Source organism: Pleuronectes platessa, chromosome 17, assembly GCF_947347685.1.
Source record: "Pleuronectes platessa chromosome 17, fPlePla1.1, whole genome shotgun sequence".
NCBI lineage: Eukaryota > Metazoa > Chordata > Actinopteri > Pleuronectiformes > Pleuronectidae > Pleuronectes > Pleuronectes platessa.
This window is the reverse complement of record NC_070642.1, coordinates 14584555-14728733: the sequence shown is the minus strand read 5'-3', so window position 1 is coordinate 14728733 and position 144179 is coordinate 14584555. Positions and strand designations below refer to the sequence as shown.

At 43.5% G+C, this 144179-nt stretch overlaps 5 protein-coding genes across 10 annotated transcripts in view; 1 reads left to right on the top strand and 4 right to left on the bottom strand.

Annotated features, from left to right (window-relative positions):
* The window catches only part of LOC128460025 (prospero homeobox protein 1), a 28788-nt gene extending 13179 nt beyond the window's left edge, over window positions 1-15609 (bottom strand). Inside the window, exons 1-4 of one of the 6 annotated variants that reach the window (XM_053445032.1) lie at window positions 15566-15609; window positions 10131-12220; window positions 6191-6298; window positions 925-1119 (exon numbers count right to left, since the gene is read on the bottom strand). In XM_053445032.1, coding sequence (XP_053301007.1) covers window positions 925-1119; window positions 6191-6298; window positions 10131-12155 — 2328 coding nt within the window. In that variant the 5' untranslated portion in view covers window positions 12156-12220; window positions 15566-15609. The other 5 variants (XM_053445027.1, XM_053445028.1, XM_053445031.1 and 2 more) reach the window with 5 other exon arrangements.
* A 68613-nt stretch (window positions 15610-84222) lies between these two features.
* rps6kc1 (ribosomal protein S6 kinase polypeptide 1) lies at window positions 84223-104939 on the bottom strand. The gene is made up of 16 exons (XM_053445489.1): window positions 104756-104939; window positions 103761-103796; window positions 102698-102818; window positions 102303-102418; window positions 102104-102197; window positions 101946-101999; window positions 101414-101836; window positions 100861-100985; window positions 100589-100687; window positions 98389-98436; window positions 97750-97882; window positions 94723-96360; window positions 93955-94044; window positions 88078-88160; window positions 86312-86407; window positions 84223-85955 (listed from the first exon to the last, which is right to left on the bottom strand). Exons 1-16 carry the CDS (start codon window positions 104855-104857, stop codon window positions 85854-85856), a joined length of 3360 nt encoding a protein of 1119 aa, XP_053301464.1. The 5' UTR covers window positions 104858-104939; the 3' UTR covers window positions 84223-85853.
* Window positions 104940-105082: 143 nt separating this feature from the next.
* moxd1l (monooxygenase, DBH-like 1, like) lies at window positions 105083-110692 on the bottom strand. The gene is made up of 13 exons (XM_053445387.1): window positions 110395-110692; window positions 110115-110261; window positions 109289-109441; window positions 109088-109171; window positions 108723-108878; window positions 108500-108602; window positions 107443-107615; window positions 107263-107351; window positions 107003-107099; window positions 106783-106842; window positions 106460-106578; window positions 106245-106341; window positions 105083-105837 (listed from the first exon to the last, which is right to left on the bottom strand). Exons 1-13 carry the CDS (start codon window positions 110662-110664, stop codon window positions 105685-105687), a joined length of 1701 nt encoding a protein of 566 aa, XP_053301362.1. The 5' UTR covers window positions 110665-110692; the 3' UTR covers window positions 105083-105684.
* A 2406-nt stretch (window positions 110693-113098) lies between these two features.
* Window positions 113099-128810, top strand: snx9b (sorting nexin 9b). Its single transcript, XM_053445025.1, has 18 exons — window positions 113099-113421; window positions 115406-115492; window positions 116655-116729; window positions 117529-117651; window positions 119732-119894; window positions 122585-122723; window positions 123092-123176; window positions 123462-123587; window positions 123785-123902; window positions 124001-124131; window positions 124443-124546; window positions 124639-124742; window positions 124899-124976; window positions 125160-125236; window positions 126501-126590; window positions 126906-127020; window positions 127116-127207; window positions 127382-128810. Exons 1-18 carry the CDS (start codon window positions 113410-113412, stop codon window positions 127427-127429), a joined length of 1767 nt encoding a protein of 588 aa, XP_053301000.1. The 5' UTR covers window positions 113099-113409; the 3' UTR covers window positions 127430-128810.
* Window positions 128811-129648: 838 nt separating this feature from the next.
* On the bottom strand, window positions 129649-134858 carry si:ch211-203k16.3 (techylectin-5B). Its single transcript, XM_053445887.1, has 9 exons — window positions 134788-134858; window positions 134274-134496; window positions 133522-133737; window positions 131915-132034; window positions 131708-131822; window positions 131474-131611; window positions 130807-131023; window positions 130527-130722; window positions 129649-130449 (listed from the first exon to the last, which is right to left on the bottom strand). The coding sequence occupies exons 1-9, from the start codon at window positions 134856-134858 to the stop codon at window positions 130303-130305; spliced, it is 1443 nt and encodes a 480-aa protein (XP_053301862.1). The 3' UTR covers window positions 129649-130302.
* Window positions 134859-144179: the final 9321 nt, after the last annotated feature.

Sequence of the window (144179 nt, the reverse complement as noted above, 5' to 3'; positions counted from 1 at the left end):
GGACACTGGGAAATGCAGCAACAACAAAACACTCGCACACATACACAAACGCACATTGACTCGATCTCTCTCCATCAAATGCACGCACACACCCACAGGCAGACACACACAAACCCAGATCACTCCAGGTCCTTCTTAACACAAGCCTTTAAAAGGTCTATTGTCAGCTGACATTGAGAGAGCGCTGGCGATCCTGTAACGATACACACACACACACACACACACACACTCACACACACACACAAATACGCACATACGAAGAACAAGGTGGCAAAAGGAGAAGTATGAAAACTAAAACATATGAAAGGTGAAGTTGTCCACTGAGAATTTATGATGTCAATTATCTGGAAGATAGTCACACGCACATAAACACCTCACCACAGGTGACAGGAAAATGAAAAGGGAAGTCAAATTTGGTTTCTCAAACACACACACACACTGAGGGGAAATTAATGGTGAGGAAGACGCTAAACAAGCGAGGTAGCCACTAAAGTTTCTTCCTCATTGGACGCGAGTTCCTCACATCTCTATCTGACTGGAGCCTGTGATGCACACTTTTGAAATTGATGTTTTCAGATGCACATAATTATTGTACTTCTTTAGAAATCCAACGTTCTTTCAGAGGAAATACTCTGTCACCAACCTGGAGCCTGGCATTCATTTGTAGTTGGTTTCACTGCAAAGTGACCGTGAGCAGAACGTGGGAGGATGTATAAGAGACTGTCACAGGAAGGCTGTATCAGAGGGGACGCAGTGAGAAGGTGTCACACTACTCGTCTACTTCACGAGGCATCGGGTGGAATTCAACGTCTTTTAATTTTTTTTTTAAATATATACGGCCTGTATCAAGCTCCACCTCTCATTGGGCTCCTTACAATCTGCTCTTCATTCATTCACTGAACAGCACTGGTGTATTTAACTTACCTCAAAGTCGTTGGCCTTGTTGTAGTGCATGTTTAGGGCTCGGAAGAGCTCGCAGTCACGGCTGATGCTCATCTCGTCGGTTCCGGTGACCCCGTCGTTGATGGACTGCCGGGCGAACTTCTCCATCTGGATGTAGTAGAACTCCCTGAAGTTGCTGAACCACTTGATCAGCTGGGAGGTTATGCAGCGGTTAAACTGAAACAAGAGATGATTGGGGGGTGTTAGCAATCCTCAGGATCTCAGTCTGTGATTTTCATTCTCATTTTATAAAAAATCATTTTAAGTCGAAATACACAGGGTCTGTGCACGCTCTTGTGTCTCAAATTATCGAGGCCCTCAAGCTCTGGAATTGAGCTTGAGGGTGAGAGAAGTGAAATGTGAGCATGACAGCAAGTCATTTCTCATCAGGGAGCTGAGACATGAGGTGATGACTTAAAAGTCTTTGAAGGAACTGAAAGAGAAAACATAAAAGAGAAGAATACAAGAGAACACAGAGCGCTGAGCGAGGGGAGATAATAGAGACATTAAGTAAGACAGGGAGCAGGTTGGGGGGAGCAGGAGGGACAGCGTCAGCGGGTGTGTGTGAGACTGTGTGGTTCATCTTCCCTACTGGGAGCAGACCTCCCCCTATCATAACCCTGAGAGTGGAGGGAGAGGTGGAAAGGGGGGAGGCGGGGGCAAGACCACAAACACATAATTGACCAGAAAAACGATTAAGTCATCATCTGAAGCGCCCTGGCCCGCAGGGGGCTCAAACATGTACTTAACCCTGTTCACCAATTACACCCTGATTCTCCTCCCCTCTCGGCACCTCCCCGGCAGGAAGAAAAGAGAAGAAAAAGAGCAAAAGGAAAGAAAAAAAAAGAAAGAAAGAAAGAAAGCAAGAGCGAAAGACAGAGACGATAAGTGCTGCGGAGGAGGCTATGGCTATCTGATCTGTGCCGCTCGGCTGGATTCAATAGGCCGAGGTAAACCTATTAAGACTTTCGGCTGGTCCCAGCTCTGGTCTCAGCAGTGAAAACACACTGTCTAAACATCCAAACCACTAGATAAGGACCTCAGGGGCTCAGGATCCCTCCCGGTCCAGTCAACTCAGATTGATCCCCCATAAAAATGGACAAATAACTAACATTTTCTCCACTTTAGTTACTCCCTGTAATTACATCTTACAAATTCAAAAATCTGGCTTCTGTAAAGTTGATACCCCTAACAATCTCTCTTTGTGTACACACACACAGACACGCAAACACACTGGCCTTCAGCCCCCTCCTCTGTCTGCTTTTTGTGCAGCTGGAAGAATGGGGGGACAAAACGCAACTAAACGCTGAGCGGACTGCTCGCTGGGGAGGCAGAGTGGTTTTGACATGGAGATTAGGCTCTGGCTATTGTTCGACAGCGCACAGACACACACAAACATGCATGCACACTCTTTGCGATCTGGGATGGCAGTCAAACGAGAGAACGCAAGCACATCACGACGGGAGGGCGAGGCGGCAGAACGGGCAGACAGGAAAAGTTAGAGAATCAGAATCGGCGAGATAGGCAGACCAAGGTGGGACGGGGGCTGTGTCTTTCTGGAACGATGACATAATGGCAGAGTGGGAAAGAATAAGTCTGCTCGACATTGTTTGGCAGAGGTTTGGGAGGGTGTGTGCAGGGGGGAGAGGAGGGGTAGTATGGTAGCTGTCCTAAAGTGCAGGGTGAGCATAAATGGGGAAATGAGGGAGGGGGGGAGGAGGACGGGTGCAGGTCAGCGCTGTCGGACAATGGCGTTTTGCTCGTGGCTGGGGGGGGTTGAAGAGGGTTGGAACGTGAGCAGTCAGCAAGCTGGGGTCGTGACATCGGAGTGTCAAACAAACAAACTACTGACACAGATACATCGGCTGCACGGGGCTATTCTTAAACACACACAATGTAGCAGACAGTCGCAGGGTGACAGGGCACAAACACAACGTTACACTCAAGTTGTCCGCGTGCTGTAAACCCTTCCCCGTGGGCAAGATCAAGTCTTAGGGCCAGTGTTTCTGAGACATAAGCGAATTGGCGATGATCCGTGCAAGCAAGCATCCGAAGCCCATGTGAGACCGAGCGCCACACGCTGAGATTAAAGTCAGCGAAAGAGTTACCATCGCTCATGCAGGAGACCTTTGGTGTCAGTGCCGCTGAGTGACGGATAGATTTGTCACTTTGGACCAGGATTACTTTATTATACCGACAGCTCGGGACAAGATGCATTAGGGCCTGTGCATTTGAACTGAACGGCACAAAGCGCGCAAAGATATATTTACAGTGCATGCAGGTACACTACATTATATCTGCATTGACTGCGCTCGACACACTCAGCTGGCAAGTCACCTCCGCAGCTTCCAGCAGTCTCGCTTCATTAAGTTGCTGGTGGGGGACGGAGACCCCCTGATAGCAGCTGAGGACATGTGTTCGGTGTAAAAGGAGGGAATTGGTTCAAAGGAGCACATCACTGCAGCTCCTTAATCAGAGCTGGCAGGGGTCAGCCAGCACAGACATGATATGCAGCAAGGAAAATGTGTGTGTGTCTGTTTGAGTCGAGGCACAGCCGTGTTTAATGGAGGGTGTGTGTGTGTGTGTGTGCCTGGCTGAGGGGCAGATGAGAGTGAGACAACGAGAGCATGTTTCTCACACTCACACTCAAGAGCCTGTGAAAGGTCAGCGCCTCGTGCTAACAGTGCAAGATAGAAAGTGGTGCACACACTCAAATGCACAGACACACGTTTAGGTCCAGGAAAGGAAAACACTCATGGAACCTTGGTCTGAACTATATTAGTTGCCTGCCAAAATAAATGCAGGTGCATTGAGTGTCGGAGCCAAACTTCCTCTAACAAATGTATATATATCAGTGAATTTAGTCAAATTTATGTTTACAGTTTTGTATTTTGCTCATGATGAAAAAAAAAACATTCGCTGACAAGCGTTTGGATAAAAAAGCATTTGATGCGTCTCAGTGACACATTGGTCAACAATGGAGCAGAAAGCTCACAGATGACCTCAGAATGCTAAACTACATCCAGAACAACCGGAGAGGAGAGCAGAAAGACAGAGAAGCCTGTACGGGCCTCTCTCTCTCTCTCTCTCTCTCTCTCTCTCTCTCTCTCTCTCTCTCTCTCTCTCTCTCTCTCTCTCTCTCTCTTCTCCCTCTCTCTCGTAAGCCCCTTCACAGTCATCAGGGCTTTCGAACGTTTCCTGTTTTCGCAGGGGTGAATTGTGGGAGATAATCTCTGGCTGCCTATTGGCTGACTGCACACAAAAAGCGGCCCTGGAAAGCAGGCTTTTGTTACTGCGGCGACTCAAAATCCAGCCACTGGCTTTTCTTTCTCCCCGGCACCGCCGAGGCACACATACCATGCCACACCATCAGCAAAAAAAAAGAAAAGAAAAGAGAAGGAATGACATATAGAAAAGGGAAAGCCCTCCTGACCCCCACTACTCCACACAGCACATGACTGGTACAAATACTGAGGCTTGTCACTATAGAGCCACAGAGATATGGACAAAGAGTTCGGGCTGTTGTATATTATATGTCTACAATATGTCACATATCCTATACTTAATATACAACACAACCACACATGGTATCTCATTACAAAGTCAAGAGCTTTAGCTGACTTTATTAATTGAATTAATTGATTGACTCTATTTATTTAATCTGTTAATTTAATCTGTTATAATTAATCACCCTTCATCAAAACAATATCTGCGATAATAATGAGACGTCTCCAAGCTGGTGGGATGACACTCTATAGGCGGCCATGATCAGCGCCAACAATAGTATTATGACCCATCTGTCACAACATTTCAGAAACACCGAAAGTCAAATAATAAGTCACTGTCGTCTTGAAAGGGGCTTAATCAGGGGGAAGACCCGCTCCAGCATCTCCCGGTTGTAGGGGCAACCCACTTCCCACGTTCATTAGGTCCTCGACAGTCAAGACCTGATTAGTCGAGACCTGATTAGCCTTCAAGACTTTTGTCTGAGGACAGCCACTCGCTAAGAGGCCACGCAGGCGCAACTTAATTAGATAGTCAGTCTCATTCCCATACATGTCTACTAACTTACAGCTTGAGTCCATTGTTCTCCACTGAAAACAAAAACAAACCAATGTGACTCATAATCCCCTTAACTAGCTTGACCTTGTTTAAGTATCTGATGAGGCATTCATGAAGAGGCCTCCTCCTTGGGAATGGTAAGTTGGTCAAATAAAGTAGGTAACGCCTTTTTAATATTCATTGTTGCTGCAATTTTTCAAGGCTAAAAGAAGTTGACTCTGTGGTATGTTGTGATGGTGAAGAGATTGTAATGAATCACCGTTTACAGGCGCCTTACTGCTTTGCCAACATGTGCCCGTTTTCACCCCAACCAATGAAATCCTCAGGAAGCCACATGAGCGGTGAGTCATGGTTGGTGGTGATGGCATCCAAGAGGGGGCAGCTGGGAGAAAAGGGAACCTTTATCTTCTGATTTGAATAAGATGGCCTGGATCTGTCACAATGTTTACCCCTCCGTATGGTCCGAGAGGGGCACACACAAAACAACCGCAACACGAACAACCTCCAACGCGAACACTACAACGGTCATTGTGCTGTTGTTGTTTTTTTCTGTACAACGTACATGTTGTGCTTTGTTTTCCAAATTTCCTTCATTAAACTCCCAGTGGAGCCAACGCTCATCCTTGCCATGTTCCCTAAACCGACTCTTTCTCCTCTCCCCTCCCTCTATCAAATCATCCTCCCCACACCTGCTCAGATAACCACTCCTCCGTCTCTAGGCTCCATCCTCCTTTCTGCCCTCCCCACCCCTCCATTACTCATCCTGTGCTTTATCTTTAGAACTATCTCCAGCTCCCTCATGTCAACCCATAGTTATTTTTTTTTGTTAAACATAAAACCATAATTAAATGAGGGAGGGACATTTTTTTATTAAGTCACTGTTCATGTCAGCTGAAACTGGAAAATCACAATTGCTAAATCAAACCTCCTTTTTAAAAAAAGGTGCTGTCACAGTTGTACAAGGAAGGAATCAGGCAAAAGACAGAAAAGAAAAAGTGTTTTGAGAGACACTTTCAAGAAGATTTTCAAGAAAATAAAAATATGACAAATCTGTTAAAATGTGAAAATGGAAAAAAACAAATCCCAGTACTGTCTATGTAAAGTATAATGGAGAAAGAGATTGGGGAAACTTTTTGGCAAAGTTTGTAAAGTCAAAGAAAAAGTGCAAGATTGTGTTTGGACTCACCTTGACATCAGAGAAGAATATCTTGAGCATATTGGAGCTCGGGTAGCGGGTGTAGAAAAACATGAGCTTGGCCTTCTTCAGGTGATTGGGGGAGAGACCCTCCTGGATCTGCAAATAGTTGCTGTTAAGGACCTTAACCATTGTTTGGAGGGAAAACAACTTATGATAGATGAAGCAAATGCAGCTACTCATATTCTCAAAAATACAATAATGTACTTGGTAATAATTGGCAGCATTCTTGGCATGAAAATTATCATTTGGATAAGGGGTAAACAAATGTCCTTTGAATGCAGGGTTGCTTGAGGGGGGTTGTTGCTGAAGACGGTGCACCAAAGCAAAACCATTTGCTTGAAATTAGCATCGTCCGTATCAGGTGTGAGAGCGTCACGGTTAATAAAATGCTGGCCAGCACTACAGCCGATGCTTTTACATAAGGAGGCTCATTTCACAGTCAAAGTAAGCAAACGCCTTTGCCTACACCCTGCACTAACCTACACCCAAAAAAAGGAAGAAGGAAAAAGGAGACATTTGCATATCACAGACAAAGACAGCAGTTAACGCCAGTGACGGGCAAGAAGGCCTAATGGCTTGGCGGCAGCTCATGCCAAGCCTGAATATGACTGTCTAATGTTGGCTTCATATCAGTGACCAAAAACAAGGTCTAGGAGATGTGTCTCAAACACTGGCCCAAGCAACATTTAGAAAAAAAACACAACCCTCACACTCGCACAGGCCGTATTCAAATAGATGTCAGAGGCCATGTCCACCTAATGGATCCCCTGGATTGAACAGCACAGAGGATGGAGATGGACTAGTGGGGGCACCTTGAGGGAAAGTGTGGTTCCAACCTTCAATTACATCCCCCTCCTCCTCCCTCTGCTCCACCCCTACCCCCCAGCCCCTTTTGCCGTTGCCAACCCCTTGGAGGAGCAAAAGAAGGAGGAGGAGAAGGAGAAGAGGGGCTCAGAGGCTTTGGACTCAGCCAGTGATGGGGGGGACTGAAACACATCTGCGCCACCGAACGGCCCAAGCCATTTCCATGGTGAATTAACGGCCGTATAATGCATCTGATAATATCAATCTGGAGGATAAGACATTGAAAAGGGAACAGGCAGTGGGGGTGGGCCGCACGTTAAAACCTCAGGCTGTTTCAACAAGGGTTTTCATCAAGCAGAGGCAAGACAGGGCTTTAAATTACACAGAAGATGCAGCCCCAAGTTATCATGAAGACTATTTACACTTGAGTGGACAAAATACATTGCTCGACATTATTTATGATCTACAGGGATGGCTGTGATCGTTAAAATCAGTCAAGTGTCCAGATGTAGCTGTAACTATAGAGTGGGAAGAAGGCATCAGCTGCTAGATTGGATTGCCCTTGGCCTCAGGGTTACACAGCAAAGCCAGCAAATGCTGAACCACGCTGGGTTGGCTCCTTAAAGACCCTGTCTACTTTGTCTGATTCAGTGGAAGAGAGGGAGGGAGAGCGAGTTAGTTGTATACGCAGCGAGGGTCTTGTGGGGGGAAACCCTGGCAGACTGGTGTTACTCTGTCAGGCCTGGCCAAAAGAGCAGCACTTCACTCTCCACACCATACCATCTGCTCCAAGTGGAGGGGATACAATGGCTCCTCAGACAGAGAGAGAGAGAGAGAGAGAGGGAGAGACACACAGGAAAAAAGGGAGCTCTTTTCCAGTAGGGCGAGGTGGGATTTGTTTGCTGTAAAAGCTGTGCACTTACACTCAGATTAATTTTGCTTTTCCAATAAGGATTAACATTGCTGTCCTCTTATCGTCGAAATTAAAATTTATTTTGAAAAGAAAGACGTCAAGGTTTTACCTCTCGAGCCATAAACGCAATATCACCTCCCTTCAGACGACAATTAAGAAGCTTCATATCTCCTGATGAGGCATTTTCATCTCCAATTCACTCACAGCTTGCAAATGTAATTGTGATTGGACTTAGGGGTGGCGTGCAAGGCTATTATTTTGTCATGATGGCGCACTCATACCAGCTGGCCCACTGTTTGCCTGCCACATCTGACAAGACATCATCATTCTCGCAACACTTCCCCAAAGCCCAAAGTCATGAGAGGAAAATAGCTGCTCCACTTCCTAATTCCAGGTGTAAGGACAAGAAAATTTGGAGTCGGACTGAGAACAAATGAGGAAATTGATAGCAGCCATCTGCTCACCAACGCATCTGAGAGCTGGTGAACTTGAACACGCCGCGCAAAATGTCTGACAAGCTGTCTCTTAGCTCAGAGGCTCGGGAAAAATTACAAACTGCAATGATATCAAAAAGAGCAACCGGGAGAGTTCAAATACAATTAACGTGTTTCATAAACTTACTATTTACAAGAACAAATAAAAAAAACTCGAGGAATCAAAAATAAAAGATGAAAACAACACATGTTGGCATGTTGTTCTAGCCATTCTTTCCATATAGGGGTGTACATCTGTTAACGCCCTGAAATTACACATTTTACAATGAAAGCCACGGCATCTGGCATATGTGGTTATTGTTTGATTGTTTGTTTTTTTTACTTTCTCCCAGTCGCTGTGTGTCTCTCTCTCCCTTTTCTCTTTTCATCCCTCCATCGGGAGCCCATAGAAGCAAAGGATTATGGATCTCTGGAAAGCGTTCACCCTTGGGTCAGAAGACAAGACAAGGCGAGGTAATGAAAGATAAACAGCTCGCTGCAAACACCTGTTAACGTCCGCTTCAAAGAAAAGACGGGGAGGAGGGGGGGGTTTGCAGGGAGGGAAAACAAAAAAAGAAGTATTTGGCTGCCAAGCAACAGCCGAAGGGCCCCCCGGGCTGTTGACAGATCTTTATGAAATGAAAAAAAGGGAAAAGAAACGACAATGATTGTGGGCTTTTTACAACAGCGATAGATGATAAGAGGAACACAAGAGAAAACACAAGCAATCATAAATATACATCTTTACTGAGTCCTCAGGCGAACCTCCTGTGACATGCACAAACAAAAAGACCCACACATGAAAAGGCCTTGGCACCCAGGTGCACACAACAGCAAAAACAAGGGATTCAAAAAGTATATATCTCTTAACTAAAAGGCCCACAACAGGTAAAAAGCTAGAGGATTTATTTCTTAAGAATGTAATGACTGTTCGTGACTTTAAGACAAAGATGTCGAATGATAACCGGTGTGACACGTATCAAACTTTCATAAGGGTTTAGGGGGCTTGAATACTTACTGACTAAGTAGGTATGGGGAAGCAGAGAAGGGAATGAATGTATCTGTTTAAGCTATTAGTCCTGAGTCCCCAGGGGTTTCAATTTGAGCCTCCCATAGGGGATAGCCTCTTTATCCTCAGGGCATGATTGGGGCACACTGGGGTTAAACTATAAGGGAGGCTATATAACACCATTGTGAGCCAAGTTTCGGGATGTTATCTGCTCTTTCAGGCCATTTTTTTAATAAAAGGAATTGGGGCAGTAAATGTCATGGGGACCTAATCTTCGTGAGTAAGTGATATGTGACAAGAGAGCTTTTAAAGCACTCAGGATGGAAGATGGAAGGAAAGGCTGTAGGGTGTTGTGAGAAGGAAGAGGTACGAGTATAAAAATAAATACAACATTGCAGTACAATGGAGAAGAGAACAGCAGTGGGAGGTAAAGTGATTCATCAACAATTTCTCTGTTTCTTAGGCTAGTTTCAAACAGGCCCAAAAATATTTGATTTTTAACTCTTTGTGGTTCAGATGCAATGTTCTCCACCTGAGTCTGCAGGGAATTATCACCTGAAGATTTTTCCTGGCTTACTCAGACACAGGCTGTACTGAATTGAACTGCGTAGGGTTAAAACATCTGTCACACACATTCGCTCATTATTGCCTGTGAGCCCCCTCAAAACACACTTTCTCTCACACAAACATGCACACCCCAGCATCACCACCATATTTTTGAAAGGATACATTGCTGCCGGAGTAAGGTGAGATGTCTGACATGTCCTGCAGGTCCCCGCATTCAGACTTGATGAGGGACAGGGACAGACCCTCTGCCGTGCTTCCAGGGTGCGATGGTGAACAAGAGAGATGGTGGTGCCCCATGTGGTGACCATGTGATGCCATCTTGGTCCTCAGGCTGGTGGTCTCTCGGGACAGGTCCATCGAGTCTGGAGAGGAACGGTCCTTGCCTGTGTAGCCGCCTGTGGGTGCACCAAGGTGACTCTGGAAAGGGTAGCCCATGAGAGGCAGTGGAAAGGGGTGTCTAAAAGATGGGGGACTGAAGCCCATGGAGGCAGAAAGCGAGGAAGGGTGAAGGGCGGGATGGTGGTGACCGCCATGGGCACCCACAGCTGAAGACTGGTGGTGGTGGTGGTGCTGGTGCTCATTGGGTGTCTTCCTCACGACTAAGGGCAGTGCCTCGGTTTGGTCATTGGTGTGGCCTGGTAGTCCAGGCATGCTGGCAAAGGAGTCTAGTGGATTGGGAATTATAACATCACCGAAGCAATGCAGCCTCTGGTTGGGGGTGTGGAAATTGGGGTTGTCTCCATTAACAGTGGTGGGAAATCTTTCTGGAGGTATGGAAAGTGGGGGGAAGGCCTGCTGGGGTGTAGGACGAGGAGGTTTGGCAAACACCTTAACCACGGTGTCCACTACCTGGGTCATGGCTGAATTGAGTTCCTGCTTCAGTGTTTCGGCCAGCTGTTTACCTTCAGCATGCATCGAGGAGACTGGACCGCCCTGTCCTTTGCTCCGGCTGAGCCCCTCTCTTCTTTGCTTCTCTCCGTCAGCCAGCAGGGCCTGCTGCTGAAGTAATGCCCGTGCCCTGTCCAGGAAATGTCCCGGGTCCAGGTCAGACATCTCATTGTCAGAGCGCAAGTCATCTCCTGCCCGGTCATCGCCGCCAGTGTCAGACCTGCCTGGGCTGTCCTCAGACATGTTTCCTATGTCATTGTGGAGATCATTATGGAGGTCGGTGTGTTCTGAGTCGTCAGTTGAGTCATAGATCTGAAAGAACTTCTCCTGCAGCTGGCGTAGCTGTTTCTGCATGTCCTCCAGCTGCAGCTTCAGTTGCCGTCGCTCCTCTTGCTTCTGTTCCTTCCTCTGGCAGACCAGCTGGGTGAAGCTCTGCTGTTGCTGCTGAGGCAGACGCTGCTTACGCTTGTTCTCTCTGCTGCTGCTACTACTGCTGCACACCTCTCCTCCCCGTGGACTGCTGGGGGTCTGTTGCTGAGACTGAGGAGGTGGGCAGTCTAGCTCTATCTCCCGCTCTCTATCCATCTCATGGTCACGTTCGTGACGGGAAGCAGCAGGTACCACCACACTCGGTGAATGGCTCATACCACGTATAATGTTCTCTACGCGGGCTCGCTTGGCACGCAGGTGTTCATCATTGAGACGTTCGATGTCAAAGGTGGCCAGGCCCGGAGGACGACCAAATGGTGACAAGCACTCTTGAGGGGTGCTGTCCTGGGAAGAGTTACTGCAGGCATCCTCCTGGGGAGCATCTGAACTTGCATTGGAGAGCCCTGATCCAGGGAAGCCTGATTCCCCTCTATCACCCCTGTCTCCTCTTTCACCCCTCTCGGGTCCTCCTCCATTTTTAGCCATGTTATTCTTGAGAAGCTGAGAGATGATGGTGGTGCCAGGGAAGGGCATCATGGCGTCCTCATATGAGTTGGCCCTCTTCAGTAGCTTTCGGAGTACATTGGACTTGGACTCATTGTCGTTTGCTGAAATAACGCCAGGCCCACCATGTGGCTGCACTACAGAGCACTCCATGGAGTCGGTGTCTGATCCGTGGTGAGAGTGGGAGCTCAGAGAGTTCATGGCACAGAAAATGGCTGCTTTGGCGCGGGCAATGTTATCAGTGGTTGCTGTTGTGGCTGCCGCTGTGGAGGAGGTTGTGCTGCCCACGGTCCTCTTAACACCAATGTCCACACGTCTTCGCTTCGTCTGTCTGTTCAGGAGGGAGTCGCTGTCATGGTCCGGCATCACGGGCTGCTGCTATTGGGCCATATCCCACAAACCCGGTCCACTTGGATCAAGCCTCTGAGTACCTGTGGGCAAAAATCACAGATGCATGACTCACAACAGTGAGAAATATTTTCAGAAACAAAGTCACTCACTCATTCAGGCACTGTCCTCCACCATTTCAAAATTCTAAAATAATAGTTAATATTTCTTGATGGACTGAAACAATCAAAACCTATCAACCTCGAGACAATTTCTGTTGCTGACATTACGGGCACAAAGCGAAGAGTTTTGTCTCAAGCCACTAGGAAATATGGGGACATCCATGAATATATTTAGGCAGTAAGGACCAATGACAGAGGGGTAAAGGGAACAGGCGATTTGGGGTCAGAATTAGGCCTTGGATCTACATTCCAGGGCAAAGTCCTACATTTTATCCTGTCCCCTGTTACACGCCGTGCGACACTGAACCAGTTCCCACGGAACACAAAGCTGCATAAAATTATGATAATTACTTAAGTACTTGTCCCCATTTCCCTGTTTGTGCAGTGTTAATACCAAAGATGCTATTAACTCTCAAAATAAAATAAATAATATTTTAAAGAATAGGGCTTAGATAATCTTCAGAAATTACATTGTATTCAAGGGTAGGCAATGTATACGTCGTTACATACCCTTCACAAAATTCTGCCCTGTTTAGTCCGTTCGACAAAATATTCTTGTTTCAAACCAGGTTTTCACGTTGTGTCGTTTACAAAAACAAGTCATGTGTTCACATCGATCAATATGGCCATCATATCTTAAGCAATACCGAGACTGACACATGAAAGAAACACAAAATGAGCCTATTGATTTTGTTGCCAGCGTGAGCTCACTTCTGTGTTTTTTGTTTGTCTTTTCATCTGGCAAGGGCAGTTAATTCCGCTCAAACGAATAGGTCGCAAGGGTCAACTCTGGCAAGGAGCAACTTAAAGCGCTCCGACAAAAACCCTAATGCCCCTCTGAAAGCAAAACGTTTTGTCACTACAGGCCTGCATCAATAATGCTTCGTAAGCAGCGGTGGCAGTGTCTCCTAGTCAGAGCCATATCAGATGCAACGATTTAAAAAAAACGGTTTAATCCGTATATCCCTCTTTCAGAAAAAATAAATATATTTCTGGTTAGTAAATTTATAAATTTTGACAATGTTGGCAACATAAAGGTGGTAAAACTGTTGCACATTTAGAAACATTTTTATACACCAACCCTAGAAAAAGGCTCAGTCAAAATAACAAAATATAAAAAAAGAAATTCAACAAAAAGCTTTACCTAAATTTTACATACTCAAATGTTGCTCTTATTAAAATGTAATCTTTAGATAAAGTAAAGCAAAGTAGCTACAAGAATACATTCAGATTATTGCTTAATCTTAATTAAAAAATTATTCAAACATTCTTTAAACTCAACTTCAGGTAAATGGACGCAAATTTAAATATTGTGAGACTTTAGATAATTTTCTTCAAGTTATTATTTGTTTGCTCTAACTAACACAAATTGTATCATCCTCACATTATACGATTTGTATTATTTTGATAAAATCAAAAAGCTTCTTTCTTGTCACTTTAATCCTCACCAGACACAATACACACAGGCGCCTACACACACAACTTTGCTGTTGGCTTTGTTAAAGAACTGTGCAGTGTGGTGCACGAGTAACAGTGACGCGGAGTGGTGGATTTTTAACTCTGGAAATTAGACAATTAAAAACTATCCTAAATTATGTGTAGTAGAAATTAGTTGAATTAAATGTTCCCCCCACTTAAAAAACCTCCTAATGAACTAACACCAAGATCTAGAAAAAACCTTTGATAAATGGGCTTTGGCCCAAGTCCTGACAGCCACATCCAGCAGTTCAGACAAGAGGTGATACATCTCCAAGTCGGAAAAAAACCTTGACTTGATTGCCTCAGGATCTTAACAATGAGCTTGAAATAGTCACCAGCACCTGTCTTTTCCGAGCGCGCACCTGTCTGCCATTGCCCATGCGCGCGCACACACACACACACACACACACACACACACACACACACACACACACACACACACACACACACACACGTACACAAACACACACTCACTGACTCACAAACACTCTCTCTCTCTCTTCCCTAAAAAACCTTTGTAATTATTCTTACCAACTATAATGAACACTGTCTTTCCACTTTTAATTTGTAAACCCTTTTTCAAACAACCTGCCAAGCCTTCAGCTGATATGAGAGGAAAAGTCAAAATTAGAATCACAATATTAACTTTAAACTTGGCCCGAATTGAAATAACAAACAGCTGCTGTAACTCTGTGATGTTTAACAGAAAGTCCAACATTTCCTCAGTAAGGTGATAAAACTTTGGCTGTGCATTCGGTTGCCAGTGGATAGACTGAGGCACCAAAACCTACATTGACAGATTTGCGTAAACTTAAAAAACATTCTTTCATCACAGCTGTCCCAGACACCAAATTCACCAAACAGGAGAGAGGCGACCAGCTCCGTTACTGGCTGGATTACACGCATAAAAAACGAAACGACATTTATGGAGCAATAAAACAAAAAAAGAGATGATTTTCAAGCACCCAAAACAAGAGAGTAACACAAGTAGTGTAATGAGGTTTCTCGCTTTCCAGAAACTTACTTCGCAAAGTTGCAACAATCAACTTGATCCCCGCGTTGATGAGGAAGGCTGGGCTACACCGTCCGCAAACCACCCTCGGAAAAACGCACAGGCTGCTGCACGCAACTCTCACCGTGCACACACGAGGACAAGGGGGAACGGAACAGCGCGAATAATATCTAATCGGTGCAGATGTGATTTAGTTGCTGATCAACCCGAATAATGTCCTCCCCATTTACTGATTTGTTTGGTGGTGGTTTTTGTTTTTGTTTTCCGCCCAGCGTGCACAGAGCCGGCGAGACACGAACCAGAACAAGAGAGGGAGGTATCCGAGGACAAGGTTACTTACCCTTTAGATGAAGAGGGGGACAACCTGAACTCCTGCTGCGGACAAAAAGGAGAGGAGAACCTCGGCCGCTCGCTGGGTGCTGGAGTATAACAAGGTCTCGCAGAAGAAGGAGGAGCGCGGATAAAGTCGGCGACGCGAGCGAAACAAGGAGCAAAACGGGGGGAAATACAGATGATGAAAAGAGCTCTTGCGCGTCGGTGTCTCCCTCGATCCTGTGCGGCGACCGAAAGAGTGAGAGACATAGAGAGAGTGCGAGGGGGAGAGAGAGAGAGGCAGCGCGCGTCTGTGCGAGTGCGTGCGTCTCCGAGGCGCACTGGACGAGGACGACTGGATGCTGGAGCGCTCCTCCGCCACTAAGATTCACTTTAAGACGCGGCTGAAGGAAACAGGAAGACGTGCGCGTCACGAGCGCCGTGATGTAACCGTCGCAACCTACCAATAAGAGGCGTCCGTCCGGGTCCAGAGAACAGCGCACTGAACTTGACCAGAGGATGGGGACTTAAGAGAGAGAGAGAGGGGGGAGAGAGAGAGGGGGAGAGGAAAAAAGGAAATACCACTTTTACTAATCTGTTTCTTCTCAAATCAACCGACTGTGCGAGTAAGGATCGTTACGCACTTTGACATTACACTAATCCGCAATAAAACACATTGACGAGACATTATTATATGCGTTTATTCGTACTCATGTGTTAATTGAAGAAGGATTTGAATTAAGTGCCGGGAAATAAGATAAAATAAGAACAAGCTGTTAAGAAATTTCATAGAATAACTTTGGAACTGTTTGCAAACCATTGAGATTGTCTCCCTCTTGTAGATTTGTTCATTGCGTTTGAGAGTAAAAGGGAACACGACTTTTGACGAGTGTGTTGTTGAATTAATTGTAAAATCTGACAAATTTTGCACCGCAAATTTTTCGTGGCAGTGAACTACAATTTAAAAATCAAATTTCTTCTGTGTTCATGCACGTTTCGATTCTGTTTATGGGAGTCAATTGAAATGTATTATCATCAAATCGAGCCCGGTTTCTTTTTTAACGATTAGCAACTTTGTAATTTGATCCTGTTATATGTCTAAATTCGGAAGCGTTACACACTCGTATTGTGAACATCATCTGGCTTATATGAATTTATTTCTGCAAAGGCAACTGCAGCACATTTAGACTCGGGTTTCACAAAGGGACGGACAGTTGTCAGGTCACTTGGGTATGGGGGGGGGGGGGGGGGGGTTCACAGTGGCATGTAGAGATATTTTACGGGCACGAGTTTTCTCATTGGTCCCAGCAAAAGTCGGATCTGTGAAACAAGCGGGCTCCCAGATTTGCTTTGGAATTCAGATTATCCGGAGAAGCCAATATCTGAGTGGAGAACTAAACGTCTCTTTGTGAAACGCCGAGTTTCATCAGGAAAACGTCTGTCGCTGGGATCCGCAACCTGCTGCCACTGACATATCCCCCGTGCGTAAAGACTGCACCGTCACCAGAAGTGATCATTGAGGGAAACGGACAGAAAAATGAACACAGAAATTCCAAATCAACGTTTAAAAGTCACACATTTTCCGGGGAGTTATGATATTTTTCCCTCTATTCTTTGGAAACTTTCCCACCTGTAACGCCGAGCCCTGCGGAGTGTGACATCTGATCCATAAACCTTGTGATTTATGAAACGATGACGGCTGCTCGCTCTCATTCCTCCTGCGTCCCGACAAATTAGATGATTGTAATTACTCTGCTGCTTTAAACATTTTAACCCTCGACCTTTACAACAGGTGCTTGCACAAATTATTAAGTAATTTTATCAGCAAATAATTGTTTTTTGTGCCACTAAAAATGTATCTTTACGCACGGAGATTTTATTTTTTTAAACGGATGCAACCATATTTCTGGATAATCGAGGTCACGTCTGTATTTCGACTCATCCGTCCCCTGCAGTAAAAGACAGCGCGCGCCTGGGATTAAGCACACGCACGTAGATTTATTTAATACAACATTTATTAATTATATTTGTAGTGTTATTATTATTTACTATATTATCGATGAATGTAGTTATTAATGTGAGTCACTTGGATGGAACCAGTTCACAAACATCTTTGCACTGTAAATATTAGATTGATGTGCCGCTGCCCCTTTTCCCTCCCACTTTTTCACGTTGGATTCATTTGTTTCGAGCAGAATCTTCTTTTTTTTAATCCTCTACGCAAACAGGATCCTAAAGCACTTAGCGAGAAATCTTATTTTCCATATGCCCCTCTGTCAGGTGCCAAAAGGGAAAAGGCGAGTCTCTTTTCCATGTCGCAAGCAAGTATGTTTTTTTTAGGAACGAACGAATTGCAACGAAGTCAGCAAAGTTTAGTGTCTAGAGTGTCTTTTCCAAAGCAGGTGCCCCGGCCCCTCGCTCCCCGCACTGGCCTGTGGCTGATTTGGCCTCGGCTCCCCTGGGTGCCGCCGGTGCGCGCACGCAGGCTGGAAAAACAGGCCGGGACATTAAAGAAACGCGTGTTTGGAAAAGGAAGACTCGGATGAGGCGCAGGGGAAACGTGCTGGTTAACACCGGCTGCTCTTATCGCGGCCCATTCCAGGTGGATCAACGCGTGTTTTATTCATTTCTAAACTCATTTCCCTCCCCCCCACCACCACCACCACCTCTCTTCTGGGTCGAGTGCGACACACCTCGATGCCCAAGACTGATAATGTGCGCTGGCACTGCGCACTGATGGCTGAATTTACTGACATATTTATTAGAGTTGGGCCCAGATGAAGGAGGGAGGCGGTGAAAACAATATTTTTCCCAGAGGTGCTGTAAAGGTGCTTTTTTTAAACCACAGTCCGACCACAAGTATCAGTGCGCACACGTGGTGACGGTATGCCGGCATGGAGACACGCCAGTGCTCTATTTTTTCTCAATGTTTATCAACGACATCATCGTTTCTTATTATTATTATTGTCATTATTATTATTATTATTATTATTATTATTATTATTATTGTTTTTTATGACCTCTTATTCTTGTCTGAATGAAAAGCAGCAAACACAACCCATCTGAGTTTTGCTGGATTTAAGTTGCAGATTGAAAGAATGAATATGATCTCTTAAGCAGTGGCAGTTATAGAAATGGCCTTAATCAGATAATGACTTAATGAGCTCCTACAACAGCTCCACTTTTATTTCACAGAAACAGTTTTTTTGAAAAATGAGAGGAAGAGGGAGAGAGAGGGAGTGTGTGTGTGTGTGTGTGTGTGTGTGTTCGAGAGAGAGAGAGCAAGAGAGCTATTTGCAAAAACACAAGCAGAGAGATGGTTTTGCTAAAAGCTGTTTTGTTCCAGAGAGGTCTCCAGGTCTCTGAATAAAAAGGTTTAGGAGACAGGACTGAGGAGAGGAGAGGAGTGGAGGATACAGGATTTGTCCAAGTGTAATAAGTGAGTAGGCGTCTGACTCTCACGTCCTCCAAGTCCTTGTTGGGCCCTCTGTGCAGGACTTGATGTATTCAGCCTCCGTTATTACAAAGATGAGGATGCTGTAGGAAAACATGCCCTTGTTCCGGTTGTCAAGGAAAAACACATTTCCAAATAAGGAGTCAGTGCGACCTGAACATGATTCAAGAAAACATCACTTAGGCGATGTAGTAAAATAACAGCAATTTTCAGTAGTGATTATTAGTGATATTACGTCTGAGTGTTGCCTCCGATGACCCACAAATGTTTTTTTCCGGCTACAAGCAGTGGTGATTATGTGTGTGTGTGTGTGTGTGTGTGTGTGTGTGTGTGTGTGTGTGTGTGTGTGTGTGTGTGTGTGTGTGTGTGTGTGTGTGTGTGTGTGTGTGTGTGTGTGTGTGTGTGTGTGTGTGTGTGTGTGTGTGTGTGCGCGCGCGCGCACAAGTGCGAGAGAGAAGTTAGTTCTATGTGGCCTGTTTTAGCCATTCAACGACACAACAACACTACACAAACACACCCTCAAATTCAAATATGCTTTATTTGCATGAATGGGCAATGGCCATTGTTGCAGAAGCAAATGACACAACACAAAGACGACGTAACAGTGAAATAAGGACTAAGCAAATTAAATATCAATAATAATAAGATGTGAAATGAAAGATATGGTGCCATATATAATGATAAATTTAAAAACATCATATTTATACTCTTTCAGATCCATATCTACAGTACTTGTCCACACACACACACACACACACGTCTGAGTGATAAATTGCAGTATTCCAACATCTTTGTAGATATCATCAGACCATGTTTTCAGAATAAAAGATTAAAAACTTGTTTGCTCTAACATTATAACCCCCCTCTCTGCATGTTTGGCGTATGTAGAGGTAATAGGCAATTAAAAGAATAGTGCTCACTGATGCTGATGGGAATATGGCCGCAGCTAAAACTCATTAAAATCACGTAGCCTATATTCTCAACGTCATAATTAGTCGTAGCCGTGTGTAAAATCCTCGAAATTATTGATTTATTTGATATTTCTTTTGTGCGAAATAATTTCCACAAAGTCTGAGCTAATTGGACGTGTCTTACGAACAAAGTGTGCGAATGTTTGAAATCAGTGCGTATGACAAGAGTTAGGCTAAAGTCAACGGGAATGAAGGGCGTGCGCACACACATGTGCCTGCACACAGACACACACACACACACACACACACAGAGCGCCTTGGAGGTGCTTGGGTGGACAGACATGCTGGGAAATCGCCTGGAACTGTATTAAGCCTGACGTCCTTAAAACAAACAATGGCACCATGAAATAAGGGCTTATATGCTCAAAGTCAAAGAGCCCCTTCAGCAACTCTCCCTGTTTATCTCCCCCTCTGTCTGACACACACACACACAGACACACCATTTCTTGGGGGTTACACACTCAGGCGGCCCTATTGGTTTGGGACCTACTTTGCTCCTATGAACTCTCACCTGTCAACATGGCGCAGAGGACTTTACTAGGTAAACAGGAAAGGACTTTAGCTGTTTACTTCTGGCGGTGACTTAGCCCCTTTTACTCACTGTGAGGCTGCAGTCACAGCTGGTTCTCTTAGTGCATCTCAAGGCAGAGGTTAGACCCACGCCAGATCACATTCAATAATGTGGCGTTTTTAATAAGTCCGCTTACAGACTGCATATTTTCTGTAAATAGGACTTGAGTTTTTTTCAGGGACAACGTGACCTGTTGATTGGCTGCATTCGGCATGCATCCAAGTTGGCTTGATTCAATCAAACTGACTCATTGGTTCATGTTTTGGTCCACGCTGCTCTATACCGCCCCACTGAGTATTGTGATGGCTGCTGGAGGGAATCAGGAGTAATAGTTATAAAAGAAAAGATTGTTATTTAATTTAGTTGCTTATTGATTCTTCCATTGAATGAATGTCTTAATAAAATCTTCCTTTGATGTATTTATTTTGTGTTCACTAACAAGAGGTCATAAATTTGCTTATATATCAAATAAGTATTGCCCATAATATCATGCACTGGTCTCTGTGCCTTTTCAGGTTTCCAGAGCCATTATCCTCTGCTGCAGCGATACTGTTTAAAAAAAAGAAAGAAAAAAAAGAAGGGCTGTGGCAGATAAGCGGCGGTCTGTTTTCACTCCTCTGATCAGCTGTAATTATATTTGTTGGCGTGGAGGTAAGTGGTCCTCCCCGGGGGGCGTATTGTACTCGACTCTCCCCGTGTCATAAAATAAAATTACAAGGAAAGGAGAAGATATCCTACAATAACAGAGGCGAGTCGTAAAATCAAAGAGTAGCTAAATTAAATCTGAAGGAAAAAAAAACCTCACGGAAAATACATTAGGGCTGTGATGGACGGGGGCAGGGGGCTTCAAATAAAACGCAGGTTAATGACTTTTTAATAGCTTCGACGACTGTATGGTTGGTTAACGCGCACACACACACAGACCCACACTCACACTCTCTCTCTCTCTCACACACACACACACACACACAAAGCTTTCTCTAACTGACTGGGGCAATTAAGAGCAATTAGTGATCAGTTACCTGTGCTCCAGCCTTTCTGCACTTCCCTTACTACTATAAAGAGCGGCGTCGTGGTATGAAGTGACACGTACCGGGCTTAAGTAGCTTTAAAGTGGCGCTCTCACCACGCACAGTCTCCAGTTATAAGTTTAGCTCTCTCCAACAGTTCGCTCTCCTGTTACAGCGGCAGAAATTCACACGTCTCGTACCTGTTGGCACCCTCTTGTCAGCTTTATGTATCTGTGAAACCTTTGACCCCGCAGTGTGGAAGTCGGGCCTGGCACCCAGAGGGCTCCGTGGCCTTTCGCTGGGGACCTCTCTTGACCTCTCACCGACCTTTCGTACTAGAGGAGATTCGGGCGGCCTCATGGGAGGTCAGGACGAGGGTAACGCTGTTGTAATGGGCTTGTAAACAAACAGATAGAGGAGAGCAATGTCTTTTGTTACTTGTTGATTGAAAATAAATTCGAATACAATTTTATTTCTATAGCCCTTTATCTCAACAAGATTATAAAGAGCTTTACGAAATAAGTGGGAGTGAAACGACACAGAACAGGAAAATATAAATAACCAACAACATCTACTGAAACCAGTTACATTCAGGCATTAAAAGTATTTTTATCTATCAAATGTTTTAATCAATGATGTAGAAACAGTTTAAGGGCTGGCAAGTATTAAAGGTGCAGTCATGATTTAGGATTAACTAGTAAGTGTTGGTTAGAAGATCTTCGATTACAGCTTGGAGTTAGTAGCTCTGTAATATAACTGAGGACCAGATTGTGCTGAGCTTTAAAAGTTATCAAAAGAATCAAAAAATTCTTATAAAAATCAACTCTGTTAAACTGAGGCCCAGACAATGTACATGTACTGTACATAATTATCTCCTTTTTATACTTTCTCTCTATAAACCAGATGATTTATTTATAAAATAAAATTAGGAAAACTTTTTGAAATTAAATCTCACCCAGCAACATTATTGACGTGACAATTTAAATAGAATGCTATACAATGCTGAAAGGGACCCCTCTGCATAATCACAACTTTAACTTAAAACCCCAAATCCTTCACTGCAATAAATGTATAACATCAAGTGTTTTCAATAAAACTTTTACTACTTATATTTCAGTACTTTAAATCCAAGATATTTATTTTTTAACTGCACACTCTCTGTGAGATCCAATCATTCTCATATATACAGTGTAATGTATGTGTGTGGCTTGTAATTAATCAGAGGAGCTGGGCCATCTCTCCTCTGTTGGTCCATGCATGAGCATGCTCCAACCACAGGTTAAAAACCAGCAGCCAAGTGCACAAGGGAACAAACACACATAAACATCCATAGAAGATCTGCACACGTACTATTCATATAAGTTAAATCAAACGCACTCACACAAGCACACAGGCACACACACACACACACACACACACTCCGAGCATTTTCAAAGACTTCCCCGTGGACAGAGGTGTCTGCCAGCGCTGCTATAAATCACGTTGAGTCTGGTGCTGAGGGCAAAGCACACCTTGTCCACGTCGCCCCCACTCCTGGGCTGAATAAACCATAACATCCTGCCTCTCGTGCTGCCCGACGCCCTCCGAGCATGACCCCAGAGAACACCCACCCCCCACGCCACCATGCCACAATCCCCCCCATCCCCTCCTCCCTTCCTCCAGCTCATCTCTCGCTCCATCCTTGCCATTGTTCCTCCTCCTCCTCCTCTTCGGTCGAACTTGTCTATCTTTGGGAATTTCAGCTGCCGCGGTGCACATGGCTGGGCAGGGCTCCGCTTGTTTGGAACAACACACATTACACCTCCCCCCCTCCTCCTCTCTATCTTCTTTTAAAACTTTTTTCCCCCTATTCCAATGACTTCCTGCCCGGAGAGTGGGATGAGAGAAAGAAAACAAGGGGGGTGGGGGGAGAACAGCAAAACAGCAGGAAGCAAGCGTTTAGCAGGAGGATGCCGACACCCTCATTCTGTCGTGTGCCGGCTTGGTTCAGGTGCTCTGAGCCAACCAGCTTCCTCCGCTCCATTTACCTCAGGGTGTGCCGCATTTGGCTGCAAAATCGTGCACCTTTCCCTCATGACCCCCTCTGGAGGAAGTATAATGTTTCTGGAAAGAAAGGGAGATGATTTTACATCCCCGGCCAGAAGAGCCAAGTGCGCAGGCCTCATAATAGAGCACTGAACCCCCCCCCCCACCACCCAACAGAGACATAAAAGCGAACAAAGAATAAAGAATGCGTGAAGCGTTGTGTTATCTGCTGATTATTTCCTGTGATTTTTAGTGCTGCAGAGGGAGAAACTGAGCAAACAAGCCACACAGCGGTAGGTTCTTGGCATTCCACAGGAGGTCTTACTGTAGACAAAACCAGACAAAACCCACTTTGGAAAAAGGAAAGCTCGGCTGTATGTTGTTTGGCACGCGACCACACAAATGATTACTTCCCCTAAAATGTAATTTCTAAGTAAAAGGTTCAGAATTGCCAATAAATTCACTGATACGCAACAGTGTGTTTTAATTTGAAAAGGAGACACCTGTTTTAGATGTTGGAATTCAGATTTTGGGAAATAAACCCGCTCCTTTGCTACAAAAACAAACACGTACACAAATGCATGAGCTCACACGTGTAAGTATTTCCATGCACACGCACTCACACACACACACACACACAGACAAGACCAAATATCTCCCTAACCCCTTTCATATGCCCGGGTACATCCACCAGAACGCCAGAGGAGCCTTGAAAGGACAAGAATAGCGAGGCATGTGCCTATTTGTGGCATCATTGTCACGGAGATAAAAGATCTCACCGTTACGCTCACACACGCACACAATCCCACACACGCTCACATACATGAGCAATCATGCACTACAATCATTACCATAACGTACAGGTCAAGGGAAATATTTACAGATCCACACTGGTTAGGACCTCAAGGACCAAGCTTTAAAAACACAAACATCCACCCAAGCACAGATACCCTTTCTCTCTCTTTCTGCTACACACACACACACACACGCACACACACTCTCGCACACGCACATTGTGCAGGCATTAGACAGACTTACAGACGCACTGTGCGGTTCCTAGAAGAGACAGTAGAGTAATCTCCTCTTTATACAACCATAAGCAGCTTCGCTCACGCAGATGCATGCAGTGTGTGCACAGTATGGACTTGTGTGTGTGTGTGTGTGTGTGTGTGTGTACGTGGGTATGTTGCACCACAGCTCCATGCTTTTACCATGGGTTAACCTGACTATAAATGAGCAGCAGTGGCACCTGTGCCGGTACAGATCCAGTGTTAGGACAGAGGAGTCCTATAATAGGTGTCTTTTGTTCTGTTGGTATGAGGCTCTACGATTAACCTTCAAACGGGGTCATGTTCGCAGTGTTCATGAGAAGAGTCCGTTTGTTCTCCCTCTGCTTCTCCTGTTCATGAGCGTAGATCTCCCTCTTCTTCTTTCTCAAAGTTATTGAGACACGACATGTGTGCTAATGTTTTCAGAAATGGGGGAGGCCTCCAAATAATTTTTTGTTCTCTTTTGTCAAATCAAGTTTATTTTTTATTTTACAATATGCCTGAGGAAAACGTTTCTGTTTCAAACAACTTCATCTTTTCTCTTCAGCATTATGAATTTCCTATATAACTATAGCCAGGCTGCTAAATCGTTAGCTTCCATAGCTGCTATAGACATAGACACTAAGGTTAACATTAGCATTGTTTGTGTTGCCAAGCAGAGGTGTTCTCACAACTTAACCACGTCCAAAATCGTAACTCATTTGAAAAGCATCAGTCAGATGAATTTAGACTTTCTCGATAGCAAACTGAAATGTTTCATTCAGACGAGAACAAAGTGGAACCATCTCATTTTAGGGCTTTGTACAAAAGAATGTGGTAATTGTATAAGAGTTAAATATGATAGATGGATGACAGATAACTTTTATCTCATGGTTAACTTAAGTTTACTGATTGGAAAATCTATACAGGCTCTGTCATTTTATTTTAGTAAGGGAACGGCTGCAGAAGGAGTCACAGCTGCTTGTAATCCTGAGATGAGTGATTAGTTATTGATTAGTTATTGATTAGTTATTACCTCCACCAAGGAGTTTATGTTTTCATTGGGGTTTGTTGGTCTGTCTGTTAGCAGGATTATGCAAAAACTACTGAACAGATTTTCTTGAAACTTGATGGGAGGGTGGTGTATGGATCTAGGAGGTACTCATTAAGTTTTGTAACAGATTAGATAAAGGGGCAGATCCAGGATTTTATTTTTCTAACTTTCGTTTTACATTTTCTAACTTTCATAAGCTGGGGCGTTTATTCACATTTTTGGGGATTTCTCAAGAAATGATGGCATGGGTGGAGTGCTAATATCTATGAATGTGAAATTTGCTGAGCAGCTTGATACCAATGTGGATGTAGCTGATCTCTATACTTACATATGGAATACATGGCGATAAAGTGACCTTTGGTTACCCTGGTTAATTATCCTGTTTGTTTGATGGTTTGTTCACCCTGACTAACCCTTACATAAATACACAAACAACATGCACACACGCACACGGACACACATACAAAAACACACGCACACACACTCTGCTGTTTTTCTGTGTCTTTAACTAAGCCAGAGGACAAGTGCTGCCCGGGGCCGTTCCTGCTCCTCCTGGCATTTTCCTTGCAGGAATCTCTTCTTCCTGTACGGAAGTTTATCGTGGTCAGCCTGCCTGTCACTGACGCCTCCCAGAGGAAAGTGACAGCAGCTTTATTCACCCGCTGACCCGTAAAGAGGACAGAGGAAGAAAAAAAAAAACTGACAAGTGTGTGTGTGTATGTGTGTGTAACCTGACTAAGGACTTCTTTTCTCTCCAGTAAGGAGACACCATGAATCTTGTGCATTCAGCACAACTTTTGAACATGTGTGTGCGTGTCATGTGTATTTGCGTCCAATGTAATGTCCTTAAACCGACCCCACGCCATAATGAATGCATCTTCCGCTCCTCTTTTCAACCCTTTTTGAGTCGAGATAGAAATAAAACACATCAGACCCCCATCTCAGCCAGGGTTTGAACTTTTATCTGAGCCAAACAACAAACCGATCTGTTGTTTGGTTCTTATTTCGATGATGTCCACCTGTTCCGATGAGCCATCTCCAACTTTGTCTGTCGTCAGCCTTTTGTCCATCCCATCACACCCTGGAGACCCAGGCTCTGGCCTCGTCTTGACCCAGTTCAGGGCTTACATTCTGGGCTTTCTGATCCGTCCACTCTCCCCTCTCGCTGTGTGGGGGTTCAACCGAGAGTCCTGAGATTATCGCATGGTCACTTAAGAGGGAATGAGAGCGAGCGAAGTGCTGTCCACTTAGCTGAAGATTATCCTTTAAAAGGAAGGGATGGCTGTGGAGATGGAGGAGAGAAGGAGAAAAAAAAAAGTATGTGCTTAAGAGATGAATAGAGGGGGTGGATGGAGGGAGAGATTGCGAGGAGAGAGAGATGGAGAGAGGGCAAATGAATCATATGGAGATAAAGTGTGTGTGGGAGAGGGTTAACAAAAAAGCGAGGAGAGAAATACGGCATCGAGGGAAAGATCTAAATGAAAAGCTGAGATGGAGGTGAGGCGACAGAGCGAGAGGGAGGCAGAGATGGAGAGATAAAGAGAGGAGGAAGCAGGAAGGATGAGGACAAGAGCGGGATTAAGCCGTGAAAACAGTGAATGTGAAGTGTTCACTACCAAAACTGAAGACCCTTTGCCAGAGCTTGTTTAGGTTACTGTGGTGAATAACATATATATATTATAAGATCTATATTTCTGCAAGTGGAGATGGGCTGTATTTATATTGCGCTTTTCTAGTCTTTATGACCACTGAAAGTGCTTTACAATATAGTTTAATATTTACACACACACACACACACATTCATACAGTGCATGTGCAGCACTTTTCTCTATGAGAAGGAGCAATTCAGAGATCTGGCGTACGTAATCTGATTTATTGAGTTATTACCTACAGAAAGAATATATGATTGTTTATTCTTTATTTTAATTTAATTTCAAGTTTGTGGTTAATACTATCTACCTGAGATGTTTTAAGGAACCGGCTTGTTTGTAAAAAGTGCAAACTGTGCACATTCGGTTCATTCAATTACTTTGACAGTAGTAAGTTCCGTTGTTGCTTGATCCTAACTTCAAGGCGTTTATATCATAATTTTAAAGACAAAAATAATGTGAGCAATGGTTAAAGAGAAATATATCAAATAAATAAAAAAAACTCACCTTGACAGAATCCAGGTTGTGTAAATAAAAATTGCACAAGACAATGCATCAAGTGTGCAAATGCCTTCAGAGATGGATGGACATTTTAAAGTTAAAAAAAAACCCATAAAGTCTCGCAGTAAGTTTCTGGTCGACCATGTGCTGGTGCAACAGCCTCAGTGCACTTTGCCAGATCACCATTCTTTCATAACTTATTCCCTCACTTTTTGTTTTGATTGTGGTGCAGGAGAGCACGGTCTAATCTCTCATGGGTGCTCGATTGGGTTGAGAGTTGACTGCGAAGGTCACAGCCTGTGATTTACATCATTCTCATACTATCACACCGCTCTGACCCCCTTGGCACTGTGGACGGGGGCCTTGTCATTCTGTTTCGCTTCTGAACTGAGAGAATGCGTGGGTTTTCTTGGGGTTTGGGGGGACTGAGCGATAAAGAGAAAGATTATCCCCCATCATTTGATTTGATCAGTGGCTCTGCATGTGTCCAAGTGTTGTATTCCCCTGGTGGACAGAAGTGTGCACGCCCACTGATAAACACACACACACACACATAGAGTGGACACTGTCTATATTTCCCCCCTGACAAAGTGGAGAGAAAAAACTCCTTATGCTCTTGCTGTAAATTCTCTCTCTCTCTCTCTCTCTCTCTCTCTCTCTCTCTCTCTCTCTCTCTCTCTCTCTCTCTCTCTCTCTCTCTCTCTCTCCTTTCCCTCTCTCTCTCTGTCCCTCTCCATGTCTCCCTCCCCGAGCAGAGGACAGTCTCGCTGGAGGAAGTGGAAGGGGTTCAAGGATGATAGAGAGGGAGGGGTGGGGGCGGAGGGAGGGCGTTCCCCACGTTAATCTCCTCATTTTCATTTCTCTTACCATGTGGGATTAGAATGATTTTATTTAAAGTGTCAGCTTGAGCCACCGGATTGAGAAATCTGGATTTCATAGGGATTATTATTACAGATAAAAAATGCATACAGACACACACACACACACACACACACACACACACACACACACACAAACACAGACAGATTTTCCTCCTCTCCGTCACTCACTAATGACCTGCTTGACCAACAAATGGTATTTATCCTTAAATTCAGAGCAGGGGACACAAAGAGACATTCTGATACACTGAAAACTCAAACGCAGGAAGTATGTATGTGTGTGTGTGGGTTTGTGTTGGATTTTTTCTATTTTGTGATATATCAATTCCAAGTTTCCTCTCTAATGTGCGTTCAGAGTCACATTGTAGACGCATGATCCCTCCTTTATTTTTCTTTTGACGTTCATCAGGACATCGTGCAATCTCCTGTCACCCTTAGCCAGGCCAAGTGAAATGAGGTGAACACACTCTAACCAAAGCTTCCCTGTTCTGTGTGCGAGATTTAACATCTAATCTACATTAGGATAAGGCTTTCACCACTCAGGAAAAAAAAAAAGAAGAATAAAAAACACCATCACCTTTTCATCCTAGGGCCAAGCCTTTTATTCCTCCTCTTCTCATTACATTAAAGGATGAGGGAGGCGGAGCGGTATTTAAAGACACCATCCACTTCATCTGTTTAATTTCTCTTTATTTAAGAGACTCCCTCCTCCCGTCAGCGCTCCCTCGCTCTGTTTAATTTCTCTTTATCTAAAGACTCCCTCGCTTAATCTGACTGATTGATCTTTGTCTCACCGCAAATGACGTGGACAGAGTTGTTTGCAGCAAGGGGCCTAATCCGTCCTCTGTGACGGGGACGCTGTGACTGAGCAGGAGCGACTCTGACTTTGTAGGACTAAGCTCTCAAAGAAAATTAACGGTTTCACATGGCGCAGTCTGCTGACAAGACTTTTACAAAACTTTTAGAAAATATTCCTAATTTATCCTCTAAGGATTTATTCTTAGCTTTGTACTCTTTACGTTGCAGAGCAGTGGAGGTTAACCTGTGCACCTCTGTCCTCTCCAATTAAAACATTTTAGAAATATCCCACTGACATACCAGAAAAAGTTTGAATGGTCACAATATGAATTGTTAAATGTCGTCAGGCTTTGTCTACTTGAATTTACTAAGAGAGAAATATTTGAAAATGAGATAATAAGGAAAGTGTAAAAAGTGATGAATAACATTTACACCCCTGAGAACAACTCCCTAGTGTTTCTCTCTAATGTGAATGAGCTCATGATTTTAAAGTGCAGGCGTCCAGACAAGTAGTGAGAGTGTATCCCCATGAATAAACACACATGTTCATCACACACACACACACACTAGTAAACACACATTTTAGGGGCAAGGTCTTGGGAAGTAGGTTAAGCAGGCCGGGATCACCTCTCGCTGGTCTCTCCCAGCTTAGAAGCACTGAGAGACTCGGGACAGGAGGGAGGGGTGGGTGACGGAGGTGGAGAGAGAGGATAGGAGGGTGAGGGGGCGAGTGTGGTGGGAGGAGAGGGGTGATGGAGAAATCTTCCCGAGGACATCTGTCACAGTGAGCAACTTGTGAGCTGCTTTTTTCCAGCCTGCTCTGTGACCCACAGATTCTCTTGCATGACTGACCAAGAACTAAAAGAGTTTTAGAGGGGGTCTTAGCCCCTGCTCATGGCCTGGGAGACCCCATATAGACATGGTTAAATAAAGTCTCTATCATATAGAGCGGACAATACAGGATAATACTGAATAACACGGAATCCCCTCCGTTTAAGGGACAATCATCTGCAGATTTCTAGGCCGCACAAGTCGCAATCTTTAATTCATGATAAAATCGCACAATGACAGGAAATGGCAGTGCCTCTCTGCTCTTTCCTGCCGCAGATCATTTTTATTAAAACGCCGTATGACACGTCTGCTGCTGTATTGTGACCATGTGTCCATATCTGAGGATGTCGTTGGTGCTGAATAGAGAGCTGCACATTGCAAAAGTGCACGCATGAGAACATCTCTCCCCCTCTCGCAGGTGTTAAAGCTGTACAGTAAACAATAACGCTTTACGCTCCTAAATGCCCACACGCACACACACACATACAAACACAAAAGGTTCATTGTGTGTCGCTGTGTGTCCGCTAACCCATCCTTTTTAATCTGGGATTATGGTATTCCCATCGTGATGGCAAGAGAGGAAACAATGCTTTATTTCATGGGAGGAAATGTGCAATAATGATGTTAACACCTCAATCTGCCTTATTTAACTCTCTCACACTCTCTCTCTCTCTCTCCATCGCCTCGCACACACACACACACACACTCACTGTTCCTCTTTCACTAAGCGCGCACACACACAAATCTAAATCTCTTCAGGAATGAAATCCAATCTGAATTTGATAAATCATAGTCCAAATTTTGAATGACCAAATATTTCTGTGTGAAAAAGAGAGAGGGAGAGAGAGAGAGAGAGAGAGAGAGAGAGAGAGTGCCTGTGAGCCCCATTGTGAGCGTACACTATACTGTATAGCTGCTCCCATGGGGTGTAATCCGACACTAAAATGTCCATTAACACACTATCAAAGCTATTCTTCTCCGTTGTGTCACACTTCCATGAGCCATTTGTGGCTTTAGTGCTTCTGCTACTCAGCCTCTTTAATGTAGTTCACAGTTCGTAGTAACAGGATGCCGTCTTTATGGATAAGGAGTCTTTCAAATCCTTAGCCCTGAAGCCAAACCACTGACGGAGTGTATGAGTTCAGATTTGGGGGAAATATTCCTCTTGTCCCAGAGCATATTATTATGGTAAAGCCAAGTCAGATCTTCAATGCCTATTTTTTTTTACATTAAGGAAGTCAGAATTTCCCCATTTCAGTGTTCGTAACGAAATGGATTGGAGATGAGGGCCGGGGGGGGGGGGATCATACCATAGAGGTGCTTGTGTGTGAGAGGTAACGGCGTGTGCTGGTCTGTGAATAAGACCTCTGATGATGGCTGTGTTTTTATTGTGAGGCCCCAGGTGCTGCCAGTGTCACACATGGACACTCATGGCACCGGTGTCCTGGCACACACACCGACCAACCAGAGAAGGGCCAAGACGCGTTGTGTGTGTGTGTGTGTGTGTGTGTGTGTGTGTGTGTATGTGTGTGTATGTTTATCTGCATGCAGGATACAAGGATAAAACATGTCCTGGTGTGTGTGTGTGTGTGTGTGTGTGTGTGTGCGTGTGTGTGATTGTGAGACTTTTATGCCTGAGAGTGTTGGTGTGGAATGCAGATGAGTACGATGATAATGCCACCATGCTAATGCTAATCTATCTCTTTATATTACACATATAATCTTTGTCCTATGTCATATTCTCCAGCAGGGCTTTTATATGGGCCTTGATTAGGTCCTGCAATGCATGTATTGCATTTTAATACAAGTAAATGATTTATAGCACCAGAAAAAATAGATTTCAACAGCGTCACTATGTAAAGAAATAACACCAGAGCTTTTGAAAGCCTCATACAATTACTTTTCATTGTTTGTCTCTAACCATTTACGTTATTACATTTTAATTACAGATGCATTTAATTACGGTAATCGTGGAGTCGTGAGTGGACGTGCACATGCATGTATATATGTATGTGTGTTTGCACATATGTATGCATGCAGGCGTGTGTGTCTGTGTGTGTGTGTGTGTGTGTGTGTGTGTGTGTGTTTGCGCACCAGCTGTCTGATCAGTAATCAGTTAGCAGTGGGCTAATGCAGCCTCCTTAACCCAGGGGCCTCATAAGACCGCCTCTGGCCCAGCCCCTCTCTCTGCCAGGGACAAATCCATTACCCAAAACAAGGACATCAAATGTCAACAAACAAACACACACACACACACACACACACACTCGCACGCACGCACTTGCTCCAAAGCGTATTTGATTGATGCCATGAAAGGAAAATGTCTCTATGAAATGCTAAAGAAAACACAGTGACAATAAAATATCGACACACCTCTTTGTGATTTGCTTTTAATTTAATGCCAGTCGCCAGAAAAAAGCTGTCTGATGTTATCTACTGTATCTTTACGGTGCGGATGATTGATTTTATTCAGGGACAATCTTCGAGCGCTTAAATGACCTCTTAATTTTTAGGAATACAGAAAAAAAAAACTACGAGGCAGTTTTTTCATACAGGGGATGCAGCCTTTAAAGGAAAGGGAAACATCTCCGAAGGGACCCTGGGCATTTTGTCAAGGCCTCTGTGACCAAACCAGCGTTCTACAAAGGCTTACATAAATAGCAGATAAACTGCACTGAAAACAGCCCCTCAGAAGTGCTACAAAGACTGTGGCGACTCCCCAAGGGCCCGATGGTGAGCAGCAAGCGTTTACATATCAGTGGCCCTCGTAGCATGTACAGTGATCTGGCAGGTAGCGGAGCTTTGATGCTCCATCACCCAGCAGGTCGAGTGCATCGATCCCCAGGGTGATGCTGCTTTCTGGGCTGTCCCGCCCGGGTAACAGGGCCCCCTCCACGGAAAAAACCTCCCTGGTGCCCGTACCCAGCAGATGGCCTCAAAGAGGGACCAGAGACGCGGGGCCAACATCCAGCTCTCAAACAGAGGAGCAGAGGAGCAAATGGCCTGTTAATATTTCATACAAATACTCTCACTCATCTCCGAGCGGGGAAACGGACAGGACTGAGGGTGCAGCGTGAGTGTGGGTGAAGGGACGAGTGTAGGTGGGTTTCTGGGTGAAATCAAAGACGTTTTGATGAAATATGAATATTTTTCCCACTCAGAGGTGCTGCACAGTTCGACTCCTTGTGCATAGTAATCAGTAATCACACATGTTTATCAAAGGGGAGAATTTGGCCCAAAGATCCAGGAAGAAATGCAGCAATAGATGAACAGAATTACAAACACTGCTTTTTAATATGAATAGAACCGTCCCTCCTCTTCACCGATGCACACGCACACATCTCCCCAATTATGCTCAGGACCAGATCCTTCCTTAAGCCTCTGCTGTATCTTGCGAGCGTAACCTGCGCGCTAATAGCCCATAACCCCTGTACAGATCAGTGGAGGTTATGCTGTTTGCTGGTCGGTAATTGCCCTCTTCATCAGTACTCTGTCTGCGCGAGCAGCAACGCAGCCAGCCCCGAGGTCTTCCTGATGTCATTAATGTGTGATTAGGGCCGGTGGGGAGCAGCAGTTAGGAGGTTAAAAAGCCCCTGACAGCCCTCATCATCGGCGAGGAAACCCTGAGACTGATGCCGGGGCCGTGCAGATGGGCGAGAGCGAGCGGCTGCCAGACTCCTAACTTGTTATTCCTCCTCACTTCCAAAAAAATCCTGCCACGCCAATAAATGGCACCGACATTGCATGCACGTGTACAGCCTCTGCGCACGCAGGTACTAATAAATCCTGAAACATACAAACAGCTTTTTATTGTTAAAATCTCATCGACCTTTCTTGATTGATGAAGAAATAATATTATCAGAGCGAGAGCAAGTATTTGGAGAAGGACCGGGAAAGCTGCCAAAATGTTAATCCCACTTTAATTCATTCAATTCCGCAAAGTTTTGTCGTTCCTTTAAACTTAATGACACTGATTGGACTTGAAATGACGAGCCGGTCTTGGGGGAGAGAAACCTGACAAGTTAAACTCCACACAAGCAATCTAAACTACAAGCAAAAGTGTCCGCCTAAGTGCTCAATCATGTCAGGGTTTTTTAGGATTCCTTTAAGTTGTCATCTTTAATACATGAGACGATTCTCCTGCCTGACTCTGCAACAAAGTCATTAGACTGGGAGGAAAAGATGAAATATAAATCAAGCGTCCCTCTCTGCCCCCTCCCCAGTGAACAGGTGGCTGAGTTGAATGAGAGGGTGCGCTAACTTGGCTGTCACCGTGTTTTCCAACAGAACCGCTGCCTTCTAAAGCCAAACCACCGTGAATTATACATCTATGGCAGTAATTCTCTCAGAGGAGAGCGAGAGAGAGAGAAAGTGAGAAGGGGGGCGGGGGAGGGCTAAGAGAGTTAGGGAGATTAATGGTTGAAGCGGTTGTTTTTGACGCAGCGATCCTTGGCTCCGCTTCCTGCCCGCCGCTTATTGGCTTTTCAGAGCACATTTATTTATTTCGTTAACAAGAGAGAGCCGCCACGTTGCTGTCACTTTTTTGGCTCGCTCGGTGCCACAGCAGACTTGTCATCTCCTACACCGTGGCGTGCGCCTTTGAACCCTGCCACGAACTACAGAGTGAGAATATTAATAGTGCAACAAACAAGACTTTAAAAATAGCAGGGTTCTGTCAGGGGCCAAATGTCGCTGACACTTTTTGTCTGGCAGGCTGACCGGCAGGACAAATAAAAAAAGGGAAAAGGGTGTCGAGGGGAAAATGCATTTTGTCACGTTTTATGGCAGATTTTCAAGGACTTCAGAAGTTAGCGATCAAAAGTAATAATCTCATGAAGCTTCTAAACGAATACTCACCTTGTATTACGTGTGTAAAATCAATATGACTCATAAAGCCGATTCAAGATGATGATTAGATCTTTTATTTTTTTCTTCTACAAAAAATTAGAGTGCAAGCGTTGTTAGAAAGGTTTCCACCAGCCTTCCTGCGGGCAACTTTTAATTGCAGACGTTGTCTCAGGTCATCAATAAGACACAACAGGAAACAATCCATCCAGCCCAGCAGAGAGCACGGACAGATTTTGATTTCAGTGAGAATGAATTATTACTCTTAACTACTTCATTTAACAAGAATATTTTTTATACTTTCACTTTTAAAGTTACTTAAAAGCACGGCACTGTGTGTTACTGATCAAATTTGAATGTGCCTGGTGACTCAAGTCTCCTTCACATCACAAACCTGAAAAGAAAAATACCTTCAAGGGTTCAACTTCAAAATTTGCTCTGCAATAACAAAGATCTGAATGAAAATTTCAGCAAATGGGATTTGGAATAATTTGATTTTAGTTCCAGAGTTCTTCAAGTTAAAGTTGAGACAGCGAGTAGTTTGAAGTCATCCAAAATTCTGAATCTGATATGAATCTTCAACTCATGGACTAATCTTTATTCAGCGTCCCGGGGGAGTCCTCACAAAGGGCCGTTACCCGGCTTAGCCAATAAAGTTATTCAAGTCAGTTTCAGCATGTTCCAGCATAATCTGTCTGGGAGGTCGTGACCTCCACATCCCCTACCTGTGGAATAAAGAGGACCTCAGGCCGGGATGACAGGAGAAGTCTTCCAAGGAGTTCATGTTACCGCATGTCATAATAACAAGAAGCTACTGTTCCCCCACCAGGCTCCTTCCCCCTTTGTCTTGGAGGGGCTCTGGACAGGGGCAGACAGGACGCGCTGGCAGAGCTGAAACTGAATATTATCATTGGGGGGAATCTTGTTTCATGTTACTGAGCGGCTATAGGCCAGCTAGCAGGGTGCACTGTCACTTCAGCTGACAGGAGGAGTTCACTTTCAAACACTGAGAGTTTTCACAGGCGCCTAATCAAATTAATCTACACTTTCCAGTTTCCTTCCTTTGACCTTTTTACAGTCTTATTTATACGCTACACACCTTCACAGACGCTCGCCGTACACTCACACACAAGTGTTGACCGCTTAACTCCCCCCGCTCACCCTCCACGGCGATTGAGAGGTCAATATCTCACTTTACAGCCAGCTACACTTTCCTCTGTCACTCACAGCTCCCAGTCCATTCAAACAGCAGGTTAGCCCGACAAAGGAGACCGCAGGGGAGCTGCCCGAGCCTTCCGCTTACACACACAAACACACACTCGGGCTTGCATGCGCACAGACACACACACGCACAACGCGGACAGTGCGAGCTGCGGCGCTGCTCGTAGCTTGACGGGCGCTTTGTGCTTGTCCGTCAGCCAGCCCCTGGGTCCTGAAGATACCTTCAGTCAGCGAGCGCGGCTCCCTGAAAGGAGGGATTCACACAGCTCTGAAATATTGATGCCAGGAGGGCACCTGGAGCACGCCGACCTTTTGACCTCTCCTTTACCTTCTTAGAGTGGAAGAGGAGGAGGAAGAGGCGGACGCCGGGAATGGCAGGTGTGGCCAGGTAATAAAGCCAATAAACGTTTGAGGGCATTTGTTTGCACAGATTCTCCAATGAGTATAAGAGATATGACAGCCACTAGGTAGGGCTTACGTTTTGAAGAAAAGTTTATACTTGAATTTTTTGAATTCCCTTCATTTGAGTGAAAAAATCTCAAAAACTCTCACCAGAGGACAGACAGCATAGCGTTAGCCTTTCGACTCTAGGACAGAGACATGGAGTGATGAGAGAGAAAGATGGAGAGGGAGGGAGCGAGGAGCGGGTCGGAAGTTTGACATTCCTGTGGGCGATGTGTGTCTCGTCAGTGAACGCGCTTGGATTCTTTTAACGGGAGTCGATACCCCCTTCCGCTTCCCAAGCACTCACTGTGAGCTGAGCCGGGGTAATGCCATTGAGCGGGGACAATGGGTCCTCTTAAAAGGCTGCTTTTAACAGGGCGTGCGCACGTGGATATCAATACAGGCGATAGTTTTCCATGTAAGAAGATCAAAAGCAGAGATGCCGGGTGAATTCTCAGCGACATAACAGACAGATAAATAAATGGAATGACCACAGGGAGTTTGTTTTAAAGAGAGAAAAGTGTCGCTTTTTTTTGTTGCTGTTGTACGACACACAATCGTTTACTTTCTGTCCCCCTCTGTTGTTTCCCCTTCTCTCTCTGTCCTCCCTCTCTCTTTTGCTCAGACACACATGCTCCAGCGCAAGCTCTTCAAGTTTAAAGCGTGCGTTTCAAAGGCGCTCGGGTGCCGGTATCACTGCTTTCGACAAAAGGGCCAGCTCTTAGGAGATAGAGGGGACATCTGAGGCAGAGCGACGGGGGGAGACAGAGGCAGAGAGAATGAAAGAGAAAGCAGGAGGTGGGAGAGCGGGGCTAGAGAGACAGAGGGTGAGAGGGGGGAGACAGAGGGAAGGAGAGAGCGAGGGAGACGAGGGAAGAAGAGAAGGAGGGGACGCGATTGCACGCTTTCAACTGCCTTTTGTGGGCCTCTCTGCAGATGTCACCAGCTGTTCCCTTGCATGGAGGGTTCCAGAGCGTGGAACATCGCCTCCGGCCCCGTCCTCGGCCACCTTTCAAGTGTCAATCAGACAGGAGGGGTTGTGTTGAGGGGGGGGGGGGGGGGGGGGGGGGGGGGGGGGGGGGGGGGTTGACTGAGGGATGGAAGACCGGTTGAGGGAGGCAGGAGACAGGGGGGGGGAGTTCAGTGGAAGGGAGGCAAAGGGGGCCAACAGACTGGGCTTCGGTCACTGTCCTGAGAACAGTGCCAGCGATTTGCCATTGATTTAGCCCCCCCCCACCCCCCCTCTCCCATGCTCAACCCGCTCAATAACAGAGAGAGGATGGAGCCAGCCGTGTGCGGTGTGCAGACAAAAGAGGCCCGTGGGCAAGGTTAGCTGGAGATCACACGGCTGCTAGGCTACTGCTTCCACAGCACTACCGTTAGCCATAGTGTTAGTGATTACTAATAGCCCATGCCCCCGACTCCCCTCCCCACCAGCGCTCCTTGGTCCGACACATGCAGAACCGTGAGGGTGACCTACGATTAGATGTGCGTGTTGCAGCGCGGGAGGAGGGGGCGCGGCTGCAGCGGCGGGGGGGGGGGGGCAAGGAAAAAGTTGTCATTGCAAGTGGACGGGCAAACATAAAAGAGGCTGACATATGGCGTGACTGACACTGAGACAAACAGTGTCTAACGAAGAAGCCAAGGTGTACTTAACACCGCTTAACCTTGGAGCGTCTAGTCGGCTGACATAACTCCAAGACACTTTTATTGACAACATCAATATCTACTGTACCCGGCTGTGTGTGTAACCTTCTGATCCAGCCGCGGATGACGGGGCTTCAACCTGCAGCGCCGGGCCTTTTAATCACCCGGACAGGGTCAGCCGTAGAAACCCACAGACAGGAACCCAAACAATTCGTCCCCAGTTTATATTGGCGGAGAAGTGTGTGTTGAAGAATAGTGCCGCTGTCACATTGATGTGATATAATTCAAAGCCTGAAAAAACACTTTGATTCCCTGGGTTTTATTGACAGCTCGGAGGGAGAGTCGCAGACCCTCCATGCATCTTATCGGGCAGTTTAAGTAGGTCTATTATACACAATGTTGCTGCTGCCCCACTGATAACCTCTGTGCCGAGGCTATGGAACAAAGGCCTTTGAAGAGGAGAGGAACCGGTGGATTGGATGTGATTTATGTCTTCTAAAAACAAGATGGCCGAGCAGAGGTCCCAGACCACGGCTGACCTTACTGTTTCATCTTTTCATGTTTGTGGGTGTGTGTGCGGGGTCCAGGTATTACTCTACTTGTGGGGACCTGAATCTGTTTACGCAGTTAGGTTAAGTTTAGGGTTAGACAAGTATTACAATAGTTTTGGTTAGAGTAAGTCTCAAGGAAACAAATGTACGTCAATGTTATGTCCTCTGAAGTCATGGAGACGTGACATTGTGTGTCTTTGTGTGTGTGTGTGTTGGTTCACAAAAACTTGCACTTGTTACAAGAACATAAAGAATTAAAACATAACTTAGATTTGTCCAGAAGAATCTGTCAAAAAATATACTAAAAAACATATTCCTTAAGCTTATGCCACCACGTAAAAAAGATCCTATCTATCATGAAAAGAAAGAAATCCTGGTCTGATGCATTGTTTGTATTTACAGACTCCAGACTGACCGTCTAGACCAGAGAGATGCAGTGTGAATGAGAGGAAACTGTTTGTATATAAAGAAAACTGCTTATATTTAGCTGTGTGTCGTGCATTAAATGCAAGTTCAATGACCTGTGCTAATCTTAAGGAACAGCCTTTCATATGATATCACCTTGGGAAGTACCTTTAAAAGTGAATGTGTCATGTAATTTCCTTTTAGCGGCAAATGTACTGAAGGATTTTCAGTTAACAGAAGCGTAAAAAATGGACGTCCTATATACTTTAGTTATCGTCATGGATCTAACTCCTTGTGGTTTATATAAAGTGATTCTAAAGATGTTTCCTGACTTGTGCTCGAGAGATGACCCCTCTTCACACTGTCGTCACACAACAAAAGGAGGCCAAATCGCTCCTGCCTGTCAGACATGTAGCAAAACACAACTTCAGTCGAGGGGCCATCACTTTTTCCAAGGGGTAATATCCTCAGGCATTAATCACCCCAGTCATAAATCAAAAGAGCGTGACCACCCCTCCACTCCGACACCCCGCTGCATCCCTCCTTGACTTCCCATCCCTCCCCCACCTCCCCCTTTCCCCTCCGCTGCAGTGCCTATACTCCGCTAGTGTCCACAGTTTAGAAAAAGTTGAAAAATCATAAATCAAAAGAACGACCTCCGCTATCCTGCCACACGCCATCGCCCGCTCCCCTCCCCTCTGTTCTCCCTCCTGCCTCACCACCCTCTCATCCTCCTCGACCCTTTACCCACCAGGGTTCATCAAACGCGTCAGAAATCAAGAGTGGCTTCCTGAATATTTCCTCATCATCCACCGCCCCCTCCACCCGGCTCTGCAGCCACCACCGGCCGAACCTAACACCCACCTCCAGCCCGAGGTGAGGGGGTCACCGCGAGGTCTCAATGTGTCTCTGTCTCCGACTGGTCTGAAGCTATCCTCACTTTAGGTGCCTGCTCGCTCTCCCCTGCATGTGGAGGTGGCCCCCTGGTCACAGAGTCCTGTGTTGTTCTGATCCCCCTCCTGTAGAAGTGGAAAATAGCAGGAAACGTATATCTGTCATTGTCCATTCAGGAGATCACCTGTAAGGAAACGAAGCGGCCAACAAGTGCTGACACAATCATCCCCGCGCCTAGCAACACATCCTGATTCCGGCCCAGACGCGAGGGACCGTACAGTACGTCTGAGCGGCTTCGCTTCCTGCTCCACAAGGCAGAGGCGGGGGGGGCAGGGGGGGGCTGGTGGGGATGGACGGCAGGTTATCACAGGCTGAAAGGGGAATTCTGGAGAGAGAAAATAAAGACTTTTGTTGCTCTGGGCTCAGATGAAGGATTGAGAATAAGGTCGGAGCCACTGAGCCAGATCGTATCTAAATGTTTTTCACAGAAACAAACACTGAAACAAGAGATGGAGTCAAATAGAAAAATGGGGAAAAAGTCCCAGGAAATGTTATACATGTCCGATAAGAACAAACAGGATAAGTGTAAACAAACTTTCCTGAATAGAGCATGACCTTGAGCGACACCTGGCTTTGCGTGATTTGCTCCGACACCCAGTGCCGGTGATTTACATCCGTCAGTCACGCATGTTTTTGAGTCGACTCGTGGTTTTTCTTAACCCTGACTCAGCGAACCACCCCCGTTTGATCTTCTCTGCTGTTGTGATGTCGTGTTCCTCCCATTACAAAGAGTACCAGGAAATGGTGTCCCCTGGAGAAATGAGAAAGAGACCCTGTTTATCCTGAGCAGAACCCATGCTCGTGACCGAGACCCAGCCCTGCACCTGGCCCCAGTGACATGCCAAGTACACACACTGTGGTACGCAGACTTGTTCCACTCACACGCACTACACAACGTATGCCACACTCAGATAAGAACTCTAGTGGATTGTGAGAACATATGTACAAGAATACATTGTGGTAAACAGATATTTTGGGTAATGGCTTGATTCACGTGTCGGTACTTTTCTGTGTACTGCTTTTAGACATAAAGTGTTTTAGTGCACAGACAATCAATCAGAGAATATGAAATTTGAGTCATTCTAGATAATTATTCTGAAACTAGAAACTAGACTTCGGGCACTCAGTAAAGTCCATATCTCCACCAAGGAACAATAGTTATAACCGTATGAAACCACATTTTTATTTGAATCTGCACTCAATTACACACACTCATGTTTCTTTGTATCAATATCATGACATATTTTTCACGAATTTAATGAAAATGTTGAATAACACCTTCTCGCTGTGTCCTCGATCTGCCCCCTTATCCAGATCCACACAATAATGTAATAGGTTCTTCCTTAACCCACAATGCATCCTTCCACCAAGTTTTCTGGTAATCTGTCTTATGTCCAAAGTTTTTATAACTGTTCAGAACGCCCACACTTGACATAGAGAGACTTCAGACCTGAAGAATCCTACAAATGTGCACTTTTAGGACAATCTGTTGTCACATGTCTTCCTGGTGATGTGCTCGATCTTATATAGCGGTTTAAAGTATGGGGGGGGGGGAGAGAGGATGTTAGACATTTTGATCTCTCATAATCTCTCACTGGTTTGCCAATTAAAGAAAATAAAGTTATAGAAAATATCACACTCCTCCAGTTCTGATGTTGGATGTTTCAGACATTGTCAGACAATGTTTGCTTTATGACTTAATAAAGTTGTCATGAGTCATAAAAAAAGGTAAAAAGGAAACCGAAATAACTGTCAATGTGTATTCTGGTGAGTACTTAGCAGAGTACACATTTATATACCTTTAGAATATAAGAAAAAATATTTCTACACACACCGATGGCACCAGTGCAGGGAACATGCTTTTTAAGAATCTGAGGGGGGCCTTGTATTGAGTGTGTGTGTGTGTCAGAGATGTACTTCACTCAGAAATAGAGTCCCAGTCAGGCCCAGCTTTTTATAAGTTTATGCTCTCACCTAGGAAACATAGATCACACTCTTACTAAGAATATGCTGCCAGAAACCACCGAACATGTTGAATCGGAGCCACAGACTCCGATTCGGCAGCGAGGGTTTGTATTGTGTGGCCTGTGCAAAAAAAAGAAGCACAGAAGTGCTCTGACATCTCCTCTTTGTGCTCGCGAGGAGTCACATTGCAAACTGGTGGAATCAAAGGCTCGCTGAAAACTTTCAACAGTCCTTTTTTAGTCTCCTTTTGAGCTGAAAGAGCTGTGAGCAGGGTGTAGCTCCACATCTTTCATGCTCCTTTGTTATTTACCTCTTCTTTTTCTCAGCGGCACTCAAGTTCTCCTACCCAGTCTCCATTTCTCATCCCCACAGTAGTTCACACTCCCTTCTTGCTTTTCTTCAAACCCACTTATTCTCACCTTTGAATTTAGTCTAAACTTGGGGTAAAGAATAGATCCCTTTTTTTTTTTTGCGTCTGCTCACAGTTACAAAAGCCTCTCTTCTTTTCTGTGCGTCTCTCTCTGTGGTGTGCGCTGGCTGCCAGCTCTGGAGGAGCTCTATTGTCTCTTGGAGCAGCACCTGTCACCACAGTGTTAAAATGCAGAGGGTTAGGGCCGTACGGAGTAGGACGCCCTCAGCAGGCCGCTGGATATGTGTGTAAATGCTTCAATTTGCATGCACACACTCATAAACACACACACATGCACACACTCAATTCGTTGTTAAATTGGGGAGAGGTGTATGGGAGGAGTCGTAGAGGTCATTGAGGCTGTGTGTGTGTGTGTGTGCGTGTGCGTGTACGTGTGTGTGTGTGTGTGTGTGTGTGTGTGTGATTAATCCGCTAAGCAAAGACAGTTTGAGCTGTTAAACAGCTGAGTGTCAAAGGGCTTTTATCAGGGCGAGTGGCGCCTGGACGGAGACACACACTTGCACACGCACACATTTTTCGCACCGCTCACACATTCATGCACTATATCAAAGCATCAAATTAGACTGCAGCTGCACATACACACACTCACATGCACATACCCTGTAGGCATGTGCTGTAAGTAAATGGCATAGATATCATTATCCATAAAAATACACACTTAAGGACACAAAAACACAAACACACTCCGGGGTCCATCTTGGCCGACCAGACGCAGCGGTGAACCCAGCTGTTGCTTCTTCTCACTTTCAGATTACATGACAAGTGCATGTGATGAGGACATGCAGCAGCAGCCAATATGTGTGTGTGTGTGTCATACTATGAAATGAACCCACTGACTTCATTACTTATTCATTTTTCTTTTCCTGTCTCAGCCCACCATTTAATGTTTTTTACATATATATATTTAACATAATTTGTTTTCATATTGTGCATTTAAATCATCATCATCTTACAGCACTAAACCATTCTGTGGTGTTCAATGTTAAGTTCATGTTGAAAACAGAGACGTTGAGGTACACGGTGGACGTGACTGACTCAGCTTCCTCTGACCCCCCGTGCAGCCACACGTCACAGTCTGTTGTTTCATGAACTGCAGGAGTCTTTGTCTAATGACATTTAGGACAGCTTCCCTCACTCCACATTCAGATTTACAGCACCAATGTTTACAACAGTCATTACAGTCACTAATGCTGCAATATCGTCCCCTCACTACAATTATACCCTCTGTGAAGGTTATGATTAGGGTCTGTGTCACAATCATAACGACGATCCACCAGCCAGATAAGTAGGCAAAATATCTTGGATATGAACTACATCTTGCGTATTTGTGCAGTAGCAATCGAGGGATTGAACCATGTTAAGGACTTCCTGCAGATATGTGCGCTTGACCAATTGTCAGTTCGTTTCAGCTGTCATGATGTTTCCCCCCATAATATCAAATAACTAATTGAAAACTTGAACAAACAGTAGGGTGATGACAATTATCCAAAATGACAGAAACCACTTTTGGGAAGAACTAATTTAACGTATAGTCTGTTGGACCAACAGTCTATGGTCATAATGTCCATAGACTTTCTAGTTTGGCTTTCCTAGTAAAAGCTTAAAATGTTTGTCCTTGACGTACTAAAATGTAGATTAAGTGCAGCCACTAGGGGTCTTGAGACTCCTGTGCAAATCATGTTCTCTCATGTGGTCATGAATTTAGGTTTAATTTAGGTTTAAGCCGACTTGCTTACTGGCTAGCAGCGTGTTTTTCCTTCTCAATACATTGTTCCTTCGCTATTTGCCCCAGAAGTAAATAATTAAATGTTACCTTTAATGAAGTACGTAGAGTCCACAAAATAACACAAGTGTAGTTGTTTTTAGATATTTGAATCTAGAAATTATTACATTTTATATCTCGCAGTCTGCAAACTTACTCAGTCTTGTCCGTTGCACAGCATCTGTCCATCACGAACAATTAGCTGACATTAGCTAAAAATTGCCGCCAGAATCTACGGGTCTTAAACAAACTGTGTTAAACCACTGTGAGTATGATTTCATATGAATTTTAATTTATATGTGGAAAGTGTTATTTCCTCTTATAAAAGTTATGCTGTGTTTCTTAAATCCAGAGCTTGAACCAGGCTGAGGACATTTTAACTCTGTTTCATAAATGTTTGAATAGTAGAACCGTGTGTGAAGCAGACAGCCTGTAATAGCCCATAAGCTGCTTAGCATTCAGACTTGCTATGTTGTGACTGCGTGTCCATGGATCCATGCATCCGTTGACGAGCGCTCCTTTGTGCATCATTATAAATTGTCTGAAGTGCACACACCACACACACACACCACACACACACACACACGCACACACCACACACACACACACACACACACACACACACGTAGAGACACTCCTCCCCCAGTGTAACCTACATCTTTAAGTAAATCAAGGCATGTTTCAGATTATGATGCTAATGCAGCGGCATTGTTTACCACACCACTTTCCCTTGGCCTCCTATGTCATCCTCCTCCCTCCTTCTCCCCCCCCCCCATCTCTACGTGGACCTCCCAATTGTGCATTTACAGCCCCCAAGTCCTCCATCCAGCCATTATTGCCTCTTATCTCCTTCTAAGTCCCTGTCGCCCATGCCCAGAAAACGGCCTCATATTGTTGCTCAGGAGGAGCTAAGACGCTCTTGGCCGCACTGAAATGCTCCCAGCAGATGTTTCAGCATTTGAGAGCCTTTTATTGCCCGGGCTTTCTTCCCTCGAAGGGTGGAGGGAGGGGAAAAGAATGGGATAGACGAAGGGGAGCAGGGAGGGATGGATGGAGGGATGGAGGGATGGAGGGGAGGAGGTTTTAAACATTAGAAGGCCAACAGCTGGTTGCGTCTCCCTCCCTGGGTGCATTAACCTCTTTGGCCCTCTTGCAGCAGTGCCACTACAAGGAGCCTCTCAGCATCTGGAGCTTAAGTAGGGCGGAAATATCACTGTCACTACGGCGAGGGGACAGCAAATCCTGGAAACAGGCTGCAAGATGGAAGAGCGGGTCATGCCACCACACAAGTAAAAGACACAGCGAGTGTAAGCTGAGTATCTCAGGCCAAACTACGACAGCATGATGACCCTTTGCTAGAAACTAACTTATCTACGAAACAGTGGAACAGCCTTTTGCCATTGTTCTTTGAGCGCTTCACGTTTTGCAGCTCTTTTATTTTGTGCAACATCAGCCTCTTACAGGTTTAAAGGATTAGTTTTATCTTTGAGGAAGCTTCGTTGTACTGAACTCATGAAAACCACATCTGCCTGTGAGCAGTAGAGGTTTCCTACTAAAGAAAACCTGTCATTGACCTGGTTATGTACATAAGGTACATTTTGATGTGTCACATAAAGCAGTGTGATATAAACGTAAATTGTGAGAATATTACAAACCACAAAGCTCTCAAGAGATACTGCATATGTTTTAATAGAAATTAAGACCCACTGCCCTCAAGAAAATTACATTCTGTTTAGAAAAGATTAAAATATATATAGCATGTGTCTACATCCCTCTGAAATTCATGCAAAGACATTAAAAGGACATGTAACTTTCCATTTCCCAAGAAATCAATCTGTTCTTCAAAAACCACATCTGATTTGTATATCAGCCGGCGTTTTTAATCCACTCAGTCTTCACTTATTAACAGTTATGTCACAGAAACAATTGCAGATTGTGTGAGATGGACCTGAAGGGACTCCTGCTGTGCACACACACACTCACACATACACACACAGACGTTAGCTGCCATTCAGCAGCCGTCACTTTGAACATCCACAGCCTACCTTTTCTTGAGTAAACAGGCCGATTGTCTGCACACCTCGGCAGCTGCTTCTCCTTAAAGCCATTGCCGTCGCCATCATCATAACCATCATCATCATCATCATTATCATCGTCGGCCTGCTTAAACATAACACAACAAAGGTAGAGACACACAATGGGCCTCCGTGGCTTTGAGGAATATATCAAGGCTTAGTGAGAGAAAAGACAGAAGGTTTACCATCTTTATTTGAATAGGAGGCCTTTGCCTGATGCAGGGCTTGGCCCCTTTCTTCATCTTTACTCAGTATTGGGTGTTGTGTGCTCAGGGGAAAGGTGTGTGAGTGTGGGTGGGTGAGAGCACGACAATAGACAGGCAGGTGCTCCGAAGTTTACCTTCGTGCAGCTTGTTAGCTCATGGAACAGACACACAAACACACAATGCTCAAGGAGACAGAGGCACACTCGTCTATCACTGGTGTCATCGTGCTCTCTTCCTTTTCAAATCAATGTCACTCGTCTCTGAAAGTGACAGCGCTTCGCCACTGGCACAAGTAGATGACAGCCGTCCTGTTCCTCCGTTGACAACACACAACAACGCACAACAACACACAACAACACACAACAACACACTGTACTCCTCGTTTGAATCTGGCCATTTTATTTATTTAAAGAGCCACTTCACAGTTTTGAGTAGAAGTTCATGTTTAAGTTAACAAATTATAATAACACAATTACCTACTTTGAATTTGAATGAACTTAATGAATCTGTGTGTTACAGATTTGAAGTATTATCTATTTTCAGTGATTTGAAGTAAATAAACAAGTTACTGCGGAGTACTACTACTGAAAACAGGTTTAAACCAATGTCTCTTCTGGTTTTTGATAGAATGATTTCAGCCTAAAAATGTTGAAAGACCGTATCACTATTTATTAATACATTTCATTCAAGTTCCAGAGGCAGCCGTTTGTTTGTGAATGTATCCTGGGCCACAATGAGGAACCACCTACTCAACTGATTCACACTGAACCGAATATGTACACTTCTGTGTTTTCCCATACAACGATTCAACATAGTCTGCCACCTATTGATTGTATATTTTTTTTTTACTATTTCAAATCAATAATCTAATTTCTTTGTCGAGCTGTATTGATTCTCTCAGCCCCTCCTTGCCCTGTTCTCTCTCTCTCTCTCTCTCTCTCTCTCTCTCTCTCTCTCTCTCTCTCTCTCTCTCTCACACTAAAAACGTACGGTCATAGTCGGACTGAGATAGGAAGTAACCTACATTTGCGATCAAACATGCCAAGTACGAGGCAGAGAAAATGAACAGTTCTCAGTTCTCAGGCCACAGATTATATGAATTAACTCCTTAACTTTATATCATCTCCATATTTTAATGAGTCTGTTTAATGGGAATGCAGTAGAAAATCTGCATGAGCCTCTTTAAAAATGAAAGGGAGAATTGGCACAATGAATGCACTGGATAAAGTTTCTGAACATGTGATAGTTGCACAAGTGGACTTATGTAAACCAAAAATGGCAAACATCTTTTATTCTGAGCACCTTTATGAATCATTGAACCTTATTATTTTTGGTCAGTTCATCTCTCTTGTTTCGTCTCCTTCTTGAAACACAAGGAGCATTGAGTCATTTTCTGGCAGCCGCAGGGGATGAGGGCTGAAATTTGCAGGAGCAGACACTTCCAGGGCCAAGTCTCATACGGTAGCACAGCTAGAAATTAATTAAAACAGGGGATGGGAGTGAGAGAGCGCAGGAGAGAAAGAGAGGATGGGTAGAGGGAGAGAAAGGGATCACAAGGAAAACACAGACAAGTAGAGAGAAAGGTTGTTGTGCAAAAGCATTGTTATATGTGTGTGCGTGTGTGTGTCCGTGCACTGGCTTGCATGTGAGCATCAGTTGTCCTCTCTCGACTCGGAGAGGAACAGTGCGATCCCGACACAAATCCTTGGTAAGGGTCCTTTCTCTGCCCTCCCTCCATTGCCCTTTTCTCTTTGCCATCAGTAAATCCGGGTTTCACTACAACTTAAGCACTTAGCAGTAATCCCCATGAAGAGGCGATAGCCCTACACAAGTCACTTTTCGACCATTAAAGGCATACAATAGGGGCGTGTTAGGGACTCACTTAAATGGATTGAGCACAAAGCCTGTGCCTGATAAGTTTTTAGCCGGGAAGAATCCGCCATTTACACCCCTCCTTTTGTGCATTCTCTTAGATGTACTTGTCTCAACAGTCTAAGCCGATTTTATCCCTTTTTTGCGTTTGTTTAATTCCTGCAACACAGAAAGGCTTTAGGAAATGTCCCACTTCTTTCTTTCTCCCCGTCCCTTTTTTTCAAACAAATGTCACAGTGAAAGATTTACAATGGAGGATATCTCTATCCACTTCCTCCAAAGCAAACACAGGGGACGATGCCCTCTTCTTGATATTTCCAAAGCTGGCCCTTCAAATTAAGCCTCAGTTTCTAATCTTTTTTTCACATAGAGCATCAGCCTGACTGAGGGGGAAGTATTTCGATACGCTTGTCTCCCTCGGACGAAGACATAGGCCGGCAGTGGACTCCAGACTCTTCGGAAAACACTAATACCCATCGTTCCTGGGGGGGCGAGGAAGAATGCGTCTCGATAGCGCTTATCAAAGCAAGAACACTGAAACACAAGCAGCCAAGAAAAGAGGCCTGGGACAAAACGGGCATTGTCGCTGCTTGTCATTTGCGCGCTGGTCATTGAGGAACGTTTCAGAAAGACAATCCACAGTTGCATGTGAAATCAATTAAGGATAGAGCCTGTGGAAAAACCAGGATATAGAGGATAACTCTGAGGGGGACTCACTGTGTGTGTTGGCTGTGAACAAGTTCCACATTTTTGGAGCAAAGGGATTGTAAAGAGTTTACTGTACATTCAAGGACAGGGGAGGACATCGCTGAACACAAGTTGTCCAATACATGTTCCTCCACAAATCAGTCCCTGCAACTTAACAGATCTGAAGTCTGGTTTAAAGACCAATCCAGGCTGTGTGGTTGTGTGGTTAAGACCTTTTGTTTCTAGTCCATCTCACTGTCCTGTGAAAAATGCTGTTCATCTGTTTGTTCTTGTTCTGTGTACTTGCGTTTACCCTAAGAGTCTAAAGAAAGTGCTTCTAGTCCGACAGACAGATCAAGCCACGCAGACGGCGAGCAGCGAGAGGGACAAAACGCTAAGTCGCTGTGAGACGATCTAATCCAGAGGTTTGAGTGTTTGCCACCGCCACCGTGTCTTAAAGCAGATCTCAGTAGGAGGTGGTGAGATGCTCCTCGGGGCTCAGGACTCTAATGGTTTGATTAAGCTCATCCAGCCAGGCCAGGCACTGCAGAGACTAAACCTCCATTTAAGGACCAGACAAAGACGGGACCACAGGGACGGATAAGAGTATTAAATCTGACTGCCAGGCTGACAAACACACAGACATAGATCGTATATAACGTATACACACACACACACACAGAGCCAGGGTTGGTACAAAGCATATACATGGCAGTGGATCTTCTGTAGCCTGCATTGTATGTCTGAGGACAATGTTTGTTGCTTTCACTAAGTTCTGAGTTATTTTGCCCTTAAGATTTACATGAGATTTTAAGGTTGTAAAATACATGCAAATACCACAGCACTGTAGTTTCTGCAGCCCTAGTGTTGTGGAGTGGGTTGTTTTGAAAATTCCTTTGTTCTGTTATTACCTCCATCACGGACACTGTTTTCATTAGCATATGTTTGTTTGTTAGCTAGCAGCATTACGCAAAACTCACTGGACGAAAATCCCCAAAACTCAGTGGAAGGATACGGTATGGGTCAGGGAAGTCCTCATTCAATTTCTGTGCTGAATATGGATCAGGAGTTTGATCTATCAAAAGGTTTTCAATGTTTCAGAAAATTATTCATAGATCTTAATAAAAACATCAAGCATGTTTATGGGACTGATATCTATGAGTGTGTTGAATTTGGTGCAGCTTGATTGAATTGCAGGGGACTGTTGGGCTTTGGCAGAGCTGCGCTCTACTGAGTGCCATTCTGGTTTATTAACAGAAATCCCAGGAAAAGCCATGATAGTTAAAAAAGTGCAATTACAAGACACTTAAATGTAGATTTACATTTTCTGGCTATAACAAAAAAGGCAAATGTAAATAAAAAGAACAACATGTGTGTTATTCACAACAACACTGACACACACTTTCACAAATGACGCATATAGTATACACAATGCAAAAACAAACACACACACACAGACTCATGTATTTACAAAGAAATCTTTTTAGATGTTTCTTCATATGCTTTAGATTGAACACACACACTGGTATGAAATATTAGTGAGTAAAGTACTGGTCATAATATTGCTACGTACACGCGCACGCACACACTTGCATGCATGTACGTGCGCATACACACACACACAGCGTCGTTCACCATTGTTTTGGAGAATTAAGGGTTAAGTCTGCCAGCTCACTCTCTCTGACTTTGCTGGCGAGGCTGTAAAGCTACTAAGTAGCAGCTGTCCACCTGGCGAAGGAAGGCTCTTCTACTGACACACACACAAACACACACACAGTTCAAAGACACACACACAAACAGAGACATACACATATATGCCCTCTTGAGGAGCAACTGCTCTCAAATTCTCGCTCACACATGCCTGTCTGAATCCAAACACACACACAGAAACACACACTTTCGTGGAGGAGAGGCCCAGATGGTCAGGGAGTGGAGCAGTGCCCAGTGTCAGAGAGAGAGAGAGAGACAGAAAAGAGGGAAAGTGAGATCGGGAGCGAGTGAGATCGCTGGAGAGAGAGAGGGAGAGAGGGAGAGAGGGAGAGGGAAAGTTAAGGGATGGGAGCCAGACACAAGTGGAGGAGCTGAAACAGGAAGACAACATCACACCAGTTCAGTCAGCCAGAGCTGCAGACAGACTGAAAAAGAGGCCATCTCTGTTACCAAACACACACGACCTGTAATCACATGCCTCCACTGAACTGCAACAAGCAGCAGCTCCTCAGAGTCTAAATGAAAAACTGCAGGATTTAAAGGGATAGTTCAACTTTTGGGGAAACCTCCTTAAGTTAGCGTCTTTCCAGAGAGTCAGATGAGCAGTTTTGATAAAGGGGAGTTCTGACAGTTTTAGCCTCAGCCCTGAGTTTCTAAATGTGGGTGTGTAAATGTTTGGAACTTTTGGTCCAGTACATCGCCTCCGTTGGTTTAAACAAGTAAGGACAGGCAAAGTCAAACGCTTCATCAAGATTTTCCACAATCCGAAAAAGATTCAGCCATTCACTTCACTTTTTTACCTTTGTCTTCCTGAAACAACCCAGGTCTCATGAGATTTAAGATTTAAGTCTTCTCACACTCATAAACATAGGGCCTAGATTGAAAAACACCAGAATACCTCTTTAAGTTTGGAGCTTAGCTTAGCATTAAGACTAGAAGAATCGGAGAAACAGCGAACACGCAAGACTGTAGGTTGTAGTTTTAGGGGCAGTTACATAGTATTCAACAGTTGATCGTTTTTCCAGCTCTAGTACTGTAGGTCTACTAAGATAATTGCCTACAGAGCTTTAGCGCACTAATGCACAGAAATGTAATTGGCATCAATTTTCTGATGGTACTCTTGGAAAGAAAGCAAATAATATGGGCTACTTAACTGAACGTTGAACTAAGTGCGGAGCTGGAATCAGGATTAATTTGGGTTACTTTAGTTTAAAGACTGGGAAAGAAGAACAGTTAAACCTTGCTCTGTTCAAACATGTTGTGTTGTACATCCGCGAAGAAAGAAAAAAAAAACTACAACCACAAACTGACCTTTTAGTTGTATTCATGATCATTTACACATTCACCAAATAAGACATTATTAAAATAGCACTCAGAAGAGCGCGTACCTCAGCCAAGGTCCAACAGTCCCCTTCAATTCAATCAAGCTGCACCAAATTGTTTGCACTCATAGATATCAATGGCCTCAATATCCATAATCCAAAACTGTCTGGTTCCACACTTCAATACGTTCTTCTTTGTCCCATACTGCATTAGCAAGTGTAGCGGTTATCTGTAGCAAAATAATACACAAACCCAAATAATAACACAACCTCCTTGGTAGAGGTAATAAGTAATATGTAAATAACTTAAGTTGTGAGACACTATTATACAGACATAAGAAACTGATATCAATGTTGTCATCTCAATATTGAGAAATCGAGACAACAACAACAAACAGTAATATCATTTGAAAGAATAAAAAAAAGAAAGCAATCATTGAATCTGGTTCAGCCTGCTACATACTGCGGAGCCACTCATTTGAAACACAGAGAGGCATCTGAGCAGCAAGTTGTTCAGGGATGTGAATCCCTTCGTCCAGATGGCGATATTTTTTTCCAGCTTTAATTCATTTATTTCATGTCACAGTTGTGCTTTGATCGCTGCTCTCTAATAATTAATGTGGTTTTGCTGCGCGCTGCTCTTGAAGTCATTGTTCCAGTCTCCGCTGCACCGACACGAGCTGGCTTTGACTCCTGCACCTGATGGGAAAAGCAGGAAAGCACAGCGCTGCCCCCCCCCCCCCCCCTCGCCTCACCCTCATTCACTCTGTCTACTTCTCTATCCCTCCGTCACTTTTTCTCCCGATTTCTGAGCTTTGAATCGTCTCGAAGGGCTCTCACAAAATACAACAGACACACACAGACGCACACACATACACACACACACACACACACACACACAACGGCCTGTCTAGTGTCTCTCCAGGGTGGTTTGGATACAGTGGTTGGCATGTGTCACTTATCCATTATTGATCAGATCCAGCTGCCATCATCTACTGCAGATCACTGAGACACAGCATTGTCTCTGTCACTACACACAGAGACACACACACACGCACGCACGCACACACACTCACACACACACACGCTCGTTTACATTTTTTCCACGCAAACGTTGAAAGCAAATACTACAAGCAAAGGCTTTAATCCCACAAACATTCATTTGTGTAGCAACAACCACATAAAACAATATGTAGATATATTATACAGAGGTTTCTATAGAAGTTACTCTTAATACATTATGTACTAATGCTTTATACTCTGTCTCAGCTTTATGCCAAATTGAAGACAACTGTTGGTTTACTTCCTGAAAAATTATTTTGTTCTCTTCCTCTGTCGTTAAATCTCGGTCAGCTTGTTTGTTACTTGTGTTTTTCACTCTTTAATTCAATAACACACACTGAGCCTGTTCCAGATCCTAATCACTGCTTATAAGTTGAACAATTCATTTCAAACTATTTAAATATGAACAAAAACTAAATGTCTGACACCTTCGGAGAACAATTTGACAGCCCCCCTTCTTGAGCAGATGTCTGATGGGAAATAAACCATTTACGAACAACTGATTGGCTTATTAAAGCAGACTTAGTATAGGACAGTAACGACAGTTTATCAGTGACTTTTAAGGAGGTTCATCTGAGATTCTCCACATCCTGGAAACCTAAAACATGTTCACGGTTTAACTGAAAGCATCAGAAAATGATCCAGAGTTCACCGAATTTTCATTGCACTTTTTAAAGCCTTTATAAAATGTGTGCGTGTGTGTGTGTGCGTGTGTGTGTGTGTGCCTGTGTGAGATGTCCAGTTGCCATCTTAGTGAGAGGGCGAGGGAGAGAATAGGAGGGAGGGAGACAACAGGAGAGAGAAAGAGGCGTACTTGTTGGTTGGAGGTTTTGGGGTAAGAAGAGGGGTTCTGAGGGAGGAGGGAGGTTTTGCCCTCTGCAGCACATCCACTCAACCATGTCTGTTCTCGACTCCCCCTTTGACTCCCTTCCTTTCTTTTTTTTTCAAATGCAAGTCACCGTGAAAAATGTGCTGGTCCAATATTTGCACAGAAGTGGTGCTGGGACAGGCAGATAACCTATCAGTATTTGAGTTTGGCTTCCCATGCTCCAAATAGCCATCCTCCGCCTGTTTAGCTTATTGATTGGCTTGGCAAGAAACTAGGTCCCCTCAGCAGTGACCAAGGTCATACAACACATGGACTCTGTGCCACCCATCCACCCCCCAACACCGCCACCCCCTTCAACACCCACCACAATCTCTTCATGCTCCTCATTTCTCTCTCACACACACACACACAACATGGGCACACACATGTGCTAGTCATGTGGATGCATTCCCTCTATCAGACGTGCACACAGGGAAAGGCATTAACAATGTAATGAAGTCCTAAGTGTGGGAGCTATAGAAATGAGTCAGATTAGCACTCGGCACGAAAACACTCAGAGAGCTAAGAGAGATTCAGGGCTGCTTCTGTGAATGGTTGAAAAAAGATAATCACAATAGTTTATTTTTCTTTTGTAAAACATTGCCAGTCGTTTTGATTTAATGCCTTGAGTTTAGTTTGATAAAATATGTTTAATAACCTTATATGTCTACGCCGAATTTCTACAATTTTCTTCTGTCAGAAAAAGCTGAAAGTGCACGAGTCGAAATAATGTGACCCTACTGACTATATCTGTGTGTGTCTGTGTGTGTGTGTGTCTCTGTGCACACGTGTGTGTAATGACTCTGAGTATGGACCAGAGGCAGCGTCCTCCACTCCTCTGTGGGAATCGATGAGATTGAATTCTGAAGGTTTTCTCAGGGACATCGGTCCTGCTTGTCAATACTGCTCTGTGTCACAAGTGCATTTTGTACACACTCGCACACACACGTACACACACACACACTTCCAGTTGACTGTCCCAAGCCAGACCTCACCCCTCCCCTCCTCGACATACCCACTACATCTCCAGTCCTCAATTAAACTTGCCCCAATTATTCCCCCTTTTCACATTCCTCCCTTAATCTTCACCGCCCCACCGTCCCTCTGCTGCCCTTCATTCTATTAGTTTGAATTCAGCCCATTTGCTTTCTTCCTCAACCTCTTCACCTCCTCCCATGAATATTATGATCAAACATTAGTAACAGCACTACTAACGAGACGCTTGTTTTTATGTCATTAACACTCTAGTTACCTTAGTTTTTTTGGTTTAAAACGAGTTGGAAAGTTGAATCTTCATCTTGGAAACTGGTTTGATAGCTGCAGTCCCAGTATCTCCGTGATAAGTCAGCAAACTCCATGCAGCGAGGAACACAGCAAGACACAGGGGAAAGCTCCTGGAACATTTAGGCTCAATGTATACAGAAATGGATGGAGCTTCCTATCCATACTCTGTGTTCACTCTGTGCACGTCTTCTGAAACCTAACGGATATGGATGAAACCGATGAAAAGAGGGATACCGCCACAAATCGGGGGGGCAGGTTAAAGCTAAACTGGTTTAGCTTTAACCTGCTTGGACAGATGTGTCACATGCCGAGGGGAAGAAACAAAATATTTTCAGACTCAGTCTACACAGAAACTATACATAACAATTTTTACAATACATATTGACGGATGATTATGACTTTTCTAACCAGGGATATTTCATTTAAAATGCTCTTCTTTGCATCCGACCAAAAGGAAATTTAGAAACATGTTGTCTAGATTAGAAACTTTCCTTTAATCCACTTTTTCGGAAGACAAAGATCAGTCACAGGAAACTTCTGAAGCATGTGATAGAGATTCATAGCCAATGGAGCCGAGCAGATATTTGCTACAGTCACTGACAACCTACTGTACTCTGCTCTTGATGTGGTGTTCAGTAGAAGTCCGACAGTGTAACCTGTGGCCGCCGGATGATGAGCAGAGCAAGCTGTGTGATTTATGACTGCTGCTGTGATGTTCCACCATGTTCCACTGTGACAGATACTCCTGATATTCCCAGAGTCCTTGCTCGGAAACCCACCGGGCGCCGAGGGGAATCTGCTAATCCCCCCCCCCCCCCCCCCCCCTCACCCCACACATACCCTACCCTCCAATTTGAAAGGACCCTTGGATGCCTGCTGGCTGCGGGCTAAAAGTCACACACAGTAACACACAGATACAGCCTATGAACACACACATAATCACTTACTGTTGCTCTTAAATATGGCTCTGGGGAGTCTGGGTGTCACTCACTGGGAGGAGCACAGGCCCCTGGGCCACAGCTGTGTGTGTGTCTGAGTCCGATCTGGTATCCTGCCACACGGAGGGAGGCCTCGGAGCCTGAGGCTTGCCTGCAGGCACAGCCGGGCCTTGAAGGGCACGAGACACAGATAGGAGACGCTGCCTCTCTCCTGCACCGAGGAAATAGATTCTGACAGATAATAGACTGTGTTTAAAGGAACTTTTCATGTCACATCCTTAATGTTCTCTCCTCTATAAATACACGTACAGAGCAGCATCCTCTACATATGTGCCCCCCTGTTCCCTACACACACACACACTAACACACACACACACTGTCACTACTGAGTGTTAGCCCCTGTCGCTAAACAGCTGTCTGAGATGTGGCGGTGTGGCGCACCCATGCTCCATCAATGTCATCTCCCCATCACCTGCATTCCTTCTCCTCCTTCGCCGTATCCTCTCCATCCCTCCATCCATCAGCATTTTCAGACACAGGGCTCTGACAAGGGCACATCCATCCCCTGGCCATACATCACCTTTAAAGGGGGGGATGGTGGAGGTGGGGAGGAGGAGGGGGGGCACACGGTGCTGTCCCAAACTCCTTCACAAGTTGGGACGGAGCCAGGTTTGTCTGTTTGTCCCTTCCTCGTGTTCCTTTGTGTCTGAGGAGCAGGTTTCTTTGTTGAGAGACACCCCCGGTCTTTTTGGTACATTTTCTCCACCAGAAACTGTGATTATTTAAATTTAATATTTCAGGAATTTTAGGAATAAAGCGAATTTACAACTAGTATAGGCAGTGGGAATAAGGCCTTTTCACATCAATGTTGAAAACAACGCAATTTTGGATATATTTAAATATGTTTACGACATGGTGAAAGCAAAAAAGTTTTTGTGACCTCAACTTTGACCAATTGTTTATTTGTATTTATCTCTCCTCTGTCAGACAATAAAGTTTTCAAAAAAGAGAGATGCTTTTTTTATCAGGATTTAAAAAGGGAAAGTTGTTTCCATCTACTTTTCTTTTTCTCCTTCTCTCTTTCTCTTTTTCAGCCTGGTGCAGGTCTTTCACTTGGAGGACACCTCCTGCTGACCCTGCCTCGCTCCTCCTCCTCTCTTCTCCTCTACCCCGTCCTCTACATCCCCGTCTCCCTCACTTCTTCACTCTTCACACCTGGACTCTATTCTTGGCTTTTTGTTTACTGTTTCTGTTTTCCAAAGTCCCCTCCCTCCCTCTCCTCCTCTACATCCCCCCCTCTCCCGCTGCACCATCTATCACTCACTCCCTCCTTCTCACCTCTCCCTCTCCCTGCTACCTTCCCTCTGTCCTTGTTCGGTTTCTCCTCTGGCTCACCTCTCATTAAGCCCCTGTGCCTACTGCCACCGTGCCCAGTGTCCACCCACACGTCTCACACTTCTGTTTTTCGCGCTTTTTGTCTCTTATGTCCGTCCTTCTTTCTCGGTCCATATTTCTATCACACCAAGCGCTCCTCGTAGTTTGATCCTCTTATATTTTGCATGTTGATTTTATAAATTAAAGTGGTATATAACATGTGGACTAACTAAAATTAATAAGATTTAAAATTAAAGTAAAAATGCTGTAGAAATCACATTCCCACAGCTACGATATTGAGGTATATCAGGGTTTCTGATAGTTACGTATAATTTTTAATTGACAGCTAACATTATATGTTCATCTTTCACAAGTATCGTAATATTTAATTTTGAAGTACAAAGTTATTTTTATTCTATATCACAGAAATGTCCACTTATTTTCTACAACAAAAATTAAACATAACCTTTAATGTATGAACATTTAAAAACTGTAGTTTGGATTAAATTCAATAATCTTTTGTGAGTTTGTGGCTTTTCTTTTACATAATTCCTATATTTTTGAATGAATGAATACAGTACCTCATGGAATTTCCATTTCAAACTAGTGAATCAAAATAAATTGCACAACAATGTGTCAAAACACTTTACAGGATCCCCTTAACTACAGTTTCATAAAGGAAGGTGCCAAAGAAAGAACTTCTGTAAGGTCATTAACTTGACATCAAGATTACAATCAATCCTTTTCAAATTTAGAACAGTCCCCAAGCTGGTGGGTGTATGTGACGGTCTCAAGCAAATAATATTATATTTTATGAATATACAATTTTTCCACTGGCAGTAAGAATATATAATAAATCAAGGCGCACCCACTATTTAGCAACTGCAGTATATGCGTTCTAATGGCAACCAATATGAAGAACCTCTGCAGAAGTTGCTGCATAGTTGTTAGAGTGTGTATTTGTATGTGTATGTTTTTCCTCATATAGACCTAAAAACTGCTTTTTGTGGTCATACACTTAGAGAAAATAAATTTAAATTTAAAAATACTTTGTTACTTATTGGTAGCACACTATTTAATTAATTTTGTTCAACTTAAAGTTAAAAAGTTATGCTAACACCATTGCTAACATTAATTAACGTTTTTAAGATATTTTCGGGAGTTTTAACCAGTGAGAAAATGACTTACCACAAAGTATAGTTGCTATGGTTGCCTAAAATTTACAGTAATAAACCTTGTGCACAGGAAACAGTGGATAACGTTGTTCACGGTGTCTTGTTGTACAATTTTAGCTGACAACAGCCAGCCAGTCAGAAAGCAGTATTATCCATGGCTGTGTTATAATCAGCCTTCGTGCATACAATACATCCTACATCAGTATCTCGGACTCCCTCCCTCCCTCCCTCCCTCCCTCCATCTCATGAACGTATGTGTTTAGATCAGCCGGCAGCCTTACCTTGACCGTACGGCTCCTGCCTTGATTAGCGCCCGTACTCCTTCGCTCAAAAACACAATGCATCACAAAGACCAAACTGTCCGTGAAGGGCTAAAATAATTGTTTATAATAGACCCTCCACTTGCAATGACAAGAGTGCTATGATGTATTTTAGGGTGTAGACAAGAGCTCCAGCTTTGTGCTCAGGTAATTTTCTTTCCAGGCGTAAGTGGTCAAGGTCTGGCGTTTTTAAAACACACGCGAGCGATGTGGCGTGGGGGGGAACGCATTGTTTCAGGAGATGCGCCAGTGTCCATTTGGAGAGCCGCAGCACTCGCCTCGCCACTTGAGGAACAATGGAATACACTCCAGAGATGCTGCGTATGAAGTATGTTTATGAGTGCGCCCGGACAATGGGGGACGGTGTTACACAACACAAGAAATGGGTTTGGCTCGGAGAGAGATGAGGTGGACCCGACAGACATCCTTGACATTCACCGATAATTAAAACGCGTTGACATGGCGAGAAAAAGGCGGAGTCGCTGGCAGTGTTTGCAGTAGCGTATGATTGCAGGAAGAGCTGTGGACACTTTGAGTGCAGGAGAAAGGGGACTGGGGGGGGGGGGGGGGGGGGGGCTGTGGAGGTAGAGTGAGACAGTACACACTGTGTTGGTGTTTTGTTTGACATAAAAGCCTGCTAACAGCTACTGTAAACCAGGAACCCTGCCAAGCCCACAGGTGTCTTAAGGGATCTGGCCACGTGCCACAGAGAGAGAGAGGAACCGAAGGCCCAAGGCTCCACTGGAGGTGTCACCCTGATGCTAGATTGTCCCAACGCACCTACAAGAGAGATAACATGCGGAAGTGAAGATGCTCACTCTCCTGAAGGACTGAAGTCCGAGTGAGAGGCTTCGGACATTCGGCGGACATTCTCTGGCCAGACCCACTACAAAAAACTCATCTGAATGTCCGATTGAGAGACACTTGACAGACGCAATAATGAAAAGAACAAAAAAGAACAAATATCTCAGGATGAAAAAGAAGTGCTAGACAAGTAGAAGACACTGACGAAGACATCCAGACAGGTTTTGGAGACGAGGATCGACGCTGATGTCTCTGTGCTGTAAACAAACACACGTGTTCTCCGCTGCAGAATGAATACGTCACATCCGGCCGCCGTCTGCTTTGCCAGCCCTCGCCTGAACTGTTGAGTTTTTAAACTTATAGAATACTCTATGTGAATAGATATCACTCGACTGGGTGTATAATGGCTTTAAGTTATTTGTGGCACAGACTTCCCTGTATCTAATGCTTAATGAGGTTAAAGGAATATGGAGAGGCTATCTTTCATCCTTGTTTGTTGGGTGATATAATGACATGGTAATGATCCCAGAATCCAGCCATACCATCAAAGGTGTGTATTTTATACTGAGAAGAGGAGAGTTAAAAAAAATACAGCATGCAGCACAAATGCCTTTGGTTAGGTCAGAGTGTCTTCTAACGACCTCATTTACTAACAACAAACCCTGCAACCAAGCAGGCGAACGCTGCACAGCAAGACCTCTCCTTTATCCCTGTGTGGCAGCGCGTGGAGGGAAAGACGGATGAAGGGATGAATGGAAAGTGGAGGACAAGAAGGAATAGAAAAAGATGAGCGATGATTAGAGAAAAGTGGTGGCTGAGACAAAATGAGTGAAAGAGTAAACTAAAAAAAAGGAGTTAGGAGGGATGGAGACAGCAAGGTGCGAGAGCCTAAAGGAGCGACACAGTCTCCGTGTGACGGCTCAACCTTGCCAATGAAAATAGGTTACCTCTGTTTCTCCAGGTTTCCAGGGGAGGCACACGCCGGCAAGACTTGTGCCCCAGTGTCACCCCGTAAACATTTAACCACCAAAACTGCCCCGCAACACCACTGACAGCACTCCCCAACCTCCCACAACACGGAGGAGGAGAAATGTGTTTTGCTTTATGGTTATGTGCTTGATGTGCACAATGTCAAACAACGTATTTTTCTTTAATGATCCTATAGAATCAATACCTAAACACACAATTTATGTAGTTTAATTCAGTGTAAATGAAATTGATATTTTGTAATATAAATACATCTAGAACTAGATAAAAGTAGCCCTTGAAAGTGAGAACCGATACAATAAAAAATTATAATTTAAGATGGTCAACATTTAGCTATTTGCATACATGTAGATTCACACATCGTATTCTTCTGTAAAAAATGTCATTGCCACCCAAAAAAACACATCTTACTCAGAAATTGATTTATCACAACAATATGCAACAATCTAAGCTAACTTTATAACTTATTAATAAAGGTTAGCTAATGATACCTCTGCATCTTAGGTTAGCTGTGTGAAGGCCCAAAGAAAGGTGGTTGACAAATGACCTTAATGCAAATTACTGCCACCTATTGGAATGGAATGGAATTTCCGATCAGGCACGAATGAGTAAAACGCCAGACGGGCGCAATTTCTTTTTTTTGCATGTGGGCATGTACGTGTGACCGTGACCTCTTAGTAGTCAACTTTTAACAAAGCCCCATGTTACCAGTTTCCTGGTAAAAGCTTCATAAATCGAGAAATTTTATTAAAGACTAGTACGTCTTTATGTGTGTGTGTGTGTGTGTGTGTGTGTGTGAGTGTGTGTGAGAGCCGTGTCCGGGTGGGTGGTGGAGATTGCACTTAAACTTTCCAACTTTTATTTTATTTGTGTGTTTGCACAGTACGACCTTGATAATTTTCCTTATAAATGAATAATTTTAAGATTGTTATGATTTGGTTTAGTATTGTGTGTTTATGAGGAGGCTCTGTTATACGATGTAGGCCCCCCTCCTCAGGATCCTTTTGCCCTGGGCCCCCAAAAGTTTCTGAAACGCCCCTGGGTAGATGGACTCGGTTTCCTTTGGACTCAACCTGCTGTTCCCCCATTTCTACACCTGTTTAATGTGCAAATTGTATTCTGTTACTGTTGTTCAGCTGTAGCCTCAAAATGCTTGTGAGTTGATGTGAAACTTAGTAATACATTATAGTGGCACTAAAATGTAACTGTTGATAGTTATAATATTAGTTTTTACTAAACTGGATTTGAACAAACTAAAATCCAACATCTAAAATGAAAAACTCAAACGAAACTAAGCCCCTTTTTAGTAAATCAAAATCCGGAGCCTCAATCAACACAGTCTGGGTGAAATTCCTCTTCTCTCAAATGAAAGCGAGGAGCAGATTCGGCTGCAGAGGTTCACTTGTTTTCTCAACTGGGAGCACGGGTGCACCCAGCCGTCCCTCCACAGCGCTCTCCTTCCTTCCGTCCCGGAGCATCACTAAAGCCCATCTTAATCTCCCTCCTCCACAATCACGGAACAAAGAGCAGAGTGCTGGCAGATCCTTGTTTTTCTAACTAATGTCGATTACATATTTGATACACACGCATTTGCATTAGCATTAGCCGAGGTCAGGATTAGCAGCGCTCATCCTCAAACTGTTCTGTCTCTATGCTTCGCCTGTTTGTTGATCTTTTTTTTTTTTTTCTGGCGGTGCCTTTTTTTTTCTTTTTTTCTCCTCCTGTTGTTTGTGGCCATCTCAAATCCTAAAGGACACGACTCCACACAAGCGACGGCACAAATATTTGAAAGGGTGATTAAAAATCGTTTGGGAAAACAGATTATTGACTGTTTCTTTTTACATTTAAATCAATCTGTAAACACAAACAGGCTGTTTTAAGGAGTCAAGAGGGGTCAGAAACCGTCAACGTCCTATCTGTTTATTTATAATTCCCTTCACTTTGGGAGTTTTTGCAATTAAAAAGGCTATTTCTTTATATCTTTATCCCTGTTATGTAACCGTTCTGCTGCGAAACACTTCAACAAATGAAGACCGATTTGTACGTTTTTTCATAAATGCCCTTCTTCAGTCTTTTCCTCATCTCTGAACAAAAGCAATAATAAGGCAGAATTAGCCGCAGACAGCGAGGGCTCACGAAAAGTTTCAAGTGCCTCTGTTGATTGCACACAATGACACTGATCTGCTTAGCTGGCTTAAAACTCCCACTGTCCTTTCTCTCTTTCTTATGTCAGTCCCTTCCTAACACCCCCCCCCCACACACACACACACACTCGGAGATGCCTCACACACCGTGGCCCAGATCGCTGCGGTCCTGAATGAGGATCTTAAAGACCTCTCCCGACCACCTATTAAACAGCTTAGAGGCAGATCATTGTCAACCAGATGCTTCCCTACCAAAATGGGTTTTTAAAAGCCACATTGTTCCTCGCCGCCACCGAAGGTTGCGTAATCCGGAGGCTTAAGCAGCTGAGAAATGGTCCATCTCATTCTGTTTTTCTCCAGCTAATAAGATCCTTCCCCTTTATGAATACTCCTGCTGTAATTGTTCGTCTTGAATGCTAATCAAGCTTTTCTCTTTCTTTGTAACCTTTTTCACGAGACTTCCTTCCTCGACGTTTTCCCCTCGGTTCCGTCTAATGCGTTTTCTTTTGAAGATTTGTTTAGAAAAATTATTTCAGTGCAATAACGCTGGGTGGTAATTATAAAAACATTTGATAAAGTGTATTAAAAGAACAAACAGAGGGTATTGGGATGAAATGAGGAGCAACGTTCGTATACAGAGATGAATCTAATTAGATTTGCGGAAAACAATATTGGACAAAAATCAATCAAGGAGTCCTGTGGCCGCCGCTAATCAGATTTTATTTGTGTCCTTATTACCCGCTCATGGATCACAAATGCAAAAAAAAAAAAAAGGAAAAAGAAATGAGCCGGCGACTTCCCTCCGACGGTTTGTTTTAATTGGAGACATGACAGAACAACTGCTCTGGAAGTCTTGACATCTGGAAGATAATTTAAGGTCCAGAGTACAAACGAAGTGAGGAGACGCACAAAAAAAAAAGCCACTCGCTCCTTAATTAACATTTTTTGGTCTCCTTCCTCCCTGACCAGACAATTACCGTATTAGAGACCTATTAACCTTATCAACGCAGGCAGAAAGAGCCAGAAGACTCTGCCTCTAATAAAGCATGACTGTGAGACGGAGCCTGTACGAAGACATTTGGTCGATTAAACCACGTAGATGCAGCCATGAACACTGTTTCTTAGTTAGTGGACTCATTAGTGTGTGTGCAAAACCAAACAATCTTCTTAGGATATATTGTTTATCATATGAAATGTATGATGTCATTTTTCCCCATTGTTTTTCAAGTTATTTAAAGCATCTTGTATTTTTCTATTCCTCAGAGCCGTTTTTTTTATTCCGATGACTCAACCAGGATCTCCATGGAAAGCAGTTTTTTTTTTCCTTACATTTCCATAAAGACAAGTGCAACCTCCAACAATGTTATTTCTGTCCCCAAGAACTTAAACCGAATAAAATCATTAGAGAGAATCGTTCAATTAGCTTTCATTAAAGCCAAGTGATTGGTGGGAATGAAATCCCGGCCCTCCTGCTGGATCTCTGGGGTCCCCGGGTTGAGGATTCGCGGAGAACGCGATTGGCTGATTCGTCCCCGCGAGAGTCGTCCAATTGCTGGACCGCGTGCCCCCCTCTGACCCTTCCAGCCTCCTCATCCTCCCAACTCCATGGCTCCATTTAGCAAACAGAAGCTGCTAAAGGACTGCTAAGTTGTACTTCAGCGGTCCTCCAGTCCAATCACTCATTTACCTGAAGTGATTTTATCACTCTCCAGAGATAATCATGGAGAGTCCGACACAAAGTGCTGGGTGGTTGAACCAACAACGAACAGTTAACAAAGTTACGAATCTTGTCAATGCTCATGGCTGTGTGCTGGAGGCAGCGTAATAAGGAATTACTGGGGTTGGTTTGGGTCATAAAACCTGCTTTATTTAGATGCGATCATGTAAATAAACAGTGCTGCGTTAAAACTAGACATTAGTCTCTAAGTAATGGAAGGTGGATATCCTCTCCAGATGGATTTCTCTCTGTCAAGTAGCTCTAAAAGGTTTTAGGATTTGTAGAGTGGGCATGGCCACTGGTTTTTGCATTTTGGGTCCTGCACTCGCAGTGGTTGGTCTGAGGGGAGATTTTAAGAGGGGAATTATCTAGAATGGAGAGTGTGGATTTGTGTGGCGATTTGTGTGTATCCTTATGTGTAAATGTGTATGACAGAGAAAGAGAGAGAGAAAGAGAGGGAGAAAGAGAGGGAGAGAGTGAGCATGTTTCAGTGGTCCCTTTGGTCAGTGTACAAAAAAAGCCCAAAACACGGAGGCCCCTGAACGCTTGGGACGTTTTTTGAGAAGGCTGCCTGCATCGGCTTTGCTCAGATCTCCCCTAATCCTTCCCACTTGAACCTTAGTCCACCGCAGTCTGCATGCCAACAGATTAACACAATACCCAAAGATAATTCAGGCCGGCCCAGGACTGACAGTGATCTCACAAATCTCTTAACGGCCAAGGGAAGATACCTCCCCAAAAACCCAGATTAAGTCCACAGATCTGAAGCCTTAGACCCTCTTAGGGCAAATATTAGCATTACTGCTGGATGCTTTATTTATTTATTTATTTATCTGATTTTAAAAACAGATAATGCTTCCCGGTCAGCTTGAGTGTCACAAAATCTGCCTTGGGTGGATGCAGGGATGAGACCATATCCCAGATTGAGGGAGCCAGTGCAAGAGTGGGAGGTGGAGAGAGAAAAGAGGCAGAGCCCTCTGTAATCCATATTATGCTGCAGAGGGCGAGGGAATTATTTAAGACGCTCTTTGTTTCGCTCTTTTGGAGAGTGTCGTCCGGGGACGGGGTTGAGGGCGGCCGGTTCGATTCTGTGGCAGATTATGTGATTTTAATTAAGAGGCTGAAGACTGGAGATTGGAGAATTATGATTTCTGTTTTTCAAAGGATGTTAAGACTGAGAGGAAAAACAAAGAGAATGGAAGAAAAGGACAGAAAAGACAAAACACTTTTGAGAAAGGTTCTGATGTTACCACACAAATGGCTTTTCTATTTTTTAGAGTTAATGGTTGTAACCACATGTTAGGTGATTTGATCTGGCCCATGAGGACATTCAGAAATATAAAAAAACAGCCGTACATTTTCTGCTGTAAAAGAAAAATTGAAAATATGTTCTTTAGGGTGGTCTCCTTCGATTTTACGCCTGTAAGGTCACGGTCAGTATGAATAAAACACATTTCCTCAGTGACGAGCGTCATGACTAGATTTGCAGAATGTTTTGCTTTACAAGAGAAATTAAGAACAGATTGTTTTTGGTTGCAGCCTTGACTGTATATACAGATGGACGACGCATCTCCACTCCCTCCCATGCACAATCCAGAAATGAAGCCAAAATATCCCGGGTATCAATCCTGCCATCGAGCACATCTGGAGCCAGAGTCTGTGCAGTAGCAACCGGGCAGTGGAGCGGCGGTGGCAAGGTAACGTCAATACACATGCTCCACCCATCTTGAGTCAGTCTCAGATAGCATCAAATAACTTATCAGTGACAAGACAATGATTTATTTGACATGTACTCAGACTTTTTTGTGTGGTCCATGTCCCATCCACTAACATAGAGGAGGAGGTGTTCATGACCTACACTGCAGCCGGCCACCAGGTGGAGATTTGTGACGAGTGAGCTGAAAGTTAAGATAATGTCAAATAGCATCTCCTCAGAATCTTAGATATGTCCCTCGAACTGGATTATTGTCTCACCTGTATTTTAAATGAGTCCCCCCCCACCCCTGCCACCCTTTGCATTATCGCAGCATGACACACTGCTCACTTATTAAAAACCCGTAACTACTTCAACACTAAAATGAAACACAACTTCCTGTATCGGCTTGGAATCAACCAGAGCTGCCAATTTATCCAACATGGACGCAATAGCTTTGATTCCAGATTGAAGTGTTGTGTTGGGACAGATGTGGAACAATTCCCGCCTCTCCTTTAAAGACATACTAAAAGTATGTTTATCCACACACACACACACAAACACACACATTATCACACAACAGTTAAATATCACATCCAATTTGAGCATCCCCCAATTTGCATCTCCACTCCCTCAACTCATAACTTATTTTTTGTGGGGGAGAGGGTGGTGGTGGTGGTGGTGGGTGGGTGGGGGGGGAGGGGGGGGGGTGAACCAAGTTGCCAAACTCCTTTCCCCATTGTGTTTTTTCCCAGTACTGTGCTGGGATAGTTTGGAGAGCTTGCTGTGTTCCCGCGGCGACAGACTGCGGCCCCTCTCTAGCGCGCTCAAGGGCCCTTGAGGCGGCCATTATCTGGACGCCCGCCTCGCCGAGGCATATGGGTAATTACTGAGCTAATAGAGTGATGGAGGGAGAGGCAGAGGCAGGAGCCTGGGCCAATTAGATGATGCATTAGTGCTCTGTCTTTTGTAAGCACCTAATGTGTGGGGAAAGGATGGGGTAGATAGAGAAAACGTGTCATTTCTGAAGGGTCAGGATCCTTGAGCAAATGCAAACAGTCCCTCTCCCTCTCTCTCTCACAGGTATACACACGCACTTATGGGACTCGGTAGCTGCGCACACATTCAAACATGTGTGTGCGTACGAACAGACACATACACACACATACACACACACACACACACACCGATTACTGCGTTTTGTTTTGCTCTTTTCTCTAAGTGTCTGAAGAGTGTGAAGTCGTAATTATTGCACACTCTGGCTCTACCTCATGCCTGCCTGCATGTGCACACACACACATAAACAGATCAACACACACGCGCACCGAACAAATGCAGATGAGTCCAAATAAACGCGGAGACCCTGCCCAGTCTATTGAGGTCTGCTATGAGAATCCACTCCATCAATTACAATAAAGAGGCTGCCTAATGACGGCCACAGCTGTAATCATGCTCAGCTGAAGCATTTTACACGCCGCTCCTTTGTTTTCACCTATTATCATCCATCCCACAAAGGAGAGAAAATCTATCTCAAGCATCGACACAGTGTTTTGAGTTAAGAATGAACTTCTTTTTTTTTTTTGTCATCGTCCGGATTTGTCAGATTGTGAATTTTGTGTGTTTGCAGCTGGAGTCATTGATGCTGACGGGCGGCAATGAGCGGTTGGAAAGTTGTCACTTTGTTGTGGAGTTTTTCGTCGCTCTGTTTTTCACTTGCACAGAATTCAGCATAAAACGATAACTGGTCACACAAGGGCATTCTGTAGTAGACAGAGGGGGACGATTATATGTCTGACATCCATGCACAAGTCCTGATCCAGGAAGGTGGACATTTAATTCATTCCTTGTTCACTTTCAGCTTTGTAGCTTTGAGCAAATCCACACATCATCGCATACATTTTGAAAATTGTTCCTTGTTCAAGCACATTGTGAACTTCAGAAAAGCTTAGAAAATAAAATATTGCCTTATTTATTGTTAGCATTGGTAATAAGTAATAGTAATAAGTGATACGTTTATGAAAAAAGACTTCTGACAGGACAGGGGCATTTCAGGAGCCGATTTTTTCTGGGCCAGTGCCCCCTTGACCCTGCCCCTAGATCTGCCCCTGGTCTTTGGAGTAAATTGACTGCCTGAAACTTTCTTATCTATGGGCTAAAACTTTGAGATTACCTTTTGCAGCATTTACTAATCACTACATTTAATTGTGATCTCAACCTCTCCAACTTTTGTAAACAGCGAGGAATGAGTCAGTCATTACGAGTGCCAGTCTTTCCCCAGCACCACAAACATGTTCTCTTAAATTACATGCAGAGAGCTCGGTGTCATTAGCTTCATTATGATTCCACTGTACAATTAGCATCAAAACAGTCTCATCCCAGGGCGAACTCATACAGGACTTTTTATTGCCGGACGGAAGCGTATGATTAACAGTAAATCGACTTCATTGTTACACCCGTAACAATAACTCCAAGGACCTTTGCTTTCCTCTCGGTGTCGCCCGACCGAGGTGCCCGGCCACTTCAGCTTCAAACCCTACAATTACACACATACAGAACGTGTGTGTGTTTTAGTGGGATGCTGCATATCGCACAAAGCTTTGTTATTTATTCAATCCCAGTGGATAAAATTATAATAGCCTTGCATTATTATTATTCCCCATCAGAAAAAGCGGCTCTCATTATCAAACAAAAGACTCTATTACTGATATCATTATTAAAAAAGGGGTAATGGAGGGAGGGGGTCTGTAGCTTTCAGTGTTTAAATGACTTTGTTTTACGGCCCCTTAGTGGGATTTCACTGTTGTCGTGATTGGCATGTGCGTTTAAAACAAAAAATCGGGTCAGCTCCACATCTTTGACCTTGTTGCCGCTGAGTGACAACGTGTGAAGTTGGTGGGCGATCATTGGTGACGGTGAAGCCGCGGCTCCCCTGTCATGTGGCTTTTGTTTTATGGTGCCGGTGGAAGTACCTTAATTGCACCTCATTTAGGCCCGACTTTGATGAGGAGACTTGCATTTTTCGCAGACACACGTTGATCTTTCTGTGCAGGCAGCAGCTTCAGGCAGATTCAAAGACTTTCCCGCCGATCACCTTGAGGAGGTCGCTCCAGGCGGTCTTAATGCCGTCGACTCGCTAATGAAAGTGACTCGCTGATATGAGAGCTGGCAGGAAACGACGTACCGAAGGGCCTTGAAAAGATATGGTGGCAGTGCAACACACCAGCCAGACACCGAGGCATGTGTCATTCATGCTAATATATGTTAGTGTCTGAATTTTGATTGCAGGTAACAGGGCTGTTTCTAGCCGTTTGGGGGCCCTCTAGATTGGGGCGGGCCCCCCCTTGCCTGTTTCAAACAGTCATGAATACACACCAAGAGGATGACTAATCTAAAATAAATATATAAAGAGGCTTAAGTGGCAAAGACATTATTTAAGTTTAGATAAAGTCTTTGATGATAACAAGTTAAGAATAACTAAACAAACTATCTTACAATGGATTTAAAAATCAGCTCTGTCGTACTTTACTAGTGTTTACTTCTATTTAAAAAAATGTAGGCAGTAGGTATAGACACTCTTTGCCTTTAAAGACATCATGATGTCACTCTCCTTTCCTCTGTTATTCATATTCCTTCAGTCCATATGGATCGCAATCAAGATAATCCAAATTAAAGTTTTCCAAGTTGTGAATATTGTCATGTATCATCTGCTGCAATGTCTGGCAACTTCTTTTTTTTACACTTCTTTCAACCTGGAAACTATATTTTCAAATTTGGCCTATTTCTGATGGTTTGCTTTCTACAGATTGAAAATTGTTAGGGTCAGCAGAGATGTAACACGCACAATATGAAGAACGATTAAGAGGCTCTATTGTCTTATTGGCTGAAAATGCTCAGGTATATTTTTATATCAAGTACATTTGGAGTCACCAGTGACACAAAATATTAAAATTCCCATATCTCCCATGAGTAAAGGGAGATAAAGGCAAATGGTGATTTTCATAGTTCTCGCTGATCATATGTCATAGTTATTGTTCTTTAAATAGGATTACTTACAGGCAGGGATTTCTTTTTCTTGTATGTAGTTTAAGTTGTGTTTCAAATCCTGTCTCATATCTACATTTTGACCTTTCACTTCTTCTGTTAGTGTTTTCATTTGGGTTTGCTTGTATATGAAATGGATTGGATTTTACTTTTTAGAATTGTATCTTTTTTTGTGTGTGTCTGTCATTCCTGCACTGGATTCAGACTTCCTTTCTGGGGGGGTCCCTTTCAATTTAAACTTACAGGTAAAGGGGAAATGCTTGTATGTCGACTTCATACTGTATGTTTATATGTAACAGTGCAGAAGCAATACTTTAACAGATCGCCCGTCTGTGTACTTTAAATGTGTACTACAAATATTTACACACTTCATATAGGCCTAACACACTGTGTAAATACTACACAGCAAACAGGACAGTGGCCTCAACCTCCTCTCCATCCCCCTGGTTGTTAATGATACCACTGAGTAACGGACTGCGGGACAAAAAAACAAAACGCATGCTAATGTGTGACCTGGCTCTCCAGTCTCACCTCCTGCGTTAGAGAACCATAGTCCTCAAGTACAGCTAACCTGGCCCTTTATCTATCAATGGGAGGCCCTCGTCTCCCAGCGTGCAGGCACGTAACCATCCCTCCATCCTCCAGACACAGAGCCCTCTCCTCCCCGCACAGTGGCCCCTGGCCCCAGTAAGACCAGTCCCCCATCTGCTCAGGATTGAAGGGCCCTTCAGACGTCTGCTGAGAAAGAGCAGAGGGGTGGGAAAGAGAAGGAGAGGAGATGAGTAAAGAACAGAAAAGACTTGAGCGAGGGTATAAAATGACGGTGAGGTGTGAAAAGAGAAAATTGAAGGAGGAGGTGGAGGAGATGCATATTGCATCGGGCCCCTGAGGGTTATGGGTATATAGTTCATGTCGTATATTAATGTGTGAAGCGTTAGTATTCTCTGTCATGCTAATCTCTCTGTGTTTCTTTGTTGTGTTGTCTGGTGTCTGCGAGTGTCACATTCACTCATCTCTCCTCTCTTCCTTTGCTTTCTTCTCTTTTTGTGCTCCCCGTTTGGAGTGGACGATCAGAGGGAGTAATAGAGGGTAAACACTGCTGTTGTCTAAAAGGATCACATTTGAATAACTAATACATTGTTAGCATTAGCATACATTAATTATTCAGCCCCGCAAAGGTGCTCGCTCATTTTCCAAATAAGCCTCAGTTGTTTTTTCAGTTGCTGTTGACAGAAGGAATGCTTCCAGGAATCAGGACACATGAAAGTAAAAACATGAGAAAAAAGGGAAACGGTTAAAAGGCATCTCAGCTTGGGAACATCAGCTGGGTCGACCCCGGGGCTCTGCGATGCCGCGTCCCCTCCTTGTTTCACATTTTTTATGCAACAACCAAAGAGGAACATTTCAGAGGTGCAGACTGTAGTTGAGCAGTCAGCGAGCCGCGGCTCGGCCTCCTCCTGATCATTTTATCCGTTTGAAATCTTGGATGGGAAGAGAAATTTTGCGAGAGCGAGCCGAGCCAGAATCTCCTGGAGGCACTGTGTCTCTCAAGTCTCGGTTGGTGTGGATGGAGGAGAGGAGTGGAGAGGAGAAGAGGAGGGGGAGGGGGGGGGGGTGTCTCCTCCTGCGTGTTTATCCACAGTAATCAGGAGTCTACGGAGCAGGAGCGGAGGCTTGGCAGTGGGGGGACCCTGCCACATTAGAGAGGAATGAATAGCAATGTGCCAAGCCTGGCACACCAGCTCTTTAGACACAGCATCCTTTTTGATTTGGTCAAAACTTTAGAAAGGAGGGAGCGAGGGAGGGAGAGAGAGAGAGAGAGCGAGAGAGATGCTGAGACTGTTGATCTGGAGCAAACTGGACCAGTGTTTCAGTTTTGTTGTATGCTGCATGAACTTTTGCGGCGAAGCAATGGGGAGGAACAAAAGACGCCGTTCTGGGGTTGACAAAGAGGAGAATAGATGGTATGCGAACGACAAGCCGCCATCTGCTCTGGAGGACAACCAAAATCTTGACACACTTCAGCAATCCCACAATCCCCTGCTCCAGGAGCGTTCCAGGCGCTCCCATTCATGCGCTCCCCTCCGCTCCCAGAGTCTGTGTGATTTCCCCCCTCTTTTTTTCTCTCCTCCTCAATTAAGTCATTAATTCCTTTCTTCGCCCCCCTCTTAATGACCGCGGAGGCACAAACAAGCCCCGGTTGCTTCCTTTTGAGGCCCTGTGATTGGGCATAATTGCTGCGAGGGCCTAAGTACAGGGAAAGCAGGGACGACGGAGGAGGCAAGCATTGTCTTTTTGGCAGTGGCGAAGAGGAGAGCGGAGAGGAAGATGCACATTAGGCAGGAACCTCTCCTCTCTTGACCTGTGCCACAATAGTGTCAGTGAACATTCGGCCGTCCACGGTGAAGGGTCAGGGAAAATGAATCGGATGGATCCAGAGCAGAAAAACAAAAACAAATAAATCAATCGAAATAAATGAAAATCTTTTTTGTAACAGAAAACACTGAGGACTGCATAAATTTCCATGTTAAACAGCAATTGTCTCCACCTTCTAATTATTGTGACACATCATGTCTTCATCGTGCAAGTTTCAAGACTGCCATGTGTTGAGTGCTGCAGGGAGAAAGGTGCGTTTGCTGGCAGTGATGGAAACCAAGTATATGCACCGTCCAAATTACTGATGAACACTTAAAGACCCATTATTTGTTAAGAAAACCTGTGCAGAGAAATGTTTTGTGTGTGGGGTAATCGTCTGATGCACGCATGGCACTCAGCATGTCTTTCTGTGATGCAACAAGCGGGGGGGGGGCTCCCTCAGTTCTTTGACTGGAACTTGGTCCAGCTAAAGAAAGATTGAGGATTGGTTGTGACCGGCTCTGGCTCGCCTCACGCCGCTCACATTTAATGGCTTCTAGCGAGCGATGTCCACCAAGGATGGCCTCCAAGGGAGAGGGAGTCCAGCGCTCTACCCTAAAATCAGCCGTCTTGTTTGGCTGATTGTGCATTATGTGACCATCTGCAAAAAATTGGGACCGTGAGCATATGTGTGTGTTGTTGTTGGGGCTTGATAAAAGGGGGGTGGGGCTGAGGTAGCCGAGGGATGTGCAGGGGAATTAGACAGTCTTTAATAACACATTTTGGGGATAAATGCATTTTTGAAATACTCACAGATTGCTCCATTTATAGATGTGGAGAAGTAGAAGCAGAGGGAGAGCGAGAGGAGCGGGAACAGAAACAGAGGGAGAGGGGAACAGATAGAGTAAATCTCCAGATTAGAGATTAGCCATAGTAGCAGATTTAAAGGGGCGTCTGGTCCTCGGCCAGGCTGCTCAGGCATCTATCTGGCTTCTGCTGGCCAGCCCTGCCGTGGCCCTTCTAAGTAGATCACTCAACCCATGCTGGGGGACGCCATGTTACCGCTGTTATCTCCCATAGTCTCTCTTTCTTCCCTCTCTCTCTCCCTGTTGTCGCTCGGCTCTCAGAACAGGAGACAAAAGGTTCGAGCCGAATCAGTCCGAGACAGAGGATGGGCTGGACGGAGAGCGTTTTGTACACCCCTCTTTTCTGGCCTTTTCACATGATTCTAACCCCCTCCCTCAAAATAAAAGCCTGCTGGCTAATGTCCAGATCAGAGGAGCGGTTAAGTGCCGCCGCCACCAGCTCAGTTTGGTGTAGTTCCGGGATTGGATGGAGAAAAGGAGGGGTGTGGGTATTTACTCCCTTTTTTAATGTGTAATGGTGCAAGCGGGTGTTTGCGTGATGCAACGAGTAATGTTCCCCTTGGCCCTAATGATTATCTTTGACGTTTTTAGGCCCTTTAAGCAGTTCTTATTGGGAACTAATTCCTGTTTTAACATGGGTGTAAGTAATCTGCTGTAATCGGCACATTCACCCAAACACACTCGCATATGTATGCACAGAAAAAGCAGTGGGTCACTTAACTATTACACACACTTGTGGTGTAAATCCCATTGAGGCTAAGCTGCAGGGGTGGGACACAGGGTTGGGGGCGGGGGGGGGGGGCGCTCCAAAGGTAAGAGGTTAAATAGGATCTGTGGGAAGTTTTATTGCCGTGGTCGTTAACCCCTTTATATCTATTTAATCGGTTTTGGAACATGTTTAAACAGACATTTTCGGCATCTGTTGGCTTCTCAAATCTCTTGAGCACATGAGCTCCAAGCAGCAGCAGCAGGACGCGACTGCAGGCGCACAGTAAAACCCTGTAGCTGAATTCAGAGGTGAATTCCGGAGCATGTGCGTCTGAATGGGTCCGGATCTTCTCCGGAGTTTTTGCCTTTCACACACGGAGAACGCAGTAGGAGATTATTTTACTACAACACAGATATCAGAGCAGAGCAACCAGAGGGTCCAGGTGAGGGATGATGGAGCAGGCAGAGACTTGGAAGTTACATATAAATTACGCTGTTCAGATCTCTGGTTTTCGTCTACAGCACATTCACCACTGACCTCGGTTCTTATCACCAAAAGCTCTCTTGACATCTTTGACCCCTTTTCATCCTGAGATATTTGTTCTTTTATAAAAAAAAATTGTTTTGTGTCCGTCACATGTTAGAAACGTCATCAACAAGCCCCCCCGCTTGTTGTTAATCTGGGATCTCCTACTGTTTTCTCACATGGGCTCACTCGGACAGTTTTTGTGGGTCCGGGAGGAAAACTCAGCTGCAACATATGTTTTTAAATGATCTGTGTGAGAAGCATGGAAAAAAAAGGTTTGAGGGAGGAACACCATGAAAATTCTCTCTTGAAATGATGTGAACAAAAGTCTGTGTATCGCACTGTTTTGAGAGAGCCTTAAACAAAGGCTGAGCAGCCATATCTTGCCCAGCATTATTCTCCTCTAAGCTGCTTACATCCCAGTTGTGCTCTGATACAGAGATGAAATCTTGGAGAGACGTGTCTCTGGACCCGGGAAGCGGCGGCCACTGATTGGAGAATAGAGCTCTTGGATGGAGGATGCACTCTGGGGGTATCGCACGCGCGCACCCCAAAAGACGGCTGGACACAATGAGAAATCACAGCTCTTTCACTTTCCGCCCATCTGCCCGCCATGGAGTGTGCTCGCTGCGTGCCACTTGGCTTAATTCTGTCCCATCCGCCACCACAAAAGCCCCCCGATCCAATCACAGGGATCCGATCTGGGCCAAGACCACGAGACGGGGAGCCAAGGAACAGACCTGAATCAACAGCCCATTCTCCCAAGATCTCTCTCTCTCTCACACACACACACACACACACACACACACACACACACAAACACACGCACACAGGGGGGTCCAGAAGTGTGAGAATACTTTCACATTCAAGCAAAAGGGGGGAGATGATCTTGGACCCTGGTGCTGAAAGTAAAGGGAACAAGAGAAGAAGGAGAGATGAGTATGAAGAAGAGAAAGTGTGTAAGTTTGACTCTGCCCAACTTTGCCTCCTGGGACGGATGAAGAGATGATGACAAGAGTCAAACAAAAATGAGAGTGGAAAAGTTACCACCATTTCAACAAATAAAAAAAAAAGCAGCCAGGAGATCAGGTTAGAAAGATGAGGGCAGAGAAATGCTTTACTCAAATACCACACTCTCTCTCTCTCACTCTCTCTCTCTCTCTCTCTCTCTCTCTATCGCTCTCTCTCTCTCTCTCTCTCTCTCCCTCGCTCGCTCACAGTTAATTGTGTGAGAGCAGGTCATCAGTAGCAGTGCATTAGAATAATGGAAATAGATGGCAGAGACCTACGGATGGCAACACAAGCCATCTTCCCTATTTGCATGGCTGTGTGCTCTGGGACAATTATGTCATTATCACAGACCTCCGTTCCACGCGTGTGTGTGTGTGTGTGTGTGTGTGTGTGTGTGTGTGTGTGTGTGTGTGTGTGTGTGTCTGTGTGTGTGTTCTCTGTGTGTTTTAAATGATATGGTTTTAACTTAAAAAACCTCTGAATCCCTGCAGGATTGTGGAGGATTGTGCAAAGCTTAAAGGAACATTCACACACTTTCCACTGTCTCGCTGTGCGTTAGATGAGAAAGTTCTTCTCACTCTTTGGTCTCTCTGTTGCTAAAAGGAAACTGGACTGTTTAAAAAAAAAAAAAAATCTTCTTTCAACTCACCTTAACCCCGGAAGTCTACAGTTTTTCACAAAACACCATGAACTCAACTCAAATGCGAGGGGATTCCCAATCGTTGCCTCTTCCTCCCGACACCTTCTGACCCTTCCAGGCTATATAGGGACCCAGACATATAGCCATGTTGAAAAAATGCCAGACAGACAAAAGAAAATAGTCAAAACTCATCAGTGACAGCATCTTCCCCCCTTCCTCCCGTTCCCCCTCCGCCCTGAAATGCCTGAAATGAGTGAGGGCTTTCGAAAATGGCAGGACCTCATCAGCGACCCCAGACTCAAGGAAAACACAGCGAGAAGCCGGGCGGGGGGGGGTGACCTTTAACTGCTACAAGTGTCCGCTGCTTCCTCCGTGCACGGCCGACACTTCCTGTGCTCATCAAGGCGGGGAACAGGAGGCCACCTGCTCACCATGCATTGTTACCTCCGTCATGGCGGATGCGCTGTATGTGTGTCTATGTGTGTCTATGTGTGTGTGTGTGTGTGTATGCGTGTGTGTGTTTGTGTGTGTGTGTGTGTGTGTGTGTGCGCTTCTGCTTCTACTTAAAAAAGTAATAACCTATTGAAATCACCACTGTTCGCTTCACTTTCCAAAACGCTGGAAACATGCAAAGTACATGTTTTGACGGTGGCTGCTGGATCCCAGCGCCGTCTGAATTAAAAATTATCATTATTGACGTGATAAATCTGAGTAGTTATGAACATGGACAACAAGAGGCCATTAAATCCATCAGCGGAGTCTTCAGGCTGTTTCAGTAGCGTCAGAGATGTTGGACAACATGCATTTATCTCACTAGCAGCAGGCATTGTGGAGAAAAGGTGCGAGGTCTTTTTTTCTCTGTGAAACCTCTTAGCGTACCATAATCAGGAGTGATAATGTGTCTCATTCTATGCTAATGTGTGTGTTTTACAGCAATCAGGCGACAGGTGATGATAGCGCGCACCGAGAGATGCTCGGCCGTGTGCCGCGGGTTTGTGTGCGAGCGCGCAAGTGTGGACGCAAGGCACCATTAGTGACTTCCCAGGTCCTCTTCAGCAATACAATGGGCGGCGAAATTGCTTTAATGGAAAAAGGCTAATGTGAGACGCACACACACGAACGCGTACGCACACACCAACACACCGCCTTAGCAAATCACTCAAGCCGGTGAGAGGTAGAAAAAAGGGAGGATATTATCACTTACACTTGAAAAAAAATAGAGATGGAGGAGAGAGAATAGACAGCGAGGAGAGAGTTGGCGCTGCTCTTCTTCCACTTACTTCCGCCCACTAGAGTCGGTACTTTTCCAAAACACAGGCACGGATTCTCAAGTTAAGATATATGATGGTTTATTTTTTCCCAGCTCGTCGGCTTTCCTTAAACATGCAGGAACGATTTGTGGAGAGAGAAAACATATGAAACGAGAGGAAATTGCCATGTAGAGTCGATATGAATGCAAAGCCTAGTCAATGCATCTGCAACGATTGTCACTCAATCTGTCAACACATATTCAATTTCACCTTATTTTGTGACACGTATGAAAATGGTTTTGTGTAGTGAAAAGGGTAATTTTGAGATTTACCATCTCTCAGGAAACTCAAATTATCAACGTTTTTAAAAAAGAGCATCTAGATTCCGTTTTCAAACAGGAAATTGAAAAATTGAAATTGGTATTTTTCAGAGTTTGACTTTCATATGAACGCAGCAGTTTTGTCTCCTTTTTGTTGCCGCAAAAAGACGATTGTGTGTCAATTTATCATCAACATCGTCCAGTACAATAAACACACACCTTAATGCATGTGCACCTCCTCGAACCAGTTCCTTCTATATATGACCAGTGCTTCCTGTTAGCAGCTGGCTGTCGTGCATCATGGTCTAAACACAGTGAATAAACAATCAAATCCTGTTCATTAGCATAAGTTCAACAACCAACTCACGTTCTCTTTTCTTTGAGGGACAGGTCCACACACACAAACACACACACACACACACATTGCTCGGTAAGACAAGGCACGTCCCTCCTTTGCTTCTAAATGGTCTCATCTGTGCCCTGCTCAAGACTGGCAAGGCCTGCAGCATCTGTTTGACTGCAGGCCATGCCATAAGGTGCCAGGACTCCAAGGATCCTACGCACTCCCTCAAGAACACTGCTCCACGCCCCACTCACCCCACCCCTCACCCCCTTTCAGCCCCCCCCTCACCCTCAGATGGTGCACTCCTGCCGCCTGTTCCTGTAGACACTGTGATATCATGACGTCCAGTGACCTCCATCACCTCCGCTCATCAGTGACTCAAACTGGCTCTCCTCCTCTTCTCTCCTCACCTTCTTCCTCTCCTCTTCTCTTCCCTCCTCCTCTTCTTCCTCTCCTCCTTTTCTCTTCTCTCCTCCTCTTCTCTCCTCTCCTCACCCACCACCTCACATTTGAGTCTCACAGCTCCTTCCCGTCACCCGCCACATCGCACTTAACCTTCTACCCTCCCTTCCTTCCTTCCCTTCGTTCCTGATCTCATCTGCCCCCACTGTTCTCCTCTCCACCTCCCTGACAGTCCTCCATCCTTATCTCATGTCCTTCCCCCTCCCCCCTCGCCCCCTCTGTCAAGATGTGTGACATGTCATCTACCTCCCTAATCTACCCCTTATTTCCCCCGCCCCACCCCTGCTTCCCTCTGAACCTCCTCCTCTGCCTTTCCCCCCAAGGGTGAGAGAGATGTCGTATGGCTGGGACTTTAACTCAGGCTGTGTGTGTGTGTGTGTGTGTGTGTGTGTGTGTGTGGTAACAGAACATGTCTCGTCGCCAGGAAGACTTGCGCCTCGGAGGAACAGACAGATTAGTGGGTGGATTCTCGCTCCCAGCAGCGTTCGAGCAGTATTCCCAGGAATGTCTCCTCCTCAACAGGCATCACATTCCCCCCCCAGGTCGCCCGCGGCAACCCCACATCCCCGAACACAAGGAGGAGAGAAAGTGATCTGATGGAGCTCTCTCTCTCTCTCTCTCTCTCTCTCTCTGGCTCTGTTATATTTCCTTATCTCTCTTTTCTCTGTGCGATGGCTTTGTCCCTGAGCTGCCGCCACAAGATGCTTTTACATTCATGCGTTAACACATAACAGGAGCACTTGCTGAGAAAGAGAGGATGAAGAGAAAGAGGGAGAAAGAGAGAAAGAGAGGGAGGGAGAATAAGGGCCCCGGTCAGAGGGAAGGGGGGGGGGGGGGGGGGGTCTTATGACAGAGGGGGTCTGTGGCTAACAAGCGGTGCCGAGCCACAGAAGGTGTGTGTAGCCGAGCGTGAGGAAGCAGATCAGACAGCACAGGCCCACTGAGATGACCGCGGAGCTAATGCTATGTTAGTGAGCTGCTAACGGCATGCCTGGGCCCTGGCTCGCCGCCCTTCCACACGGATCACAGGGGCCCACAGCGCAACGAGAAGAGACACCTCAGGTCTGGGGGGGAGGTATTACTAGTGACACATCTTTTGGGCACCGGTTGGGACTCCTTTACCATCTGAGCCTCGCGTTTCGTGACTCACACGCAGCCGTGCGGGTTATTTAAAGAGCCCCCCCCCCCCCCCCTTCCCAAATCCAATGTGGCGTGGAAGGTGAGGTAGAACAACGCTCAGAGCGCGGACAATAACCTCCACTTAAAGTCGAGGTACCGGGAGGAAGCTTTATGCAGCAAGACACCTTGGATAATGGGACTGGAAGGGAGATGAGGCACCTCTCAGGGTTTACAGGCATTTAGGCGTTTCTCCATCTGGATTGAATTCCACTGACAGACGCACAAATCCGAGGGAACATGTTGGTCTTTACCCTGATAACAAAAAACACACATGCTCGAAAACGTATTCTCCTTTTTAAACTGAAGTTACCAGCTCTGAAAATAAAAACACCAGACCACTTTGTATGGAAGCTCACCATGGTCCTTTGAGCAGTTTGTATTATTAATGATATTATTAATGAATACTGGAGGGATCCCAAACTTCTGTCCTATACAGAGCAGTGTTCTGGATAAATAAGACCTTTATCGTCCTGCTCATAGAAACATTCTGCCTCATAAATATACTTGTAGACCCTTGATATTGATATTCATTTGAAAAAATTTAATTTAAGTCATATATCACTTTTTTCTACATGTCTAATGGGACATGAATAATTCATGATTGAGTTAATTTTGACACTTTCATTAAAGGAATGTAGGAGACCTTCCATTTATTTAAGGGTCAAAGGTCATACAAGTTAGATTAAGCATCATGTTTCACACACTCATGGATCATGTTGGTTGTTGTGTTTACAGAGACAAAGTGACTCTGACTCTAAATGAACTATGTCTCTTATCGTTAAATCATCTGTTTCATTTCCCTCAGTCCAGTGGATCAGCTGAAGTATCTGTTCAGCCCAAGGCGTCAGTGCAGTGACCCTGCGTTAACAAGTAGTTCTACATCCGTTAATTAAAGTTAGATCAATAGATTTAATTAGATGTACATTTTCACGATTACTGTCATATGCTGCATTTTGCTTTTCCTTTTAGTCCTAATAGCTCCGAGTTACTTTAGGTGTAGAAAAAGGGAAGGATAAGAACACTTTAATCTTCACTGAATATTTTGAGCCGTTCTCTGCCGCACATATCAGTAGATACTCTTGTTGTTGGAAACTGAATCCTGATTATGTACAAACAAACACGAGTGGGATTTGTTTGTGCTCTGTTTATTGATGTTGTTTGGTCACGATCTCTTGAGGACAACACTGGACACCAGCTGCTGCTGCTTGTTACAATATAAAATCGCAGTAAAGCCAGAAAGGGCCAGAAAAACATATTATTTTTAAAGTGAGGAAATTACAATTTGCTGCAACACGAGTGTTTTATTGCTGCATTGATTCCATGATACTGCAGTCCAAATATTTTCCCAACATTTTCCAGAGCGGGTGTGTATGAGAATGTCCGAGTCAGTTGCTGCGGACATGTCCCAGAACTTTTCCCACTAGCCTCCAAGTAAAATGTCCGGACCCAATTTTCCAGATATTTTCTTGCGTTCCTGTCTGAAAAACAGCTAAATGGTTGTCTACATGCAGTATGTCTATCAGTGAAACAAATTGATTAATTACCGATTTCCTTTTAATCCTAATGTTACACAGAAGAAGACCTTCAAATCACAGAAATTCAAAATATAAAGAAATTGTGATGAGAACAGAAATAAATCATAAATTCATTTGTTTTACACCTTGACCCATTTTTCAGTGCACCACACCTGTACACGTACTGCTTTAAGGCTTTTTGTGCAGTAGTTAAGATGTGTGTGTGTGTGTGTGTTTGTGTGCATGAGGGGGGTGAGGGTAATGAAGAGGCATTGTGTCTCCTCATAATGACATCATGGCTCTGACAGAAGCTGCAGAAGACGCCCGAGGTCTCGGAGCAGAAACTCTTCAGCTTGGCGCAAGTGTGCGTTTGTGTGTGTGTGTGTGTGTCCGTCCCTGGGCTACAGGAGTTCTCCTGGGCTTTGTGAGCGAAAGTCAAACCGTCAAAGACAAAAACAAAACCTGACCACCAGCAATATTAGGCAGAGGGCAGGCCATTTGGCTGCTGCCCGCTCGCTGGAGCCTCAGTGTGAAAGCGATGGGTGCGAGGGCTGAGGGGAGGCACGTTTGAGGAGAGGGAGAGAGACAGAGAGAGGCAGAGGTGGGAAAATACTACAGAGAGAGAGAGAGAGAAAGAGAGGGAGGTCCAGGAAGTTGCAGAAAGGGTTCAGGGGTCAATTCGGCCTCCAGGCCTGGGTGACGCTTTCAGGGCTCTTTACAGGAGGCCTGTGTTGCATCATGGGAGTCCTTGGCATGTCCTCTTAATCTTGCCTCTGACCAGACGGATCCTTCCCTGTGGCTTTGTACACACACACACACACACACACACATGCAAAACACATGCACCTTGGTTCTTTGTGTGTGAAGAGCGCAGCAGACACTGGTGGATTAGAGCTAAAATCTTTTAATAAAGTAAAAGTATGAGTACAACAATTTGAATTCAAAATCCTAGAAGTACAAAAGTCCTATCAACCACATATCAACGGTAAAACTAGTCTGTGTGCTGTTATTATATTATTAACAAAGATAAACATTTTTAGATTTTAAATCATGTAGCTGATGGAAAGTTAATACTATGAATACTTAAAGCAGTACACTCACATGTAGTACACTGTGTACAAAGTATACTCACTGGGGGTAGTACATATTTCCAACAGTGTAGTGTTGCCTCAAAGCAAACATGGCAAAATGTAGTAGAGTAAAATCCGAAGCAGTAGAAAATGGAAAAACCTGAGTTGAGTATTAATACTTCAAAACTGCACTTGCTGTACTAGTACTTGATTAAACATTCTGACAGCTTTAAGAGCTCAAGATATTTCAAGGAGAGGACATTGTGTTGTTTCAAATCATAATTTACAAGAACTATAATGTAGGTGTGTATTGCAGGCTGTATAATTCCACATGAGCGAATTTTAAACCAATATTTTAAGAAATCCTTCATGTAGCTGAATAATACTTGCTCGAGGGATTCGGTCATTGTGAACCCAGTGAAGGCACAGCTCACATCTGCGCTGAGTAAGATTGACAGGCTTCTTCTCTGAACCTGTCGCCCTGCGTGTGTGTGTAATGAGAGACGGGTCTTGCAACGAGCACTAATCAGCCCAGACTCTTGACCCTGGGGCGGCGAGGCCGACGCTAGAGAAGAACGCTAACAACTGCAGTGACCTGCGCGTGTATGTGTGTGTCTGGATGAGCGTGTGTCATCTCAGGTGATAGAGATGGAACAGGACTGAGTTCACAGTCAGTTCACACAATCTACAATGTGGATTTTCTTCAAAATGGGAAAGAATTATTATTGGATTAGATTCGTAAAGAGATTATAAGGAAGAAACAATGTATAGTAAACAGTTTTTTTTCTTTTTTAAGCCTACCTCTGATTAGTTTAGTCGTTGCCCTTGCTGATAGGTTTGGTTGTTGACGATGAAGAGATGGTTAGGTGGAGATAGGGTAAAAAGCTATTTATGGTTAGTTAATCAGAGGAAGGGGAGGAGCAGGTCTTTGTCCACCTTGTGTGGAGAATAGAGTAACGTGTTCAGGCCTGATTAGTTGGGGCGATTCCTTCCACTGGACCAACTAATGAACCTGTTCACTTAATTATATGACACAAAAAATAATATATATATATATTTATATATATATATATATACTTCAATCAGAAAGGAATTAGTATTTTTCAATTAAAGTCATCACTTGCTATCTTTTTTAATTTGACCAAACTTAAGTTATTTGTGTGAAACCAATACAAGTATTTTTTGTTGTTTTACAGTGAAAAACTAAAACAATTTCAGTGTAATGTGAGCTAGCTGGCTTTTGGTGTCAGGTTGGTTGACTTCAAAGCTCTTTCACCTGTTTCTAGTCTTTATGCTAAGCTAAGCTAATATATTACTACTGAATAAGCATAGGCAGGGCAGAAAAACCAGAACTGCGCCCAAAACATGGCCAAAGAGTTCTATATCAATGAGTGCTGAGTATAGAACCATGCTGTGTGTGTGTGTGTGTGTGTGTGTGTATGTTGGCTTGTATTATGGTCACGGTGACACTCAGCAGGAGTGACAGCAGCTTTCTAGGAGTATCATCAGTCCGGCTGATAACAGAGGGGGGGGGGGGGGGGGGGCTGTAGCCTCAGAGGAAACACACACAGGACACCATATCTACAAAGAAAGCATCACCGCTCTTCATGTGCTCCTCCAGGTATGTTTATTGTTTTCCAGAATGCACTGACAGACCAGTACAGACACACACACACAGACGAGAGGGAGCATTCAATAGGAAACCAGGAAAAAAAACATCAATCTCATCTCACTGCGAAGTTTGTGTCTGATAAAAAGGTTAATTAGTGGGAAATGGATCTTATTATTTCTGTTAGGAAACATTTTTACACTGTGGCGGAAACAGGAGTGATTATCTGAGTGTGGTTAAGAGAAATGCATTCGTCTCATCTTCAGTTATTACAGGTTTATAAAATCAATACGTGGCAGGTTAGAGGAAGTGCTGCTTTAAAACACAAAACACACAGTCAAATAAACAAGGATGTGATTGATCAGGCCGTGTGTGATTGACAAGATAATCTTGGCTTTGACCAAACGTGTTCATCTTTCACTCAGCACATCCTTTAAAAAGGTATATTTACAGAACACACATTACTTGTTGACCGATGGATTTGTTTTTCTTCATAGTATTAAATACATTACTTAAATCATATTCTTACGTGCACAAAAACGTTTTCACTTACTAAAATAGTGTGTTAAACCAGTGTCAAATATGGTTTAAGTTTGCTCTCTCATTATTATTCTTCATTTCCAGAATGAACAACTCGCTGCCGACTATAAATAAAGATGGACGACATGATTGCTCCAAAACTGTGAGGCCAAAGCATCTTGATCAACACCTAGTCAGTTAACCCCGCCTCCTCCCAATGGTAACTGCGCAGACTCCAAATGTGCAGGATGGCAGCGCTGCTATCCAGGATATTTCAGTTTAATTTTTAGCCAGGTCGTCCATCTTTACATACAGTTTGGTCTACAAAAACTTTAAACCTTTTCTTGCAAAAATCTATTAAATAACTCAAATCTATTCTGACTAATATTCAATCAGAATCTAAATCTGTCTCTTGCCTCAGTAGATTTTGTTCATTCTGCTTTGCATAGTGTCTTATTGTTCTTGGGCTGGTTGTCAGTAAAAAGGGGGTTGGTCACAAAAAACTTAACATGTAAGAAATTAGATATCGGTTTGTAGATCAGAGCAACGGCACAACCCTGTCATCGAAGCAGAAGCTCAGCCCAGCACAATTAAATCTCAGTGGGCTTCATGAGGAATGACTTAAGTGTTAAGGTGGCGACAAATGGAGTTTATTGCACATGGGTCTTTAAGAAAAGTGAATTGCGTCAGTTTGAAACAAAATTAACAAACCGTGTTAAATAAATGCAGTGAAACACAAGGACAAAATGTCACCTCTCGCTTTTAGTTGTTATTTTGGCTTCGGCACAAGGAGCAGCAACACTGCAGTGGATCATCACTCACACACTTTCTGTGAAAATTATTGCACCACACATGTTGTTTAAGTGTTAAACCCTAAGAAATAAGCAGTGTGCAGGGAAGATAATACTGATGCTTCGCCAATTCTATTAAAAAAGATTAAAAAAAGAATCAGACAAGTAAATGGGGAAAGAACAAAATGGGACGTGTGCAGAGATGCATAATTTACTGTATATCTACTTGTGTTTCCAGTCTCCAAAAGCGTTCAATTGGGACCGCGTTTCCCAGCATGCAGCTCAGCTTTTTCCACAGTCACACAATGCCTAGCGTCTACTTGGACCAGTTTACTCTGGCAAAGAAAGGGTGGGCTTTAATATCGTCCACGCCTCCCGCTCCTGCCCCCAGTCGCTCCATTGGGTTGTACTGGAGCAGCTGCACAGGAGGAAAGAGACCGAAACAAACAAGACACAAAAATATGAATTAAACAGTTTGTAATGTTTTCGCAAAAGTATTTTCTCAGCTCCCCGCTCAGTACGAAAAACTTTGTGACACTTTGAATACTGTATTGTGAAGATGTCCAGTACTTCTATTGAATTTATTCCAGAGGAAATGTTATTGCTGTTTAAGGATTCATTTTTAAAAACCTGATAAAAATTAAACATTCTCTCTGTAGGTTGATCAATCTTGTATATTTTAACTATAGATGGGGTAGCATTTAACTGAGTGAGCAGTATCCATTTTTATTTATTTTCATACAGGAGAAGTCACACAGCACCGCAGACCCTCACCTGCTCGAGCAGAGATCTGGCCTCCTTTGAAACAGACTCGGGGATGCTGAGAGCCGTGTGGCGACTGATTCCTGCTGGATGGCACCGCAGCAGAGACTGTGTGCAGAGGGGGTGGAGGCGGGTGGAGAGAAGAGAGGTAGATAACCATCAATTTAAAACAAAGAAAACCTGACACACTGGGAGCTGAGGGGACAGACACAATGACACCTGCGGAGCCTATAGGTCAACGTGAGAACACTCTGACTGGACAAATAGGAGGAGACCAAAGAGCCAGAGCAACTGAAACAACACTGATCACACTAACTACAACAAAGGGCATGATTTCACTGCTGTTGCTCTTTCTTAGAACTGCTGTGTATCAGACAGCGTCATAGGAAGAACTACATGGGAAAATGTGGTGCGTTTGTTCTTCGTTAGTACACAGAAAACTTACTGTAAAAGCGTTTTCTCTAATAACCGCATCAAACTGTCAATTCAGTTAAGAAACTGTTGCACTCACAGGAAAATAATAAAGTCAAACTGTCAGAAGTGAGTAAGAGGGAGCAGGAGACCTGTAAGTTATTTTCTAAACACAGAACACACTTCTATTGTTATAAGAATTAACAATAAATAATCCCTGTTTAATGCAGCAGCACAACTTAAAAGCATATACACCTGCACATTGAAAATACTAGATCAGAACGTGTGCGTCAACTGTTTGTGTGTTTGTGTTGGTGGACCCTGTGTGTTCTCTCCATCAGTTAGGTCGGCCTGCTTTCCCTCTCTTCCTCTTTCTCTCTCCCCCTCTCCCGATATGTGCTGCAGGAGTTTTGGCTGGGTTCCTAGCTGCAGTCAAGACTGCCCCAGGCAAGATCTTATCCTGCAAGGATCAAGAGACACTATGTGTGCCTGCGTGTGTGTTTCCTTGCCAGGACCGTACACAGACATAATCATCAAAGGAGACATCTGTGTGACGGAGGTTTGGCTTTTTTTCCAGGTAAGTGTGGGTGTGTATTGTTCAACAGAATAACACCAACCTAACACCCCGACTCTTGTTTGGGCAATTGATGGGAACCACTGATGGCTGAAATGAAAATATGCCCACTGGCAATCAGTTAGAATTTATTCAAATTTAATAGACAATAAAAAATGGAAGGGATACACTGCACCTGCACTGGGTCGGCAACTGTGTGTGTGTGTGTGTGTGTGTGGGTGTGGGTGTGTGTGTCCTTCAAGGTAACAGCAAGTTATAATTAGCATGTGAATGTGTTTGTGTACATGTCTAACAGCTGAGTCTGTATCTGTTGTCTCGCAAAACAAGATTCTCCGTGTCCTCCAGAGCCCGTCTTGGAAGACGGTCCCTCAGACAGCCGTGCTGCGGCACCTTGAGAGCTGCCCCTGTCTTCACCTTTCACGACCACTGCGAGGTCGGCACGCTCCGAGCCCAGCGCTGCTACAGGAGCCAGCACAGAGGCCCGGGGAGAGCTGACCCCCTGGCCCAGCAGATGGAGCTCAGGCTGGGGGAGAAAGTCACACGGACACCCCTGGCACTCCCCGAAGAACCAGAGTAAGAGAAGGCAGCCAAGACGCACCTCGCACACACAAACACAAATGCACCAAAACAACAAACTCCACCTACTCAAACACAAACAGACACGCGCACAGAATCGCACACAACTTGGCAAGACCATAAAGAGTGTGAGAGAGTTGAAAGCCAAGACACCTACAGACATCCCCCAACACCTTAGTAACAAAGATAACGTTTTTTGTAATACTTTCTGACTCACCATGCCCGTCAGGAGCTCAAACAGGATGGCGCCCAAACTCCACCAATCACACGCTGCCGTTTCCTCACTGATACCTCCCACCTCTGAACCAAGAACAGAAAAAAGAGGAAGAGAGAGAATTAATCAATAAATAAAAAACAGGGAAACAGCTCATGTGATGTGGAGGAAGATGGGGAACAAATAATTCACTTGTGATGTAAAATGAGAAAATAATCAAACTTGTACAATTAAGTCCACTTGATTTTCTTTTAAACCATCAACACTAAACACTTTCAGAATGACATCTTGGATTACAAAATATTTCATTGAACATACACAATCGATTCGAAATGAGCACAAAGACACGGACACAGTCCCTCTCACACACACACACTCACACGAGTGTGTGTCTCATAAAAGGGTTATTTGCATAATAAAAAAGCAGTTAAATTGAGGAAACCGTCTGTGCTGCAACTTCACACCATCTGCATGACCTGACCTCAAACACACATACATATAACACGCACACACACACGCACTACCACACACACAAATAAATGTAATGCAGGAATACGAAAACTAATACAATAGCAATTTGTTACAGTTCTTTTTATTTTAATTTTCTTCAGCTGAAAATGAATCTATACCAGACCGATGATAATCTAACCAGACGAGGGCTGCAGCTATCAGTTATTTCCTTCTTTGATTCATCTGCTGATTATTTTCTCCATTTAATAATTAATGTTTTGTCTGTATATTGTCAAGGAATAGTGGCACGTTAGTAAATCACAATCTTCTACAACCCAAGGTCGTTTCATTTGTTCTGTTCATTCAATTAATTTCAATTCCATTTTAATTGTACATCGCCAAATCATAATAAACATAATCTGAAAGCCCTTTACATAAAAGGTTGAGACCTTAAAAATTATAGAGAAACATAACTGCTCCCATAAAGAGAAGATCTTTGGCGACTGTGGAGAGAAGAAGTCCCTCATCAGCCCCGGCCGGTTGGGTCGAGCGGAGGAAATGGGCAAGAGAGGGAAGGTTGGCGGGGAAAGAGGGGAGAGAAGGGAGAGAGATATCGGGGGAGGAGGGGGAGAGAGACCAGGAACAGTGCAACCACTGTATTTCGGCTCGGACAGACTAGTTGTTATAATGAAAACAATAAGAGTGACATCCATAGATGTAAACTGCAAAAGTCCAAAGAGACTCAGTTCAAAGTAACAACATAAGTAAAGCAACAAATCGTCATGTTTAAGAATTGATTGTGATTTGACAGCAGCCAATAGAAGACTTTTCTCAAACAGCAAGTCTGACACAGGGACACATTTAAAAATTTGAGAAAGAATTATAATTGGAGGCAAAATTAGCAAACAGCCCTGAGTGCAGAATGAGTCATGAGGCTGTTGAAACCGTTTTCCAGGAGCAGAACAGAGCGACTTCGCCATGATATTGTTTTTTGACATATATTTGGCAAATGAAATTAGATACATGAACAATTATCACAGGGACACGGGATTAAAACTGCAATTTCCATTTCATGGGGCTTTTAAATGCTTGGTACCTTTGTGTGAAAAATTACTTGAATGAGTCAATTATCTTAATTAGCCGTGAATTCATTTCCTGTCAGTTCACAAAAACTGATGTTCATGAGAACATTCTGTGAGATTTGGGTGGAACGCCAGCTCGATGGGAGTGACTGGGATGTTGGGATTCACAATGTGTATTTAAGACACCCAGCGTGATGATACCAGTTTGCTGACGTGACAAGTGTATGTGTCAGCGAGTGTATCGGAGTATGTGTGAGCTCCACTGGGTACCAGATGGCCTCTTGTGCCACTCAGCTCCCCTCTGCTCTGCTCTCTCCAGAGGGAGGACGCCTGGTCACCCAGAGGGCCAGGACCCAGGGGTCACGGCAGTGTGTGTGCCCAGAGACCAGGCTCCTCAGCTGCGGAGACAAAGAGCCCCTCATCTCCTGGAGGCTGCCGGGAAACTCCGGAGGCCTGTGCGGCTCTCTTGCAGCCAAGGTTAGAGAGGGTTATGATACGACTTGCACGTTTTGTCCACACACATAAACACACACATGCACACAACCAACTGAGCAACCAGTCTTCAGGGCTCCCCAGGACTACTGTTTTGACAGCCAAGGAGAGAAGATCGTCATTGAACGGACTAGTGATACCTGCGTGGTTATGAGCTGGGGGGGAAATACTGGACACACACACACACACACACACGTCTCAGAGCAAGGTCGATGTCATCACAATGGATTAATGTCGAAGGAGCTGCAGGGAGAGTACAGTGGAGCTGGCTACACTTACCGCTCTGTCAGAGCGAGGCAGGGAGAAAGGGAGACAGAGAGAAAGAGGATGGGAAGGGAGAATTAACTGCATCCACAGGCCATGGGTCATTCAAAGTAACTGTAACAATGCTCTGTGTGAAGTGTACCTTTCCAAATTTGACCATACTGCCAGTAACTTGACACTTTCTTTCCTGGCCCGCACATTAAAAATACTTTGAAGTGAATCACAAGATTCAGAAGAAAGCAGAAGGATTCGGAGGAGTTCAGACGCATCGGTGAAACAATACTGTGAGTTCACCTTGTGGCCTCTTCTTCCCTTTCCCCTCAACAATGAAGTTCCCTCCTGCTTTGTATCTTAATCACACTCCATCTCCTCCCTCCTGGGGGCCATAAGGAACTTTCTCTCTTCTCCTCTCAGGCCGACTTCCCTAAAAGCCTAACCGACAGTCATTGTTGAAAGAGGAAGTGGAGTGTACGCAGGTAGGAAGTAAGGAGGGATCGGTGTGTGATGTTCCAAGACTGTGAGTGCATGTCTTGTGAGCTGTTGAAACACCGATATAACCATTTGAGTTACATATTCAAATCTAATACAGTAAAACAATGGGTCATCTCCACTGTTGGAACAGACAATTCAAATAATAAAGGAGAAGTACTTTCACGGTACAATTTCTTCCCTGAAAATCTTTTCAAAACAAATTAGATGACGGCTCTGTGTTAAAAAGGGGAACTGAACTTTATCTTCCAGTAGATCATGTTGTTGTTGAACAGGTAGGAGGAAAATTTTTTTTTAGAACAAACAGTAAGAATATTTGTGGCCCCACTAACAGACTTGTTACCTCAGATGGGGAAGAATACTGAATTTCCCTTTTCTTAGACACTGAAGACAATCGGTTTTGTCCTTGCTTCCCTGTTTACAGAACAATTAACAATTACCATTTCTGCTGAAATGTGGGCCGCTTCACACCGTCACTCAACAGCTTGTTTTTTTTCTTATTAGAGAACAGAAAAGTAGCCATCTGATGTTTATCAGTGATGACGAAATGGCGACACAGTAAATAAGCAGAATGGTGCAGAATAAACAGATTAACGCCCTGCTGCTGTGTTTTCCGAGTCCACTCCTGTGTTTTTTTGGGTGTGAATGTGTGCGTTTTAAAAACATGTTTCCCTCCTCCTTACACACACACATACACACACACACGCGGTCACAGCAGGCCCCCTGCTAGCTTTCTGGCAAACAGTCATAAATCTGTCATCAGGAATGAAGCCATCACTAGAGCTGACCCTGTCTGGATAAACAGCAATATATAACAAGGGCAGAAGAGAGACACACTCCCTAACCTCCATGTTAGTGTGTAGAAATGCATAAGCACATCTAGACATTAATGTGTGTACCTGATGTAAAGCTTTCTGGTTGGGATTAATATAAGCAAGTACAATAAGTGACCGTATGAGGGACAAGAATAACAGAGAACATGTCCAGTGTTTGAGTTGGACGAGTCTGTAGATGTTGAAATGGTCCGCTCATTTAATATCAGGATAAAACACCCCCTGCTGGCTGCTGGTATGAAATACATCCATTGATCCTCATGACAGCAACAGCCGTCTAACTAACTCTAGTTAACTAACTAGTCTCTTTAATCCCCAACATGTTCATTTTTTTGCCATAAAAATATTTTTCCATCAATCTATTTGTATTAAGGCTTGTGTGACCTGAACGCAGCATCACTCAAATGCAATGCAGACGATTGTTTATAAAACACTTCAGTTTCTTTTCCCTTTTGCTTTCTCCAATAAATCTTTTCATTCATTAGACACTGTGTCCGTCAAACGGGACTGAAACTAACTGTGCAAGTTAACTGGTCAATTAACCAATGTGAAATCATTTTCTTTAAAATAGGTAGTATGATTTAATTTAATTTAATATTTTACATCAGATGTATTTGATCAACTTTTGAATAGAATTGTGAACTAGATTGACACCTAGTAGAGTTAGAACCTGCGAAGGACGAACAATATTACAAATGAAGGAAGCGGAGTGAAACCTAAATGTTTTATTCATCATTAAACAGTTGAAGACTGGATCACCTCTAAATCTGTACCAGCACTAAATGTTTTTTGTTTTTTTTTCCAGGCTCCATCCTTCAACCAAATTTGGCGGAGATCAGGCGAGTAGTTTTTACATTATCCTTCTAAACAAGACAAGGTGGAAAACATAATCTCCTTGTTGGGGATAAAAGTTATCTAGAGATGATGTGATGAATACTACTTCATTGCAACATTGCTTTACACTAAAAAGTCAAGTGGGTTTTTGTATTTTAATTCACAATACGTTTTTTTGACAACATGGAAATTCCAGGTTATCGACAAACATACAGACCACACGGTTTGGGTCAAAAACTCTCACTGGCTGCAATTATCAGGATTAAATTAATAAAAAACTAACTTCAGTGGCTCCACTCTTAGTTGTGGAAGCTACATTATACCTACATCTCTCATTCATGTTAGGTCATCTACAGCTGACCAGTGGAACATATGCCTGCGTGTGCTTCTATTTCCATTAGTAGGCTTTTAAACAAGCCGTTGCTAAGGGACTAGAAATACACACTTTGGATATTAGATTGTTGCTTTCAGATTTATTACAACAGTGTCACACTGTACATTCTGGACACAAGGAGGATTTAAATCTGAAGTGACCTTCCTGGCTTGAGAGAGAGAGGATGAATAGCTTAATATAAGTGCGTGGGAGAGTGAATGAGTGTGAGGGTCATTGTGTACGTCTCTGAGTGCGTCCAGTGTTTTCAGCGAACAGTTATCCATCCTGCATATTTAAGAAAGGTGTAATTAAGCACACTGCGTATAATCTACCCAACAGCCCAAGTGAGAAGCCATATGCTTAAAGCAGCGGCATATCGGAAAGTTATCCACCCGTAGATGTCAAACGCACGTGCACACAGGCACCCGTACACACACAAACACCCGCCAGACACACACACACACACACACACACACACACACACACACAGAAGTGCTAAGCAGGGACATGGTGCTGTAGTCTAGCAGCAGTTTGTTTTAAGCAGCTTTTAAACAACATGCCAGAGCTGCCACGAGTTTGCTCGGCGCAACACTCAGGGTTGACACTTTGCTGCACAACAGCACACTCTAGAGGACAACACATGTACTACAAGACGAATCATCTTCCTCAAAACCAGTAAAAGAAAATGAGTAAAAGAAAACTACATTTTCCATTGATTAAGCAATGATTGACTGTTAATACAAATCTAAAACAATACCTCAAACCTGTACTATTAATATGAGGTGTCCTTAACCTCGTAAAAAAGAGAATGCAAGAGCACCTGCATGTAGATTTCTTCTTCTATTAGCTCCCCAAAAATAAATCACAGCAATAATTTGTCTCTTTCTCTTTGAGTTATGTATGTACCCTTTATTCATGTCGCGCTATGAATGAGGGTTTTGAGACCATGGGAGAGTGGCCTGCTTATGGACCAGCTTGCCTGCATAGAATGAACCTCACATAAACCTCGGCACTCCTGGGTAAAACAAACAAACGTGTATTATGGTGTTGATGTGCAGCTCACCTGGTGCACAGTACATATTGGCAATGGCGTCTTTGTCACAGGACTCTTCCACATCACTCCAGCTACAGAAGTAGGTGATCTGAACGTGACCTGCACAGAGAAGATAGAAAGTTTTCAGCTGTGTGAAACATTCATCCAAGGTTCTGCTTCTTGTCAACCTCACGCAGTCAAGTGTCACTCTGACATTCTACTCTTTCTGACTGTGTATTCACCTTTGCAGCGTTCCTTCCTCTGCTCCTTTCTGCCTCTCTAAATCTCTCTGCGAGCTTTTCAAGCACACGGCCACGGCGATTACTTCTGTTTAGCGGCTACCCGTTAACGCTATCATTAGAACTAATGGTGTCATTAGGTAGCCGTGGCCATTAGCCCGGGCTAGCCAGACTGATGCACCACACTATGCCGTTGATGGGCCCTTTAGAACAATAATTACCACCAGGGAGACGAAAACAGCCACTCAGCTAATTAGACGCTTGTTGATAACGAGGTGGAGAGACATGATTGTAGGACGACAAAGGAGGAAGTTGAGTGGGAATCTGTGACCTGCTGGTAAAACAACACTTCCCTTTCTGCAAGAGCCACAGTCCCTCAGTCAGATACTACAGGCTTTAAAGGAAGGAACACGCACAGACCCTGGCTTCAAATCTCCAAGAGGCATTTGGTTTTTGCTTGAGGAAATAAAAATCTGCCTTCCATATAATACAGCAGCTTCAGAGGGATTTGAAGCTAGTGGGATTTACACACATTACACAGAGCACGTTAATGTCGAACCTTGGTGGTCGAGCAGGATGTTGTTGGGGTTCAGGTCTCGACAGATGATACCTTCTTGGTGCAGTGAATCCAGAGCTGTCACCATCTCCACAGCCCAGCGTTGGACAAACTCCTCCGGTATACGGGCTTGGGATGCAGCCAGCGACAGCTCGTCCAGCTTCGCGAACAGCCGCGATACTTCTTTATCAAACTCGATGACACTTTTATTGCTAACCATTCCTGATAATTCACCATCAAGATGTAATAAACCCTCGACCACAGCACAGGCCTCTGTCCCGTACGCGTCTGGGATAGAGGCTGCACTGTGGTCTGTGTTTATTCTCGTACTGGCTTCTGGTTTTTCGCTACTTGAGTCAGCTCCTGAAATGTCTGCGTCGAGAGGAAGGTCATTATTTTGGCATTCATCAAAAACCATTTTGTCAGAGGCCTCTATGCCAAATGCTAGGCTGTAGTCGTCCCACAATGAGTTGAGGGGAGAGGAGGAGGCAACACTGGTGTCGCAGGCTGCAGAGGCTGTACACAGAGATGACAGCTCCTGCTCCAGTGTCTGCTCCTCCTCCTCCTCCGGCTGGCTGTGAAGCTGTAAAACATCTGGCTGGATGCACTTCTGAGGAGAGGCTGTGGCCTCGAGGCCCAGACACACTCCCGAGGTCTCCAGTTCCTCCTGTGACGAGTCCACGGTCCCACTCATTGCAGGAAGGTTGACCAGGAGATCAGGTGGGTGACCATCGTCCGCCACTACCGCCTCTTTAAATGAGATGACTGGCACTGACTCATTGGAGCCTTTATCACTGCAATCTAACGACCAAAGCTCCGAGCTGTGGCCCTTGACCTCCTGAGCCAGCTCTGGAAGATCTTCGGGGATGTCCGAGCCCAGGTCGGACGTAGACAAAAGCGGGACCTGCTTATTAGGGGGGCGCTGCTCTCCAAAGTCGAGACATGTCACCTCGCTTGCACTGTCTTTGCTGTCAATACGGAAAAACTCCATTGGCGTGTGCTTGGACTGATCCAGTGACAGGGGCACGGCAGGAGAGGGTAAAGGACTAAAAACTTCCCCTTGGTCCTGTCCCTCGCTGTGGTCCTGCTCATTGTCGTGGGTGTGGCCACTTTTGTCGGATGACTCGGTGAAGAAGCCAAGTTCCTGAGAGCTGAGAGGTGACGAGAGGCTGTCGTTGCTCATCAGCGATCGGCTACGTGAGGAAGTGGTGGTCGTCACAACGGGAACTTCTAGTGACAGCATTTCCTGTTCACTCCTCGCCTCTTCCTCCTCAAGTGCATCTGGTTCTACTTTGTCTTGTTCATACTCATTGCAAAGAGTCAAATAACTGTTGGTGCACTCTTCCTCGGAGTTGGCTCCAGAGTCTGACTGGGCCCCCGTTTGTTTGATAAGCCTGGTGGGAAGAAGTCTTTTAAGAGGCGCCAGGACGTTTCCTCCCTCTTTCTTCAGCTCCGAGACAGAAACAGAACCAGCGACGGGCCCTGAACCTGAACTGGCTGAGTCTGTATCCGGCTGTGGTACAGCAGGTTGTGGGGTGTGCACTGCTGTTGTGTGGCTCTTCTGAATGAAAGCAATGTCAAAGCTCTCCTCCGGGCTTGAATTACTTAGGTACTTCTCAATGTGCGACCACAGTTTTCCACCTGAAGATGAAAGAAACAGGGCGTTAAGAGACAGAAAAGCAGGCTACAGATAAAGCTGATACTTTGAGGAGGAATGAGAAAGTAGACAGAAAGCATTTCTAGATAATTTGATCCTTTTCCACTGAATGAACTTTTCCATGATCGTTTTCAGAAACTCAGCAACTTCAGCTTGTTCTCCAAAAGCTGACATCTTCATTTGAGTATTCTACATGTATGGCACCACTTTTTGAAACATCAACAAATATAATGCAGAAAAAACTAAATTATAACACAGGGACTTCAGGATTGGAGAAAGATACAGGGGCCACTTTAAAGCCTTAAGATTTTTAAACTGACTTTCTCCTGTGTAATTTGTATTGTTCTTAAGATGAAATGAAAGCCCAAACGCAGCTGCACTAAAGGGACAATTTTATTATTTACAATCATTATTTTTTTTCTACAAAGGTAAACGAAAACAATTCTGACTGAAACCACTTTGGTTTAATAGGATTTGGGCTAGTGTATGTTTTATGTTCTCAGGGTATTGTTGAATTTGTGTCTGACACACACACACACACACACACACACACACACACACACACACACACACACACACACACACACACACACACACACACACACACACACACACACACACACACACACACACACACACACACACACACACACACACACAGCTGTAGTGTGAGCAATTGGAAGCCAGCATCTGTTGTGTGTGATGAGAATGGATAGTGAGTTCACAGTGATGATAATGATAGCGGGGCAGCTCGATGGCTTAGAAAGTAAAACCATCCATATGTTGTTTTGTCCAATGTCACTCAGGTCACTGCCTCCCTCCCTCTGCCTGTCTATCCTCATTCAACCTGTCAGCGGCTAACAACATACTATAGAAGCATAAGGAGCGACCCTGGATTCTCTGAATAACAGAGCCGGGACGCAACAATGGGGAAACTGCCTTTTGTGGGATTTGATCGGCTTTATTAGATCATGTTTTACAGCCACATATTATATTCAATACAGTGCACTAATATTAGTGCAGGGTGGTTATGGAGTACACCAGATTGAAAAGGTTACAGGGCATTAAAAAATATGGCCGCATCACACCGTATGCACTCACCCGCACACACGCAACCTACACACATCCTAGAGTGAGTGGGATGTAAGGAGGCCCAGGTGTTGGCATAGCTAATGAAGCATGGGGCCACCTGGTATTCAGAATAATGACCTGTGACACACACCCATCTCTATCAAACATCTGTCTGGAACAAGGGCAGAGAGAGGGGTGGGAGACGAGAGTGAGAGAGGAATCAGGTGAAGGAGGGGACACAAGACAGAAGATGAAAAGGGGGAAGATGAAACAGATGAGCAGGAGATGTGTGGAAGTCGTACCCTCGGCGTACTGCAGCAGAAGGAAAACTGTGTTTTCAGAGACGACAAACTTCCTCAGCTGTACCATGTGGGGCACAGAGTGAGGCATGATGGTCCTCTTGGTCCGCCCGCAATCGCTGCTCTTCCTCAGACCCTGCAACAAGAAAAAGTGGAGGAGGGAAGGAGGTGAGCAATTAAAATCAAAGTAGGCACAAAAAAACAGACAAGACAGGAGGGGGGAGAGGGTGGTGAGTGTTTAGAGCGTTTTTTTGAGAGTGTGGCAAAGGAGAAAGCTCCCATTAACAAAGTGCCAGCTATGCCCCAAAGTCACTGGATTCATCAAGCCACATACAGCGCGTGACTTTAAAAGAGCCACATAAATCCATCAGCGCTACACTTAAAGTTCACATTGGCTGCAAGTGTGTGTAGGTATGTGTGTGTGCGCGCATGGGTGTGTAGTCATCTGTGCCTGTGCTGTGCGTTGACATCTGGCACACGTCTCACACCTGAGAGCAGAGGAGCTGACAGGGACAGGCCCATTAGAATCAATTACAGCGGTCACACACAGGGGCTTCTGGCACACTTCAGTTACACTTACAGTTGGGAAGACCAGGAGGAGGGACACACAAACACACACATACACGTACACACTACACTTACTTTCAGGATGAAAGTCTCTTCTGTTCTCTTGTCCATGACCAGAAGAACCTGTGATGGAAGAGGGCCATTAAATTACATGTTTGAACAGACGCGCACAGTCTAAGATTGTGTATTGGTTGTGTCCTCCAGCAGTGATTTTCAATGACTGGGTCAGGGCACACATGAGGGTCACTGAAAGATAAATGCAGGTCCCTGAATTATAACAGAAAGTATGTGTGTGATAACAATAAAGAGGGAACAATGTTATGAATCAGTGTAAAGGCAATAGAATAGACACATATTTTCATCAATAACTTACAGCCAAATCGATTATTAATTGATAAGTTGACAGAAAATCAAATCTGCACCATGTTCCACACACATATCAGTCCCATAAATACATGTTTTAGGTTTAAGTTGTTTTGGCATAATCTTACTAACTAACATATAAATGCAGACAAATCATAACCTCTAGGTGGAGGTAATGCAAAAATATTTTTGAAAATAATCTTTAGATTCAGGTTTTAAATGACACCAAAAAAAAAAAATGAGCAAGTCACCAGCCAAACTACTCTTCATAGTTCATATGAGTTTCACACATATTTACCCTACTCCTAATGTTTTAAAATGCTGGACCACATGTGTTCTTTGAACAATATTTCACCACAGGTCCGTACAATGCATCATTGCAGACATTGTAATATCTGGCATTGCCGTCGCTACATCCTCTGAACGTTTCTCCCATCTGTACACACATTAAAACGGAAAAAGAGGCTCCCACCATTTCATCTCACTTTCCTTTCGTTTCTCTCCCTCTGTCTCTCCTTTCTTCCTAATGTCTTTATTTCATCCTGCCTCCCGCCCTCCTCTTCCCTCTGACATCTCCATTGCTCTCCTGCTCCCTCGTCGTCTCGAGGGAGAGCTTGAGCATATGTGCGTGACCTGCTGTGTGTTTGTGCACGGCGTCGTGCGTGCGTATGTTTTGGTGGGTGCGTTCCCTCCATGTGACCCTGGCTGGGACCAAACAGGTGCAGGCTAAATGGATATGAATGGAGCTGTGAGTAAACAGAGTGCCGGTGCTAGCCAGGGCGCTAATATAATTAAGACACAAACATCAGGGAAGGGGGAGGTGGAGTGGGGGGGCAGGGGGGAGCACCGGGGTGAGGAGCTCTCTCCATCTGTCCCCCCTGTCCCCATTAAAAGTGAAAGGAGGAAGTAGGAGAAAGAGCAAAGGAAAGCGAGGCCATTTCTGTACAGCTTTGTTTTCACTTACGGTGTTTATTTTTTGTGCTTGATTTGTTTCTGAAATATTGTGGATTTCAAGTGCGTCTCTGTAGAGTAACACATGTTGTTTCAACATTTTCCTTAGGGTTTTTGTGTGTGTATGTATGCAGGATGAGCATCATTGACTCAATACTGTGTGCTTCTCTCTGAGCTGCTTGCCAAGTCATTTCATGGCTGAGTGGTGAAGTTGCTTCGCCGGCAGCTGGTTGAGGGGACCGGCAACCCAAGCTGACCTTGTGGTAGTGATAACTGACGCTAAACATACACACACTCAGCCCTTACTACTCCATCCAGTAAATCTATTAGGTTTTATTGCCTCAGATTAAAGAGATGGTCGAAGAAGGAAAGGACACAGGGAGGAGAAATTTGGGGATGGATACCATCCACATTAATCTGGGCTTGCACAAATTGTTACATAAATGAATGTCTGCTGAAGCTAAATTGAATTATTGTTATGCTATTTTTTTCCATTTCACCTTAAAACCTTTGATATTCAAGGAGAAAACTCTGACATTGCATCAGGCAAAGTAAAAGCAGTACTAACGTTGATTTATCCACACGCTAGAAAAAAGGATTAACAGATTATGATTGTAACTTCAAAATAAAATCCTGTTTTTAGACTTGCACCTAATAAAGTGTGACAACTATTTGAGCCCAAGCGGATTATTAAAATATGTGCAAAAAGATATCATGCCAGATGTCAACAGTTTTGAGGAAAACGTAGACAGTAAAGTAAATATTGATATTTGTTGATGTGTTTAGCTACACGTGGAATCTATTGTACTTCTTTCCATTACAGTTTTTTTTTGGTAGACTTTCCTCACTCTCGTTGAGGGTTAAGAACAGAGAATCTCACACCTTATTAAGATCTATGAGACAAATTGTGATATCTGAATATGGGCAAATCAAATATGATTGATTGATTATATAAACTGACCTTATCTATGACCCCCAACACCCTGTATGCTCTCAGCTCATCAGATGGACTCTGCTGGCCTGTTCTGCTGCTGGAAGGGCAGCACTGTACCCCCAAAGCCTTGAAAAACAGAGAAACATGTCTGTGGTTAAAGGGTGAGAACCGGCACAGCAGGGGCAACAGATTATCACCTTGATGATGGGATCAGGTAAGATGCTGACATAAATATAAAAAACATTATTAATGGTTTACATATTTTAAAAGCAATAATTTCACATTTTCATCCCACTCACTACTGTTTGCGTTGACCCTTGACCCATGTTGCTTTTCAGATATTGACTGGATATCTGTTCTGCACGCATCAGGTACTCCGCAGTCTTCTTCTTCACTGCCTCTCGTCGTGAGGGACTGGGCTCACCTACAATAGGGATGAAATAAAAAACTTGAATTATTGAATTAACTGAATTACTTATAGTAGTAAACTGTCTGCCTCATAATTAGGGAGAAGCTGACAGAATCACAGCCTATGTTAACACAGGGCCTACCAATCCAGCTGAAATACATTATTGATTACCACTTGGCATAATGTAAGGATCTTAGAAGGCTGCAGCAATTTGTGTTACATTGGATTAGTTTCGACGGGATGCTCTAGGGCACTGGTGTGGTCCCTAGGGGATCTTTAAGTCAGGAAGTCAGTGTGACTACTCAATTCATCATCAAACTTAAGTCTACTGTCATATTCAAAAGATTTGTCATGGTCTATATATAATTTATAATTATTGGACTTAAATGGTTCTTTAGTGGACTCCACTGCAGAAACAGTATCCAGCTCCTGACCGAACTGACCTTGCACTCCTTGCAGCAGCAGGTCCACTCCACTGCGATAATAAGAAAAAGCTGCCTGGTAGTCCTGCTCTTTCTCCTTCTGTACAGCCACGCAGATGAGCTCGCTGGCTTTTTCTAGGTAGTCGGACTTAACGTCCTTGTGTTTGCCACCGCTGACTTTCTTCAAAGTGCCAGAAAAGAGAGGCTTCCGGCCTGGCCAGCTGACCTCGGGGTTAGGGGCTGAGGAGGCAGGGACTGGGCTAGGAGATGGGGAGCGGTGGTCATGCAGGGAGGGCAAGCGAGGGCTGCAGCTGCTGCTAATATGGGAAGCTCCCCCCTGTGGCTGGTTTGGGGAGGTGCGGCCTGAGGCCATGCCATCATCCAGCTCAGCCAAAGAGTCTGTATCCACAACCAGGGAGGTCAAGTCACTGTCAATGGACGGGCCTGAGCAGGGATGGATGCCAGGGTCAGTACTGACATCTATAAACACTACATGCCAAACCAAAAACAATAGTATATTTTATGTCATTCTGATTCAAAGAACACACTCTACCTCCATACTCAGACGTGATAGTCAAATCATCTGCACCACTGAAGTCTCTTTGAACTGAAACACATGTCCATACATCCCCGAGTAAGTTTGAATTTACAGCAACAGTAAATTAAGAGTAGAGACTGATTACAAGGAAGAGTTAGTGTCTGTGATCGTACCGTCAAAGCTGCAGTCTGATAAACTATCTGCCAGGAAATCTGAAAAGGGCTCAGCTGGTCCAATGAGCTCTGAGCCGTCATGGACCTCACCTCCCTGTAAAGATATTTAAATCATAGTCCACAGTCTTTTGGTAAATTGTGTGTTTTTGCGTGTGTGTGTGTTTCTGTGTGTTTCTGTGTGTGTGTGTGTGTACTGTACCTTAAAGAAATCTTGGATGTGCTGACTGCTGTACAGAGCAGGGATATTAGCAGAGAACTGTAGCAGATCCTCAGAGCACTGTCTTCGTTCCTCAATCACTGAGTCATCAAAACGACCTGCACAAGAACATACAAGGACACTGATAAGAGATTTTTTTTCTTGCTCATTATGGGAACTGCAGTTTTCTTTTTTAAACTTTATTTAAAAAAACTGAACTGAATTAATGCAGTCTTTCACTATTACAGTTTTCATTTGCAGCTTTAAGATAACTATCAAATGTTAATTTTCCACAGGACAATACAAATCAAGCAGGAGAGGTCTCTGCACATCGAGGTCCAACACAAACATCAGGGCAGATGTTTGACACAAGGAAATTAAGGAGGTTAGTTTCTTACCAAAGACCTTGGCCTTGGCAAAAGGTGGAAACAGCTCTGACTGGCTACATACATCCTTGTGCAGCTGCCAGAGATTGTGATGAAGCTTTCGGAAATCACTGTATCTCTTCCACACTGTTATCTACAGAAAGAGGGAGAGTGGGGAGATGGATGAAGATAAAGGAGAAGACGCTGACTCAAGGAAGGGAAGTTATGGGAATCAAATGGATTATTTCAATGTGCTTTAGCAAACGCTGCTTGACAGAGTAGCTCGATATTGTGCTTGACTGTAAAAGTAATCTCATTATAAGTTGACTTTAGAACTTAAACAACAGCACAACCTAAAACTAGGATGGGTTTTAATGTCAGTTATGTGAACACATAAACCAGTGTAAATAACTAAACAACCAATTCACAACATTAAAAACAGACCTGGATCAGGTAATTCTTTACTCTGTAAGATGAAGCAAAACATAATGGCCAAATGTTGAGACACAAATCTGGTTTGCTAAATTCTTGTCTGAGCTGCTGGTGAGAGACAAACTGGTTTGAATACCACTCCCAAACTGGAGCTGCACTAAGTAATGGAGGTAAGCTGTGGTTTTCAAGCATCTTAGACACACATGCAGTAATTGACATCATGCTGGTTGCATTAGCACTGGTTCCAGGACAGACTGCAAGTGTTTCAGAAGCAAGAGAGCAGTATCTTATACGGCATGTTGTGAGAAAAAGTAATATTCTAGGAGTTGCTTTAAACCAATTAAGAACTGACGTCTGAAGACAAATCCTATAAATTGTCTGGCTGATGTTATTTATAAATTTGACAGGCCTCGTGTAACGTTTAATCTGGGGACAAAAAAAGATTGCAATGTAAAAAAAAAAGCACAAGAGGAATGAGAGCAAAAGAGGAATGATTTAATTTTGACGTATAACAAAATGATCTATTGTATTAGTCTTGTTAGGACTGAACCAACATAGGCTGAGGAAATTTCCTTTGATAACATTCCATGTCTTTTCTGAAGACAGTCGGCATTTTTGCACACACACATAGTCGCCATATAAAAAGAATGGCTTGGTGTCTTACCTCTTGAACATCTTCTGGGTTCCTCCTGGAGATAATCTGTGTGGAGGAGGGAGAGGAGAGCTCAGAGGGAAAACTGATGTTTCTGCAAGGGCCACAACCAAGTGTGGGGCTATCACAAGTATGAGCCGGGACCCAGTCGGAGCGTGACAATGAGTGCATTATGGAGCCAGTGACGGAAGTCTTGAGAGTTAGAACGAGAGACATCACTGACATTCATAACAAACAGGAGCCCAGGCAGCAGGAGATGTAGAAGCCTCAGCCTGTCCTTATCCTGACTTACTGAACAGAGCATGTGCAGATGAAGCTAAATGGAGGATAAGTATGAATGATTCTTTTCATCATCAGAGGACATACTTCTCAATGTCAGCACTGGATCTGTGAGTTTCTGCTTATTATCACTGAGGATAGGAAACTATACTTGAAATTGGAAGGCTTCAAATGCCCCAGTGTATTTTCTGTTTGAAATATTGTCAAAGCACAGAGGCCCTTCACTTTGGAAGAATATATTTTTTATAGTTTATGCCATTGACATGTTAGTGATGAAGATAACTCAGGCTTTGACATTTATCCATCTCAGCTTCCTGCCTGGCTCCTGATCCCACTTAACACGCATTCCTGCTTGAATGTCAATGAGAATCATGCCTCAGAAAATATGATGACAACACAAACCAGCCTATTCTCGTAAACACTGGGACCACAATGGCCGTTGTTTACTGCGAGGCTACATGTAGCAGCATCTTGACTACAGGCTTTTTGACTGTCCAGCTCTGGGTTAACACAGCTCATCAGGGTTGCTAATGATTTAAATTAGCAGCTTGACAACCCAATGGGCGTGGAAACGCCCTAAAGTAAAGTCTAAATTAGCTTTAACAGCGGTGCCCACAAGAGCTAGTTACCACTGCCTGGCTAACAACACTGTGATTGCATCTCACCAGCTAGCTAACAGCAGCTAGCATTAGCCTAGCTGTCGGGCTGTCCATCCTCCCTGTTCTTACCCGAGCGGTGACTTGATACACCGTGTAACCCTTCTGGTGCTTCTTCGGGTCCGTGACTGTATAAAACCGAGCGAGTTCTCCTCTGTCCCGCTGCGATATCATCCTGAGAGTGACCACATCGCCAAAGCTAGTAGCCTGCTAGCCGCTCACATTCATTCTCTGACAGCAAGCCGCACAGTGACAGGCAGGCGAACATGCTAGAGCTCCCCCCCGAGGAGAACCGAAGGAACTGCATGCTGTAAATTTCACTTTCGTTCTCTTTTATTTTTCGACCGAGATGACTCCAGCTTCTTAAATCTCATATTTATCCTTTATTGGGTGATTGGCTCTGTTTACAATAAACAATCAGAAGAACAAATAATAAACAAAGTTAACTCAACAAACAGTGATAATATGAGATAGTGCCATATATTCTAACAGTGGCATGTACATGGACTAAATGAGAAATATAAAAGATTACGTTGGGCCACAGTTCTCACTCTGTGTTGTGTCCATATCATGTCTATATTGATATAGTTATAATATATGTATAAAATACATTATATATATATATTGGCATTTTTATATACATTCTATGGTAGTAGACTAACATGTCTCCAGGCAGATATGGCCCACTAATATATGCTTTTGTAAAACAGAGTTTAAAGTGAGATAGCAATGTTAATCTCAGTACAATAATCAATGGTTGCTGAATAACATGACACCTGATCCTTGATTTAAAGTGAACCTCAAAGAAAAAAGATATGAAAAAGACAGAAAACACATCAAATGTCATAGAAAACAAGTATAAAATAGTAAACACATATATATCTATATATCTATGTAGATATATATACCCAATTCCATTTTATTAGTCAAACAGATCTTATCATCAGTGCTTTCCTTTATGAAGATTACAATGGATTTGATCTGTTGCTCATAAAAAGACTTTACATTATTGCAGTCCAGAGCAGCAGAAGCATGATTCCTCCTGGGTTCATTATCCAGGAAGTGTAGAGTCGAGTTGACGCATTCGAGCAAGTGAAAGTCGGATTCTTCTTCATTTCCCTGATGAAGCCATTTATGTTGTATGTGAAATTGTGCTGTGGAAAAGAATATATCATATAAAAAACGCCTTTTACTGTACATCAGAAAACAAGACTGAAACACCAACAAGTCTTTTTTGTTTTGGTGGCTTTAAACCGAAATGCCACATACACCTAGAGGAAGATGAATCAAGACTTTGTCCGTGATCATTTGATAAATACATTCAAAACTCTCAAAGCTGTACAAAACTAAATTTGGTGGACGTGTGAAGGACAAAAGTAAATGTTTGTTAAGTGTAAGTTTAAATAAAAAATAAAAAGCTGTAGGTTATAAATAATATATAAGCAGTCAAGAAAATGTTCTACAAGTCAACACAAAGGAGACAATGACCGCATGTTGTTCCTTTTCATTACACTGGATGTGGGGAAGAGGAGTCACTGTCAAACAGCTTATATTTACTTACCTCAACATCGCTGAGCAGCTGGATCTGTGGAAGGCTCTTCAGCACATTCTCGTACTCGACAATCTCATCAGGGCTTAGCATGGTGTTGTCAGTCACCCTGTCGGAAAACAGAACAAAGCTACTTGGCAAAGAGCATATCAAAATACAACTGCTTTAAAATATAATATATATAGTCCTGGCACAATTGTCATGTGATGTAATGCATCAGGTCTCACTCGTAGGATGTGTTGGTCAGAGCCTGTGTCATTGGGTGGCTCGTGCACGAGGTGATCTCGATTGCAGGGTAGTAGAATAGAAAGGCCAAGCACATCTCATCGGTGGTGGACAACCCCATCTGAGGGAGACAAATGTCATATATCATAAATAATGAATCTATCTAGATATTCATGTTAATGTGCCTACATTTATTAGTTTGATAATTTAGATACCTAGTTCTGAAAAGGTTAAAACGGCTCATTTGTTTAATTTAAAGGGTTCATGCTACTTGAGATTATTTTGCTGTTGTTGGAAGTTAATAAGTTAGACAGTGTTTACCCACCTCTGTGACTTTGTTGCGATTCAGAGTGCTGTAGGTGCACTCCACTGCAATCTCATCATTCTGTAATTAGAGACAGGTAATTCTAGTAATTATTAATTTCCAGCACTGTGAATATTATAAAGTGTTAACAGCCCAAACAACTAATATCCCTATGAAAAACAATATTTTTTCAAATAAATATTGACTTAATATATAGGTAAAGAGGCAAAAGAGACTATACCGGCTTAATGGTCTTGATTTTTCCAATATTGACAATCTGCTGAACCTCAAAGCTGTAGTTTTCATCGACAGCCAAAGAGTCGATCTGCTCTCCATTTCTACAGAGACAGAGAGTGTCCAAAACTGGATTTACTACCATAACAACACATTTCTTATTTTGTAGTTATGAACAATTGCTTACAGTTTATACATCAAAAAAAAATTAAAATTCGAAAGCCTCCTCCCTTTGATATCGTCTGATGTAAATTCCCTCTGTCTTACCTGTAGTGGACAGCTCTGATTTTCCTCCCAGCCAAGTGAGTGTGCAACAGGACACCGAACACTTGAAGGTCAGGCACAGAATCCATCGACTAGTGTCAGGAAATAAAAACGATCAGGAAAAGCTTCCTCATTTATCTTCAATGACAACGCCTGACGTTTGAAATAAGTACCAAACCATACCTGAGGGAAGAGAGAGGTGTTACACACGCCATAGGTGTGGAACTGAGCGACGTGTGGAGGGATTCTGTATTGTATATGGTCAAAAGGCAGCACACCCGTGGACAGGATGCCCACGTCATGCTCCCGGAGTTGGGCTGTGTAGTAGAGTCTGAGTCCTGAGTTGTCTGTCCGGCCTGTACAGAGAAAGGAGTTTAAAAATGTTGCATCTTGGTTATGAGATGCTGAGACTTCAGAACAAAGAAAAAAAGAAATACAGTACAGACACAAGGAAGTCAATGTAATGATCATTAGGTTCATAAGAGAGCTATGTCCATTATTAGAAAATGGGGTAAAGTGGTTATTTAGATTGGGCCTAAAAAGTATAAACATAAAAGAGATTATTGTGTGTTACAAACTGCAGGATTGCTGCTAACAAGCATCATGTATGTGGAGGCCCTAACATTGGAACGTGCTGCTGGTTGCATCTTGGGAGGTGTAGGACCAATTCGATCGGGACTTGAAATATGCTATGAACTTATTATCTCTGAGGTTCTAGTATTACTGCTGCATTATTGTCCATATTGATTTATCAATTGTATTCTATTTAATAAAAAAAAATATTATTTCATAGTATTGTAAGTTGTATTTTTTAGGGATGCAATATCACCTGTGACCAATTTCCTGTAACAATAGTTATGTTATTTATTCATACGTTTTTATATTTGTTTAGATATCTTTGGACATTTTGCCTTTAATGGCAGTTCAACTGCAAAATGGGAAGAGAGAATGGGGAAGACACGCAGCAAAGTGCTGAGTCAGAAGCGAATTATGGATTGAATGGATCAAGATTGGATTTTTAAAACATTAACGTTAGAGCTTGTTGTTCATTTAGTGTCCAATCAATGATCCCACAGCCTAAGGTCACATAATAATGAAAATAATGAAATTGAATAAATCTAGTCATTTAAGCTGACAAAAAAACAATATAATATAATATAAAATAATATTATTACAATAAGTTCAAGTTATTTATATTTTGTATGTAATTAGCGTTGATTGTATGAATATGAGTATTTACCTGCTTCAAGGTGTATGTTATTGTAATGGATTTCCAGCCTGTAGAATCTATCTCTGTCTTCACCTCCAATAGGAATACCCACATCTGCTGGAAGCTCATACACCTGAGGTTTCAGAGATAAATTAGGCCACAAGCACATCACTGGCGTCCAAATACAATATAATGAATCTTTGAATTTCTATGCCATTAAAGTAGAGAGAATGGAAACATGACTCTCCCTCACCCCTCCTCCCACTGCCCATGCAGCCACCACCCCATAGCAAATGTCCCCTTTGTCTCCGATGTAGCAGCGGTTGTCGTACGGCTCGGTCACAGCGGAGGGACAGCTGTACAGTAGCATGTGATGGACAAGGTCGGGGTGCTCGATCACTGGGGAAATCTGAGGGAGAGCAGGAGAGATGTTGCGCGATGGGTTTAAAGAACAATAGGAAATTAACCCAAAATAAGGTAGCTTTTAATGCAGATCTGCTCCTTTTATGTTAGATGGTGTCTGATATAACATCCAATGGCTAAGAATACTTTGATGTGGGATTTATACTATAAGTACTTTGGTCAGAGCGGGGAAGTATGAAGAAAGAGGATACTTACAAGATATATGTGATGTTTTGTAGGCAAGTTTAGAAGTTTCATGACTTTGCAGTGGTAGTAGGTCTGGACGGCAGGGACAGTGATCTGCAATAAACAAACACATTCTTTCCTCATCTTATGGAATTTATCTGTGAGGAAATTGCAGTTTCTCCTTTTAGATATTATAAAGTACAAAAATCTTCATATATTTTTGTGTCTCACATTTTGCACTGTGGCACTGATATAGCTGGAGATAGGTTGGGAGGTCCTGGCCATGTAGTTCAGCAGGTTGACCTCCTTGGTGCCTCTGCGGCTACTGTGGTATTTTACCTCATCTGTTATTCCATAGGCATAGATCAGCTTAATGGGCTTATCCTGTTGGAGAGAGACAGCAACTTTGGTGAAAAACTGGGACACAGCTAAAGTGATAATGTGGCTTAATTCAGAGGAGAATACTCTGAATACCCCCCCCCCCCTCCCCCCCCAGCTATTTCAAAACATCCCCTGACCTTTCAGCTCTCAATGCACAACTAGGTTTTATAACCAATACCGTATTGTATGTCAGGTGTTGGTAAACTAAATATTGTACACCTCTGGTGCGGCTCATTGTAGCCATTGTATTCATATCTGAAACCGTCCAATGGAAGCCAGCGTGAAGGGAGCATTGAGGTGAACCAAACAAAAGAGGTCCTATAAGGTGGTTTACATGGTTTCAGATCAGAAACCTGAGCCATACATGCAGAATTAGATCAACAGCACAAAAGGTTACGTGATTAAAAGTGTAAAGAGCCAGAAAGGTGGAGAATGAGCACAACAAAGAAGTAAACTCCATGATGTGTAACTCCAAACCAGGTTTAAGTGAGGCCTTTATCTGAGAAGAAGTGCAGTTCCTACTAAGAGTAAATTGTTCATCCATTTGATTTTTTTATCATTTTGCTTTCACACTGTAAAAGTAAAAACAAAATATATATTAAAACTTAAACAGAGACCAAAGTTATAATTTTAACCAGTATTGAGTCTTCAACCAGTGACTAAGAAAACTTCTTACGGTGATGTGGAAGTCCTGGGCGTCACACGTCTGAAGGGCCCTCTGAAACTCCATGATGGTTTGTCCTTCCCTTTCATTCAGAGACAGGAGAGTGTAGCTCTGCTGAGTGTCCTCCAAAGGCATGGTTTTCCCCGTGGCGTAACGATCCTACTTGAAAAAAACGGAAACAAATGGCCAGTAGATGTGTCATATTTGCTGTGGAACATGCAAAACAAATAAGCAAGGGTTGAGGAAACATAACACCAACTTCCACATTTTCAAAATATGGATAATGACTTACTGTGAAGTAGATTCCACTGGGTCCAACTCCCCCTATGACCATATCTGCCCCCTTCATTATTCCGCTGGGACTGAAGCCTAAGCCCACCCAGCCCGTGGTGTTGACAGTCAGTTTGAAAGTAATGTCTCCTTGCAGTTTATCAAAGCCCCACTCGAGGCACACCTGACGGTTGAGGTCCAGGTACACCATGAAGGGCATGGAGTGGTCGGACGCCCCCGCTCCCCTCGTCCCGGCCAGGGAGAGGCAGAGGAAAAGAAGCAGAGAGCGCATGATGTCTCTGTGAAGCTGGAAATGTTCACACTGGGCTCAGTGTCCGTGGACCCACCAAACACCCTCCCTCCCACCCTCCTCCCACACACACCTGTGCTGTGAGATGAAGCCAGGTGATACAGGCTTCAAAAGTGCACAGTCATTTCTCAGCAGGACTTGTGCATCGATGAATTCAACACACACGCACACTTTTGATTTTTTTGGCTGAATTTAGCCGTAGTTTAAAATGAAAGGGTTTCTTCAATGTTTGTTGTCACTGTCTTTCAGTCTTTGGTGTGAGGACAATGGCTGTGGACCTGCCTGAGGCTACTTGGGGTAAACTGTATCCGTTTTCAACTCCCCCCCCACACTGATATCATCAACCTGCTGCCCCAGTTCTGTTCCGATGTCACATAAATGAAACCAATGTTGTGTTTCTGATAGGAATTCTCATTGATATAAATAGAGAGGACAGAATAACACATAGTAGTGTAAGACTTTCAAAAACAAATTAAAACACTTAAATCGTGAATTTAAGTTTTAACTTGAATTTCATTGTGGCTTTATTTTTATACTTTTTGACAATGTTAAGAAAAGTCCTAAACAAATAAAACCTCAAGAATATTTATTATTATCATCCATACCGTGTGTCCTGGGGGTCGTGGAGACAATCCCAGCAGACACTGGTTGAAAGAACAGGTTGGACAGGTGTCTAGTCTGTGGCAGGGCTGACATACAAAGAAAAGTAAGCATTCACATTGACACCTAACTCCAATCTGCATGTTTTTTTAACTGTGGAAGGGGTTTGGAGAAAACCCACGTTAAAAAAAAAAAAAAAACCTTTTAGCTGTGAGGTGACAGTGCCACTGACATTGATAGCATCACATTATTGGAATGAGGTGCAATACTTTTTAACCTGGACTCACCTTGGTATGTTTTAAAAAATAGTGTAAAATCAGTTTGTGCTTTTTATTTGTCCGAAATCCTCCCTGAATGTGTTTGTGCGGTGCTCTGCTTTATTCTATTATTGTGTCTGCGTCACTGCTTGTATTAATATAGTTAGAGATGTTGAGCCTCAGTGGTACCATAGAAAGGGGAAGGAGCTGTAGTAGCAGCTTGCTGCCAGCAGAGGTCGCCTTCAGCATTAGAGAAGAGAGGAGGGTGACTCCCTTTGAGCCGTTGAGCCAGCTGAGCGCTGTCAGACAGTAAACACAGAGGCCGCCTGGAGGCCAGAGTGGGTTACTACACCGGAACTCCCTCAACATTACTGAGGCTCAAAATATATTCTGGAACCTATGAAAACTTCTGATTGTTCAATCAATTGAACAACTGTTCGATCAACTCTGGAAAAATTGCCAAAAAACGTAAAGGTAACAACTTCAAAAATGTTGAACTATGATTTACTGAATATCTCTGGGTTGTGGATGGTTGAGCCAATAAAAAAAGACATTTGAAGGAGAATATTTGCCAATCACTGACAACAAAGTAGTTCACATGTGGGGAGACAGATGCACCAATTATTACACTAATGATTGTATAATGTGATCATGGACCATATGAGGGTGGATTGTGAATCAGAGATCATGGATCCATTTTTTCTAGTTTTATTATTGTAATGTGTGGTCATGCTTCAATTTCTGTCATCTTTAAGATCATTGTCCCCTCAGCAGTCGGACTTTTAAACCAGCTGTAGCCCTGGTGTATCGCATACACAAATTTTAATATATGTTAGTATTTTAACAAAGGACTAATGGATGCTGAACGCTCTTTTTATGTATTGTTATGAAGTGTATGGGTTGTGTGTGACAACTGTTTGCAAACCAAATGGCCCCTCGTTATTATTATACTGAGTAGGCCACATCGCTGACTGTTGAAGGCCAGATTGTGATCACTTTCTAAAGCTCTGGTGATGGAGGTTGTGGGTCATTGTTATAACTATTGTCTTTGAATGTTAAAATTGATGGATGTGAAGACGTTTTTAAAAGGCACTGATGATAATTATTATAAAACCTCTTCTCAGTTAAATCAAATGTAGATAATACTTGAGCCTTGAGCCTGAGAGTGAAGTGCTCCTTCTAATACCCACATGAAAGTGAGCTTCAGAGCTGGTTATTATTACACTTGAAGTCATTTGCTAATAAGCAGAACAATAATCTGAGGCAGACTGATTATGTCTTATGTTATATTATGCTATTGGACTTTAGTGTTATTGCTATTGATGAAAATCATATTGCCATAATTACCATTATATTGTTTTATAACCTAGCCCCAATTTAGTTTTTGAGAATTACATAAAAAATCAATTAAGAAAGAGTTATATATACATAAATAAAATGTATATAAGAGTTTAAAAATCCAAATATGATGTAATGTGAACCAGTCGCGTGTCGGAGGATCGTCTGATCACACCGACGCTACCTTTCCGGTTTCCCTCCGCGGAGCAGGCGGTGCAGGTCACTCCCTCCCTCCGCTGTCAGCAGCCCTGCGCGGTTCAAACTTCCACTCACTCCTCCTCCTGCCTCCGTCCCGTCTTCTCCTCTCTCCGCTTCCCGGACTTTACTTGTTTTTTAAAAGTTAAACACGGTAAACAAGCTTGTTGTGTGTGTGTTTTTTTTATAGCAGCGTGTAGTCACAGGAGCGTGAGCAGCGGGAGGAGACGCCGTGTTTTCCCCGCTCGCAGCTGGGGAGCCGCGGGGGGAAATGTCCAGCTGAGAGCCGGAGAAAGAGCAGGGCCTGTGTCTGTAATGATTGATCAAAGCTCGGACAATGGCGCTAAAGGTGAGTTCCACTGCTTCCCTCTGCGGTTTTAGCCTGAACCCGGATCCTCTGTTTCCTCCGGAGTGTGTTCCTCTGGTGTTTTTGACGGAAAATGCGAACAGGGCAGCGGTTTGTCGCATCAGTTCAACTGTGAACAGTGAAACTCGATAAGTTTCGCATGAGGAGTGAGAACCTCCGCTTCAGCTCGGTGTAATGGACGCTCACAACAAGTGTGTACTGTACATGTGAAATAATACATGTGTGTGTTGTATTCTACATGGAAAATGTGTCTCATTAAGAAAGTGTCTTGTGACATTTTACTACCTCTACACTGCGGGTCATTTCTTCCTGCGAGGCATGCTGGGAAATGTAGTCGTTGGCTTGTGTGTGGCTCTGTGTACAGAAGCCTAGTGTATGTGAGACAAAGTCAGTATTGTTTATTGTCACAAGTGGTAGACTGGTGTAAAGTATTATGAATATGTTTACGTTCATTTATAGTTTTTACTGTTATAATTTTTGTATATTTATATTTTAGCATCATGATTATGTTTATATTTGTAAAAGTTCTAGTATGGAAGTGAATACTGCTGTCGTTGTTGTTGGTCCGGGCTCATTGTTAAAACCTTTGAAAAACAAAGACATAGAGAGAATAATAACTTTAATAATAACTAACTTTATTATGTAGCCTGAAATAACACAAATAAACAACTGCAGGTTTAATTACTTCTTTTAAGTTATTATTTTTTCAGTGTGCATTATAATATTTAAAATGCTCACATCTGGTAAAAACTACACTACAAGAAATCACTTCCTCTGCGCCGTTATCAAAACAACACTTGCCAGTGACAGTCGGCTACAGCTGTTTTGGAGCAACGAAGAATAAGTGGTTAGTGGGAAAATGAGACTAAATAATATATTTTAAAGACTACACAAAGGAATCTGATTGGTACAGATTTGGTATTAGAACATCTCTAATTCAGTTATTATTTTAGTACAATTTATATTTAACTTAATTGTATAAATAACAATATCAGAAGCCTGTGAGTATTACTATTATAATAACAGGAAATGAATGGCTGAGTCGGAGCCCTATTTGATTACGGTTTGATATTATTGTATTCCTGAATCCTTCTCATCAAAGGTTCATTCCAGACATTTTTTTTAGACATATTAATTATTATACTTGTTAGAGGCATAATGACGTTTACTTCCTTACTTAAACGTCCCCTCTCAGTGGATGTGCACTGGAGGCAAGTTACATACATGTACGTTAATGAGTGAGGCTGCAGAGCTGAGGCAGAAACATGTTGTTCCTGTTTTAAAAAGCCTTCTCCTGCTCCTTGGCTCCTGGGAGGTGGCAGGAGGACACTGAACAGCCTCTATTTTCAAAGAACACAAGTTGTATGTCATTTGACTGAATCATGAACAAATTTAGATTGTCACACTCATAACTCACACTCAAGACATTGCATGTTGACTCAATCCTCCAGATATTTCCTTGCAATTCAAATTCATTTGTACAGTCAAATTTATGATAAATAAGTGGCTAGGCCTAAGACTCATAATGTGATCTGTCAAAAGAGAAAATAAACTGTATTTAGAACGGTTGCCCTACCTTTGCTTGGTTGAATGCATATACGTGCATCCGTGTGGACTCTGGGGCCCTTAGGGAGGGCAGATAAGTAGATGTAGGTTATCTGTGAGAACAGCTGCAGGCCTCTGTATTAAACCTAAATAGGTAACACGCTTGTTCTGGCCTTGTTTATGGTTGATACTGGTGTCTAGTTAATAGTCAGCGTTTCAGGTGCAGAAGAACTAGTTTGTCCTGTTTCACTGAGCCTTTATCCCACATTACAAGAGTTACACTCCTCAGGAAGTTAGTAGGTGTTTTTTGTCAATGTTCACATGCATGTACATGTATAAGTATATGTTTATGGAATCCAAATGAAGTGCCCATCAAACACGCAGTAAGCCTTGTGTGTTTCTGTTTCTTGATTGTGTCCAGGGACATGTTGTATATGACTTCACTGCTGAGCCAGGAAACAACGAACTGTCAGTGAAAGAAGGAGAGACGGTCACGATCACCAATCAGGTAAATCCAAACTGATATTCTTCTACCATCCCTCTATTTAAGGTCACAGTGCACTCGGTGGCCAATCACTTGTGTAAACATTCATTTTCTACTATACAGGCTTCATTCTTTTCATTAGTTGCAATGGACACTGTCTCAATTGGTTGATGATTAAAAACATTTATTTGGACCAATCTGTTTCCAGATATCACTTAAAAGTTTTCGATGTTTTTTTTTCTTCTTCTTAAATTTAGTTTGAATTGGTATTATTTTTGTTGCACCTCATTAACTATTATGTATATAGGGTTTTTGTAGTGTCTTGCGCTTCTTCATTTTATTGCTATTTAAAATGTCCACTCCTCTAAACCTCCAAGTCACATGATGTTAGGTTGTCTATAAACATTGAGTGTCACAAACACACACAGAGGAAACAAGTAACTGTGGGAGTGACCATGATGTCATTACCGACGGTGTCTAACAGTTCAAAGGTCACTCATTCTGTGCTGACTACATAGTTTCCAAATCAAAGTTGGTATGAATTCAATCAGGACCGAAACCCTTTTCTCCTCTAAATCAACCTACTGTTAAGGGATTTGGGTAACTTGGGAATTCTCAGATTTATTTCCCACTTGAATCTTTAAACAACTTCTAAATACAGAAAGCTGATTTCCTTTATTACGATAATGAAGTAACAGAAACACATTTATAGTAACTCGCCTACATTTTCCCGAAGAAACGTTTTTCCAGTTTCTGCACAAATGTTTATATGAAAAGCTTCATTCAGTACTGTGCAGCTTATTAATGGGATCAAAGCATTACCAGAGGCAGTGTGACCTTTTCTTTGCAGAACAAATTGAGCAGAAAAGATAGGCATTTTAGTTTTCATTTTAAGTTAAGAGATAATGTTTATTTTCCAAATTGGTGTTCTATATATTTGGTTTTATTTCAGTTTTCTTTTTATTTATATTTATTTATAATAAAGGATTTGATAATGAGATTTTGGAAATCAAAGTATCGCTATAGGAAATGTTTTAAACCATAATATCAGCCGTCAAATTGCAGTATCCAAAAATTCACATTAATCGGGCTCTAATAACAAATGAACTCTTATACAAAAGTGTAAAACTGAATATGGTCCGTCATGGCAAAAATGCTAACAAGTTGTGTTGCGTCTCTGTTACAGCATATCGGAGGCGGTTGGATTGAAGCACAGAACTCCAAAGGGGAGGTGGGACTGGTGCCAGAGGACTACATCGAGGTCAGTGAGATGAGTGTCCCTTTGTGTTTGGTGATGATTTCACCACAGACATCACAAGTAAAGAAAACTCTGCTGTCAAGCTTTAAAGTCAAAGTGTACAATATGTACTGTCCCTATCAGAGCTCAGATAAATATTTCCACACTGTTTTTGTCTCTTGCCTGAAAGTAAAACGACGACAGGATGTTCTTCCTACAGAGTTTTGCTGATTCTGGTTTTTGCGTCCTGTTTTATCCAAAAACCCCTGACGTCATCATGGAGGATATGAATCACTCAGTAGACATTCACAAAGAGACAGAGAACGAGCAAAGTCTGTTTAACAGCTCCGCTTCACTCTAAACAACTCCTACAGCAACATGTAACAGTCTAGTGTCTGTGTGTACTAGAGAGAGACCGATACCATTCTCCTGCTTAACTCTGCAAACAAGTTCACGTGGATATGTTTGTCTGACCTGAAGTTACCTCTCCAGCTGCTCTCAGATGTTTTTTATAAGAGTCCACATCATAGAAACCCCCTAATGACAAATACACTTGTAGCTTATGTAATTTCTTATGAAAAACATCGGGACAAGCAGCTTATTCTCTATTTCATTGCAACGTTCATATTAAATTGAATTCTGGATAAATAGAGGAAGTGAAAAAGCCAGTTTTCAAAGCCAGGGAACACTAAGGAGACATGATCACATAACCACGGAGGAATGTAGCTTAAAAAGTCATTAGATCCCTCTGGAATATCTGGATTAGTTTCTCTTTTTTCCAATGGGAAATTTATATTTCTAATTTTTGTTCTTTCGTTTGTAGATTGGTAAACCGATCCCAGGAGCAGGAACCGCTGCACCTACTCAAAGTGTGGGAAATGTTGCACCCCCAGACCTGACCTTCTTTGATACCTATGCTCCTGCATCAACACCTGCACAGAACCAGGTAACGAGCTCACCTCATGAACGCACGTGTTTGGCAAACTCGTACTGTTGCTTTTCAAGTGTCTGCGCTGCCGACAGAAATGCCGATATCTCAGAAATGCCTTTTTTTTCAAATTTGGAACAAACGACAGGTTTGACTCAAGGATGAAATTATAATATTGTCATCGTCAAAGGTCACTGTGCCTTTGACCTCACAAAGCATAGTTTTGTTGCCTTGTGAAAGCCATATCTCAGGAACACGTCCAGTGAATCCTTTTAAATGTTCACTTTGACTCATGAATGAACTGCGTAGAATTTGGTGGTCACAGGTCAAGGTTGCCTTTTCGGCCTCTTGAACCTGATAAATCAAGTCTGCCTTTTTGAAATTTCTGGACTCGAAGATTATCTGATTAGATTTTAGTTGTCAAAGTTCAGTCTGGCTGAATATGAGTCTGAAAAAAGTAGATTATAACTCCACTGATAGGCTGAGGCATTGCATTTATCGACCCATTGTCAGAGTTTCAAATGATCAACCTTGCTATGAGTAGACCGGTGCTGGAGAAGTAAGTGTGAATTTATAGAGTAATTCCCTGCGTGGCACTCCTGCCATGTTTCCATTCTCTCACTCAAAAGTGTGTGTGATGGAGTGATTCTGAAGAAAAAGCAGAAGTCAGCGAGGCCAGTTTTAATGATGTCCATGCAGCAGCCGTTATTCTTCTGAACCCTTAGATGCAGAAGTGAGAGCTGCTGCTGTGGAAGATTGTCATCGTGGTCATTTATAGCCCCTACAGGTTTTTAACTCAAAACAGAGAGTAAATAAGTTCGGGGAGATAATTTCTCTTGGTAGCTGGAAGTTGCACAAAAATGAGGGAAATGTGTAAAGTAAGTGGTTGAGTCAAGGCAGGAAATGTGTCAACCATCATCCCTCTTTCTCTCTCTCTCTCTCCCTCTCACACACACACAGCATCACTTTAACCCATCCCATTAACCATCACTTCTGGCGCTTTGTGATGTTTACACCTTCTTTTCCCCTCAAGGTGGATGCTGGGGGCTTGAGTCCCCAGCCGGACACCCCTGACACCCCAGTTTCCCCTTATCTATCGTCCCCTGATGAGGTAACTGCCATGTTGGTGGGCGTGGCCAGGGGCATGAACCCAATTTCCCCCCACACTCACCAAGCAAACCCCCTCCCCCCTCTCCAATTGTTCTTCTTTGGTAAAATCACCCTGACTACTCCTACCCTCCGAGGAAAGCATGACTTCATCCACCTCAGCTCCCACCTTCATCTAAATTGTATGAATCAGCACCACAGACAGAGTCAGTGATTCCTATACCTCACGTATGTAATTGATTTATCACACTGGATAATCATTCAACCACAACACATGAATTAAACCAGATTAAGATGGGAATCAAATAGATAAATATCATCCTGACTGATTTTTATATAAAAAATATTCTGTATTTTAAGAAGCTGTTAAATCAATGACATGCTGTGTCAGTGTTTTTTGTCACGTGATCATATGTCACTTGTTGCAGCAGTTTGCTCTGAAACTGTTGTTTTCTTTATTTTTCTCTATGTGAATGTGCAATACGTGACACACAGCTCATTGTTTAGTTAGCATCAAACTCACTGCAACCCACAAAAAGCCCACACACATATTTGGCTGCATGTCCATCCAGATAGGCTTGTATAGGGGTGAATGTGCCTGCATTGCAAGCATGGCACAGAGTTGCCTTCTCAGCCTGCAAGTACTTTATATATTAGTGTGTTTGGAGTTGAGAATGGTAGCTTTTGCTAATTAGTTTTTTTCAAATGCAACTTTCTTATTGTTTTGATGTTTTCTTGTTGCTGCATGTGATATGCCGCTTTTGTTTTTGACGACAAACCCCACTGTCACCATCGAGTTGATAGATTATCTCAACAACAGATGCCCTGTTAGAGGCCAGCTCTGCATTCTGTGTTGTGAACAGCAAGTTATTTTAAGAAGACTGTCAGCTCCACATTAAACAGACCAGGCTGGACTCCACTCTCTCATCTGCTTCTCCTTACGCAATCTGTTATTTCATCTCTCACGTTTGCTCCCCTCTGTCTCTTCCAGGCGAGTAACGGTAATGATCCGTGGTCGGTGTGGAACACGGACCCCTCAGGGGGCTCCAACAACAACTGGGCGTCAAATCCAGAGGGCACCCAGACTGGGAAGAATGCGGCCGACCCCTGGGGCTCCGTACCACAGGGTCACCCTCAGGCTTACCAGGGCCCCGGTAAGGACAGCTCTACAGTTAGCAGCCATGGTCGACCCGTTAATTATTTGTCAGCAGAATAAATCCACTGCCTGTGATCTTTGGTCATTTATAGATTTAAAAGGTTCATACTCTTGATTGTACTTCCACTACTTAGTACTACTATTCAAAACCACACCTTCATTGAAAACGGGAAATAAAGCCTATGTGGTGAATATTCTGAAGTATTTGGGCTTCCTCTTCATTTGTTTCCCGTCTAATATTTAACAGGATGATTGAAGTTTACTCAAATCTAATAAAAGCTTTTTGCTACAAAGAAAGTTAATGGAGCCTGCTTATCTAAGGTCACACACTGTTTTTAGCTTTTGGAGTTATTGTCTTTCTGTTTCAGGGTAGTTTACTTATAGAAATTGTAAATTGTGAAGACAGGACAAAGTGTGTGGCTCGAGCCGATGAGCCTTATTCTAAGAAAAACAAGATTTACGACTGAACATCAAATATTCCTGAATTAATTTTATTCTGATTATGTGGCTTTTCTCATGTGTTGTAAATTTATATTTGCTCAGTCAGACATCAGAGAAGTTAAGTAAATATCCTGTACAGTCTAGTTTTTACAGACTTGGTTAAAGGTCTCCTGATGAAAATGAAAAGCAGCTATAAAAAGTGTCTTGGTCATAATACCGGCTGTCTTATGACATTTTACATTTGAAACATTTTTAAATACTTCCATAATGTCCTTCCCTCATATATACTTTTTAACAGACATCTTATGTTCAACAAAAATATTATACAACCCATGTTCCACAGAGTCATATATTTGAAGTGTCAGACTCTGATGAGGTTTGCATCATCGACCAAAATGAGAAAGAATATTCTCTTAAGTGTGAAGACCTTAGTCTGAACCTGATCAGTCCAACTGAAATACCCTGAGGATACACAGGAAACCCTCTAATCTGGAGCTCAAAGCATCCAGCAGAAATACTGTGTCACTGTCTCCTCTTCAGAGATGCTCCAGCACATGGACAGGACCAGCCCATAACGCTTTAATTTTTGCCAGACGATCGGAAACGTTAGCCTCATGCATGACTCAGAAGAATAAATGACTTGACCTGTTTTTTCAATTCTCCAGTTGTTTTTGTAAAAAGAGAACAGATGGGATAAATGGAGAGGAGAGGAATTAACAGACTTTTCCTTTCTTCCCTTCTCTTACCAAAGACATCTACCCATATCCTTACCTTATCGATTGCACAGGTATTCTGTGTGTTGCAATGGTGGAATCTTTTTTCCTAATGTTTGTGTGTGGACTGGTACTAAGTGCTCATAAAGACTGACTGCTTCTAGCGAATGGTTTCAGGATATGATTTGCATTGGTAAAAAGCATGTGAGTGATGCATTTAATTAGTTGACATTAACACTGTGTTAATTTTATGATGTGAAAGTGACAGCTTGTCTCACCTCTGAAACTAAAGAAGAGTTTGAGTGGATTAGCGTTCATTTGACTAATGCCATGAGTTTGCGCAGTCAAATTCTCAGGAAACACTGAAATCGTTCAGGCGTTGAAGTGTTGGTGTTTAATTAGGAGTTTGTGTCACATCGAGGCAGAATGAACACTGTTCAGAGTGTTTGACAGAACACGTAACTAAGTACTTTGTTTAAGTTTGGACGTTTTTAAAACATTAAAAAACTTATTTTCTCTAAAATTATATTTGTTGCTCAATAGAACAACTCACATTTAAAATGTTCATTACAGCAGCAGAACATAGAGTTTTGGCTTCTATGCTCTGACTTCAGATCGAATATCTGTAACTCCCCTGTTGGACCCTGCAGGTGGATGCTGGGGTTGTGGAGGGGCCAAATCCACAGACAGAAATACTGACGCAGAGATGGGAAATCTTTGCAGCTTAAGTAGACCACCAAATAGTGTATGGTAGAGGATTGTGGAGAATGAGGTCACATGATTAAAGCTTGAGTTGACTGTGAGAACCAACTCGCAAGCATCGCTCCATTTATTTGATTTTGGCTGTTGTACTGTAGGTGTAATGCTGCAGTATACTCAATACCATCAATTATTACTTGCTTGTATGAGTAAGAATATATTCTCTGCTCATTTGCAGCCACATTCAGACCTTAAAACCTTGTTTTTTATGTCTTGAAAGTGCTCATCTTCAGAGAAGGTCCTACAAATCATATCTTTGTTTAGTAGCGTATTGGAATGGAAGCTGAGGATTGGTTCCATGTTCAAACCATTTGAAACCTTTGGTTTTCTAAGATATACTTTATATGCTGCCTGCGGTATGGATTTAAAACAATGATGCATGTTCTGTATTTTCATGAGAAACTGGAACTATGGCAGAAATGTAATATGACAACTTGTTAACATCAAAACAAGGGCAAAGTGCAATGTCTTCAACTAGTTGAGTTTGTACACAATTCTACACACATTTATGGGTGTTGTATGTTATGCCATTAAATGAAAGAAGTGTATTTGATGGCTTAAAAGCTGCATACCATTATCTCAGGATAATGTCTTGCTAATGCTGATGACCAGAGAGTAAAGTTTAACAAAGCATTATTACAAATTACAAATGTTAATAGTTGGAGATATTCAATAAACAGAGAAAATGTTTAACTTGCTGTCAACTTGTGCAGCATCTTTGTGCAGCTGCTGTACAGAATGTATTTCTATTAAGTGTGCATGTGTGTGACCTCAGGAGCGGAGGATGATGAGTGGGATGACGAGTGGGATGACGTGAAGTCCAGCGGAGGATACTCCGAGTCAGACCCTGGAGATGGTGGAGCCATGCAGAGAGGTGGAGCTCACGCCACTTCAATGAAAATCTCCCTCAACAAGTAAGAGTTTATAAAACAAGAGGATTATTTTAGTGTAAAAAAAAAATGAGGCAGTGTTTGGCCTGAAGGGACGAAACTACGAAAAATGGCAAAATATTGTGATATTAGTAATAAGATTAAGCTTGGATTTGAATTTTGGCCTGAGGGAGTTTCTTGTTTTCGGAAATCTCAGTTTCTCTTCCACATTACAACTACAATGCTCATATTGTTTGAACCAGACTGTTTATCTTTTATCTCTGCTTTAATAAGCTTGAACATTCACTTGCTTTTAAGAGCCACAAACATTAGGATTATACATGTAATTTATGTATAGTGGCAGTAATTTGATACTTGCGACTGTTTAAACTTTGTCTGTTCTCGTTGAGCAGGTTCCCAGGGTTCTCCAAGTCGGGGCCGGAGCTCTACCTTCTAAGCAAACAGCTCGCTAAGGGCAAAGAAAAACTAACAATCTATGTAGGTTATCTCTCAGTATTTGTGCCAGTTGTATGTAATTTCAAACATCAGACATCTTTACTTGTTATATGACTGGTAATGGTACTGTAACTTAACTTGCATGACCAAGCACAATATATTTATAGTTTTCTTGTAATTTTATAAAAAAGGGAACTTATTTATGCTAATTATACTTCCTAGAAAAGTAGCACAGTATGGTTGTGAATGTTTTTCTGAGTATGATCGACGATTTAATGTCAAAAGACAAAGAGCAGCAGTTCTCTAAACCTACTGTTTCCTGATCAGATGGGAGAAGTTGGTCCTGTGTGGTCTTACCCAGAGGCTCAGCTCGACTGTGTTGTGGCTGATCCCAAGAAAGGGTCAAAGCTGTACGGCCTCAAGAGCTACATCGAGTACCAAGTCACAGCCAGTGTAAGTGTAACATAGCATTTTGTATGTGTTTTAACCAGAATTGAGCTTAACTAGAATTTATACACTGTCAACCACTAATCATTTTAAGGCGGCCATTTGAAAATGTTTATCTCCAAAGGGAGTTTTACTGTTACAGTAATAATTTCCCCAGTTTACACTTCTTTCCGTCAATATAACTCCATGTTATTGGTTTGCAGACCACAAACCGAACAGTCAATCACAGATACAAGCACTTTGATTGGCTGTACGAGCGGCTTCTCGACAAATTTGGGTCCGCTATCCCCATCCCCTCTTTACCGGACAAGCAGGTAACAGGTGAGTGCTTGACTCTGCGTAAGACACATTACTAAACATTCCTGAAGTCACTATGTAGGTTAAATCATTCATTCATTGTTTGCTTCACTGTATTGCAGGTCGTTTTGAGGAGGAGTTTATTAAGATGCGCATGGAGCGGTTGCAGGGCTGGATGACCAGGATGTGCAGACACCCGATTCTTTCCAGTAGTGATGTTTTCCAGCTTTTCCTCACCTACAAGGATGAGAAGGTTTGATATCCCACTTCCTTCTTCCTCCTCTAGGTCTTATTTTGGGTGCCTTTAAACAATATATTGTTGGAGAAGTTAAACTGTGTGCTTTTATTGTTTAAAATGTGTGCTTTCATATCAGCAAACAAACACAGATTCAGTTTGTCGGACTTAAACTATATGTAGCTTTCGATGGCTGCATATAGCCTGGATCTCTCTTCATCTTAGAGTGAAGAACTAAGATGATTTGTGACCACTGATAGTTTAGTTCAGGACTTAATTGCTGTGTTAGTTTATTTTGTGATTTAAAATGATGGATTTTTTTCACGCAGGACTGGAAGACGGGGAAGAGAAAAGCAGAGAAGGACGAGACGGTGGGAGTGATGATCTTCACCACGATAGAGCCTGAAGCTGCAGACCTAGATCCTGTAGAAGTGTGAGTTGAAGCTTTGCAAACAGTGGCCCATCACCTTATCGTTTTAATACATGCTACATTTATTGTAATGGTGGCGTACATGTGCTCCTCAGGGAACAGAAGTGCGAGCAGTTCAGCAGGTTTACTAAAGCCATGGACGATGGCGTGAAGGAAATCCTCACAGTGGGAAACGAGCACTGGAAGAGATGCACAGGCCGTATGTTTGCACTGCACCACACACACAGGCTTTGTGCTGTAATTATTGTTTGTATGAATAAAAGACGTCATTATTATGTTTAGTATTTAGTGTGTAGTATATATTCACACAGTGTTTTCGTGTTTTTTCACCTTTGATGTCCCCCCCCCTACACAGCTCTGCCAAAAGAGTACCAGAGAATCGGCAAAGCCTTTCAAAACCTCTCCTCAGTCTTCACCAGCAGTGGATACCAAGGTAATGACCACAAATATTACTGAAGAGCTTCCTGCATTGAAATTTCCCACATGCAGCCATTTGTGTCACTCTGCTGTCTTTGGGAACTCCTTCAAAACTTTGTTGTGTGGAAATCTGCTTTGAATGGAAAAGACAAACAAGTCTCCTTAGGAAACAGGGTGGTGACATGTTTTAATCCCTCAGGTGAGTCAACCCTGACTGACGCCATGACCGCAGCAGGGAAGACGTACGAGGAGATCGCTCAGATGGTTGCAGAGCAGGTATGTTTAGAGTGTCTTTCCATTCATCCATTATCTACACTGCTTATTGTTTGGGGTAGTGGGGGTGTTTGCTCTAGTCAGAACCAGCTGACCCAGGGCGAGAGGTAGGGTACACCCTGTACAGGTCACCAGTCTATCACAGGGCCAACAAGAGAAAACCACACACGCTTTTGACTTGTCAGAAAGGACTGTGATATCAGGGCTGTCACGATGTCACTTTAACGATGTTGCCTTCTGTGTTCACGTCACAGTCATTATTGCAATGGCCTTGTCTTCGAATTCAGCACACAGCCTGTCATGTGTGTTTGGATGTACAATGTTTGTTTCCTTTCGGTAACAAGAGCTGTCAGACCTTTGCTGTCTCAAAGGTCTTGCGGTTTATTTTAGGCGGTTTTTTTTTTATCAACCACATTGTTGTCCCAGTTCACAACATCTCACAATATCTGCAGTATTTCCTGCTCGCAGTCGTTGTTTACGTCCGAGCTGCGGTGTTGCATTGAACCCTTTAACCCAGCGTCCTGCACTATCAGTGGAGGGAGAAGTCCTGGCAGTCTTATCTCTAGTGTTTCCTCGTTCTTGCTTTGACCTCTTTGGATGTGGCTTTGCTGAACGCTCTGTCTCAACAGCACTGGGTGGAATGTTGTTAAATCAAGTGTGGGCTTTTTGTTGACCCAGCAGCAGGAGGAGGAGGATTCACCTGGTAAGCTCCTGTTAGTCAGTAGAGTTGTTGGTTGTAGTTTAGCATTGCCTGTGATAGTTTGCAGAATTATGAGGAAACCATTATCCGGACATGGATTCATGTGAAGAGCAAAAAGGCTTTTCTGTTATCCACAGCCTTATCTGCCTTTCCTTAACTGTTGTTCTATATTCCTGCACAGAGATTCCCTTTATATATTCAAGAACAAGTGTTAGTGTTAAATTTTACACACAGTTTGGACAAATGGCCTCATTGCCACAGGTTCAGTTCCAAACCGGTGCTTTGCTGCGTGTCTTCCCCCTTCTCTGTCCAAAAGCTAGACAATTGACAAAATTATTTTATTATCTTGATGTTTCTATTCCTTCACCATGTCACTGTTCACTATCTTCACCTGCTGGATGTCCCTGCTGAATCTATGACCTTATGTTACATGTGTTGTTTCAGCTTGGTAAATGTGTTAAAATTCAATTCCAGTGACGTTATATTTCCTTGTGTTCTTCCTCATAACTTTTATATCCATGTATTATTCCCTCTTTTACACTGAACGTTTTGTTGTTCATTTTCCAGCCGAGGAAAGACCTCCACTTCCTCATGGAGACCAACAATGAATACAAGGGTCTTCTTGGATGTTTCCCAGACACCATTGGAGTTCATAAGGTACATCGGGAAATAGTTACAGAGCTTTATTTGAAAACACATTTATTAGGGGTGTGTCTACACACTGAACTTAACTTCAGAATTGGTTTTGAAGCACGAGTTGGTTGTTAGGTTCAATCTTGGCTCTAAACTTATATTAAGTTATCTCCTTACTGCTAAATTTAAACTGCCAGGTGTTAACTTTTGTTCGGATAACTGAACTGTGTGTAGATATATATATCCAGCGGTTGAAGTTGCATTATATATGTTAAAATGATTCTCTGTCCTTAATGCGATGTAACCCAAGTCTCATGTTCTATTTTTCATTTGTTACAGGCAGCCATAGACAAGGTGAAGGAGGGCGACAAGCTGGTGGCCACCAGTAAAATTACTCCTCAGGAGAAAGTGACCATGGCGAAGCGAGTCAGCACCATGTCTTACACTTTACAAGGTACCAGATTGTCTCTGAGCCAGAGGCAGTGACGCAGGGCAGTTAGTCACCAAGTGTTTCCTGATCTCATTGGTTTCGACTCTTTTCTGCCGCAGCTGAGATGAACCACTTCCATAGCAACCGGATCTATGACTACAACAGGGTCATGCAGTTGTACCTGGAGGAGCAAGTCAAGTTTTACGAGACGGTAAAGTCGTTTTCATCGACCATCGCTCAGAGTAAATTAAATTCTAAGCCAGTCGGTCCTTTCTGTGGCCTGTCGACCTGCAGAGAAGCTGCGTAAAGCCTCGACACTAAACCATCTCCACCTGCCTCTGAGTTTGTATTCATGCTCGTTTCTCCTCTTCTTCTGAATCCCCAGATTGCTGCAAAGCTGAGAGAGGCACACGGTCAGTTCACTACGATGTGAGAGCCTTCAGCGTCGCACTACAAGACAAGAAGAGTAAAACCCCAGCTCGACAACCCGAAATATATTTACTTATTCTGCATTCATTTGCCTCTTTCCTTTTTAATTTAAATGTCACTTCTCTCTATTTGTTTTGCTCTCACCTCATCGCCTCCTTCTGTACGGACCCAGCTCACGGTGTTACATTTGTCAGCTAAGAAGATTCTGAATAGTTTCTGAACATGTGCAAACGCTGGAAAGACTTCGGCTCTTGTGTGCGCTTTCATTTTTTGTGGATCAGAAATGAGAGCAGAATGAGAAACACTATTTACTCTCATCCTTTCCTCTGTCCAAGGTCCAGAGCTTGGGATACAGGAAGCACACATCCGAGTTACAGTTATTGTCGGTGAATTTTCTTCATTGCATGAGTCACACATGAGGTTTTCCTGATTCAATTCAAGTTTTAAGTAAACTCCGTTTGTCAATCTTGATTCCATGAAAAACAAAAGGTAAAGATGCACATGTAGCAAAACCGTTACCTTCACGATTATGTGGTGATGTAGTAAAAATAAAAACCAAAGCCTTTCTCCCTCCTGTCACAAGGGGGGAGCTGATTTTTTTAAAGGTAGGCTTGACGGCATATCACAGCTTTAGTGCCCGTTTCTTCGTTTATGCAAATGTTGCCTGACATTGTTAGAAGCAGTGGAGCTTTCCTTAAAGTCCTGGATGAGTTGGCGAAGGCAGAGTGCGTCTCTTCTGTACGTCCACTGCCGGCAGTGCCAAGTTCTATTTCACCCTGCACTTCCTCAAAAAAGCCAACAGGAAGCTCCACCTCCTTCCTGTCTTGCTCACGTGCCTTACCCCCTTTGAGGAAGATAGAATAAGCTTGAGTTGATAAACCCCTTACACTTTGCCCCCCATCCCCACCCCAGCCTGTGAACTATGATACTGCAGTTTACAATTCAGGACATAAGACAAAACATGCAATAACTGACTCTCAGGTTGGGGATGATTATTTTAAGCATTTTACATTCAAGCCAAACATCAGTGAATAGTTAACTTGTGTGTGGGTGGTTTCAGACATGATTCTTTTCTCCCAGTTCTGATATGAAGAATATTTGTTTTATAAATGGATTGTGTCATGTAGGCAATTTTCCTTTTTTGTTTTTCACTGCCCAATTTTCAATCAGTGTCTAATCTTGTTCACTCTTTCTTTTCTTACCACTTTACACATGATAAATATATGCATATATATAAATAAATATATATATATATATTCTGTTGGACCTATAAGGTGCTTCTTGTTATTGAGATACTATTTTATGTATAGAAGTATTTTCAATACAGTGCAACTCAGAGATGAGCGGAATTTCTGTTTGATTTATTAAACAATGATTTGTATTCATTGGGACTTGATTAGTTTTTTTTTTTGTGCGTGCTGGAAAGAAATCTCATCTTGTTCTCGGCTCAAAGTGTAAAACACCACGCATTCTCTGATTTGTCCTCACAGTGCAGCTCTTATTCGCAGCAGCAGACTCTTGTGTAGAGATGGAGAGGAATGAGAATGAGTGTGCCGCCTGTGCAAAGGGTCAAAGACTGTGTTTGTGCAGTGGAGGAAGTGAAAGAGCTCTTTTACACCACATTCAGCCCTCGCTGGCTTCAGGTGCAGCTGGATGTGGAGGCCACATAAAGTCAGCAGGCGAGGGGATCCCTACATACAACAGACAGTAAAGGCATTCTCGTTTGTTTTTGGTTATTTTCAGTGGATGTGATCCAGTGTGTTTGTTTGGGGCTTTTATATAATCCTTAAAACATTGGGATTTTCTGGCACTGCTCTGGTCGGTGGAGGCATACAAATACAAGGCAGCTTCTGAGAGTTCAAATCGAAGTGATCACAAGCTGCAGCCTCTCTTTCTGTCTGTTCTGGGCCCCTGGTGTTACCTCTGCACGACACATGCCTGCTAACTGACACAAAGCTGCCAGTAGGCTAAAGGTCTCAGGAAACCCCTGTGTGATGTCATTTTAATTGAACACATGACTCAACACTCACTGGATACCACACACAAACTGTAGTTTACATTATGATGAGAGATGTTTCAAGATCCTGGTCTGAAAATGTATCTGATCTGTCATCAAATAATTGGTAGAACTTTAATCACAGTGTGTATATAGTGCCCTCTGTGACTCATGGGATATGTAGTGTTTATTGTACTGCACATATGTGTGTATACACACTCCTCCAAGAGCACATAATCTCTTCTCTGAGCCTATACAGAGACAGTAGCACTTGGGTCTTTTTTATCTAATACATTTAGGTTTTTTTATAATTACACATTTGATTAAATTAATAGTTGGCTGACATTCAAAATAAATGTAATATAGCACAGTATAGATATCACAGAAGTACATTCACACAGCGAATGCAAAGCATTCAATAATCTCACATGCTCTGCCTGCCAGTTGTACACGTCTCCTCTCAGACACCATCAGTTCCATCACACTGTCAACAAATCCGACAAAATCTGCTGATTTATTTTGGCCGAGTCACTAGTAATGTGTCAAGCTAGAAGTATAAAATAAAAGTACAAAATTACGAAGAACTCACTTCCCACAACTCAGTGAAAAATGTCCCAGGAAGAACTCTGCTGCAGAAAATCAGGTCCGCATGAGAATATCAAGTATACCAGCCAGAGATGCATATGCATTCAGTTCAAAAACAGAGGAGATGTCCTATCAACTGGTTAGTCTGTAGGTCCACTCACTACAAAACAGTTAATGAACATTAACCTGCCTCTCTGTCAATAAAAACATCGTTGGACGTCCCCGTCAACGTAGCGTCCAGTGATTTATTGCGTCGTCTCCATTGCTGAAGAATTGTTGCTGCAGCTAAACCGTCGTCAGGGTGACAAACGGGTCCGGAAGCTGCGTGGTCGGATCATCATGCTGACCTTTCGTAAAGAGTAATAGTCAGAGTCTTTCCAGGAGTGCCAGACGATCCCATCAGGACCCAGCGGCCCCCGGCCCTGAGGGGTGTAATGGCCTCCCTGCGGGGTCAAGAGCTGGTGAGCACTCTCATTACTTAACAAAACACTTTAAAGAGGGATTATCTGTGTGCACGTACCCTGTAGTAGAAGCCGTTAAGGTTGGCGTAGAAGCACTGGTTGTACCACCAGCCACCGTGAGAGATCTCGGCACAGATGTTCCCACTGTCCGGTGTGCTGAAGCCCTGCTTGTCGTGGTACCAGCTGAAAGAGTCCTGCACCGTGCCGCTGAAGCCTGACACGTGGAGACGGTACTGATGCTCCTCATCTTCCACGCTGCACACACATGAGTGAAACAAGAGGTACAGATGGTTGTGCACGTGTCTCCCACCTGGTTGCACACTTGAACATGACACTGACCTGAAGCTCTGGTAGACGGCGTGTTTGTACTTGTTGCTCCAGTCCTCCAGGTTCACGCGGAGGCTGTAGTCGCCCTGGGTGCTCAGGTCGTGTATGTGGTCATTGCCCAGCCAGAACTCTGAGTGCAGGTCACCGAATCCGTCCCTGTAGTCCCTCCAGCTGCGGTCAAAGCTCACTGAGCCATCGACCCGCCGCTGGATCACCGTCCAGCCACCACCTGAGGCAAAAAAAGACAAGAGGAGGATGTTTTGTGGATTACCCGTGATTTCCCCTCAGTGCCAGGAGGTGATTTGTAGGGGGATGGGGGGGCTGTCTTGTCAATTCTGCCATCACTCCTCAGCCTTTCCTTCATCCCATATGAAAGAGAGTGCTGTTTGTGGGGAGGTGAGCATCCTGTAGTTGATACTGTGAACTCAATTCAGACCGAATGGCACTGAAAACAATAGGAGGGCTCTTTTCCTTGTGTCCCTCATCCATTACCACTCGTGTAGGTGGCTGTTAAAACATCCATAACGATTTAACCAACTGTGGCAGGCCGACTGGACTCATCAGGTCGTGTGTGCATGCCAACACACAGACTGCAACTCTGGCTTTTTAATTGAAATACTGTGAAGTAGTTAGAGCCAAGCCAATATGTATTTTCCTCATGTTCATATGTGAGACTCACCATCTGTGTCCATGTCACAGTAAACCTCCACCGACCTTCCTGCCAGGAACGGCACCACAGTGTAGAGGCCGGATCTCCTCACGCCATTGTAGTAGATAGAGGCACAGTCGATGGGGCAGTTCCTCACATGTTGAGTCTCTGGTGGAAGAGAATGACAAGAGGAATACATAAACAGGGATAGTGTGGCACCCTCTGCTGGCTGATCATAGCATGTGGGTTTGTGGAACTGTGTACCTGGGTGCAGGGCTTCTTGGCGGCTCATGAGAGGGTTGGGATGGACCACGTTGATCAAACAACCAGGGCCTCTTTTTACATCATCCACCAAAAGTGTCAGGTTGTGGACTTGGTCCTAGGCAGAGACACACACAGTCCAACTATCAAAAACAGTCAGTGTGCATTGATCCTGAGAAGACCCTGTTAGGATGAGGAGCTGCAGCTTACCTGTAGTTCCAGGATCAGAGTGCCCTGGAGGTTCAGCAGGGTGGTGGCCTCAGCATAGTGCACCTCCAACTCATGAAAACGCTGTTCCACCGAGACGTTCAAATGGTGTTTGTCTTCGCTCTGACGTCAGCGACATAAATACACAAACACACCCCCGAAGACATACACAATAACTGAGGTCAGTGTCAAAGTACACTACATGAGCTGTCAGAATAAATTACAGTAAGCAGTGGATATGTTGCTGTGCAGAGTAGCAGAAAATAGGATTTTAAAATATTTAAATGAATATTAATTATTCCAGGAGGGTAAATACAATAGTTTTGATATGATTAGGGGGAGATATGTTATAGTTTAGTTTTCTAGAACAGACAAACATCATGCTCAGGGATCATGCACTGATTTTGCTTTTTAGTATTGCTGCTTTAAATTTTGCAGCATTGCTGCATTGCAGAAATTTTAGCGTGAGTAATCTCTTCCCTGAAGATTGGACATTCTGGTATGTTTCAAATTTGAATGGTAACTGGTAGTTTCTTCTAGTTTCGACCTGAGAAGCATGATGGAAAAACTAAGTTACAACAAATGTAGCCTTATTTTGTCATGTGCTGAAATTTCACTAGAATTCACGGCAAAAGAAAATAAATCTTGTGACATCCTGACCTCTCCACGGGGGACATCGTCTTGTTCTAACCTCATATACATCGTCTATCTCTTTGCACACATTTAAACAAGCAACGTGTGCAGCATGCGCTCAGGACCAAAACAACACCTCCCCTGTTTGAAAACTCCACTCACTCCAGAGTGCGGTCTATTCCTAGCCTGGACATGGAGGATAACGCTAACTCCCATTACCACCAACCCATGGAGCCCTCTCCCCTGCCCTCTTCTAATGTACATCACCTCCGTCCACCTGTGGCCGCTGAACGCTCCAGCTGGAGAGCGAGTCTCTGCTGCTGTGTGTGGGCTCACTGCCTGGGACGCATGAGGCAACACGTGGAAGAGTAGGAGGCTAATCCTGTTAGTGACTAAGGTCAAGGACATGCTGCAGGGAAGCCAGCTTGATGGCAGGGCAGAAGTGCACACAAGGAATAACGTAATGCGTTTCCTCTTCTAAGACACAGCACAGCAGAGGGGTTTTAATCATAGAGGGTGTTTTACAAAATTGCTGAAATTGAACTTTGTAGAAAGCAGTCTTGTGGAACTGTTCAAAGCTTATTTAAACAAATATATGTCCGGTCTCACAATGCTCTGAGCTGAGGAAAGACAAAAACTAGGTAACTATTTAACAAAAAGTCTAGCTGTGAAATATCACACACAAGAACACACTGAAAAGAGAAAGTTGTTGAACCAATTTAAAAAAAATTACTTCAAGTGGTTACACAAAGAAATGAATAAAGTTTGTTCAAATCAAGATGACAAGTTGTAGAAATACAATTTGTACGTTTTAAGTTGGCCCAACAACTTTCTTCATTCAACTTTCTAAGTGAGCACTGCTATAAGTAAAGTAAACAATCACGTCTCCACGTAAACTGGAGCAAGTCCACAAAGCGGTTGAGAGGATTGCTGCTGATATTTGACCCGGGTCTGCTAAGTCAATATGGAAACGTCACCTGCAGCTCGAGCACCCTGATGCGGTGACGGTGGTTCCTCAGCTCCTCCTGCAGCGCAGAGATGGTCTCTCTCATCGCCACGATCTGCTGCTTCCGCTCCTCGTTCTCGTGCAGCCAGTACGAGACCTCGTCCGTGCAGCGGAACATGTCCGGGCACCTCTGCTCGTCCAGCTGAGGCAGCGTGGCCACCAGCCGACACATCCCGTTCTCCATCACCTGGTAGATGAAGAAGGGCTTGTGGTCACAACGAATATTATTTGGGAGTCTTATCCCCCCTGGGCAGTAGTGGGATTGAAAACTGAGAAAAACTGGATCCAATCAATAGTGTGAACTATCCAAAAATACTTATTTTTGAAATGCAAAAGTAGACCTAGTCTTGTTTTAGTTGCAATTTACAACATAAATTCTTCCGTCTTATAATTTTCTCTTGATTTTAATGCTTCTGTCCTGCAGTGGTGGACAGTAGCATCATCTATAAACAAAATCCTGTATTTACGAACAACACAATACAACACAACAACTGCCTCTTCAAGCAGGTCTCCCCCTGTTTTAAGCTAAAATAAACTCTGTATCGAAAAGTACCCTAATTAGTTGACGTTTTACTAGATTGTATTATTTGTTCTTTTCATTTCAATGGGAAACTAATCGGACAAAATATTAAATAAAAACAATCGTGGCTTGATATGAAAATCCAGCAGAAAGTCTAAAACCATATGCTGCGATTGCACCTGCCAAGTAATCCAAACAATGACCTGGTTGGAGTACTCCCCACACTGGGAGCCGCCTCCATTGCGTGTGGTGGCGTTCAGGTTGTCTGCTTTGGCGTCTGGGAGCAACAGGATGAGGACACAGAGAGCAGAGCACACGCTCCAGCCCGGTTGGTTGTTTAAGGACAGCAGAGACATTGTTGGCACCGGGTTAGTCTGTCCCTGCGGGGGTGACACTCCGGTGTGAATCAGGCTCTGCAGGCTCTTCCTACACAACATCGAAAACAATGTTATTTAGGAAAGTGAGATTAAAGTGGGGCGATCTCCACAGTCTCTATCACTGCAGTTTGTCCTGAGGCTAACTCAGTAAAGTCACATACACAAGATTAAACATGTCTGATACTCATGAAGCCAAACTGAGGCCCTGACCTAAACTGAGCCAAATTAAGCTGATGATCTGTTTTCTAACTTTCTCATTGAGCACGAGGTCAAGACGACGTAATGAGGAATGATTCTCTGGTGCAAATATATTTTTCTTTTTCTCTGTGGAGGAACAAACATGTTTGCTGGGAGGCTCGAGTCCTCCTTCGCTTGAGGCAGGTTCGGTTCTGATCCGGCCATTTGCTGCATGTCTTCCTCTAGCTCTTCCCCCTTTCCACCCGATGTTGCCCTCACAACAAATGTGAAACTGTCCCAAAATAAATGCACCTGTAGAAGTGACGGTTTCACTCACCCCCCTCACAGACCATCTCCAAGGCCTTTCCATTTCCGGCTGGGGAGTTCTGCCCATTTCCTTCCTCTCCTCCTCCTGTATCTCCTCGCGAATCTTTTCCTTTCTTACTCTGAGTGTTTAATGCCCAACCTCCTTCTCTGTCTCTGTCTCTCTCTCTCTCCCCCTCTCTTCCTCTGCTTCCCTCTGTATAGGTATCTTAGTCCTATAATCCACCTGTAAGAGGATTCACAGTGACTGTGGGATTGAGAGAGGCGGTTAAAGTAGGGAGGCAATTAAAAAATGATGGTTAAAGTGAGACATGCTGGAAAATGCGAGAAATATCCACATTTCCTTTGATATAAACTATTCAAATAACTGTGCTGTTTTTTTTTTAAACAGCTGCATTTATAAATCATGGTCATAATAGATTTAGATTCGCTGGTTATTGTGAGGAATAAAGTGATGTGTTAAGACAAATGATAGAAAACAAGTAGTGGTATTTTGCTGCAGGACAGTAACAGAGACAGACGTATGGAGTCCATGCGTTGCTGCAGAGCTTTTAGCGCACACATTACATGCATCAGCAAAACGCCCACGTACAGTGAATAAGCATCACCTGCAGGCACAATAATCCCGATCGAAGCTGGTGGTAATGAAGGCCGATCCGAGTGGGAGTACGAGGGGTGCTGATCCTATTACAGAGGCCGAGCGACTCTCTCCATCTTCACACCCTCCGCCGTGGCTCGGAAACACAAACACTCCAAATGTCATGTGGAAATTGAGTTGCTAATCACGACCCTGTGACAGGACTTTAGGCACATTTCTAGTGCAGCTATTCTAAGATTCCTAAACCAGCTGTCTGCACTGTGACTGTGCGACATTGATCTGCTCCGGGCCTGTTTCTTCAGTGCTCTGTAGTTGAAGAAGCCCTGCAGAGAAAAAACACTCTGAGTGACTGTGTGCTTGTTATTTTCATATGGCTTCAGGCGTAAAAAGGCTCAGGATTCAGCTCATTGCACAGAAACGGTTGATTTTGCCCTCATATTATCATTTTATCACATATTATACATATATATATGATAATGTGAATATAGATGTTACATATAAGCACTCAGGAATCTCAAAATGTCTGCTGTTCATGTTACGATGTGATGCATTGTTTTGGATGCCTCTGAGATAAACCATGCTCGCAGGGCCACATGGTGGCACCACGTAACAACTTAATTACCTCACAGTCTTAGAGGTTCCCCACTGATGTGCCTGCAGAGAAACAAAACAAGCAGCAAATAACTCAAGTGAACTACAAGTTCACAAGCTGCTGTTTTCTTACAGGCAGCCTTGACGCCTAAAACTGTCGATAAGGATTCATTGAGAAAAGTCTGCAGAGCCTGGTGGAGCAAATTAATGATTTATTATCAATGTGATGAACAAGATTTCTTCATTCAGCAGTTTACATTATCAGTTTACATTGAGAAAATCTGCAGTGTTTAGCTCACACACTGTGTAGACTCAGCTGCTGATCACTTTGTGGACACAAGTGGAAAAGTGACATTTAGCCCCACCGGCCTTTAGTTCCTTTAATGATGGACTCATACTTACAACTCAAACCTGCTGCTGCAAAGCTGAATTCATAATTTGACCCTATTCGCAACTTCTTTTAGAAATGACTTCATGTCAGCGGCGAAATGACGAAAAGCTGTTTGTACAATTTCTTTTGCATTTAAAGCGGTTTACCTCCATGAATTATTCATAATGCGAAAAAGGCAGGTAAACATTTGTTAGTGAGCTAAGTGGCTTTCTGCCGTGTCGACATCAATCTGAAAGCTGGAGCCGAGCGACACTGCAGTTTGACAGGATGGAGGACAGGTGGGGATGTGTTAAGGGAGTGAGTGGAAATGGCAAGGCTGCGGTCGAGGCTGTCAGTGTCGGGAACATGACGCAAACAGGAGCAAGAACAAGAACGAGAGGAAAAACAAAGAGTTAGAGCTGATTTATCCGACCTTCTGCGTCAGACTCTCACTAGGTTACTGTTAGTTGAAAGGCTAGCTGCCCGCTGTGAGCCCGAAGATCGATCATGTGGGACTCAAAGGGAACACGTCCATCACACTGAGTGAAATGACTTTTCACTGAGTGAGAAGCAGCTGCTGCTCCACTGACGGGGAACCGGTGTGGATTAGATTCCTGGAAAACCATGTACGAATGAATGTGTGTATGGAGAGAGGGAGAGAAGGGAGAGTGATCGCCCATCTCGTACGTAAATCCCAGTTCAAATCCTTTGAGCAGACACAGCTTGCTCTGTATTTTCCAGTTAGTTACACAAACCCTGGCTCCAGTGTCTACAGAGAGTGGATTGATTGGGTCTGTGAAGTGTTATCTCTCCAACGCATACAGATGACTGACCCGAATAAATTAATGCAGAGGTTTTCAAATGGGAAATGGGGCAAAGGTCACTTAATGGTCTCATTGGTATGAATCTATGTGTGGATCTTGTGCTGTGGCCTTCACTTCCATCAGATCTTAACCTTTACCAAGGAGGTTACGTGATAGAGGTGGAGGGAGAATCCATTACAATTTCCAGATCAGCAGGTGGATCCAGGAAATGGAATAATTCATATGTATTTAGGATGCTTGTATTGATGACTGTGTGCAATTTGGTGCAGAACCCAATAAGATAAAGCTCCAATCCAGCCTCCACCAGTAGGCTCTGAGTTCCCGGGGGGGGGGGGGGGGGGGGGGGTCATCTATTGTCAGCACTCAAACTCCCTGCTGCTGAGCTCAGTGTTTTTCCTGCAGGGATTGATGAGATCAGAGCCTGGACGGCAAATATTATTGCTGCACATATCCCACATTCACACAATAATCCAGTCCATGAGAGCTGGTTGGCTCTACTGCATACAACATATGTACTCTATATGAAATGTGAGGACGTGCATGGATTCATCTTCCTATAGAACAGTCACATGGCTTCCTCACTCACACACTCACTTACTCACCTAGCACACACAATCCCGCCTAGAATCTAAAAATAGCTCCCAGTAGAGTTCATAGCTCCGCCCAATAGTCTCCTTCTGAAACCACATTTTAAAATCCCAGGTATAATCTAGACAGGTCGCCAGAGTATTACAGGGCCAACATCCACAAACAACCATTCACACCTGTGGGAGAAAGCTGGAGTACCCAGAGACAACCTATGAAGACACACGGGGAGAATACACAAACTCCACACAGACCGATCGAACTGGAAACCTTCCTGCTGTGAGCGGACAGTGCTAATCACAACACCACCGTGCCGCCCCACTCCCCTATGCCTGGTTGTACCCCCTCAAGATACATGAATTACTTTGAGGAAAATGTTGATCAATATCGGCATGTTAAAGAAAGAAAAATCTTGGATCGGCACCAGGATTTAAGTGGTGGTTCTCTGACCCATATTGCATCCTCACACCAAGTTTCATGGTAACCTGACGAGTAGTTTTTGAGTAATCCTGCCAACAAACAAACAAACAAACAAACAAACTTTAATGTCACAAACGCAGACAAAATCATGTCTTCCATACAAATGTACAAAGTAGTTAACCAAGTTGAATATTCTGCTATAAGGCTTAGGGTGCGGTTCACTGGAAATAGCGTTCTTGGCAACATGGACACCTGAGTTCTTTACACAGCCTTTGTGTAAATTAGTTCTGCCAACTAATATATAAACAGTCACGCCAGGGGGAGTTACTGATAAGCCACAGTGTATGGACCCACACAGCTCCCTGCATATGAAAGAACTTTATTTCTCTTTTAGAAACATTAAATGAATTGTTCATCCGCGGGGGGCAGTTTCGTTCCAGATATAAAATGCTCGCTCCCTCTGAAGTGACGTGGCTGAAAAATAGAGTCTGGGTCGAGAGGCTGTGGGTGAGAGGCTGACACTTTACTGAGAGAAAGGACGTGAGCGGGTCCTCATTAGCAGCAGAGAGACGAGGGGCTTCTGTCGAGTGGGATTCCAAACACATCACATGGAGTAGGACAGACATCTTAGCACACAGATTGCTGTGATTAGTAGTTATAGATGCACAAATTAATTCCAGCAGCACGGTGACCTGCACGCTTAACCTATTGATTTTCAATAAGCTTGTTTATCAACCCTTGAAAGTCGTATCATTGGTCTGTGAGATACAATGCAGTGAGAGCCCCTGAGTATCCACATCAATCAATTAATTAATCAATCAATCAATCAGAAGACATTATGCATCTCCAACATGGTCTGGATGGAGCCCAAGCAAAAACACAAGGTAGCTACTCATCCTTCAGAATTCTATCTGTGTCAAACTAATTCTATTCTTATTCTTATCCTTCACGTATGGTTTTTCTAAACTCTTAACACAAATACAAACACAACTTGTATTTGGATTTCAATCAACGTTAAGAAAGCACTAAGTGCTGCTGTTATGTCTTTGGCCTATCTGCAAAACCATGTCCTATCAAATATCCTGTCTAAAAAGGAACATCAGAGGAACAGGATTTCAGGTAGAGCTCCTCTCCAAGCTGAAGAATTGTGTGTGGTGTGTGTGTTTGTGTGTGTGTGTGTGTTCGTGTCTGTGTGTGTGTCTGTGTGTGTGTTTGTGTGTGTGTGTCTTTGTCTGTGTGTGTGTGTCTGTGTGTATGTGTCTGTGTGTGCAGTAAAATCATTCTTGTGACTACTTTGAAGTATCTCTGAGAGGAGAAACAAATATCACAAGCCATTAATGACTAAAGCGGCGACGCAGATCATTAAAGCGGCCTCTTGTCAGACTCCATTAATTGCACATAAAATAGATTTAATGACTAATAAACAGTGTCTACTTCGACGGTTTAATTTCTCCAAACATAATTTCCTCCAATTCTTCAAAAAACTGTTTGAAACTCAAAGTATGTGACACAGTTAAATATCAATAATTAAACAAATCAACGTCAGAAAGAGTAAAACAAAAGGAAAACAACAATAATAACAATATTCCAGGTTTATTCATTAAAAACCAACCCCCTCAGAGATGTCATGCTTTGCTCAGCAGTTGTCTCTCTCTCTCTCTCTCTCTCTCTCTCTCTCTGGTGTTGTTCTGTATTGGAGACCTGTGTACGAGCTGCAGATCGAAAGCAACAGGAGATGACAAAGCATTTAACACAGTGGTGGAAAGCAGATGCTCAGCGAGGCTCCATGAAAACAAGAGACTACTGCCATTCGACCGGCTGTGAAGCTGCACGTTCTTCTAACAAGAAGCTGACATGCTGAAAACATGAAAACACATAAATCCTGAGATTACAATACATTTCATTTAGCTGACGCTTATATCCAAAGCGACTTACAATAACAGATATCTTACTTTTACAATGTTACAATTTTACTTTTTGATTTTTGATAATGTTTGTATCCCATGTTAAATCACTTCTGGTTCAATATTCTATCCCCAGGTCACTTAGGTCACACTGTAAAGAATTGACTCTAGAACTTACAGTAAATACCTGGCAAATAAAGGATCAGAGTCTGAGATACAGATCATCTCAGAACAAACTCACAATACAAGAAGGATTATGTTAACTTGAATATTTCAGGATAATCTTTAAACCTGTCAGCCACACGTTGCAATTAAGTCAGGTTGCATTTAAACTGACCGTGTAAGTTACATCCTCAAAACAAATCCTCTCTGTCGCCCTTTCCTGTCTAAAAACCAAAGATTTCTGTGTTGCTCCACCCGAGCTTCAGTCTGCGTCAGGTCCTGTGCTTCAATCAATAATTTCAAATATAAATGCAGTCTTTTCATGCCCTGTCTACACTCACACAGAATATTTTTCCTCCTTATGAGCTGCGTTTGAGCCTCTGATCCACCAACAAACAGATTTTCTGAAAGTGCACTTGTATCTGTGTGTACGTGTAAAACAGAACATTTGGGAAACAGCTTACTTCACAAATGCCCACAGTGGCCACAAAGGACGTGGACAAGGGGACAAGAGAGATGTCAAATAAGTAAAAGTAAAGATTCACGTTAGTACTGTCAAATAAGAATACACTCACTGAGCATGCTCACAACGTTCCTCTCTGGTATCTGATGAAGACTTTATCACTACCTACTAGGACGACATCTTGCCATGATATCTGAGCGCATTGGCTCCACTTCTGTTGTTATTAATGCTCTATTAGAATAAATTTAACTTTAACTGGTTTACAATGGCTTAAAAACAAACATATCAGTCTCATGGTGCTAGAGGAAAAGTCAGGGGAACGCTCAGTTAGCATCCATTCATGTCTGTAACATGTCCGTGGCCATCCCTACAACAACATGTAGCTAAAATGGGTCAGAACAGGTTCAGGCACAGCTTCATCTCTACTTCTTAGAAACTGCTTCACTGTGGCTACTCTAAGCATTTCGTCTAAAATGTGATGAAAGCTCCTGATGAAATAAGACAAGTGTTGATTTTCTTCTCACTCTATACCCCCCCCCCCGTGTTTGTCCACATACCCTCTGGCCAGATGAAGCACAGGGACACTCCAGGATCGGACAAGAAAAGAGCAACAGCACACACACACACACACACACACACACACACACACACACACACACACACACACACACACACACACACACACACACACAAACACATAAAACCCTCGTGTGCTGCCTGTCAGTGCACGTCCGGGTGATGAAAACTATCCCAGTATTGATTGGATAATTGTAAGGGTTGTGTAAGACCTCAGCAGTTGTGATTCACAAAACATTTCTGACCTGTTGTTGTAAAAATGCTGGACGCACCTGACCTCACGTCACTTTGGTTCTATCCTCCAAAGCCTCCACTAGCATGCAGTATCTGACATCCTTATTCACAGCTTGTGGCGTCTCTCCAGCAGAACGAGGTGCTGAATGAATGTTTTATGAATGTGTCGTCTCCCTGTGTTCCTGCTCTCCCCCTGCTGATGACGTGAACAGGGACTGGGGTGGTTTTCTGTCGATTGCATTATCCATACGGACTTTTTCACTGCTGATTGCTGGGAGAGGATAAGGCTGCTTCCACTACAACAACAAACAAACACACACACACACACAGTCGCTGCTGGTGGGGGAGAGAGTGATGTCGGAGGAAGTGGACCTGAAAGACTTGATCTGAACTGTTGTATTTTATTTCAGGGCTTTAAATGAAGGTTTAAAGATGGCTAATAAGCCATTTTCCTGCTTTTCTCCAGACTTCAGTATATTATTCATATGGGGCAATTAGCCTCAGTGCTGGCCTGGGGACTATTTGTTAGACATTCACAGGATAAATGTTAGTTGTAAACATCAGTCATAATAATATTACATGAATGGATATTGGAACTAGAGCTGTACAATTAATTCTGTTTATCTATTTTGTATTTAATTGAAGTATTGATGTACATCCATATTGCCACAAATGACAAAAACAGTGCAAGCTTCAATGGCTGTGAGCTTAAAATGCGTCTTTATATTTTCAGATCACAAAAGCTGCTTTTGTCGCCAGTTTTGAGACTCAATGCTTTCCATGCTAATGTGTCATCTCTGATTCTCACTCCTGTCTGTGTTTAGCTATTGTCCCTAAACTCACTGACCGTTTTGTTTCTTTGTTTGTGTTTGGATACTTGAATCAGTTCATCTGACTTTGTGTGTTGTGACCACTGCTTGTTATGTTCTTGATCCCGGCCGAGCTGTGAGAGTGACTCACACTTGTAGAGTTTTATGTAATCAAGAGTCAAGTAATTGTCTGTATTGTGAATGAAAAATTGTGTTTTTCACTCTCTCACTCTGTCGCTCTCAGCACTGAGTTGAACAACTTACTAACTAGCATGACATTGTGTGTTACAAACAATAACATTTTGTATAGTTAAAGATGGATGGTCATTTTAACTTCCACAGCCTCTTCACACAGGTTCCATGATCAACCTCTGGAGCGGAGTTCATGGAATAACAAGGCTGTGATTCCTCAGTAGCTTCCCACACAGACCGACATCACTCACAGTACACAATGTGCTGCCAAGTGACAGTGTGGATAGTAAATGTGTTAAAACTTTCATTAATCTCTCACTCTCTCTTACCTGGGACATGTTATTTCATCCTGCTCATATAAAGACTGTATATAAAGATGGATGACGCCTCTCCACATCCTCCCACTATCCAGAAATGAATCCAGAAAACAAACGCCATGGTAGCAAGTCCAGTTATTACGTCATCAAATTAAAGAAAACGTAGCACTTGGACATAAATCAAAATGATTGACTCTGTAGTTTGGTGCGTAACCCATCCACTTGCATGGAGGAGGCGGGGTCAAGGACCTGAACTGCAGGCAGCCGCCAGGTGACAATCTGAAAAGTCTACGATCATGCACAGAGGCATCTGTGTTTGACCTTTGTCAGTTTATTTTCCTCTTTGCTTAGGGCTGCGAAAGCAACATCACATGATCGACATGTGGTTTCATCCAATTTGACAACATTAATTCACGTCTGGCTGCAAATTGCTGATGATACAGGATGACAAATGGTTTTTGCGAGAAACACATACTTTTATAAACACAATCCTGAGCCCTACATTGCATTTTTTATGATCATGATATAGTAACCACGGCAAAAACAACACATGGTCATTTGAGAGACAGAAGAGTCTAATTCCTTTTTGAACAAAGGTGTAAGAACAGAAACCTAGGGTGGATGTTTGCATCTGGGAACAGAAGCTGCCTGGAAACCAGCTCCCGCTCTTGCCTTTTGCTTTAATGACTGACAGGACACTGATGAGTCTCCATAATCCCTCAGACTGTCAGTCAAAGCATAATTCCATCCACCCACTCTGGCCTTGATGATGTACAACTCCCCTTGTACACTTTGTGTTATCACCACAGTGGTGCTTCTATTCATTTCATTTGCATAATGATGAGGACTCGAGGAATTTGTGTTTATGTGTCCGCAGCCTGGCAGCTTTTAATTAAAGGATTCTGATGCCTCTATGAGGACACTACCCACTGCACCAACTAGTTGCAATTGATTTGGTGTAAAAATAATCAGTGTGTTCTAAAAAAATGAAGGGGAGTAGATGACTGTATAATGGGCACACTTGGGTCAACCAGAAAGGACATCTCACATTAGAAAACCCAAGTGGGCTTTCTGTGGTTCCCTTTGGGTCACTAATGGGAATAAGGGTAAATTGGCTGAGAATGGGTGACGCAGTTCTGGACTCTAAAATCAAGATAAAGGGAAAATAGTTCCTCCCCGAGGAGCT

Bases quoted from the DNA above. Each gene is read 5' to 3' on its own strand.
- rps6kc1 (XM_053445489.1), bottom strand. From the start codon at position 104,857: ATGATATCGCAGCGGGACAGAGGAGAACTCGCTCGGTTTTATACAGTC. The intron at 102,000-102,103 runs GTACGATCACAG...CATGTGTTTCAG, and splicing joins ATCAGACTGCAGCTTTGACG to TTCAAAGAGACTTCAGTGGT. The intron at 101,837-101,945 runs GTAGAGTGTGTT...ATCCCTGCTCAG, and splicing joins TATCACGTCTGAGTATGGAG to GCCCGTCCATTGACAGTGAC.
- moxd1l (XM_053445387.1), bottom strand. From the start codon at position 110,664: ATGCGCTCTCTGCTTCTTTTCCTCTGCCTCTCCCTGGCCGGGACGAGG. The intron at 107,100-107,262 runs GTAAGACAGAGG...CTGTCTCTGTAG, and splicing joins ATCAGAGCTGTCCACTACAG to AAATGGAGAGCAGATCGACT. The intron at 106,579-106,782 runs GTGGGTAAACAC...TGTCTCCCTCAG, and splicing joins ATCGCAACAAAGTCACAGAG to ATGGGGTTGTCCACCACCGA.
- snx9b (XM_053445025.1), top strand. The intron at 126,591-126,905 runs GTACATCGGGAA...CATTTGTTACAG, and splicing joins ACACCATTGGAGTTCATAAG to GCAGCCATAGACAAGGTGAA. The intron at 127,021-127,115 runs GTACCAGATTGT...TTTCTGCCGCAG, and splicing joins CATGTCTTACACTTTACAAG to CTGAGATGAACCACTTCCAT.
- si:ch211-203k16.3 (XM_053445887.1), bottom strand. From the start codon at position 134,858: ATGCAGCAAATGGCCGGATCAGAACCGAACCTGCCTCAAGCGAAGGAG. The intron at 131,612-131,707 runs GTACACAGTTCC...CTCTTCCACCAG, and splicing joins CCAAGAAGCCCTGCACCCAG to AGACTCAACATGTGAGGAAC. The intron at 130,450-130,526 runs GTACGTGCACAC...TTGACCCCGCAG, and splicing joins TTAACGGCTTCTACTACAGG to GGAGGCCATTACACCCCTCA.